General features: G+C 40.7%; 4 protein-coding genes across 7 annotated transcripts in view; 2 read left to right on the top strand and 2 right to left on the bottom strand.

Annotated features, from left to right (window-relative positions):
- The window catches only part of MMAB (metabolism of cobalamin associated B), a 25886-nt gene extending 10420 nt beyond the window's left edge, over positions 1-15466 (top strand). The window contains exons 5-9 of one of the 2 annotated variants that reach the window (XM_089684094.1): positions 224-296; positions 7150-7247; positions 10103-10163; positions 10528-10587; positions 13241-15466. In XM_089684094.1, the coding sequence (XP_089540220.1) occupies positions 224-296; positions 7150-7247; positions 10103-10163; positions 10528-10583 (288 nt within the window). In that variant the 3' untranslated portion in view covers positions 10584-10587; positions 13241-15466. Of the gene's footprint in view, positions 1-223; positions 297-7149; positions 7248-10098; positions 10164-10527; positions 10588-13240 lie in introns of both variants that reach the window. The other variant, XM_089684093.1, reaches the window with a different exon arrangement.
- An 11235-nt stretch (positions 15467-26701) lies between these two features.
- On the bottom strand, positions 26702-52562 carry LOC149457063 (aldehyde dehydrogenase family 3 member B1-like). 2 transcript variants are annotated; one of them, XM_089684082.1, is made up of 10 exons: positions 52507-52562; positions 48466-48667; positions 45217-45327; positions 44957-45077; positions 41669-41754; positions 35021-35102; positions 34247-34633; positions 32378-32544; positions 28913-29016; positions 26702-26891 (listed from the first exon to the last, which is right to left on the bottom strand). In XM_089684082.1, exons 1-10 carry the CDS (start codon positions 52560-52562, stop codon positions 26702-26704), a joined length of 1506 nt encoding a protein of 501 aa, XP_089540208.1. The 2 variants fall into 2 exon arrangements, with proteins under 2 accessions (XP_089540208.1, XP_089540207.1); XM_089684081.1 differs by having other exon boundaries at positions 26702-26898; positions 28917-29016.
- A 10433-nt stretch (positions 52563-62995) lies between these two features.
- Positions 62996-121286, bottom strand: UBE3B (ubiquitin protein ligase E3B). The gene is made up of 28 exons (XM_089684089.1): positions 121194-121286; positions 117962-118084; positions 117697-117866; positions 115173-115293; positions 109786-109845; positions 105274-105378; positions 105062-105158; positions 103085-103170; positions 98778-98860; positions 97194-97299; positions 96996-97116; positions 92100-92277; positions 91603-91772; positions 90665-90832; positions 89185-89356; positions 88855-88973; positions 88633-88747; positions 87054-87153; positions 86403-86522; positions 81896-82072; positions 74425-74535; positions 74204-74341; positions 73803-73868; positions 70871-70929; positions 69503-69685; positions 66898-67009; positions 66712-66804; positions 62996-66111 (listed from the first exon to the last, which is right to left on the bottom strand). Exons 3-28 carry the CDS (start codon positions 117855-117857, stop codon positions 65920-65922), a joined length of 3213 nt encoding a protein of 1070 aa, XP_089540215.1. The 5' UTR covers positions 117858-117866; positions 117962-118084; positions 121194-121286; the 3' UTR covers positions 62996-65919.
- Positions 121287-121590: 304 nt separating this feature from the next.
- KCTD10 (potassium channel tetramerization domain containing 10) lies at positions 121591-139082 on the top strand. Of its 2 annotated transcripts, none has more exons than XM_089684088.1 (7): positions 121591-121694; positions 124631-124844; positions 127853-128022; positions 128993-129079; positions 134836-134888; positions 135721-135916; positions 138107-139082. In XM_089684088.1, exons 1-7 carry the CDS (start codon positions 121692-121694, stop codon positions 138323-138325), a joined length of 942 nt encoding a protein of 313 aa, XP_089540214.1. In that variant the 5' UTR covers positions 121591-121691; the 3' UTR covers positions 138326-139082. The 2 variants fall into 2 exon arrangements, with proteins under 2 accessions (XP_089540214.1, XP_089540213.1); XM_089684087.1 differs by having other exon boundaries at positions 128990-129079.
- Positions 139083-144179: the final 5097 nt, after the last annotated feature.

The following is a 144179-nucleotide window of genomic DNA, read 5'->3' as shown; positions in this document are numbered from 1 at the left end:
AGGCCTGGTTCTGGTAGCAGGGGGAGGATGCAAAGGGGAAAACACAATAAGTGCACATTATCTTGAAGTGTGCTTATATTTTAATCAAGTCTTGAGTATTAAGTATTTTCGAACAGTATATTTTTATATCCCATCCCATTTTCTGAAAGTGAATAAATACAAGCTTGTTTGCAATTGTTCATAAATGTGTGCAGGAGTGATGATATGAAAAATATCCCCACAGATACAGTGCGTGCTGCAGGATGTTGGCTCAAACATTGCGACGCCTTTGTCCTCTGCCAGAGAAAGCCACAAAGGTAATGTTGGCATGCTTCATTTTAGGAATTCCCTTTTTTTTAAACTTTAAGTACAATTTGTAATCTGAAGGTTTTTTTACCGTCATTCATTCTATGTATGAAGGTAAAAAACCCTTGTGTGCAGCATTCCCCTAAAACGTACCTGAGCCACATCGCGATCCAGTGATGTGCATGACAGTCTCTGCTCTCCAGGACTCTCCCTCCTTATTGCCTAAGACAATAGCAGGAGCTGCTGTCAATCAGAGCCAGTGAGCCAATGAGGGGGGAGGGGACAGGGCCAAGTCACGGCTCTGTGTTTGAATGGACACACACAAGTTAGCCTCCTTGAGTACCCCATAGCAAGCTGCATGCTCTGGGGGCAGGAGGGAGGGGCCAAGAGCCCCGGCGGAGGACCCAAAAAGAGGAGGATGGGGGCTGCTCTGTGCAAAACCACTGCACAGAGCAGGTAAGAATGATGCGTTATTTTTTTAATTGCCTTTACTATCACTTTAACTTATATTTGTAAATTTTTTATGGGCATCACCTATTTCAAGTGTGGCTTCGGTTTTGTAGTAAACTGTATGATTGAAAGGCAGATAATAGGCAATAGGAATATTGTCTTTCTTCTTTTTAAGAGCCATGTCACGTTAGTGATATTATTGCAGACAGCAACTTGCAAGGCTATTTGTGATATTGTCCCTGCTCCCGTGGTGTCATTCCCTCAAATGGCCTAAATGCTGCAGAACATTATTTGCTTCCTCACTGGCAAAATCAGCAGATTCTTCTGTAGTGCAAACATAGGGCCAGGTGAATGCTTGCTTTACTGACAAGTTGCCAGCAACAGGATGATTAATGTGACATGACTCTAACTCTGCTAAATTATACAACCTTTAAACACTTTATAATAGATGCCATCATTATTAGCTTACTTGGTTAAAGAGAGTCAGAAATGGGCATAACAAAAAACCAACAACTCCAACTTGAACCCAGAATTATGAAGAGAGGTAACGTATATCATATTACAGTGGGGATCGAAAGTTTGGGCACCCCAGCTAAAAATTTGTATTAATGTGCATAAAGAAGCCAAGGAAAGATGGAAAAATCTCCAAAAGGCATTAAAATACAGATTAGACATTCTTATAATAAGTCAACAAAAGTTAGATTTTATTTCCATAATTTACACTTTCAAAATAACAGAAAACAAAAAAATGGCGTCTGCAAAAGTTTGGGCACCCTGCAGAATTTATAGCATGCACTGCCCCCTTTGGCAAGTATCACAGCTTGTAAACGCTTTTTGTAGCCAGCCAAGAGTCTTTCAATTCTTGTTTGAGGTATCTTTGCCCATTCTTCCTCACAAAAGTCTTCCAGTTCTTCGAGATTTCTGGGCTGTCTGTCGCGCACTGCTCTTTTAAGGTCTAGCCATAGATTTTCAATTATGTTGAGGTCAGGAGATTGTGAAGGCCATGGCAAAACCTTCAGTTTACGCCTCTTGATGTAATCCCCTGTGGATTTTGAGGTGTGTTTAGGATCATTATCCATTTGTAGAAGCCATCCTCTCTTTAACTTCAGCTTTTTCACAGATGGCATCAAGTTACCATCCAAAATTTGCTGAAATTTTATTGAATCCATTTTTCCTTCTACTCGTGAGATGTTCCCTGTGCCACTGGCTGCAACACAACCCCAAAGCATGATCGATCCAACCCCATGCATAACAGTTGGACAGAGGTTCTTTTCATTAAATTCTGTGCCCCTTCTTCTCCAAATGTACCTTTGCTCATTCCGGCCAAAAAAGTTCAATTTTAACCTCATCGGTCCACAGAACTTGTTTCCAAAATGCATCAGGCTTGTCTATATGTTCATTTGCAAAGTTCAAACGATGATTTTTGTGGTGAGGACGTAGAAGAGGTTTTCTTCTGATGACTCTTCCATGAAGACCATATTTGTACAAGTATCTCTTTATAGTGGAATAGTGTACCACAACTCCAGTGTCTGCCAGATCTTTCTGGAGGGATCGTGCAGTCAAATGTGGGTTTTGAATTGTTTTTCTCACAATCCTGCGAGCTGTTCTGTCTGATATTTTTCTTGGTCTTCCAGATCTTGCTTTAACTTCCACTGTTCCTGATGACTGCCATTTCTTAATTACATTCCAAACAGAGGATATTGACATCTGAGAACGCTTTGCTATCTTCTTATAGCCTTCTCCAGCTTTGTGAGCGTCAACTATTTTCAGTTGCAGTTTTCTAGACAACTGCTTAGAAGAACCCATGGTGCTGATTATTGGGGCAAGGTCAGATGAGTCTGGGCATTTAAAACCTTTGAGATTGACATCACCTGTCTTCCCAGACGATGATTGAGAACAATCCATGACACTGGCAGGTCTCAGCTTGGCAAAGGGGGCAGTACAAGATATTAACTCTGCAGGGTGCCCAAACTTTTGCAGACGCCATTTTTTTGTTTTCTGTTATTTTGAAAGTGTAAATGATGAAAATAAAATCTAACTTTTGTTGACATATATTATAAGAATGTCTAATCTGTAATTTGATGCCTTTTGAAGATTTTTCCATCTTTCCTTGGCTTCTTTATGCACATTAATACAAATTTTTAGCTGGGGTGCCCAAACTTTCGATCCCCACTGTATACTTGTTACTGCCTACGATTTCTTATAAGCATATAACTATGGCAGGTCTTGGGTAGTATGGTATCTAGAGAGTAACACAACACAAGAGAAGCTCTGCTCACTAAGCTATAACAGTCATTATTTGCCACAGTCATGTGTTTGAAAGCAATGGTTATTAAGGCAAATATGTGTTCTAGATTAGTGAATTGAGCCTTAAATCTCACATCACATTTTGTCTTCAGCTTCATCTTAAGGTGATTCTAAATCCTAAACATTTTTTTTCTTAATGCATTCCCTGATTAAGGAAAAAATGTTTAGTTAGCAGTATCACCCCCTTACCTGAGCATCCATCCTCCATCCAGCACTGTTCCCATCTGTAGCAGCTTTGTCTTCTCTCCTCGATCTCACAGCTTTGTTGAGGCAACAGCCATTGGCTCCCACTGCTGTCAGTCAAATCCTGTGACAAGAGAGTGGAGGGCAAGACCAAGTTGCACTATCTCTGTCTATGGATGCAGGCAGCATGGCTTGGGATCAAGCCCCCATAGCAAATAGTCTGCTAGGCAGGCACTCAGAAAGGGAGGAGCCGGGTGCAGCGGCAGGGGACCCAAGAAGAGAAGGTTTGGGGCCTCTTTGTGCAATTTCATTGAACAGAGCAGATGAGTGTAACATGCTTGTTATTTGAAGTGGTACTAAAGCCCTAAAACATAATATGTTGCAGCTTACCAATGATTAGATGTGGTGGCTGATATATTTATATATTTGGCTTTTTCCCTCTGTTTTTGCCTGGTAATCTGGCCAGTAACAAACCTCCAGTATTAGTGAGACACAACTCTGGATGAATAAACACAAGAGACACAGAAGACAGCAGCATTGTCAGTCTGGGGGGTGGGATGGAAGTGTTAAATGTATTGGCAGATTTGAATACAAATATAAAAAGGAAGCCAAACTCCAGCTCACACTTTAGAATCAGTTACAGCAAACCATTTTTTTCCTTTTGAGATAAAGGTTTTGCATGAATAAAAACTGATCATTGTATTCACCCCTGTTAGTGTTAAGTAGTTTGTCTCATCCATGTAAGCTGATGCATTATGCTGAAGAGCTTAAGCTTTTGAAAAACAACAGACTTGCTGACTGGATCACCAGATTAAATGAGAAAATTATCCTATCTAAGAATTGGTAATAAGCTGCAATATAATGTTTTGCATGCTTTTTGGGTTTAATACTGTTTAAAAAAAAATAAGACTTTACAGCATGTCACATATTTGCAGTATGTCTCTCCTTAACCTTCTAGGATCTCTGTGGCAATATGCAAAAAAGAATTGAAGCATCCAGAAATAAAGCAGACATTTAGAATAAGGCACTGAAAATTGTGACAATGCTTTTGTCATTGGAAGAACTAGAATCACTTTCTACCTTAAATAGCTTTCTTTAAAACATTCCATTAAGATGGATGTGATTAGCATGAGATTAATTGACATTCAGTTGTTTTCTGGTAGAATTGTTGTCTGAAAATGCAAGTATTGCTAGTTAACAATGAAATGTTTGCATAAAAATGCATGATCCATTGTTAACAAAAGATAGCTGAAAATTGTTCTTGACAGACTATAAGGCAAGCAGGAAAACTGTACATTTCCCATTAGATATCCCAACAGTAGATATTTGAACAACCCTATGGGCATAATATAAATGAGTAAAGTACAGGGGTTAGACAAAAAAAATGGAAACATGACATGATTTGCAGGTGTGAAAGTGATGACATGTTTTGCATTTGAAAGCGTAAGTGATATAACATTCTTTCCCTTCTGCTGTGTGATGAGATACCTAGCTAACAGGTGGGAAGCCTCTTGTCATTCACTGCATGCAATGCTAGTAATATGGAGTCATGTCAGAGCTTACTGAGCTTCAAAGAGAGCAAATTGTTGGTTCCCTGCTTAGCTGGTGACTCTGACTAAATTTGCCAACTTATTTGTCGCGAGGCACAGTATCAGAGGTTATGAAGGTATATAGTTACCTGAGAACGTTGTCTGATAAGCATAAATGCAGTCGACAGGGTCAACTGACCAAAAGAGTCAAAACAACATTGCGCAGGATTGTGGAATAAGAAAACAACTGCTGCAAAAGAGACTGCGGAGCACACTCTCAGTCCGATGAAGACTGATTCCTGGGAAGACTGAGATTGAGCTCTGCAGTCACTTTTGCAGCAGTTATTTTCTTATAGAATTGAGGGGAAATCTTCCAACTGGGACACTGGTTCTTGTGACAATCAAAAATTCCTTCACTTTGGAGGGATTTCTTCTCTTTTTGTGTTTTGGCTGTGGCATAGGAAGTGATGGGAAATCTCTCCAATAGGACACAGATAGCAAAAAATAAAAGTGACATGGGGTTATAATCTCCCTTACTCTCTCCGATATGGAAAGACACAGGCTTTGCCTTTAGTTCTAATTTGATGCATTACGTTATTGCTGAAGATAGACCATACAATACAGTAAAGGAAATAAGTATTTGATCCCCTGCTGATTTTGAATGTTTGCCCACTCACAAAGAAATGATCAGTCTAACAATCGAATAGTAGGTGTATTGTAACACTGAGAGACAGAATAGCAACACAAAATTCAAAAGAAATGCATGTCTAACAAATTATGCACTGATTTGCATGTTCATGAGGGAAATAAGTATTTGATCCCCTTCACAGAACATGATTTAGTACTTGGTGGCAAATCCCTTGTTGGCAATCACCGAGATCAGACGTTTCCTATAGTTGGCCACAAGGTTTGCACACATCCCAGGAGGGATTTTGGCCCACTCCTCTTGGCAGATCCTCTCCAAGTCATTAAGGTTTGGTGGCTGACGTTTGGCAACTCGAACTTTCAGCTCCTTTTACAGATTTTCAATCGGATTAAGGTCTGGAGACTGGCTAGGCCACTCCAGGACCTTAATGTGCTTCTTCTTGAGCCACTCCTTTGTTGCCTTGCTTGTGTGTTTTGGGTCATTGTCATGTTGGAACACCCATCCACGACCCATTTTCAATGCCTTGGCTGAGGGAAGAAGGTTCTCAAGCAAGATTTGACGGTACATAGCCCCTTACATTGTCCCTTTGATGTAGTGCAGTTGTCCTGTCCCCTTAGCAGAAAAACACCCCCAAAGCAGAATGTTTCCACCACCATATTTGACAGTTGGGATGGTGTTCTTGGGGTCATAGGCAGCATTCCTCATCCTCCAAACACGGCGAGTTGAGTTGATGCCAAAGAGCTCGATTTTGGTCTCATATGACCACAACCAATTGTTTTCTTGGTGACTGTGGTCCCAGCTGCCTGGAGATCATTGACAAGATCCTCACGTGTAGTTCTGGGATGATTCCTCACTGTTCCCATGATCACTGACCCTCCACGAGGTGAGATCTTACATGGTGCACCCGACCTAGGGAGACTGACAGTTGTTTTGTGTTTCTTCCATTTACGAATGATTGCACCAACTGTTGTCACCTTCTCACCAAGCTGCTTGGCGATAGTTTGGTAGCCCAGTCCAGCCTTGTGGAGATCTACAATCTTGTCCCTGACATCCTTGGACTGCTCTTTGGCCTTTGCCATGGTGGAGAGTTTGGAATCTGATTGTTTGATTGCTCCTGTGGATAGGTGTCTTTTATACAGGTAACAAAATGAGATTAGCAGCACTCCCTTTAAGAGACTGATTCTAATCTCAGCTTGCTACCTCTATGAAAGATACATGGTAGCCAGAAATCCTGCTGAATGATAGAGGATCAAATACTTATTTCCCTCATGAACATGCAAATCAGTGCATAATTTGTTAGACATGCATATCTTGTGAATTTTTTGTTGCTATTCTGTCTCTCAGTGTTACATTACATCTACCATTCGATTTTTAGACTGATCGTTTCTTTGTGAGTGGGCAAACATTCAAAATCAGCAGGGGATCAAATACTTATTTCCTGCACTGTATATACTTTATACTGCAGATGTGACTGTTGCTAAAATATTTCTGCAGTATTAAACAGTTATGAGTCAAATGACTTTCATTCAGAAAGTTCTTTAATTTAGCATGTCTTTAACCTGTTCTGATGTTCTGCATGTGCTACTATTTTTAGAATTTATGTTGCAGTTTTGTTTGTGTCATTTATCTCTGTTGCACTATTGTAATTCATGTAGCTGGAAAATGTGTATGCTTTGTTTGTCATTTATGTAACTTGACATTTACTATAATTTAGTTATAGTTTTATATTGATTTCTTTTGTTTCTATAGTCCGAACATCATTTAGTGCTGATCCTGCCCAGGAACTTGAGCAGTGGATTGATAAATACTCTGCACAGCTTCCCCCCCTGACCAACTTCATTCTTCCCGTATGTATTTTAAATAAAAACAAAGTACCATACAGTGGAATTTTTTTTATTCACATAGCTGGAAGTTAAAGACCTAAAGCTGACTCCTCCTGCTTGAGAGCCTGTTCACAGTACCTTCATTTTCTATGGACAGGGAGCTGATATTTTATTTCTGACATGGAGCCCATTTTATTCAGATATAATGGTGCTCTGTGATCTTCATGATATCTGAACACCCAGTTTTTTTGGCCTGATGGAAAATATCCATTCAACCTGGATTGTCCTTACCTTTTACTGACTGACAAGAGCAAAACTAGCGCTTCATTGAAAGTGTGTGTCCCTTCTGGTTATTAGTCAGCTAGAGAGTTATTGCAGTGAGTTCTAGCAGTTTTGAGCCCAAACTTACTGCCCTTATGATGTCCTCTGTCAAACATTTGCTAGTACTCCTGACCTGCTATGGGTTGAGTGGTGGGGAGTGTGGTCTTCTCCACCGAGGCCCATTTAAAATGAGAACTAACGGATTACCTTTTCAATTTAGCTATTTTTAACACATCATTGGGCTTGATATTTCTTTGTAGTTTGTATGATGCTGGAAAGTGCCACATCTGCAATTGACTAGAAATTCCAAAATGAAAACCGAGATCTTTAACTTTTAATACACCACACAAGTCATTAATAAAATATGTGATATATCCCCAGTTGTAGATCTGCCACAAGATAATACAGTGTCTTAACACCCTTGTTACATCACCCAACACTAAACTAAAATTGTGTGTGTATGTATGTATGTGTGTGTGTGTATATATATATATATATATATATATATATATATATATATATATATATATTCATATACATACTCGCACATGTATGTACAATTTCCTTCAGATTTTCTAGAACTATGGAAGAGGAGGACCCACCTACCTGCCCATTCAATCTGTGTTTAATCAAGCAGGCTCTTGCACTACATTGTTGATGGTAGATCTAAAGGAGATTGTATATTCAGATTGTGTAGTGTATGTGAACTTTACAGAACCCAGAACACAATTCTTCTGTTTTCAATACTACAGCTCTATCCACAGAGGCTGTTATCTGTTCACTCAGTACACTCTGTCAAATGAATGATCTATGCAAGATTAAAGTTAAGGTAGAAAAATGAAAATCGATGTCTGTGTATTTAGTGAGAACAGTGATCACTGATTGATTGCTTTTCATTAAATATTTGTGCACCTGAAAGTGGATGGGAGGGTAGATGATGCAGGGTATATGCTAATGAGGTCAGCTGGTCAACTCCTTCCTGTGTCATGATCTAAAGTCTCTGCAGGAAATAACACAGGAGTAATAGATAAGAATTTGACAGCCATCTGTACACTGACATAAAGGTGGATAGAAAAAATGGAAAGCTTTTGAATTTTTGCAAAAGTACATTAATGCTATATTGATACATAGGGGAGCTGGAATTTTGTAAAAAAACGTAAACAAAGGTGAACTCATCCTTTAACTTGAAATAGTTTGTGATGTCATCAGCCCGCCTCTCCGCCTTAGCCAATCGATAGTCATAGAATACAAAGCTTCACCTGAAATACGAAAAGACTCAAATTGTGTCCTGGGAGTGGGGCGGGATGGTCTGGTAACGCTGCCAGAACACAGCCCTTTTATAGTGTATTTAGCTGAGACTAAATACATTTACATAGCGCTGCTAGCCGCTGCAACTGTTAGTGAAGTAAATGGTTAGTTTGGAACAAAGTGGTCTAAATTAAACCCGGCGATCAGATTTAAGGGGAAGCAGTTGGTTATAGAACCTATGATGGATCATACCAAAAAGCAGAAGAGTTTACATATTTATATACATATACACTGGCAAATTATTTGACTTAACATGGTTTCCTTGAATTATTCCAAAAGACGCTACAGTGCTAATACAGAATTTTAAACCACTTTTCTACTGGGGCTATTTTTTAATGTTAAAATATGCATTTTTTGCTAGAAAATTACTAAAGCAGTGTCAGTTTTCTATGGTGCATTATATTCGCACAAGTGATTATCAAAGCATATATTTTTTAGAACAAATACACTAAAATGAATATTAGTACACACAAGCACAATGTAATAACCACTTATTGGTAAAATTATAAAATGGGGTTGCTTCCAAACGATAACAAACATGTCAAGCCAGTGAAATAGCAAAAAAAAACAACAGTACGCAAAATTGTCTATAAGTGCCACTTTAAAAACCTTTACAGGTTATCAATTTAGAGTTAATCTTGAATTATGACCCTAGAAATAATGCGCTCACTCGCATATTTGCGGTGATACCTCAAGTGGGGTGCAATTGCTGTTTACATACACATTTGCATTTGATGGGGGTGCTTTTGTGTTTTTTTTCCTCTTAATAGACACTCAAGTCCACTCTGCCCTCCACTGCAGCTAATCAATGACAGCTCAAAACCTGGAAGTGACTGAATGTTAATTGCTTCTGGGTTCATTCATCACAGAGGAGATCTCCTGCACACCGTTTCACAGTGGATGAGGCCGCTGCAGGAACAGCGGAGCATGAGAACCATGGTGGGGGCAGTGGCACCTTCTTTGTAGTGTAAACCGAGAACCTCCCAGGTCACTTTTACATGAAAACTGATTACTGGCTTAAAAAAAAACAATACCAGGCTCATGGGTGAAGCAGCAGCTATTGAGTTTGTTTTAACCTTGAATCCGAGGACGTTTATAAATGTACCTTGGTAGACAAGGGGTTAAATAAACAACACTGTTCATATGTCTGTTTAGCTACTATATGAAATACTACAGAAAGGGGTGTGCTTAAAATGTTAAAATACATAAAAACAATGGGTATTAACATGTTTCCCTTTTTCTCTAGTCAGGAGGTAAAGCTAGTGCATCTTTGCATGTGGCCAGAGCTGTATGCCGAAGAGCTGAGAGAATGTAAGTTCCTCCCACATCTGAAACCATTACTGAGAGAATTATAGGGGGTGTCATTGCCTTCTAAAAATGCTAGCTGCCTGGCTATCCTTGCCTTCAATACTTTCTGAACCACTGACCCTGAACAAGCATGCAACAAGTCAGTTCCCAGTGAAATCATAATACATGTTGTGTATACGGATTCCATGAGTACTGAAGGCATTAGATTAGTATTGCAGCTAGATAGTTGACATTTTCAGAAGGAACGGTCCGCAATGGCATCTACCTTGTTTCTTTCACTACAATTTGAATGGTTCCAATAATATAGCCAATGTTAAAATTGTTTTGTTTTTTTCAAAAACAGTAAAAAATGTCATATTTATTTCAGCACATTCAAATTGCTGCACAATGGAGAAGCAGATCCAAACATTGGAAAATACTTAAACAGGTAAAGGAGTTCAAACTGAATGGCTCCCATGAGATGGATCGCATGTGTCCTTATTGACTTTTGTACATTAAAGTGGAACTGTAGTCAGAAAATTAAGTCCTGCTAGATCACTTCAGGCTGGCCCCTTTTGCAGGCATATCTATGTAAAACATTAAAAATAAGTGTCTATACTGTTCAAAATCCAGTAATACACTGTCTCACCCTGCTTAGTTGCTTTCATTTTTAGGCACTGTGACGAATTTGTAGAGGCCGATCTGCTGGCAGCCTAAAGGTTTACTTCTGCTCAGGGGGTCTGGACTTCAGCAAAATAGCAGCCTCCAACAAGAAATAACAGGAGCAATGCTGGAAGCAATTTACAGCATGTACGAATTTTAGTAGAATTGTGAAATGTATGTTTCTTGCTAAAGAATATTTTTTATCAAGTTGTTACGGATAAAGTTCCACTTTAAGGAAACCAGTCCTGCTGGATTCTCATTCATACCCGTGGTAGATTCCACATGTCCTGTTTTTGGTTTTTTTTTAGCAATAGGGAAGTCTGTGTTTTTATTGTCTATTTCTAGCTTCAGTACAAGGGAGTGGTCAGGCACGACTCAAAGGCTAACTGTGCCATTATCCTGGAGCCTATTTTTAAATTATGGAGAAATAAATTATTGGTGAATTTGCACACACTGTTTTATCTCTTATTCTAGAGAATTAAAAAAGAAAAGGAATCTAATTGGTCACACACTTTTAGTCTACATAAATTCTACGAAATGGAAAGCCTGGTGTGTCTGTGTGAAAATACCTCTTTGTTTGAAACATAAGTGCATTTGATCAGAAAATGCTGAATACATACATTTTAACTGGAGTATCAGACAGACCTATTTTTGAACCATCTAATATTTCAGAGCCTAACCCCAGCCAAAGCGTTTAATTTTTTAATAGAGTAGGGAAGGGTTAGAGCCTTTGTTTTTCCCCACTTCATCCTAAGCTAAAAACAAATTGAGCATTAGGCTTTAGTTTAGCGAAAGAATGTCTTTATAAAAGGGTATAGGGCAGTGTAATACAGGAGTCAGTTCAAAATCACAACAGTTTCTTTTTTTATTGAAAAAAAAAGCAGCATCAGTGGCAGCCCTAGGTCTCAGTGAAGCACAAGTGGGGTTCCTATTCCACCTTTTCTTAAAAAAATAATAAATGTAGACAAAATCATTTGAAAAAATGTGTTTATTTTTCGCATTGGACTGCGGGTGCAATGCTCTGGCTGCGTTAGACTATACCCTCTTCCACAGGTCCATACTGATGTTCTAGCCATCAGGTAAAGAGCTAGAGATAGTATCAGTGGAGCAGAAGTGCAGTGACTGTCCTGTGGCTCATTGATACTTACTCCAGCCCTCTAACTGAAGTTCTATGTGGCTGAAGGAATAGTCTGCAGGAATCAGAGCATTGCACCTGCAATCCACTAATTGTGGTTTCAATGCTTTGCAGGCACCAATGGAAAATAAATAAAATGCACTTTTTTATTAATCAATTTGACTGCATTTATTATTTTTTTTTGCAAATGGTGAACTTAGCCTTAAAAGCATACGTAAAGTCAAAAACCTTTTTTCTATTCCTGTGTTGTTGGAGAGTTGTCCTCCCTGTCTGGACAGCAGGACAGGAAGTTAAGATAAATGTGTCTCAAATGCCTGGTACACACATTCAGTTTTTTTTTCTTCTGAGAATACTCAGACTGGCTTCTGTCAGAAGGACAGCTGTACACATGGTCTGAATGTTGGCCGGTTCAGCAGGACCATGTGTACCCAGCTTAGTGGAGCCCTGGATAGCAGTAAAAACCTGACTGATCGATTACATTCAAAACTAAGTGAAAAGGTTTGTCTGGGCGCTTTAAACTTCCTCCTGCCCACCATATAAGGAAATGATCGGTGGGCAGCAGCTCTCTCATTCTGGGAGGGAGTCATATGACATCCTCTCACTCTAACTGTGCATGCATGCCACTGGGGGCGCACTGGGACACAGTAGATCACCAATCACAGTAAAGAGCCGATGACACAGGCTCTGTCATGTAATCAGCTTATGTCCAATCACAGGTGATCGCATGTAAACAGGTAATGCCGGTTATCAGCAGTCCTCTCTTCACGCTGACGGCACGTGAGGAGAGGAGAGCCGGTAAGCGGCTTTCCTCAGAGGGGGCATATACACTGATCATCAGGGCACTGATGATCAGTGTAGCCCCATCAATGCCACATATCAGAGCTGCCTTTCAGTGCCCATCAGTGATGCCTGTCAATGTCCATCACTGCAGCCTCATTAGCGCACATCAATGAAGGAGAAAAATTTCTTAACAAAATTTTATAACAGAAACTAAGAACCTTTTTTTTTTTTCTTTCAGAATTTTCAGTCTTTTTTAGTTTGTTTAGCAAAAATAAAAAAACCCAGTTGTGATTAAATAGCACCAAAAGAAAGCTCTATATGTCTCAAAAAAAAAAAAAATTTTATTTGGGTGCAGTGGTGCGACAGCAATGAAAGCTGAAAATTTCCTGGGCAGGAAAGCAGTAAAAGTGCCCGGTAGACAAGTGGTTAAGGAAAGTTGCCGAATATGGAAAAGAGTAATATCATCTGTTAGTCTTTCTAATAACTGCTACACTTTAGATGGTAATATAATTTTTTCTTGCAGATTGAGTGATTACCTCTTCACATTGGCAAGATATGCAGCAAAAGCTGAAGGAAGACCTGAGACAATATATACAAGAATGCAACCATAACAATTCGGCTTTTCTATGGGTTTTGTTCTATCTGGAAGTCTGCTATGGTTTGCGTATTTTCTGCAGAGAAAAAGCCATTTTGATGGGTTATAGGCCCAGCTATCCTGACAAGATGGACTTTAACATCTTTAGAACTAAGGAAGTTTGATATTCATTGATATATCAAATCTGGATATGAGTAAAATTTTCAAAACTATGAGTAATACTGAATAGTGTGCATTAAATAGGGCAATGATGAAAAATGCTGCTGGAGCCTCCCTGAAGTACTCTATCGTTTGGGGTATGAGGAGAGTAAACATACCCTTTCCCACATCCCCTAATGCAGTGCTCTGTGCCTGAATAACCAGCTTAGAAAAGGTTTGTGATAATGTTGCAGCTACTGTATGATGCCTGCTATGTACTATCACTTAACGCTCTAAGATTTTTTTTTTTTCTTCCATGTAGTATTCATATGTGTAGAGCCATACTATTTCAAACACTTTTCCAAGAGCTATGTACTTAGTGCTCCATGTCAAAAAGAATGTCAAGTTACATAGTGGGGTTTATTTACTAAAGCTAGAGTGTGAAAAATCAGGCTCACTTCAGCATAGAAACCAATCAGCTTCTAGGTTTGCCAAAGCTTAACTGAACAAGCTGGGGTTAGAACAGGGGTGGGCAAACTTTTTGACTTGAGGGCCGCAATGGGTTCATATATTGGGCCGGACCAAGAGTAGATGAATGATGTGTATATGCCATCCATAGTAAGCATAGTAATTAATCCCCCATATAGTAATTCGTCCCCCCTGTGTCAATTCACTTACCTTTGCTCCGCACGTTCCTCTCGCCGTGTTCCCGCGCCGTTCCGGTGTAGCATGAAAATCTGTCTCCTATGAGGATCTGTCACCCGCGACGTATCTGCGCATGTGCCAGTTTCAGGCATTAGCAGCCGATCGGCGATCTTCGGTACATGCGCAGATACGTCGAGGGGGACAGATCCTCATAGGAGACAGATTTTCATGCTACACCAGTCTTCAGGGCGGACTGTGAGAGGAGCCTAGCTCCCCTCAAGTTCGTCACGCTGCCCCGCCTACACACATCCTGACAGTATCACGCTCCGCGGGCCGGATTAAAAGGTCCGCCGGGCCGGATTAAAAGGTCCGCCGGGCCGTATACGGCCCGCAGTTTGCCCATTGCTGGGTTAGAAGCTGATTGGTTTCTGTGCAGATGTGAGCCTGATTTTGCACACTCCAACTTTAGTAAATAAATCCCAATGTGTCCAGTCTAACAATACTTTCAGTGTGTATGTACTTTATGATGCAGGCGTTTTATTTTTGTATCATGAAAGTCTACTGAACCTGGATGTGCTCTGTAGGAAAGGGCCTCAAATACTGTCTGAAGTGGGGCTAAGCCTTAGCTTACATGACACAATGCCTAGGCCTCAGTTTACAGTGCTCTTGGGACCCATGAGCTCGCTATCAAAAGGTACCTAATGCCTGCACTGCAGTAGTATTGTTAATTTGGACACACAGGGATGTATTTGACAGGTTTAACAGTCACATGTGACATATTTCTACTGAGTACCAAGCCTTCCTTTCTTCATGTTTTGTATATTTTTGTTTGTATATTTATTTACTATTCTGTATAAATGTATTGAAAAAGTAAACACTAAGAAATTGCAACTTGCTTGTTCAAATTCTCAAAACGGTAGTAGTGCACTTCCTTCAGAATTGAAATCATGTGCTGCCTTGCACTTTCTAATTAAAGGTAATTACATTGCTCAGAGCATCCCAAGTGGTATCTCACCTGTAAACACATTTCAAAACAAATATAAAAAGGGAAGTTTTATAATAGACATAAACCCTAAATGGATTATTTAGTTTGTTCCAAACAGGCTTCCTGGTTATGACAGTGAAATATGCCTGTGCACGGTGTGTTGGCAATCCAAATGACCATGCAATAATGATGCAGAGGCATAATTGGAAGACAGTTGTCACCCTATAACAGGAAATGTCTGAATAATGACCTTCGTGGCAGGATCACCATATATTGTTTTAACAAACCAGATATGAGCGTTTCATGACTTTCATTCCAGTTTGATTTGAGACATTAAGAATGTGTTTATGCAATTGGGATACTGATAAATAAAGCATAATACCAGCCTTTTTTTTTTTTTATTTTGGATTGAGTAGAAAACACCACGTTGTAGAAAAAGTGCTGTATATATTGTTGTAGAGATAAATCTGGCATATGCTCTCTCTCAATTTCTGCCAAGGCTTTTAGTGTACACACACACAAAAAAGGTATTTCAGCTGTCCATGCCTGCTGGCAAGCTTAAATAATATGCTGGTTTTTCCCCCTTTTTTTCCCCCTCTGCTATCTCCTTTGACAGCTCTTTTTTTTACCAGCTCCTGTTCCCCCCCACAGCTATTAACCTCTGCCCTCTTCCCTCAGCATAAGGTCTTGGTTTTTCTCACTAATGGAACTTCATATTGCTAAAACACTTTTGAAAAACCATTTATATCAATGAAGATGTCTACACATTTCAATTCAGTTGTCTAAAGGATGAATTTATGTGTGGTTGAGATGTTGCTTTTAATTTTCCCAAGGTCAAAGGAAGAGATCAGAGAGGATGGAAAAAACGGAAAATTTCTTATCACATACTTACCATAATTTTCCTTTCCTGATGGACTCCGTGGCAGCATACATGCAGATTTATCCCGCCCAATCTTCTCTTGTAGGACCCCACTCCCATAAATCTTTCCTCCTCGCCAGAGGCTGTGTTCCATAACTAGCCTACTCATGGCATTGGTAGAGTACTCCTGCTGCCATGGAGTCCCACCACGAAGGGAAAATTACAGTAAATATCTGATAGAAAATTTTCAGTTTTCCTGACAGACTCCATGGCCGCATGCATATGGGAAATAACTAGCCCTCAACACACGGGTGGGCAGATACTCAAACAAAGACTTTAATTTGCCCCATAACTGACAGGACTTTCAAACCATAATTAAAGGACAAGGAGGCAGGCTCTACACACTAATGAGCCATAAAAGTGTTGATTGAGGACCATTAAGCCGCTCTGCAGATCATCTCAGGGGCAACATGCTGGGAAGCCACCCAGGACATAGCCACACTTATGGTTCAGTGTGTGCTCACGGCCTCTGGAGGCGCCAAGCCCTGAGCTCTGGACAATCCAGGCCGCAACTGACCTGGGAGACACCCGGTCTCCTTTACTCTTCCTATGGAAAAGGATGAATAGACAATCCAACCTAAGGAAGGATGCTGTGACCCACAAGTATAGCCTTAAGGTCTCACCTACGTCCAAGGGTGAGCGTCTTCTACTCCTGAGGCTCTAAATGTTGGCAGGATAATCTTAGTTCTCGTGGAAGAGCGAGGTCACTTTAGGATTAGAACCTAGCATAGGAATGAGGACCACTCCATCCAGGAAGAATATCAAAAATGGCTCTTTACAGCCAAGGTTCCCGATTTCAGGGACTCTTTTTGCTAATGTAACAGCCACCCAAAAAGCCATCTTGATGGAGAGCTCCCTCACTATGAGAGGCCCAGCTGATTCTGGTACGCCTCCAGAGAAGTCGAGGACAAGTGGCAGGTCCCATTTTGGGAACCTCTGTTTCCTTTGGGGCCTCAACCTTACTGCCACTTTGAAGAATTGCCAAACCAGAGAGTGGTCGGCCCATGATACTCCAGTGAAGGCCGAGATGGCTGACACTTGTACCCTGAGAGTGTTGACTGACAGGGGCAGGTCCAGGCCTGACTGCAGGAATCCCAGGACATCCTAAACCCTTGGGTTACTAAAGGATCCATTCACGGGCAAGATATAGTACACAAACATAGACCCTGTTGGTACTTGGTCTTCTGGCATTCATCAGAGTAGGGATGACTACAGCAGGACAGCCTAAGGCCTCCAACCTCCCCTTCTCAAGAACCAGACCATTAGATGAAGCTGGGCTGGGCAAGGGTGAGGAATGGCCTTCTGCAACAGCAGGTCTGGCCTGAGAGGGAGAGGAACTGAATCCTGAGAGCTGAGCTGCGCCAGTAAGGGAAACCATTGTCTGTTCAGCCAGTATGGAATTACAGCCACTACCTCCACCGCTTCTGCTCTGAGCCTCCGAAGAAACCTGAAGATGACAGGGACCAGGGGAAATCTCCACTGATCCGTCACAGCATCTACCGCAAAGGCCTGGGGACAGGTGTAGAACATCCCCAGTTTGCTGTTGCATGGGGAGGCAAACAGGTCGACTTCCAGACTGATCCTAAGGATCAGTATGCACGCGTTGTTGTCCAATTGAATCCTGGAAAGGAAGTCTGCTTGCAAGTTCTGGACTCGGGGGACGTATACTGGCTGTTTCTTGGACAAGTTTCTCTGAGCCCAAGCCATGATTGGCTCTTCCTCTCGAAAGAGGGACAGGCTGTGGGCCCCTCCTTGTCTTCTTATGTAGGACGCTGCTGTCGTATTGTCTGACCTCAGGAAGACTGATTTCCCCTGTATTAGGTGCTGGAAGGCCTGTAGGTCACAGAGCGCTGCTCGTAATTTCAGGACGTTTGACCCCAACCTGTGGGAGCTCCAGCGGCCCTGAGCTATCTCTGACTGGCAGAATGCACCCCATCCGGAGTTGCTGGCAGCCGTAGTGATTGTGACCTAGGAGATTGGGGCAATTGAATGGCAGCTGAGCAGGTTCTTCCACTGCTGCCACTAAGGAAGGCTCTCCTTCATGGAGGGAGATATGTAAATGACCTGGCCCATGCTGCCTGGAATCCATTGTTGAAGAAAGCCCTTCTGGAAGAGTCGCATTCTCCACTGTGCCTATTCCACCATCGGCACTGTGGACACCATGGTGTCAATGATCTTCAGGTATTGTAGGGGCCAAAGGTGTGAGGAAGACAGGACAGGTAGTATTCGGCTCTGGATCACTAGAATCTTCTCCACAGGCAGAGAGATGGTGGCAGCGCTCATGTCAAAATGAGCCCCAAGGAATATTAGAGGCTGCAACTGGCTCTTCTCTATATTCAGCAACCACCTGAACTCAAGAAGGGTCGAGATCACGTGGGCCCTGTGCTGTAGTAGCTGTACTCTGTACTGGGATAGTAGGAGCAGGTAGTCTAGGTAGTGGTGCAGGCAAATGCCTCTGGTTTTGATCAGGTCGACGACCGCCAAGACTTTTGAAAACACCTGAGGCGACGTCGAAAGCCCAAAGAGGAGACAATGGAAATGCCGATGGTCCACAGCAAACCGGAGGAATCTCTGAAAATCTCCTGCAATGGGAACTTGAAAGTAGGCATCCTTCAGATCTATAGACAAGAGGCAGTCGCCTGGCTGCATTGCTTGTTGAATTGTGAACAGCGTCTCCTTCTTGAAATTTGCCTTCCTGATAAATTAATTTAGATGGGTGAGATCTATGACCGGCCTCCAGGCCCCATATCTTTTCTGGACCAAAAAGAGGGGCGAGTACATGCCCTGAAATTCTTCACTCTCGGGCACCAACACAATGGCGCCCTGTACCAGCAGAGAGTCCGTGTAGAACAGCAGAATTTCCCTCTTTTCTTTGGAAAATGGAAGGGCCGTAGGGGTGAACCTGAGATGAGGAGGGCTCTTGAACGCCCAAGCATGCCCTAAAGATACTGTGTTGACGGCCCAGGCATCCCAGATTGAAGCCGCCCAGACATGCCAAAAGTGGTGAAGGTGATCAGTTTTTTCTCTGTATGCTTTGTAGGTTCAGTGGGTGCACTGGACTCCCTAGCTGCCGTTGTGCAATAGGCTGGGTGTCAGGTGCGCTCCCATAACCTTTTTAATGAAGGGTGGGGCTCCCCTCATGTTTATCTGCCCTTGTTTCTATCCATTTAAATGCATGTGCCTCCACTGTGAGGACTCTTTAGACTTGTAGAGTTAGGACCACAGATACTCAGGGTGCCGTGACGCGGCTCTGTGGCTTACGTATGTATTTGCAAATGTGTGCTAACTAAACCCCTGTTTTTAAACGCATGTTTCCAGACAGGTTAATTTGGTTTTTGATAGTTGGCTAACTGGCTGACAGTTTGAACTGGCTTTTCTTATCCCCCTTGTTGATAAGATGTACATATCCTTGTTCCTTGCCAATAAAAGCCGATATTAGATTGGGGTAGGCTGGCAAGTTGAACTGGATATTTTTACTTATTTGGAAATTTTCTCACGTAGTGACAGCCCCCCATGTTCACTGTTTAAAAAGCCAGTTATAGACCTGGGCAGGTGATCAGTTTTTTCTCTGTGCCCCCCACCTGGCCTAACTGAACAGCCCCAACATCAAAAGGACTTTGTAGCCTCACAACCTCCAGCGGTCAAGCTCTTGGAGGATTTCTGAAAAGATGATCAGCTTCTTTTGAATTTGCAGTCTGGCCTGTAAACAACTAAGAACAGCTTGTAGTTCAAACAGCCACCTAAAGAACTTTACCTCTGAAGCTGCCATCAAATGAGGCAGAAAGAGCCACCTGATAGAACATGTAAACAGAAAATCAGGAGGTAGTCTGAAACCGAAAAAAACTCATTTAGGAATGTGCCTTAAGAGAAAAGGAGATCATTCTTCAGACTTAAGGTCTCAGGTGCTCTGTCTAAGCCACCTAGAAATGGTGGAAAGAGAAACTGGGTCTGCCTTTTGGAATGACAAAAAAGGGTATCTGTGGGTGAGAGGTTGACTAACAGTCTAAAAAATTTCCTTTTAATAAACTAACGCACACGCTTGATCTTTTATGATGCTGACAGAAGTTTCCAGACCCCAGAGAATTCATCCCACAGAGAAAAGACTTAGAGTGAAAGCCTCTAGACTTATACCAAGGTTTATCTGCCTAAAGTCAACCCAGGTCAGCGTACCACATGCACCTGGTCCACCAGAACATTCCTGCTCCTGGATAAAAACCTTCCAAGTTGGTTGTTGAACCTGGAAAACAGAGGTCCATATACAAAATCCACCACCTGTCTGCCAACTGTTTAAGCCTGAAATGTACATGAGTGACAAAACTGGAACGTGCAATTTTGCTTAAGACAGGATCTGCTTGAAGCAAAACCTCTGGTTCCTCGTTGATGGGTGACAAAATGCCACAACAGTAGAATTACCCAACCGATGAAAGGTAGGAACATGAAAAATTATATTCAATATCCACAGAAGCCACAAAGTGTAGGAGAGGCAATGCCCTGGTAAATATTAGGTGCAATTTCCAAGTCCCAGTGTAAACATTTAGGGGTTGATTTATTAAAACTGGAGTGCAAAATCTGGCACAGCTGTGAATGGTAGCCAAACAGCTTCTAACTTCAGCTTAATTAATCTTTGACAAAAAAAAAATGAAAGCTGATTGGTTGCTATGTAGAGCTGTGTAACGGTTGTCCGCAATAGGCACATGGAAGCTGTAGGTGACAGCCATCTTGTTAAGGTTTCAGCCATTTTGTTTTTACCCCCTTCCTACTCCTGCAAACTATGGCATTCATAGCTTTAACTTTTAAACACACTTCAAAAGCACCTGTTATCTCAAAATTAGGGATAGACACCAGCACGCAGGCATCCTGCAGGCCTCAATTAGCAGTTTACAGCTCTGACAAAGGCCTGTTTCTACAGGCCATAAAAAATTACTGATTAACACTTCCCTCGGACTGATCGTAAAACAATGATAAAATCCATCCTAACACACATGACCTGTAGGGCAATTAAAGCTCTAGGAATGCATCACGTGCCATAAACAGTCTACCCTGAAAGCAGCCAGGTGTGAGTAACCTCTCCGAGACCACTGCCCTTAACAAAATCCACACACAATTCATAAAATCCAAAGCAGGACCAAGACACATTAATATTAGGTACTGTATATATTTGAATGGGGAATATCATGAACATATCAAGGTCACATATGATTAAGCTAGCACAAAAGAAAGGGAAGAAAGCAGCCTCCTATCTCCTGATGACAGACTCATCCAAAATACCCTGGTAGATTATTGTTCAGGATTATATTTCGTGTCCAGGGATACCAAACACAGTTTCCAGAATGCAACCTGTACATAGTAGAAGATATTAATAGTAGTATAAAACTGTTTTTGGAACTTGGTCATAAACGTGGTGACCTCCCAGCACACACCCCTTAAACCAGGTAATTGGTCAGATAGTTTCTGTCAACACCTCTTTGACACAACAGATAAGGGAAAGGTCAGGACTCTCTGAAAGCGCTCATTTTACCATCAACAAAGGAACATCTGTTAAGTTATTAGAGCCAATAATACCTTACTTATTGACTGAATGCTGCCAAAACCAAGGACTGCAAGTATTCATTTTCACCTACTTTTGAACCTCCCTGGCGGTATTCCCGAGTGTAGCTCGGGGTAAAGTTTCAGTACCACAAGCGGTAACCCCGAGCTACACTCGGGCTTACCATGCAGCGCTGCTCCATGATCCCTCGATCACTTACCTTGTCCTGCACTCCCGCGATGTCCCTCCTGCAGTGTCCCCGGCAATGTAATCCGGCGGATGCTGTCATCTGGGTTCCGTCCCCTGCGAGTGTCGGGACATACGGGGGATGGAGCGGTGGGAAATTTGAAAATGACAAAATGTGACATTCACTAAAAATCACATAGTAAAACATTACTGTATCAAACCATTTCACATACATTTTGTCCTTAGTGCTTTGTCCTGTGCCCTGCTTGCATTTTGACTGTTCTTTCTGCCTGGAAACTTAGAAAAGTCCATGGCGTCCAAAAAGCGTCCCTTTAGGTCAAAAGTTTTAGACCAGCTAGAGAGCAGCGATAGTAAATCAGAACCACTTGCAGAATTGAGTGATGATTTGTGGGGAAATTCATCAGAAACTGAAAACGATTTTGCGACTTTGCTCAGTGATGTGCAAACTTGGCGCTATATTTCAAACATCAGTGTTTTTGGTTTGATTATATTATTGAATTAAATGTATTTTTACTATATTATTTTTAACGATTATTAAATTATGATTTCGGGTTTCAAGTTTTATCCTACCTGGGATGTTTACTCTTGTTCGCACAGATTTCAGTGAGTTATGTATTTTTTTTATTGTAGGCCTGTAATTTTTAGGAATATTTCCATGCAAAAAAAAAAAATGTACCGCTTTGAGCACAGAAATATGGACATAATCAGACCACTAGGGAGGTTAATTCTCTGTTTTATGGTTTCTTTATTTTTTTTTTGGAACACCCTTTCTTTCTGTAAATATTTCATATGCACCATTTTGACCTTTTCCTTTTTAAATTCTATTTTTAAAAGTGTTAAACTGTCCCCAAGACTTCTAATGCAAACTAAAGAATCCCTGTCTCTTGAAGAGTGCTACTGTACATGACAAATCTCTGAATATACCAGTCTGTGGTGACAGCGTGTACAGACATTTATTTTTCATATTTGTTATTGCTAAGCATATTAGTTTACCCTCTCAGTCAAAAGGCAATGGTGGTAGCTTAAAGAGTTAATTGCTTAGTAACAACCTAGATTGTGGTCCTGTGAGCTGGAAAAACTCTGTGCAGAGTGCACCTGAGAGAGGTAATGTTACACAGATGACAGCGCAGTGTGAGATTGGCCAGTCCTTTGTAATGAGTTGGTGAGAAGGGGAGGGGGTCAGGCAACACATCACAAGCAGCAGCAGATTTTGCACTCTCCAGTTTTAATAAATCAACCCCTTAGTATTTCCATGTTCTTCAAGATAGGGCAAATACCATCTTTGTGCTTGGGCACAGTAAACAAGTCGGGGGAAAAACCATTTTGAGTACCCAGACAAATGGAATGCAAGCCATCCAACTGCCCAAGAAGTTCAGACTTCCCCTACCCCTAGGAAAGTGGGGGCATACCTTTATGTGGAAGAAGGCTGGTCTAATTTCAGATCTACAAAATCTTCAAAGGATATGTTGGTGGAAAAGAAGTCAAGTTTGGAGTTGAAGCTGATGGGTGGAGAAATTAAGGGCCGCTTCATCCCCTGTTTAGCTTTGTATTATGAAGAGCTGGTTTAAACAACATTGTCTCTGGAAGGCCATGGAGATCAAATGCTTCTTGCAAGGGACCTCCACAGTCCATCACTTTAGCCAAAGTGCCCCAAACATATGCATAAAGCTTCTAGTAAACCATCAAAGTTGAGCAAGGGATCAGCAGTGGTGGTTATAGCCTGAATGATATTTTAACCTGTTAGACATGGATTGACAAAGTACATTTTCAAAGATAAGTTCACCTTTGGGAACATATATGTTCCACCCATTTTTAGAGTGAAACATTTAACATTGTCCCTGCTCCTGCAGCCCCCTCCCTCTGTCACAGCAGACCAGGGATCTTCTCCTGTGAATAAATGCCTACAAATATCATCATAAACCGCAAAGGCGTGTAATTCTAAATGAGCTGCGAGGGGGCTATTGTGTGCTCTTGTAGTTCATTGAGCTCCTTGGCCTGAACTAACTGCCTGCTCGTATTGGAGGTACAGGCAGACAGCTACCCCTACAGTCTGCAAGAGCCTGACATTGCATCCACGATCTGCTGATCACAGGTGCAAAGATTTACAGGCCCCTAAGATTTAAAAAAAACAAAAAAAACACAACTAGTAAAATGCACTTTTTTCATGAAAAAAAAAAAAACAAATGTACATTTATTTTTTTTTAATTAAAAGGTAAATGTATTCTTTCAGCCATAGGCATTTGCAGGGCAGGACCTGCCATCAAAAACAGAGCTCTGGATTCCAACTGCTTATTACTTGGGTCTTTGTGAGCAGGTTCATCCTTCAGTGGTATGGTAGTTTTCTAGTTAAGGTGAAACATGGCCAGATCCAGAGAGAGTATCATTTAAACAAAATCCTCACAAAAAAAACAGATAGAAATACAGGAAGTATTTAGAGAGCAAACAACAGTTGGAAAAGAGGGTGCAAAGTCATAAAAGGCTTTGCATCCTTAGTCTTAAATGATCCAAGGCTAGCAACAAGTTGGTTCTCTGGTTTCAGGAGTAGTGCACACTGCATCTGTAAGAGCTGCAATGATCTCTATGGGATTAATAGTTAACTGCAACACCTCAGGGTTAAGGCAAGGATTTGAGCAACTCTAGATTTCTCTGCAGATGATGGCATAGAAGCCGCTAAGGCCACAGCAAGTCGGGTACAGAATCTGCTACAGAATTTGTGGGAGAGCGCTTGTGACCTCTGCAACCAGAATCCATACATAATTGGTTAGTTTGGGTCATAAAGTCCTGTATTACTGTGCTAAAGACCTTGGCTGAAAGGACAGAGGACAAGCTACACCCAACAGAACCAAGGAGGACTCCAAAGAATGAAAATACTCTGCAACCTTGAGTCATGCTGTTCTCTGTTGCTCGACATCAGCACCATCAATAGACTAGCAGCAAGCAGCCCTGAGCCATTAGTAAAAAAAAATGTCCTGCGTCTAGAATCAAGCATGTTGTGTCCGTGGCGTTAGGCAAGATAGAGGCTCAGGGTAAGAGGCAGAGCTTCCGTACCCACAAAACCTAGGCAGCTGGAAGGTGTAGGTTCAATAACCAGAGGTGACCAAAATCACTGTAGGCAAGGAGGAGGAACAGATCCCAAAAAAAAAGGTTGTATACTGCTCTTTGCAAGCAGGAGGAACGTTTCCTGGATGCTGTATGGTAGCAAAGAACATCAAATATGAGCAACACACCAAATGGATGACACTAGCACTCCCTACAGTGTTATACCACCTTTGCCATGGAAGGGGTTGACAACACCCACCAACCAACAAACATGAAGGAGCTCCCAGTGCACAGCCTGACCAGCCTACTCATTAGACGGGTCACGGCAAGCACAGAAAGAATGGAGCTCTGGGATTGGAAAGCACTTCATAGTTAACTTAACCATAATTGAGTCTGAAGTGCTCCCCATGCAGAACACAGTGCCTGAAAGTCACTTTGGCTAACCCTGTAACATCCAGGGCTGCAGGGTCCAGATACAGAACAATCCACAGCCAGGGTGAGGTAACCACACCAGAAAGCTGCAAGTCTGAGGGATAACTCCAGCAACAGTACACAGAAGTGTCTTAATTGAACAGAGAAAAAAAAAAAAAGTGGAAAAAAAATAAAATTCTGCTAGTCTTTAGCACAGCTCGGAGGAAGAAAACATTTCCATTCTTCTTGGACACAATCAAAAAACATGGTGGTATTATGAGGTATACCTTGGACTGGCCTACATTTGCCCAGACCACCTGCAGACAGTAGTATAACACAAAAGGTTATATTGACATAGGATGGACTTCCTGTGTCCCTCAATGAATGAAAAAAAAAACTGTTTTGTAGTATATGGCTTGGGAGGCCTTTAGCAAACTTTAAAATTTGATGTAGGTTTCATCAGTGATATGCAAAAAAAAAAAAGTTAGTCTTCTGAGGGTAGGGTATTGGAGACATCCTTTCAAAATGCATTAAAAAAAAAAACCCCACACACACAAATAGGGTGATAGTACACCTCGAAAACACCTACGAGAAGCTTTTTATTGTGCACTCACACATTTCCATGGGGAACTAGAGCAGCAAGACAGATTTACAATAATTTTTTTTATCCCTTCAATTTATTTCATTCCTTCCTCGGCTGCTGTGAAGTAGCACTGCAACAAACCGTGACCAGCGCTTAATTGTACGGCAGTTTTGAGTGAAAATCTGTCTCATCTCCTGTGGTAATCTCTATAAAAGCACCTCAGTTTGCTACCCAAGATTCCAAATGCCAGGGGGAGGATGGGGCTGGGTGTCTCAAATATACAAAATGGTTGCATAGAATTTCTTGACAGGCAGTCCAATTTGCATCTAATTTTGTTGCTATTTTTCTTAAAAAATGGTGTGCTTGTATTTAGCTTTAAGGTGATCTCTATGCAAATCAGGAAAGACATAAATGCACATTTTTTAATGAGTTTAATTGGAAAAAAAAAAATGTGTATATATGTATTTTTTTATTAGACCTGTATACAGAAATATAAATATTGGATGTAAGCATCTCAGGTGCTAGAACAGTCCTCGCCTTTTAAAAGCCAAGTACATGTTTGGTTTAAAATAAAAAAAAAAATGCCAGTGACAAATATATGTAAAGCCATACAGTAAGAGAAAGTGAGAACATTGAATCCAAACAGGGAAATATCTGTGCCTTACATTCTTTTGGATTTTCCATTTCCCAAGAACTAGGTCTATGTATAATACCAATTTTGGCCCAAAGTTCCTAAAATCAGTCTTCCCAGATATTGCTGAAACAAAAATGTGCACATGTGACATCTGGACACAAAAAAAAACAAAAAAAAAAAACAAAAAAAAAAACAACCACACAAAAAAAATCATTCATACATCCACATGCCTGCACAAGACACTGAATGTAATTACAATTAGGTTTGTGTTAAGTAAAAGTGTTCATATTCTTCTTTGTTCTTACAAAATGTTGCACCATCTGTTAGTTCTGGAAAGTGAGCTGGCCCATTGCATGAGATGAAGCTGTTTCTCAGCATAGGGAGGGTATCGGAGATAAGTAACGCACTCGACCGCAGTGTTGCGCAGCAGGCAGGCACGACTATGTGAGAAGGTATCAAAGCTGAACTTGCCACCATAGATTCCTACTCCGCTGTTCCCTGAACAAGAAGAGACATGTCAAAGCTAGAAGAGAAAGGCAATCGATGTAATGAAGGTTAGCCCTAAATCTACAGAGAGGTTTGCTAAAGTGAACCAGTGCTCCATGCAGTGCACAGCAACAGGTTCACTCCAAAACCAGCCACACTAGCTGCACTTACCTCCTTCCCATTTTCCCCTGCTGCTCAAGCCTTATAAAACTGAAAGTAGTGAGTTTACAGAGGATTTTCCTGCCCCCTTTGTGACAGTGCTAGTGGCCTGAGCAACAAATTGCGGCAACACGCATTTTCACATCCATTTGCATTCAGGAATCAGTGACCGGACCTTGAGCTTGTTTTGAAGTTTTATTAGGGGATTTAGAACTTGGATGGGACCAGGGGTGTACGGGATGCCCAAGGAAACTGAGAAACCAAGGACAACTTCCTGAACTATGTACAAGTATCTACACAAAAATACTCTTCATGGATAGCTTGCCAGCATCTCATGTTGTACCAGCCCAGACTTTAGATATTTCTCGATCCAGCTGCCTGGAGGAATCTCTGAGCAGGGGATCCAGTTTCTGTCGCCTGAGATAAGACGGTCCCTGGTGATTGCTAATTTGGTTTTCCACCAGAGTGCTTCCTTCCCCTATCTGGCTCAGGGGGTGCAGATCTACTCACTCAGTCCTTCTCCTGTGCTGTTGGTGGCTGTTACCAGGCCTTTTAGCTGGGCCGCTCCTTCCCTGCCCTACAGGTGGTCCTCTCTCAGGGGGGCGGTGAAGTCCCGAGCTTTTCTCCTTCCAAGGTCCTCTGCCTATAGCTGAACCCCTCTCGATCTGGACTCCTGCTTTCCAACTTTCACCCGAACTCTCCTGCAGCTGAGCAGGGCTCTGTCGCTTTTAAGGACAGTCCTGACCCCATGCCAAGCCTCCTGTTGGGACTTGGTCAGGATCCCTCAAGCGTGCAGACCAGCCACTCCTCACCTCCGCCCACTGCTTCTAGAACCTCTCTCCTAATTTCTAGGGCAGGGGGAAGTCTCAGAGAGCTAGCCTGCAGAGCCTCTCAGCTCTGACCCAAATTTAACCTCCCCCTGACTATTGCACCTGGCCTGCTACTCAGCCCCTGTTTAACAATTTGAGTCCAGCTCCCCCTAGCTACCCAAGAGGGGGCTACACAATGAAAAATTAAAGCATATCTAAACCCCAAAACATTTAATATGTAGCAGGGTACCACTCCTTGGATGTGGTGGCCCCTGAAGAAGTTTGTTTATTCAGGCATTTCCCCCCTACTCAGTGATCCTACTATTAACACGTCCGGTCCCTATAGCGACAACGTTCACTCGCTGCAATATACCTATGGGGGAAGCCGTGTTCTCACCCTAGACTGCTTTTTGGATTTGGCCGACAAATGCCTCCTCCTCTCCATCTCTATTACATCAAGGGACATTGTGTTGTAGTTTACAAAGAAACTAGTTGGCTGATACAAAACATTGTTTGAGATTTCAATTTACTTCACAGGAAAGTTACAAGGACACCCAATATAGGGCAACATCAAACAGGAATTTTTCTGTATTTGCAGAAAAATGTACATAGCCTAAAAAAATAAAAACAAATGCAGCCACCACCTCTATGGGCTGATAAGATCCAGTATACTATGCCTTTAGTTCTTGGATTTAGACACCTTAAAATATGCCATTTAAAGTGCAGCTAAACTTTTTGTAAAAACTGACAAAATTCAAAGCCGTGAAATTATACATTTTCTAAATAGCCTTTGCCAGGATTTCCCTCCAGCCTTGATAGGCGTCCATTGTGCAAATAGTATTTGTTTAGGATTTATGTTACTACTGAAAAAATCCTCAGAGGGGTTTGGCAACTACTGCTACAAATATATCATGTCAGCAGACAAAATAAAAATTGTTCCACGAAAATCTCTACACCTCACACCCTCATTTTACAGGACCATAAATTATTCCATGAGCAGAAGAAAATCTTTATCCTGTTCATCTAAAGTGTCTTGTCATAATAGTGCAGAAACATACAAACCTATCCCACCACATGGCAACCTTGTGTACAGACATTGAATCATGTTGTCATTTGAGCAGAAGCTTCCACTAGAGGTTTTCTGCAGGACTTCTGCAATGACCTTAAAACAAGAAAGACAGACTGATCGTTTCAGAAGCAAACAAATAATGGTACACAGAGGGAAGGCAGGAGCATCCGGCACAATGCTAGCATCTTTACAACTAAAATGTATTAAGTTGCATCCACTAACAAAATGTTCTTAGCTTTGATGGATGGAGCTATGCCCAAGTACAAGCTAATTTATGAAGCCAGGGCTTGTCCAAATAAATTCAATAATATTTTGGAGCCTTAATTATTAGGTGCGACTGCCTCTGCTAATTTTTTTCGTTTTTCATCTTCAGCATGTTTTTGTACTGTTTATGCTATACTATATTGCTCTATGCTTGTAGTACTATCTGCTGTGGGGGAGAGGGGTTGGCCACATGTATGACTGTGTGTGAGAGGATGTCTATTTTGCATTCTGCAAAAACTGCACATTGCTTTTTTTTTTTTTTTTTTTAATTTTAAGGTTTGTATTTTTTAGTGTCAGAATGGTGCAATATGTATACTTTTTGTACTAAAAAAAAAAAAAAAAAAAAAAAAAAACCACTTACCAATGGAACTTACACAAGGCTGATAACCCAAGTACCCGTGCTCAGGCCTGGCATTTGGCAGCTAAGGCACCAAGCACTTTGGCATGTTGGGAAAAAGGTTACATGCTCCTCCATACCCATAAATTATCTGGGTAAATTGGCAAAGTAGTGGTTACTTTAACCACTTCCCCTCTGCCCTATAGCAGAAGTACTGCTAGAGGGCGGCAGGGCTGAGCAAAATCACATATATGTGATTTGCATTTCCGGGTAGGGGGCGAACACGCCGCCCTAACCACACAGCCATTGGCATCTACAGCTGTCAATCAGCAGGTCCTGACCGGAGATTCCCCGCCAGCACCCGGAGATCACCGAGAAACAGTGACAGGGGAGAGACCGGTGTGTAAATAAACACAGGTTTCTCTCCTGCCAGCAATAACATGCTGCTGTGTATTTCTGTTCACAGCAGAATGTTTTCCTAGTAAAAACAGTTAACCCTTTGATCGCCCCAGATGTTAAACCCTTCCTGCCCAGTGTCATTAATACAGTGAGTGCTTTTTATTAGTACTGATCACTGTAATCACTATTAGTGTCAGTCAGTTCCCTCCAGTGTCAGAATGCCCGCCACAGTCCTGCTATAAGTCGCTGATTGCTGCCATTACTAGCATTAAAAAATAAATAAATAAAATTACAGTATCTATACCGCAATTTGTAGGCACTATAAAAAAAACTCACGCAAACCAATTAATTTACACGTATTGGGTTTTTTTTTTTTAGCAAAAGACATGTAGCAGAATACATTTTGGCCTAAATTTATGATGAAATATGATTTTTAAAAACTTTTTACTGCACATTTTTAATAGCATAAAGTAAAAAAAAGTTTGTTGTTTTAATTCTAGATTTTTTTTTGTTTATAGTGCAAAAAATAAAGAAACGCACAGAAAATACTACCGAGAGAAAGCTCCATTTGTGGGGGGAAAAAAAATAAATATAATTTATGTACAGTGTTGCTTGACATGGGTCTGGGACCCAGAAACGTGAATATGTGGCAGCATCAACAGGCAAAGTTTGTCTGGTCTCTGGAAACAGAATAGCAAAGTACAGGGCAAAAAAACAAACCAAAAAAAAAAAAAAAAAAAAAAAAAAAAAAAAAAACACAAAATAGATTTTCTACATAAACCCAATATAGTAAAAGGTGTAAATGAAAAGCAGCACACCAAAACAGAGATCACAATAAATACCATGAAACTAGACATAAGAAAATCCTGACAATACAAAATGGACAGAGGAATCCCTCCCACTGAAAACTATTGTAACAGCAGCACTCACTGTTGTCAGAATTCACTGGTCAGCGGCTGCAACTTACTAGCTGCAGTTGCTGATTGATAAATTTCCTCATGTCTCTTCCACAGAAACCGTATAATCAATCTACTTCTGTTGAGAGGAGAAACCCACACACTGATCAAAATTTGACCAGGCCCTGCTGGTGTATGCTGTGAACTGTATTATTTTTGTATAAATACAAGTAATTGGTTAAGCACTAAGCAGTTTGGTGTGCTGCCTTTCATTTATACATTAGACCAGCGGTCTCCAAACTGTGGCCCAGAGGTCGAATTTGGCCCTTTACTTGCTTTTATCTGGCCCTTGGGACACTATTTAATTCACTGACACCAATGAAAGGCATAATTCCTCCTAATGACACCAACAACGGACAAATTCCTACCAATGAGATAAAATGATGGGGCATATTTCCCCCCCAACGACACCAACAATGCGGCCCAATGACACAAATGATGAGGCACACTACCTCTCAATGACACCAATGAGGCGGCACAATTCTTCCCACTATCACACAATGATAGGGGATGGTTTACTCCCACTAATACTGGGACGTTTTGTATTCCCGTTGGCCACAGTCCAGCCCCTAAAGACTGAAGGCCAGTAAATCGGCCCAAAGTTTGGAGACCCCTGCATTAGACAAATAACAAACAGTCAGAAAAAGTGACCTTGTCCTCCTGGGCAGTCCAGTGTGCTTGGTAAAACTGCTGTATATAGAAAAGTCAGACTCTTGGGGTTGCGGGTTGGCAACGAATATTGTAAAAGGCCCCAGATTGAGGAATTTTTGATGCATAAGGCTGAGGATGTTAGATAACCTTTTGTGTATTAAAATGGTGTTCATATGGGAATTTGACTTCATAAATTTTACTCCAGTCCTCTTCCAGGCTTTCAAGGTGGTTAGTTGTGTTGTCAAGCAAAAGGTTTAATGCTAATTAATGTTGGATGGCCATAAATTTTGGAAGGGAAAGGGAGTGGGCATGGCACCCCCCTGAAAAATGCCTTGTTTGCCTCGTGGCAAATACGCCCCTGTTCCCACTGACGGAGTTATTTCCCTTTCACTGATTTTTGGTTCTTTACTTTAGCTACATTGAGGCTAGCTTGTTTGCATGTTTTGGCGCGTGTGGATTTTTGAACGTAGAGGAGTTGATCATAGAAAGGAGTTTTGGCGTACTTGGACTGTGGAGGTATATGTCTTTGGACAAAGTCGTATCTGAATTTTTCAGACGAAAAAAAAAAAAAAAAAAAAAAAAACCACAGCAGCAGTGTAATTGAATAACATTCAGCAGCTCTTCAGCAAGGCTGCGTATTTCATTATGTAGCATACAGGTAGTCATTAGAAGGAGAAGCTACAAAACAAGTTCTATTTAATCAGGAGAATGATATGGCTGGCTTATAAAAGATATGAAAGTCAAAACCTACTTTTCCATAAAATGTTTGAGAAATTAGACTAAAAACTTTGCTGAGAGGGGAAAAAAAAAAATAAAAAAAATAAAATTAACAAAAAAAACAAAGTACCTTTTGGCTATTAGAATAGACGTAGACTGCTAAAGGTCTGTCTTTCCTGTTCATAAACTGTATAGCTTCTTCCAGTGTTTGTACAGTTAAGATTGGCAGCACTGGCCCCAAAATTTCTTGCTGCATAATGGCATCAGTTTCTTTCACGTCAATCAGCACTGTAGGGGCTAAAAACAAGCATTTTATCTAAACACGTAGCCTTTAATCCCACGTATGGAAATACAATGAAAGGAAAAAAACTAGACATTTCAGTGAATTAAAATAAACAAAAAATATATAGGAGGAAGATAACCTGGCCACGTGACCTGTCAGTCATGTGACTGGTCTCTGCTCCAATCAGAAGTTCTCTGCATAGAGATACAGTGGGCACTTCGTAAGACCAAAAAAAAAAAAAAAAAAAAATTAATTACTGCTTTCTGGTATAATTAGCCCCCCATTCCAGTCAATTGTAAAATGTTAACTAGAAAAGTAAAACATTACTACTAGCATGGACAACAAGCAGGTCAATGAACAGAATGCCAGCTTATTTCTAAAATGTCATTTCATTCTTTTCAAACTTTCGCAAGTGTTTTCAGCTGATGGTTCCCTTGAACCAGTATATCAAAATGTTAGATTCTTAAGCCTAGTACACACTATAAGAAAATAGGATGATCCATCGTCTGATGATCCATGAAGGAGGATATCATGTTGTAACCGACCATGGTATTAACGTGTACGAAAATTCTTTGCCTACGTAGGCAAATGTTCTGTCTTGTGTACAATTTCTATATTCATTGCTTCACGGTCATTCTCGACTTCTGATCTTTTCTTTTTTTTTTTTTTTTTTTAAAAAAAGGAGCTGATCCTGGATACTCCTAGAAGATAGGGCCATTGGAGGTAGAAGCATACATGGAGGGATAGAGCTGTGCTTGGCAACAGACTAATCAAATTTACTGATTTACTAAAATTTGCAAGTTATTGAAAGGAAAAATTGCTGCAAGTAAGCATTTAGAATACTTTATTTTTCTGCATTTTTTTTTTTTAAAGTTGGTGACATGATCTCTTTAGTTCCTGGTCACACTGGATGTGATTTGCATGCCATGTGACTTACTAATCACATGCCAAGTTGCACCCTATTGTCTGCAAGAGTGCTCATATTGGTGGGGTTCCGACTTAGATGGAGCCACACAAATTTCTGAAGTAGTACATGCACTGCTTTTGGTGTGATTTGCATGGACATCTGTCTCAGATGTCTTGCAAATCGCACCTGAAATCGGCATGTCACCCGACTTTTAAATCTTAATGAAGTCGGGTTTGAGTGTGTGTTAAAGGGGGGAGGTATGTGGGGAGATTTTGTTAAAACCGGAAAGTGGTTTCTATGCAGAGCTGCACCAGATTTATCAATCAGCTTCCAGGTTTTATTGTCAAAGCCTAATCTGAAGTTAAGAGCCGATTGGCTACCATGCACAGCTGCACTAGTTTTAGTAAATCTTCCCCTTAAGATTCCTAAAAAATGTCTTTTGTGATTGGCCTTGTTTAAGCTGCATAAACATGTAAGGCATAATCAGAATGTTTTGATATCTTTCTTCTGGTAGCCTTCACTTTTGACTAAATTCATAAGCATAGTGTGGAGAATTAGAACCCTACAAACACTGATGAGAAAGTGAGAATTTCAAAAGTTATTCAAATTATATTACTCTACAAAATGAGTGTCTAATTTTCCTATTTGCATCATTGTTTTACATCTCCTAGATTGTAAACTCTAATGAGCAGGGCCCTCTGTTTCCTCTTGTACCAGATTATATTGCAACTGTAATGTCTACCTTCATTTTGTAAAGCGCTGTGCAAACTGTTGGTGCTATATAAATCCTGTATAATATATAAGAATACCTATGAAGCGTTCACGATCATCAGTCTGCCCCCCAAATGCCACTGTGCCACAGGACAGAAAATCTTTAACTTCTTTATAGTGTTCAACACTTGCTATGCGCCCATAATGCTCAGACTCTTGTGGGTTCCTGCCATAAAATTCATGGACACACAATTCAAGTTCCCGGACCAGAATCTCCCTTAAGCCTGGATGACACAGAACATATTCTGGAGCCAGAGAATTTTGACCAGCATTCACAAATCGAGCCCATGCAATCCTATGAGCAGTCGTAGTAAGATCACATGACTTGTCCACATAGCAGGGATTTTTTCCTCCAAGAATTACAGACACGGGTGTAATGTGTTTGGCTGCTGCCTGCATCACCTGTCTGCCCGTCAATCGGTCACCTGGAACACAGAGGACATTACATTTACTATTGCAGCACATAATCAGGGGCCAAGTACAGGGTTGCTCTGAGGCACATGCTGTTTGGCTCTAACAGGTTTTCACTATGTATGCTTTAAAAAGGTAATCATCTTTTCTGATGTACTGTAGAAAACTTCTATCATCTTAAAAATATGTTTAAACTGTAATATTTCTAAAATAAAAACTATACTTTAAGAGATTAATAATTAGCAAGTCAATAAGCTAACTTTAAAAGGGTATTTCAGCCCTAAAACACCCTGGCATCACCAGTCATGTTCAGGTAGTGTCAAGATGGAGGATGTTTGGCTCTCCTGTATGTCCTAAATCAATAACGTAAAAAAAAAAAAAAAGAAGAAGAGGACCACCACCTATGAAGAAGATCTGGTCAAACTTGTTCTCTAGAATTTCCAGCAGATCCCCATGTCCTGCAGAAAGTACTTGGAAACAGCTCTGAAATACAGCAGAGGAGTACATGTTACAGCGCATACAACATTAACATTGGTCATATTATGCACCTTTGATACCTAGATATATATAGTTTTACTAGCGCCACACATGTAAACAGATTACTCCCCAGCAAGCTGCTCAATATGTGTTACCCAATGTATGTACACCTTGATGAATGTAGAACCAAAGTGATAAGCAGCGTTATGGGGAAAAACCTAACACTAAAGACCTGTGCACAAATACATATAACAAATATTCAGACATCTGCATTAAATTCATGCCATGCATCCACTCAAAAATGTATGCATGTGCTTGCTTCAAAAACGGTCTCAACGTGTTATAATGCTCCCTTAGTTGTATACATGCTCCACATCCATACAAAGTGATCTCACGCGAACCAGAAAAAGAAACTGTTCCAGTGCACAATATGTTATAGTGCCACACACCCCTTGCAAGTAGAGACTCACCAGAGATTTATGACCCTAAAGCAGGGGTGTCAAACTGCAGCCCTTCAGCTATTGCAGAACTACAAGTCTTGTGATGAATTTCAAGGCTGACAGTTACAAGCATGACTCCCAAAAGGCATGCCAGACGGGGATCAGGACTCCCCAAACTAGGCTTGACAGTATTACCACCTCTCAAATGTAGGGATAGAGAAAGCCACAGAAGCAGATCATTGTACAAACATTAAATAATGCTAACATACAATAAAACAGGACCTCTTGTGTTTAACCACTTGCCCTCCAGAGGATTTACCCCCTTTCCCAACCAGGCCATTTTTGCAATACGGCGCTGCGTTATTTTAACTGACAATTGTGCGGTCATGCAACACTGCACCCAAATGAAATTTACATCCTTTTTTTCCCCCTCACAAATAGAGCTGTTTGCCTGTGCAGTTTTTATTTTTTGTGCTATAAACAAAAAAAAAAAAAAGTAAATTTTAAGAACAAAAAAAAATAGTGTATTTGACATTTTGCTATTAACCACTAGCCTACTGGGCACTTATACCCCTTTGCTGCCCAGGCCAATTTCCAGCTTTCAGCGCTGTTCCACTTCGAATGACAATTACGCAGTCATGCAACACTGTACCCATATGAAATTTTTATCTTTTGTGACAGAGCTTTATTTATTTTGGTGGTATTTAATCACCTCTGGGTTTATTTTTTCTTAAACCAAAAACCACTGAAAATTAAAAAATGATGGACACTGATAGGTGGCACTGACTGGCAGCTCAGATGGGCACTGAAATGTGGCACTGACAGGTGGCATGGATGAGCACTGAGAGCTGGCACTGGACACTGACAGGTGGTGCTGCTGGGGCTACACAGATCATCAGTGCTCTGATGATCAGTGTACATGTCCCCTCCGCGGAATGCCAATTTACCGGCTCTCCTCTCGAGCTGTCAGCATGACAGCCCGAGAGGAGAGAAATGCTGATAACCGGCATTTCCCTGTTTACATGTGATCAGCTGTGACTGGACACAGCTGATCACATGACCGAGCCGACATCTTCCGGGAGCCGCGCATGCGCGGTTAGAATGGGAGGACGTCATATGACGTCCTCCCAGAACGAGAGAACCACCTTGTGTCTGTCATATTACTATATGGCGGGATGCGGTTAAATATGTCCAGTAAAGATTAAAAAAAAAAAAAAATCAAATTTAGTCATAAATTTAGGCCAAACTCTACTACGTCTTTGCTAGAGAAATTGTAAATTAATTGGTATACGTGAAAGTTATAGCATTTACAAATGGCGATATATATATATATATATATATATATATATATATATATATATATATATATATATATATACACACATACATATACATACATACACACACACTGGAATTTTATATTTAATTTTTTTTTTAGTAGTAATGGCGATCAGTGTTCTGTCTCTCCAATTTAAGCATTGAAAGCGTGATCTCTGTAACTTACAGTTGTGATGAGAGAGCAGTAACTCCAATCTTAGTTGAATAACACAGGCCGTGACTCGATCCAGACGACACCTTGTAGATCTTGTGAAGTTTATTCCATAAACTGAGAGAATCTTACAACAATGAACATCAGATAGGTCAAAAGATCATAATGTGATCACTTCCATAATGTGATCACTTCCATAAGACATTAGGCTAGAAGCTGAAATGGATTACTGGGAAATTAATAAAAAGGGTGGAGCTATCTATACAGCATGAACTAAACCAAAGGAAAGAGGAGCAGAGACAAAATACAAAGAACACTTAAAAAGGCATATGACAGTCATGTGAAACATGACAATCAGTGACTTATAGCAGGACTGCAGGAGGCATTCTGACACGGGGGGGGGGGGAACTGAATTGGTGTCACGATAACCCCAGTGACACCAGTACAGTGATCAGTGCTAATAAAAAGCACTGAGACTGTACTAATGGCACTGGACAGGAAGGGGTTAACATAGGGGGGTGATCAAAGAATTAACTGTGTGCCGTTTCACTATGTGGGCTCTGTGTGTGCTTTACTGTAAGCACACTGCTTTGTATGGCTGTGTTATGCACAGCCATACAAAGTGTGCAGGAGCTGACGGGAGAGATCTGTGTTGTTTATACACAGGTCTCTTCCCCATCGGAGATGCTCAGTGATCCCTGGGTGCTGTCGAGTAATCACCGGCTGGGACCTGGCCATTGACAGCCAAGGCCACGAATGGCGGCGCAAGTAGGGTGTACGTACGCGCCCCCTACCCAGAACTGCAAAACCCACACACATACACACACAATTATCCTTTAAAAAGAACACTAACATGTTGTGGCAGTTTGCAAGCAAGCACATGCATACATTTGAATGGATGCATGTCACAAATTTAAAAGCAGATATTTGAAATATATATATAAAACTTGCACAGGTCTTTTAGTTTTTTGTACCACTTTGGTCATACTTTTGATGCCCCAAAGAAACTTCTTCCTAATTGAAAACACTATTTATCATCAGATTTTCTCTGCTATAAAAGAGTATGAATCGGATTGGTGGCTGCAAGGAAATAAGTTCAGTTGTTAGACCGAATATATACTGTAACAATATGTTTGAATAAGAAGAGAAATAACAACCCAACTGTTTACTATAGGTGTATACATATTTATTTTTTATGAAAAGAATTGTGATTAGTCTGGGTACTGGAGTTACATAAAACTGAATCACTGAAAAGTACAACATATGTAAAGTCTAATATATAACAAATAGTTAACAAGAATGCTGCAAAGTTGGTCCTTGGACAACAGGGACCATAGGGAGGAAAGTCAAGGTGCACTTTGATTATTCCTTTCAACTGCCATAATCCTGACTTGTAGTAATGGAACATGCACTTTAAAACAGTACCTGTACCATTACGGTCCTTATCCTCAGTGGGCCCCAATGTCCTAACCTGGCATCCCTGACAAGCCACAAACTCTCCTGTTCTCAGCCCACAGATAATCCTAACTGTGCAGGGGCAGACTGACCATTCAAGCACTGCCCGGGGTCAGTAGGAGGCCCCATGAAATGCCCGTTACCTTTTTATAGGCTTTTTTGGGTGTGCTTTGAGTGTGGGCAAGGACACAGGGGGCCCCATGAGTTGTCAGTCCGCCCCTGTAATTGTGTGACCTCTTATGGCTTACTGTTGAGGTTTACAGTAGACTGGTAGAGCAGGAACAGTGGCCATAGGCATGCCCAGTCACCTGACCACTGCAATTGGCTGTTACAGTGATCACATGATTGGGAGCTGGTCCTGAATGTTCCCGATCATTACTAGAGACCGGGACCCATCTATGACAGCTCTGTCACTATGCCAATAGCACACAGTGAGAGTACTCAAGAAACAGAAACAGCCATCTATAGGACTAGATATAGATGATATGTACAGCATTTACAGCTCCGTGCACACTATAATAAGCTACAAAAAAAAGCCAGAAAAAAACGCTCATAAGACCCCATGCACACTAGGGTTTTTTAAGCTCCTAGAAGCGGTTAGCATCTTTTTTCTACACCTAGAAGCTAAATAGCCTATGTGTTCATGCATACTACTTTAGGCTTTTCATTTTTTTCTGCACCTAAACGCTGAAGCTTGCAAAATGCTCCTAGCATAAAATAGTGTGCATGGACACATAGGATAACACTATTAGCTTCTATAAGCAGAAAATAAATTGTTCCATAATAGCTTCTAGGAGAAAAAAAAAAAAAAAACTCAGAACCTAACAATTGGCACAAAAATGCTATGGAGGCTCCACACTAGCATTTTTTTTTTAAGCTCAGAAAACGCCGGATTAAAAAAAATAAAAAAAAAAAAACAAAAAAAAAAAACTGCGATTTTAGTAGCATTCAGAAGCGTTAGTATTTCTGCAATTAGGAGCAGTCTAGTAGCGTTTAGTGTTTTTTTTCTGCTCCTAGAAGCGAATAGTGTTATCCCATGTGTCAAGCATCAGCGTTTAGAAGCAAAAAAAAAAAAAAAATTGTTTTTGTAGAGTTTTTGGGAGCATTTTCCAAGCAAAAATAAAACCTGAACACTGCTAAAGACTACTAAAACAGCTTTTTATTCCTTTCTTCATGTACTGTAAAAATGCTAATAAAACACCAACGCTCCTAAAATGCTAGTACAATCCAGCACACTTACCAGCATTTTTCATCCAGCATTTTTTTTTCTGCTCCTGAAAGCTGAAGCTTAAAAACACTTGTGGACTAAAATAGTGTGCATGGACACATAGGATAACGCTATGCTCAAAATCTGTTCCTAGGAGCGTTTTTTTTTTAAGCTAGTGTATATGGAGCCTAAACACCACCTTTTTACTGCTGCAAATCTGCGTTATGTGAATGGCCAGAGGTTAAATGCAAGGAGTGTTAACTACCTAAATCTGATCCAGTATCAGCCTCTTGCCATCCCTGGACAGGAGAGCTGGAGTGTGAATGAAACAGTTCATGTGTTGACAAGCATGCCGATAGGAGGATACAGCAGAGTGACAAGAGATGAGCACATAACTGTGTTGCCTGTGGTTACTGTAAGGCAGGGGTCTCCAAACTATGGCCCTCCAGGTGTTGAGGAACTGCAAGTCCCATGATGCCTTGCAAGACTGACAGTTGCAGGCAAGATTCCCAGAGGCATGGCATGATGGGACTTGTAGTACTTTAACAGCTGGAGGGCCATAGTCAATCTATTGATCCGGGATTCCAGTTGTCAGACTACAATGGTACACCAGGGAGGATTTTTGCATCCACATCAAATAGGGGAAATCAGGTCAGTTTTTTTTTTGTTCAACCTGCATCTCCTTGGGACATGGCACAGGTCTCAGGAGGCTGCAGGTCCATTAAGGCCCCTTTCACACGGGTATCCCATATGTCCGTTTTTCATCTGTCAGTTTATGCATGAAAAACAGACCCCCATGGACTTGCAGATGTAAACGGATGAATATCTTTATACATATGTTAGGGCTCGTTCACACTTTATTTTATTTCTAACTCTTGCCAAACATCCCTATAGCGTTTGAAAAGGGTTTTTAACACTCCTCAAATGCCCTATGCGCGGTTTTGAGGCGGTTGATAGGTGTTTGCTAGTGTTAAAACCACACCAAAAATACCTATAATGAAGTTAAATGGTATTAATGCTCTGCAACTGCACCACAAACACCTGCCAGGCGTTTGCGGAGTGGCACCATAGACTTGAATGGGAGGCTTCAACTCCTCCTGACTGGACATGAGGCGTCAGTTTTGCCGTTAAGCTAATGCTTCAGTGTAAACAGCACTGTGTGCTGCCATGTGCAGAATTTTCATAGGCATTTGAGAAGCATTAAAAACGCTTCCCAAACGCCTGCTGACAAAGCTAGTGTGAACTGAGCCTAAATGGCCACATCCGTTTTTTGAACGGAAGAAAACCCTATGTTTCTTCCACAAAAAAAAAAAAAAAAAAAATGAAAAATGGATGTCAATGGATGAAAAAAAGATAAAACTCATCTTTTTTTTATTTGAAAAAAACGTGACTGAACTGAAGGAAATAAAAACAAAAAACCCACACGGAATGCCCGTGTGAAAAGACCCCAAGAAAAGTGCAGTGCTATTCACGCACGGACAGTGGGAAGCCAGCACCAGGAAGTTGCAACTGGCTCCCGACATCCTAGATGGCGGCACCGGGAACCTAAAAGATCTACAAAGAACTGGCCTGGCTAAGGACAGCACTGGATTCCTGGACTGGTAAGTGCATATTAAAATTTTAATTTGAATTTTTTCTTCTAGAGTGACGTTCCTCTTTAAGAGCTGTCTCTAGTCGCCCATACGAACAACTATTTCAGAACAAGCTTGTAAATAAAATGTTTCAGATCAAAAACAAAACAAAAAAAAGTAACAATTGCTCAATCTGTGTGGCTGCACAATCATGCATAGCTAAATCTTTTGCTTTAGTCACATAGTTACAAATGACAAATCCAAAACATTCATGCTAACATTTTTGGCAGAAAATTTGCATGTTAATACGCAACTGCTGCAATAAATGTCCCCCACCGTATTTTATTTATATATAGACCTCTTTTCTCTTAGATCAGCATATATAATAGCTAATACAATACCACACTCACATTATCCATGTAATTGGGGAGGAGCGTATGCAGCAACTGTGCCGTGTGGGAACAGGTTTCTGAAGGTTTCACCATCACACAATTGCCTGTCAAAATGAAGAAAATTTTGGGAAAAAGGGAAACAAAGAAAAAAAAAAAAAAGGGAAGGAGAAAGGGTTTTAGGCAGCTCCAGCTACACATTAAAATGAAAAGCCCTCAACATTATTCCACAGCTGTAATCATTCTTTTTTTACTCCTTGACAGGGGCGAACGGACAACTCATGGGGCCCCCGGGCAATAGGGGGATCATGGGGCCCGTGTCCTTGCCCAAACTCAAAAAAAGCCTATGAAAAAAAAAAGGTACCAGGGGCATCTCATGGGGCCCCCTACTGACCCCGGGCCCTCGGGCAGTGCCCGAATTTCCAAATGGTCAGTCCACCCCTGCTCCTTGATATTTACTATTAAACCATTTTGCCACATAAAACCCATTAAACATAACAGTGCTGAGCAGTCTGACACCTTTGTATTGCCAATTTAGATCATTAGAAGCACTATACTACCTTAACAATGTACTTAAAGCCCAACCCCAAGCAAAACCATTTCATTTTGGATAGAACAAGGAAGTGTTAGGCTGGCCATACATTATACAATTTTCTATCCAATGTCTGTCCAATTTCCTTTAGATTTTCCTTCAACTATGCAATGCAAGGGCCTGCCTGATTGGATACAGTTGAAATTGTTGTTTAGGTTTGACCTCATATGGTTTTTGGTAAATCTAAAGCAGAATTCTCAAGACAATTGTATAATGTATGGCCAGTCTTTGCCAGGGGTGTTTTGTTGCTGTCAGACATACAAAACCCTTTTTAGGAGAGAAACAGAAGGCCAGATCTTCTAACAATATTCCTTCCTGTATCAGCAACAACCACACCCCCCTTTATTAGTCCAGGTATCATAGGGACAGGAAGCGACGGAAAATGTCTTGAAGGGAGTTACAGAGAATAGGAACCTGACAAACGTCAACACTGTACAAAAAAAAAAGAATTTTGTGAGAAGTTATGCTTTAAAGTAATTCTGTCAAAAATCTAGACGATTTAAAACTTTGCATACAATCATGGCCAAAAAATATTGGCACCCCTACATTTGTCAGATAATGCACCACTTCACCTAGAAAACTGATGCAATTACAAATCTTTAGGCATTCTCCTATTTCTTTTGTTTGTATTGTATGACAAAAAGCTGGAGAAACAAAAAGCCCTTTTTTCCCCACAAAGCTTTTTTCTGGTGGTATTTTGTTGCCTGTGCATTATTTTATTTTTTTTTAAATAGTGCAAAAAATAAGACCGACAAAATATTTTTGACTTGCTATTTAACATGTCCAGTTAAAAAAAAAAAAAATTTCGTGTCGTTGCTAAAACAAATCCCAATACGTGTAAATTAATTGGTTTACGTGAAAGTTATAGCGTTTACAAATGGTGGTATATATACACTGGGATATTTTTTTTCTTCATTTTTACTAGTAATGGCAGTGATCAGTAACTTATAGCGGGACTGCAGCAGGCAATTCTGACACGGGGGGGGGGGGGGGGGGGGTCCTGGCTTGCTGTCACTGACATCCCCAGTGACAAATACAGTGATCAGTGCTAATAAAAAGCACTGACACTGTACTAATGGCACTGGGCAGGAAGGGGGTTAACATGTGGGGCAATCAAAAGGTTCACTGTGTGCTGTTTTACATAATGTGCTATGTGTGTGTGTGTTTCACTGTAAGCACACTGCTATGTATGGCTGTGCACAGCCATGCAAAACAGCGTGCAGAAGCTGACAGGGAGGAGAGTTGCTATGCTTACTAACAGTTCTCCCCCCCATCAGAGATCCTCGGCAATCACTGGCTGGGACCCAGTGATTGAATGCCGCGGCCGCAAACCGCAGCGCAGATACGGCGTGTGCGCGTCCCCTACCCGGAAATGCAAAATCACGTGTGCTGTTTTACAATGTGTGCTGTGTTTGTGCTTCACTGTAAGTACACTGCTTTGCATGGCTGTGCACAGCCATGCAAAGCAGTGTGCTGGAGCTGACAGGGAGGAGAAGTGTTGTTTACCAACAGTTCTTCCCCCCCCCCCCCCTCGTTGGAGATCCTCTGCAGTCACCGGGTGCCAGCAAATAATCACTGGCCGGGACCCGGTGATTGACAGCCGTGAATGGCGGCACGCACCCCCTACCCAGGAATGCAAAATCACGTATATATACACACACACACACACACACACACACACACACACACACACACGTGTGATTTTGCGCACAGTTGCTGCCCTGTAGCAGTATTTCTGCTGTGGGGTGGAGCTGAACTAGTTAAAGGCCTCTTTGGTTTTTCTGAAAACAGTAGAATGATGGGCTTTACCAAAAAGCTGTCATGTTGTTTCATCTATCCACAGCACATTCTCCCAAAAGGATTTTAGCTTCCTCAGGTAAGGCAAACTCCAATCTGGCTTTATGTTTGTGTCAGCAGTGCGGTCCTCCTGGGTCTCCTACCATAGCGTTTTCATTCAGATTGTGACAGATAATGCGAGCCAACACATTTGTTGGTGAGCTTGAATTTGTCTGGAAGTTGATAGAGTTTCTTTACCCACCATTTGAACAATCCTTTGATCAATTTTTCTCTTTCATCCACATGCAGGGAGATAGCTACAGTGCCATGGGCAGTAAACTTGCTGACAATATTGTGCACAGTGGACACAGGAACATTAAGATCTCTGGAGATGGGCTTGTAGCTTTGAGATTGGCCAGGCATTTCCTCAATTTTTGTTCTCAAATACTCAATTCTTTTCTGCTTTTTCTCTTCTCCATGCAACACACACACACACACACACACACACACACACACACACACACACACACACACACACACACCAGAAAGGTTGAGTCATTTTTTTCAACATTTTAACTGGTTGCCGGTGTTATTTCTATATTGTCAGCACCTGTTGATACAGGTGAGTTTAATTACAAATTACAGGAGCCAATATTTTTGGTCAGGACTGTATAATGAAATAAGACGTAATGAGGGGATATCTACATAATAGAATCTGAAAATTCCTCACTCGATTTAAAAACACAAACATTTTGGTGAATCCATCTGTGCAAATCTGTCTTAGCAATTCTGGCCAGGCAACTGATGCAGAGGAATCTCAAACAAAAAACTCATAATTTTGCTTAATATTATCAATTATGTGCCCTGCTTTTTTCTTTTTTCTTTTTTACATGAAAAGCCAATGCATAAAAAATATTTGCACGTTTTATCATTGCACCTACCTGCAGCCACTGCACCAACCATAGGTATAAGGCAAAGCTGCACTGGTAAACTCCACCCAGCAATAATCAAAACAACACCTACTGGCTCCTTTTGTATGTAGCAGCTATCCAGGAGGGAAGTCTGGATTGGGAGAAAAAGTGGGGAAAAAAAAAATGTATCCATTTGAAGCCAGTTACAAAACTGTCAAATTTGATTCTGAGGCAAAAAAAACAAACAAAAAAAAAACTAAAAAAAAAAAACACACACACACACAACGTACCATACTCTTTTGCACTGGCTCTGGCTTCATCCATTTCTCCAAGTTCTTTATAGCATAAATGGCCTCATTTCTTACAGTTGTGATTTCTGATAAAACAGTTTCAAACCTGGGCTACAAAACATGGATGATGAATTCAAAGAAGAGAACAATAACTACTAAAATGTTAGGAATTAATATCACATGATTTGTATTTTCACAGTTTAGTTCAAATTGCTCAAGTGAAAGAATGATCAAAAGTGAACATTTTTTGCTAGATTGTGAAAGTGCTGAAACCCTCTGCCATCTCTGTCCTTGTATACCTATTCATCCGACACATTTATCTCAGTTATAATTACTTAAGAAACTGAATGGGAGAGCCAGTGCTTTGCAGTTGCCACTGGAGTAGTGAGGAAAACATCGAACTGAAAAAAAAAAAAAGTTCCTCTGTCAAATCTGGGGAGATTTTGCTTCACTTCCTGTTTCAGAGGTGTGGCCAAGTGAGGGATAATCCTTTCCTACAGTTGTCAGAGATTGTAACTATTTTCTACCGAAAAAAAACAAAAAAAAAACAACACACACTTTATTTTTTTTGGGGGGGGGGGGGGGGCGGGCGGTTTAAGTATACTTACAAAGGATAAGTCCATGTTCTGGAAAAAGGTGCGATTGTTTTTAGGGTGGAACATGTAACATGTTCCTGCAGCCACTTACCGATACCCTCTCTTCCTGTGATAGCTGTATGGGGACAAGTTCCCCGTACCAGCTGTCACTTTTTGAAAAGAGCATGGCCGTGCATCTCCACCCCCACAACCGTGTCTCTCATTCACAGAGTTCTGCGAATAGGAAAACTACAAGTACCAACATCATTTGCGGATGTAAGCTTGTAGTTCTCAATGAACTACCACCGCGCTGTTAAACATTCTGGTAGTTCATGGATTCTGACAGTGTGGAACTGCCTGCCAGTACAGCTTACACCGAGTGTCTCTAAGAGCCCTGCTGATCGCTTTCCAGGCTTTAAAAAACACACAACAAACCCACACACACACACCATTTTTAAAGGTGAACTTATTCTTTAAGTCCAGGCACTTTCATCCCCTTCCAGTCCAGGTCAATTTTCAGCACTCTGAGTGACAATTACTCACTCATGCAATACTGTACTCATGAATTTATCATTTTTTGCTATATAAAATTAAAAAATACTGAAAATTTTGAAAAGAAAAATTGATTAGTTTTTGTTATAACATTTTCCAAACAAAATCTTCAGAAAATTTAGGCCAAAATTTATTCTGCTACATTTTAGTGTACAAATAACCCAGATATTGACAAATATTAGTCAGTGTGAAAGTTATAGAGTCTACAAACTGTGGGATATATATTTGAAAATTGATCAGTTGAGACCCTAAAATTCCAGTTGCTGGTATGGCGGTGATCAATACAGACCCTTTACAAAGTAGTTTTCCCAGGTTTTTCTGCTTACAGCTCCTGAAAATGGGGCCTCCTGGTGACCATCCAAATGTAATTGAGCAAGAACAAAGTCAAAGGACAGGTAGCACGAGACCTGCCAAGTCAGTACATTACTAGAGAGTGCTGAAGCAGTGCCATAAATAGATGTTGCCGGGGAAAAAAGGGGCATCAATGTAGGGAAACTTAAAAAGTTAATTTTCTAGCCAACTTCTCAGTCCTCAGAGGTTCACCAATCTTTTTCAACATCTCCGAGCCTCAGTGTAATTTTTAAAGTCTTTTCACTACAACAAGTGCTGAAAGAGGTGGTCTAGTAGTAAAAAAAACAAAAACACTAACAACCATTGTAATGCAAAATATTGGTTATGGATATTAATGCTACAACTGTTGTGTGTGCGGGTTTGTTTTTAATCATTACATCATTTTATGTTACATCATTACATAAATTGTTAGCACACAATTACTCTATAACCACAATACAAATTTTTTTTTGCAAAACCACAATCAGCTGTTTTAGCTGAGGAGATACAGTAGGGTATTTTGTAGCCTGAAGAAGACTGCATCAGACAAACATTGTTCATTTCAGTGCTGGACAAGATGACAACTGTGGGTAATAAATCTACAATACTGAGACTGTTGGCAGGTGGTAGTGTCCTTTTAAAGATACCACTCCCCTGGTGATGCTGATGGGAGGTGTTCTGTACCCCTTTATGTTCTGGTACAGCGGGGCTACCGGAGAGAGGTTGATGGGAACAGACCATTCTTCCAGAAGGTCATTTGTGAGGTCAGGCACTGATGTCGGACAAGAAGGCCTGGCTTGCTGTCTCCGCACTAAATCATCCCAAAGGTGTTCTATCGGGTTGAGGTCAGGACTCTGTGCAGGCCAGTCAAGTTCCTTCACCCCAAACTTGCTCATCCATGTCTTTATGGACCTTCCTTTGTGCACCAGTGCACAGCCATGTTGGAACAGGAAGGGACCATCCCCAAACTGTTCCCACAAAGTTGGGAGCATGAAATTGTCCAAAATGTCTTGGTATGCTGATGAATTAAGAGTTCCCTTCACTGGAACTAAGGGACCAAGCCCAACCCCTGAAAAACAACCCCACACCATAATCACCCTCCACCAAACTTTACACTTGGCACAATGCAATCAGGCAAGTACTGTTCTGGCAACCGCCAAACCCAGACATGTCCATCGGGTTGCCCGACAGAGAAGCGTGATTTGTCACTCCAGAAAACACGTCTCCAGTGCTCTAGAGTCCAGTGGCAGCGTTCTTTACACCACTGCATCCAATGCTTTGCAGTGCACTTTGTAAGACTTGGATGCAGCTGTGCTTGGCCACGGAAACCCATTCCATTCAACTCTCTACGCACTGCTGTGCTAATCTCAAGGCCACACAAAGTTTGGAGGTCTTTAGCTATTGACTCTGCAAACAGTTGATGACTTCATGGCTGAGTTGCAGTTGTTCCCAGTTGCTTCCACTTTGCTACAATACCACAACAGTTGACCATGGAATATTTAGTAGCAAGGAAATTTCACGGATGGACTTATTGCACAGGCCGCAAACTAGCACGGTACCATGCTTGAATTCACTGAGCTCCTGAGAGCGACCCATTCTTTTATGTTTGTAGAAGCAGTCTGCATGCCTAGGTGCTTGATTTTATACACCTGAAACCAATTTGGAGGGGTGTCCCAATACTTCTGGCAGTATAGTGTGTGTATGTGTATATATATATATATATATATATATATATATATATATATATATATATATATTTGCATATGCACACTGTCATGAAAAGCAAACTGACCTTATGCATATCTTCTTCCAGCGCTGTGACAAACTCCTTTTCGTGCCGGTCCAGCATCTGCAATATGGCTTTTAGCTGTTGAATTCTAAATGAGAAAGTCTTGGTTTTGCCTGAAGAAAATGCCTCTTTAGATTTTTTCAGAGTTTCTTCGCATAAAGATGAGGTAGATGATTTCCTTGTTTGACTTTCCCCAGATACCGTCCTATAATGTATGCATTCAGGCCAATTTACTAAAAGAGTAAAAGCTGTTAACTAAGCAAAGTGCATGTTTACTTTCAAAAGTGAACATAGAAAAAGAAAAAAAAAACTCCAGATAATTATCCCCACAGCTGCTGGCTGCTCCTCTCAATTGCACATCAATCTTATAGAAAAGAGCTGCACTCCTGTTCAGTAATTATGTAGGTTTTTCTTTTACTTGAATATTTTAAGGCTATATAATGTTAAAGCTCCATTCACACCTGAGCGTTTCGAAGCTCAAAATTTCAAAATGCTTGGAGGAGCAAATAGCAATTATTCTTAATGGAGATGGTTCACATCTCCAATCCAAGTTGCCTGAAGCTCAAACAAGTTCTACAGCTTTTTTTTTTTTTTTTTTAATAGCTCAAATGAGGCAGATGAGTGTTTTTATTCCCATAGAAATGAAAGGAAATGCAAAATTTGTGCATTTTTCCATGCTCTTGATCAGTTTTGTGCAATTTTCTGCTCAAATTAAAAAAAAATTTACACAAAAAAGTTAATATGAATAAATGTAAAATACACAAAATAGTAAAATCATAAATAAAATAATCTGTAATAACCCCTTACCTAAAATTTTTTTTTATTATTTAATACATTATTAATTTGTGTTAGGATGTCTATATTAATAATAAATTACATTTAGGGGTTAATTATTTGTGATAATTTTTGTGTATATTACATTATTTACATTTATTAATATTAACATCCAAACCCTAACAAAGAAAAAAAATAAATAAATGGAAAACAATATTAACCCCTAATCCTAACCTAAGGGCTTGTTCACACTTGATTATATTTCTAACTCTTGCCAAACGCCCCTATAGCATTTGACAGGCGTTAAAAAGAGTTTTTAACACTCCCCAAACGCCCTATGCGCGGTTTTGAGGCAGTCTTTTGCCAAGAGTTAAAACCGCACCACAAACGCCTATAATGAAGTTAAATGGTATTAACGCTCCACAACCGCCTGCCAGGCGTTTGTGGAGTGGCACCATAGACTTGAATGGGAGGCTTCAACTCCTCCTGACTAGACAAGAGGCATCAGTTTTGCTGCGACGCGAACGCTTCAGTGTGAACAGCACTGTGTGCTGCCATGTGCAGAATTTTCACAGGCTTTTCAGAAGTGTTAAAAATGCTTCCCAAACGCCTGCTGACAAAGCTAGTGTGAACTGAGCCTAACTAACCACTTACCCCAAAGAAAAATAATATTATGATTATTAATACTAATTAAAAAAAGGGAGCTGATAAAAAAGCTAAAAAAAGCTGGAAAACATAGCAACAAAATGATATTTTTCTCTATTGGCTAAGGGAAAAAAAAAAAAAAAAAAAAAACCCCACCAAAGCTCAAAAATGCCTAAAAACGCTGTATGAAAAACGCACCAAGGAAAAAAAAAAAAAAAAAAAAAAACAAAAAAGCTAAAATTTGCTACACTCAAGTGTGAATGCAGCCCAAGTGTCCTTTAAAGCAGGATTTCCATTTGTGTCATCAGTTCAGTTATGTTTTTTTAATGGAAAACAACAGAGCAGTGTTTCATCAGTTTTACGCCAGTTTTTACATCCACTACCGATCCAAAAACAGACTGTTTTACATCAATTCCATTTTTTTTAATGGAACAAAAAAATAGGGTGAATGTGGATGTAAACGGATGATCATCTGTTTTTCCATAGACATGCATTATTGTCCAGATGGATGAAAAACGGCCAAACAGAACGCCCGTGTGAAAGGGGCCTTAAGCTCATATATATATATATATATATATATATATATATATATATATATATATATATATATATAAAAAAAAAGAGAAACATGTTAGAGTAAGCTCAGGTGAACAACTGACTAAATGGGTACAATGTTGTAGAGATGTTAGGCTATAACCAAGTTCGAGGCATGAGTTGATATGAATCGTTCATAGTACTGCGCACTATATCCTCATTATGTCAGTAAAATAAAATGCAAGCTTCAGTATTGTTTAAGAAAAGCCACTACTATCTGAATATCACTCTCTAACACAAAAAAAAAAAAAAAAGTACATGCACTATTTATATAAATGCCAGACACCATTATGCATGGTAGCTCACTACCATGCATTTTGGGATGATGCAATAGAGGCGAGATGGTTTCAGAATGAAAAGCACTGCAGCAAAAATGCAGCTTAACTGTGCCTTTTTGCCACTCCCCCAATACCACATCTATATAAAACCTAAGAAACTTACTTGATGCTTGCTGTACACACTGCTCTTATACAAGCTGAAACCCAGGTGAATTAGGCTTAAGCCCCCAGTCACACTTGAGCATTTTTCTGCTTGTTTCCCCTATACCTGACTATGCAAAATCCCATCCGAATTGTTCTTGTTTCCACTTTAATACACAGTTGTCCTATGATTAAAAAAGTACACAAGCTTTTTGTTTAGCCTATTCATAAATGTGCAATATGCATGGTTTTTGTATGCGCTTTTGTGCCTGAAGAACGCCCTTCCTCCTATAGAAATGCTCTCCTTGCCTTACCTAGCCCAGGAAACATCTGAAGCTTAAGGCTCCATGCACACTACGGTTTTTTTTTATTTTTAAGCTCAAAAGACGCTGGAAATAATGCTGGATAAAAGGAAAAAAAAAAACCACCACAAACTCTGCAAAACACTTTTCTGCTCCTAGACGCTGAAGCAAACCCTAATGGCCTAAAGTATTGTGCTTGGACACCTAGGATTAGCACTTTTTATCTTCTAGGAGCAAAAAAAAAAAAACCCCCCAAAAAAAAAAAAAAAAAAAAAAAAAAAAAAAACACACAAAATGCTAGTGTGCACGGAGCCTGATACATTTGCAATAATGCTTCAGAATCACCAAGAATATGCATTGCTTAGGTGTGAATACAAGCTGAGGCCCCATATGCACACTAGCATTTTTCTTTTTTTTAACACTGGTTAAAAAAAAAAAAAAAAAAAAAAAAAAACACTGGTAATAGCATTGTTTAGGAACGTTAGCATTTTATTAGCAAGTTTACAGTACATGTAGAGGAAAAAGGAAAACAAAAAGGCTAGAAAAAAAAAAAAGTTCAGGAGCGTTTTAGCAGTATATATTTTTTCTTCTGCTGGAAAAATGCTAAAAAAAAAAAAAAAAACAAAACAAAAAACACCCAATCGCTACGAAAAAAACTCCATGCTCCTAGACGCTTAAGCTAAAAAAAAAAAAAAAAAATGCTAATGGACTAAAGTAGTGTACATAGACACATCGGATTAATACTATTTAGCTTCTAGAAGCAGAAACAAACCTGCTAATAGCTTCTAAGAGCTTAAAAAAAATGCTAGTGTGCATGGAGCCTGATACATTTGCCAAATTGCTTCAAAATCATGAAGAATATGCTCTACTTAGATGTGAATGCAAGCTGAGGCCCCATGTGCACACTAGCATTTTTTTTTTTTTAAGAAAAAAAAAAAAAAAAACCACAGGAAAAAACACAGCGTTAGTATTTTATTAGCATTTTTACAGTACATGTAGAAGAAAAAAATCCAGAAAAAAAAAAAGCCATTAGTAGCGTTTAGTATTTTTTCTGTAGAAAAACTCAACAAAAAAAACAAAAAAATTTTTGTTTTTTTTTTTTTTTTTGCTCCTAGAAGCTGAAGCTCTAAAAACGCCAATAACCTAAAGTAGTGTGCATGGACACATAGGATAACACAATGTAGCTTCTAGGAGTAGAAAAAATAAAAATGCTAAAAGCTGCTTCTAGGAGCTTGGGGAAAAAAAAAAAAAAAAAAAAAAGCTAGTGTACATGGAGCCTAAATGTTTAGTTACCACCCACAGATACTAACCTTCTTAAAACCCGAAACCAACGGGAAGGAGAGGGAGAAACATTTGTATTATCCATAGCGCTTTCCTTTTCCATCCATGAGCTAGCTTAGAGTGACCTGGAAAAAAAAAATTTATTAATGTCACATTTTTTCTTTTATATCTATGTTCCAGGCTAGAGAAAAGTTTTTGTCCAGATCTTAAATTTCCTGTCCAGGCACAAACCAGGCTCTGGTTTTCATTATTGCTGGTTTATTCCGATTTAAAAATGACACAAACTTGTCTGTATACTATCCTCCATGTCTAGTCAATGATAGGAGTGCATACATTTTCTAAGCATTACATTTCTCGGTTACCTCTACTTTCTACAGGAAAAGTAGAACATTGTAACCAGCAGGTTACAGAAGACAAGACTAAACCCAACCTAAGGCAATGTAAAAACCAACATTTGCAAGTAGATACTAAAGGGGGAGATTTACTGAAACTGGAGAGTGCAAAATCTGGTGCAGCTGTGCATGGCAGCCAATCAGCTTCTAATTTTAGCTTGTTCAGTTAAGCTTTAATAATAAAATCTGGAAGCTGATTGGTTGCCATGCAGAGCTGCACCAGATTTTTCAGTAGTAAATGAACCACTAAATGTTATTTACAACAGTCGTAAAACATTAGAATTTTCATGTACTTGAGAGCAGTCTTCCTAACCATCCATGACATTATAGCTGAGCAAATTCTAAACCTGACAAAATGACTCTTCAGGAATATATTCTCATCTAGCTGCTACTACAGCCCAGTGCATCCACACCAAACCAACCAGTAGGTCTGTGTGACAAATCCAATCCCTAACAAGCCAATAAGGAGCAACTTTGTTCAAACTGTTTGATTAACCCATTTACTTCCCTCATCAAACCATATGCAACCACAAACTTGGAGCTTCACACGGATGCAGGCAAACTGATTATATTATGTAAGTTGATGTTTGGAATAAACGCCCAGCAGAGGTAGTGAGCCAGTCAACAGTGAATGGTTTCCAAACATCAAACTTGCTATACTCAGACAAAAAAAGTTAAAACAAGAAAATAATTAAAAAAAAAAACTCCCCCCACAAAAAAGAAACCAAACAAAATAAAACAAAAAAACAAAAACAACCCCCCCCCCAAAAAAAAGAAACCAAACAAAGACAAAATAAAACAAAAAACAACAAAAAAAAACAAAATAATTAAAAAAACACCCCCGCCCCCAAAAAATAAAATAACAAAACAGGCAAACTCGATGGACCACTCAGTCTTTTTCTGCTGTCACATTTCTGTTTCTATGTTTAACCCCCCTGGAGGTATTCCCGAGTGTAGCTCGGGGTAGAGTTTCAGTACCAAAAGCGGTAACCCCGAGCTACACTCAGGCTTACCATGCAGCGTTGCATAGGGAGTCCCTGCAGCACTCCTTCGCTCCCGTGATGCGTCCCCTGCAGTGTCCCCGGCCATCTCCTCCGGCCCATGCCGGCATCCGGCTTCCGTGTTCTGGTCCCTGTGACGTCGGGACGTACGGGCACCGGCAGCAAATTTTAAATTTTTAAAAAAATTTCATTTTTTTTAAAATTATTATTACATAGTAAAACATTACTGTTTCAAACCATTTCACATACATTTTGTCCCTAGTGCTTTGTCCTGTGCCCTGCCTGCATTTTTACTGTTCTGTCTGCCTGGAAACTTAGAAAAGTCCATGGCGTCCAAAAAGTGTCCCTTTAGGTCAAAAGCGGGTTTAGACCAGCTAGAGAACAGCGATAGTAAATCAGAACCACTTGCAGAATTGAGTGATGATTTGTGGGGAAATTCGTCATCAGACACTGAAAACAATTCTGCGACTTTGCTCAGCGATGTGTGAACTTGGCGCTAATTTTCAAATTTCAGTGTTTTTGGTTTGATTATATTTTTTAATTTAATTTTATTATTATATTATTATTTTTTATGATTATTTATTAAATTATAATTTATGATTTTGTGTTTCAATTTTTATCATACCCGGGATGTTTACTAGACTCTTGTTCGGACAGAGTTAAGTGAGTTATTCCTAAATTACAGGCCTACAATAAAAAAAAATACATATTTCCTTACAAAAAAATGGTACCGCTTTCAGCACCAAAAATCTGAAATAATCATACCGCCAGGGAGGTTAAGTAAACCACAAAATTCACTATTGACACATTACATCTTTGGAGAAAAATGCTGTTTTTATTTGGAAATATTAAGGGCTCTACAACAGTCACAGATCTAGTTGCTATGGGTTAATGCATGTTACGAAGAGATTTAAAGCAGTATTAAACCAAAAAAAAATGTTATATATTGCAACCTGCCAATCATTAGGTTTGGTGCATTCGTTTTCTTTTTCACCCCCCGGTTCACATGTATGAGGCTTTGCATGCCATGGTGGGTGGGCATAGCAGCTCATTTATTTGAATTGGCTGTTTTGCCTGCATTTTCTGCAAAGGAAAGGCCCCTGCACCTTTTTTTTAAACAGAGACGCGCAGAAATCGCATGGTGATTTAAGAGTTAATGGCACCCATGCATTCTTTTGTGCAGCTGAAGGAATGCGTCTGATTTACACACAATCCGGTACTCACCACCTCATCCCTTTAAAACCGACAACATATTAATTACACAGGTTCTGAGGCTAATTTAACACATATGAGCCACTAGGTGAGTTTAATTACCACTTTACCCTAGGTTCACACCTAAGACCGGCCATACATGGGTAGATTTTCGATTTTTGCTCTGTTACTGGGGCAATGGCACCGGATGATTTTTGTGGTTCCTCCCCATTTCGTTTATCAGGCATGTTGGAAAATTCGTGAAAAACTACCGATTTTCGAAATCATTGGTGGTACCATAGGATTACAGAACGAACTATGTTTTTGATTTTCAATCGAAAAATCATTCGGAATTCAACCCATGTATGGCCTGCTTAAGTGTTTTCTACAGCGTTTTGCAGAAATGCAGTACAGTCCATTTAACATGATTTCCTACGGAACATGTTCACACCTATGCATTTTCACCCAGTGCGTTTTTTGGAAGGGGTCAGGGACTTTTTTGAACACAAAAAGTTGCATTGTTGGTTCTATAGACTGCAATGGAAACACTGCAGAAAAGCAGGTATTGTGTTTTTGCTGTGTTTTAGATACATTTTTGCCACGTTTTTGATGCGTTTGTGATGCATTTTGCATTTTAAATCTGCCTGGCAACAATAAAAAGAAAAAAAAGAAAGAAATGCAAAACGCATTAAAAACACAGCAAAAACGCAAGTGCAGAAACAGCTCAAATGCGGTGGCAACCCTAGTATATATGTAAATGTAGCCCTAGGCTTTTTTCTAATTTTATTTTCACCTGGTGATCCTGCCAGTAATACACCTTCTGGTCTTAAGGCTGGTTCACACCAGAATTGCACAGGAATGCAGTCTGCATTGCTGTGTGTTCCCCTGCAGTGTTTTCTGGCAGCCCTTTAATTTGCTCCAAATCACACAAAAGGTAGTGTGGTAGCACATATTGCAGAGTTCCCCTTTAAACTCTAACAGTTCTAGCAGCCTCTGTTTGCAAAAGCAAGGTTTTCAGCTCACTCTCCCCCTCCCTTTTTTCCTGTGAGTAATGTGTACTAGTCTGCAGCTAGTACCCTTATCTGCAGCTGCTATTCAAGGTTACATTCTGTAGAGTTTAGAAAGTCTCTTGAATGTATAGAAAGTGAAAGAGGAAAAATATGCATTGTGATGTAATCATTGGTATATACGCTAATAAGAAGTAAATACAACTCACTAGGCTTTGCAGGCATGAACCTGGTTGGGTCACTCAACGCTGTTTGGATAAATAACTTGTTTTCCTCAAGTCTGTGTCCGGAGTTCCCTGGTTTTCCAAAATTGCTACTACAGTAGTACATGCACTGCTTTTGAAAAACACACCGCACCAAATAACAAGGTACTAAAATACCATGCAAGTTGGTGTCCGCAAACATACTGCATTTGTGAGCTGCTTTTGGGGTGCCATTAACAACGTATTGGCACCCGCAGCAGATTGCAAAGGTGGTGTGGGAAAGGCACATGGAATGCGAACAGGCCCTTATGGTGTCTGTATTCTGGATGAAGTAATAAAGAAGACACCTTTGGAAAACATAAATGCATAAATAGCATACCTTTCAGAAAACATTTCAAAATGATACTATCAATAAATGTCCACAATGAATATCATAGAATCCAGAAAACCACAAAATTCTGCCAATCACCACTGTGACAGGTGTGAAGAAAATTCTCTCAGTCATCTATTGTACCATGCGTGCATTCCATCACATGTTAGAACTGAATGCCCACCTCCTGCTATGACCTCTTAAAATAATATGAGGTCAGAAGCACTTTCACCCACCCTCTGGGCTGATGCAGGATCCCGGGTTTCCACACTCTGCTTCTCTCCACCTCGCTCACAGCTCACACAAATGTTAAGTATATGGAAGACAAAAAGAGGACTAATAGTGCTCTCTGTATGCTTTTAATATCGCTAAGAAAGGGTTAAAAACACTCACAGAATAAAATAAATACTCAATGTACTATATACAGTGCTTCAGAAGGTAAAATTACATTTCTCTGTACCGGTCTCACCACTCAACAATTCTAATATGGCCACAGGATGACATCATCAGCAAAGCTTCTCCCCCTATACACGTTACATCCGGTAAGACGAACTTCATCAGTAGGCTTTGGACAGCAGCATTGTCAGTCTTGGGGTAGCGTAGTGTTAGACTGTGTCCAGTGGCCTGGACTAACAAATAAAGTTGAACGCCCGATAACAGGACCATCTTTAATATTGATTGGACCCTGGGCAAACATTTTCATGGGCCCCTCCATGCAATTTCACTCTCCACCTGCTCTGAGACATACAATAAATAACAGCTAGACTGAAAATCAGTTTATTTAGCAGATCAGGCAACAATTTCAATTGGTAGCCAGAGGTTACGGCATATCATTACCACTCACTGACTGGTTGGTAGAGTTTACAGCACACATTACAGCTCACTAATTAGTTGCTAGAGGTTACAGCACATGATTTCTGCTTGCTGATTGGTTGCTGGAGGTTTCTGCCATTATTACTTCTCACTGATTGATAGAGGTTACTGCACATCATGACTGGTCACTGATTGGTTGCTAGAGGTTACTGCACATCATTACCGCTCACTGGTTGGCTGCTAGAGGGTATTGCACATCATTACTGCTCAATAATTGGTTGCTAGAGGTTACTGCACATCATTATTGCTTACTAATTGGTTGCTAGAGATTACAGCAGATCACTACTGTTCACTGTTTGCTTGCTAGAAGTTACTGCACATCATTACCACTCACTGGTTGCTAGAGGTTACTGCACATTATTGCTGTTCACTGATTGCTGTTCACTGTGCATCATTACTGTGATCAGTGGCAGTGCTGGGGGGTTGATAGGATCGGTGGCAATGGTGGATGGATGGATAAGTGGCAGTGCTGGTGGGAGGATGGAATCAGTGGCAGTGCTTGGGGTGGGTAGGGTCAGTGGTGTAGTAGCAATTTCCCCCAAATCAGGAAAACTCCGGACTCGGACTTCTGAAGGAAGCACCTGATTTATTAAAAACAGCGCTGTATTGACTCAACAGATGGTTTGTGCCCTCATCTGCTAAGTGAGTTATAGAAAACTTCTTACAAGCGTATATACCAACAATTACATCACAAGGCTTACATTCCTTTCCTACTTTCTATACACTCAAAAGGCTTCCTAAACTCTGCAGAACAACCTTGGCCAGCAGCTAGAGATAAGAAATACCAGCTACAGACCCATACACAGGAAATAAGGGAGGGGGGAAGATGAGCCAAAAAACCTTGTTTCTACAATGATAAGCTGCTAGAAGTGTTAGAGTTTAAAGGGGAACTCTACAACATCTGGGTGCTACCATTGTGGCAGTGCTGGATGGGAATGGGAGGTGACATTTCTACATCGACCACCAACGTAAGAGGGGATTTACATTAACTACCAATGTAATGGCAATTCTGCACTTACCACCAATGTAATGAAAAATTTACACTGACAACCAATGTAATGGGGGATTTTACACAAACAACCAATACATTTCTACACTGGCCACCAATGTAAGGTAGAATTTACACTGGCAACCAATTTAAGGGGGGATTCTACATGGACCACCACTGAAAGGCAGGATTCGACACTGACCACAAGTTAGGATTTTTTTACCAACTACCAATATAAAGAGGAATTTCTACAATGGCCATCATTGTAAGAGGGATTTACACTTACCACTAATGAAATAGGACCATTCACAGTGACCACCAATGTGAGGAGGGATTTACACTGACCACCAACGTAAGGGGGACATCCACACTGACCACTAGTATGAATGAAAGAATTCTACACCAAGCCCAATGTAATGAGAAGATATACACTGACCATGTAATTGAGTCATGTAGACTATGTTCACATTTGTGCGTGTCGGGAACACATGCAAAATTGCTTTCCTGACACCACAGAAATGTGCTGCCCTTTAGCAGATACACAGCAGTGTTAATAATTGTTAATGACACCCTCATGCAACTGCTGACGTGCGCATTTCCACATGCACCAAAATTCACAGGGCTGCGGCTCTGTGTGATTTTGAAAACGGGCCGGGGAATTTATTTCCCGCGTTTTAGCGCATAGAGCAGCCCACTAAAATGAATGGGCTGCCGTACAAGTTTATCAACCCTGTAAGTATACCTTTACATCCTAAATTTCCCTGCTAACCTCTGCACCCCATACCTTCCCTATCCTCTTCACTGTAACCTCCCCACCACCTTAACTCTGCATGCCACCTCTGCTCATCTTTGTACCCACCTTCCTTACCTCTATATATCCACTCCTTGCTCACCTGTGCACCCCAAACTTTAATTTCACACTTTGCATACCTTTATAGAACAGGCTGATGGTAGGCTCAGTGACCACAGTTGCAGGCAGGACTGACTTCAAGCATGCCCCTATTTATCTCCCCTGTAGGCAGCATCCAGCAGAGGTAATGGTGGCCTCAACCTCAGGGGGGCATAATATAAACATTATATTTACATATGAATGCCCCCCGCTATTTACATATGGACTTGCTGACCCACCTCTATTTACATATGAATGCCAGTTATGTTCATGTAAATGATGACACCATCTGCAGGTCAGCATGTGAGTCATGACAATAGGACAGAGCTGGTCAGCATAAATGACAGGGCACAGTGTGGGATGAAGAACTTCAAGGGACAAGGGCATGTAAACTGGAACAGTTGGCAAGTATGGGGCAACTGCTTTGTGCCCCACAACGACTGTGCCCAGGGCAGCTGCCTCTTATTCCCCTCCTTAAAGATGGCCCTGGATAACACTTTATAAGCAATTACAGCAGGAGTGCTCAATGGTCCTCAGAGCCTTCTGATGTGGCCCGCGACCTCATGGTCAGGGATAGTAGGTCAGCAAGCCCAGATCGCGGGTTACCAACCCACCATCCCAGAGCATCAGTGCATGGAGCCAGTACTGGCAATAGAGGGAGCAAGCGAGCGTGGAGGGAGGAGGAGCCACATAAGCCGATGCTTCCATTGTAGCACTGGCTCCTGTCGCAGGTGGAGTGATACCAAGCGCACTTCGTCTAGGATCTTTCTAACAGCCTAGCAATGCCAGCAGAAGATGGAAGAGAAAAGGGCTCAGCAACTGGCTTATTATCACTTTAAAATAAGGATTATTAGGCTGCTTTCACACAGAAAAAAGCCAGTATAAAGGAATTGTAGTTATTAAAAAAAAAACACTTGTGGGTTTAACTAATCATTTTTTTGTATAACTCTCCTTTAAGGGGGCGTGGTGGTGGTGGTGGTCTACATACTTTTGCTAATAGGTGTCCCTCATTCCTGTCCTAAAAAGTAGGGAGGTATGCAGCATATACAGGAAAACCAGCTTCTCCTCTTCTCCCTCCCACCGGCATTCAGTGGCAGAGGGGAGAAAATGTTCATTATGCTATTAAAATATATAATTCTAAATTCTGAACCATTTCATTTCATTGTGGGCCATGACTGGTTACCAAATCACTGAAGTGGCCCTCTGTCTTCAAAGGGGTTAAGCACCCCCTGAAGTTACAGTAACATTTTTTTCCTTTTGGGATAAAGGTTTTACATAAATGAATAAAAGTTGATCATTGTAAGCACCCGTCAGTCTCAAATGGTTTGTCATAATTCTCTGGCACTTTTGTTGGACAACTTGGTCTGTTAAAGAAAGTTGAAAAATACCAGACTTACTGGTTGGTTCGGCAGGTGGAAATAAGGCTGGCCATACACAGAGTGAATTTCTTTCCTGCAGCCATGACAGACAGCGTTGACAGGGGAATCCTCCTGCTGAGCCATTGTATTCTCCTGGCGTGGGGGGAAGCAGTCCCTGCCAGGAGAAGCCGCTACCAATAATCACAGGTAAACTCCTGCAGCCTGGTTGTACCCAAGTTGATCGATCAATCGATCAATCAATCAACTTGGTACATTCAGCCTGCCCACACATGGTTTAAATCTTGTCCAGTTCCTGCTGAACCAGTGGAGACTTGAAATGTCTATAGCTGGGCTAATAGAAAAAAGGCTAGAAAAGAAAACTAATGCACCCATCACCTTTACGAATTGATAGGCTACAATATAAATAAATACATTTTTGTTTTGGGGTTTAATACCACTTTAACTAAATAGGGCAGTAGCTGTACATGCTGTCTTAAGGCTCATGCACATAGGTGCATGGATCTGTACACCTGTGCAGAAGACCATGTTTATCTGCCCACGTGGCAAAGACTGCATTCAGAGCTGTGCACCAGTACTACACAGATGTTAACTCAGAGATGAAGATCAGTAAAAATCTAGCCAGTTGTCAGCCTGTCATTGATTTTAACAGGCTGGCTGCAGATGATTGCATGGATCACCTGGGCATATAAACACCCCCTGCACAGGTGTATGGGTCTGTGAGCTCCTAGCCTAGACTCACATCTTATCACTTGTGGTTTCCTGCATTTTACATGCATTATTAAAGCTGCAGTTAGGGGAAATGTCAAAACTACCTTTGTAGTGTGAGCACCCCCCCCTTCCCAACACCGCTTCATCAAAGGGCTTTTTCCTTACTTTTTGTCCCAGAGACAACCCAAATGCACTACACAGTACTTGTATAACCAGGAAAAGAGGTTTCCAACATTATTTATATATCATAATTAATGAGGGAGATAACATCGTATTGGTTCTGGTATAATAAAGAGGAAATTTAAGAAAAAAATTATAAAGTTGGGGAACAGGCAGGATTTTTAATGCAGAAGAGAAGTGCTTACGTGCCTGTCTGCCTCTGCACAATGAGCTGCACACACGCAGCCCATTATATTGTACAATGCCGAAATGAATGCACATGTGCAGGAGTGACATCATCTTGGCCCAGCCAATGAAAGCTGCTGGGGAGTGGTACCTGAATTCTGACTGTCTAAAGATGTCAGCGGCCAGTTGGGAGGTCCGGGACATCGCATCACTGGAGTGAAGGTAAGTATAGCTCTACTGTAAAGGATAAGTTCACTTTTGGGGACATGCTACATGTTCCACCTGTTTTAGGGTGGAACATGTAACATGTTCCCAATGCTGTCCGATCCCCACCCCCCTTGTGACAGAAGTACGGGGAGAAGTTCCCTGTACCAGCTGTCACTTTTTAACAACAGCGCAGCTGTGAGGGGCTCCGTCCACACGGTCGCATCATTTATTCACAGTGTTCTGAGAATGAACGATAAGTCAGAATTTGTAGGCTTGTAGTTCTCAATGAACTACCACAGCACTGTGGAGCGCCATGGTAGTTAATTGAATCTTCCTTTCAGTATATCTGCTTGCCTGTACATCCTGTACAGGCAAGCAAATATACTGACAGGTCTGCAGGAGGCCTGCATGGCACCAGCGATCTACTGATCTCTGGTACAATGCTTTACAGCCTCCTGCAACCAATAATAATAAATGCACATTTTTTAACTGCAACAAAATGTGCATTTATTATTTTTGGCCAAAATGTAAATGTATACGTTAAGATATGTTACACCAATTAAATACATTTACAGCTTTGCCGTGACCTTATCAGTACCTAAATTTGGTTTAAAACCCATTTATCTGTATCACTCCTTCCTCTGGCGAAAAAAAATACCCAGTGCTTCTGGGTATAGAGGAAGAATGTGATCTTCCCCTTTTGAGAGTGGTCAGGTTTAGCATCCAATTGTTAGGCCCAAGCACTGTCACATGCCTGAGGATGTAACACCACTGCTCCTTTTAGTGTCAGACTGCAGCCAACAATGTGGATTTTAGTACCATCTGTGATGGAGGAAATGCTGACAAATTGAGCATCAGGAATTAGGGGGGTCATACACAAAGACAATGTTGCTTTGTTCTGAATGAACAAGGTGATGGTGTATCTTTAAAGTACCACAAGATCTGAATATATTAATTTAGGCACATTAAAGGGAACATAGCAAACAAGTACTTTATTTTAAATAAGAGGACATTAAATACATTGCGAAGCACAATAAAGTGTTATTTTACAGTATATCACCTAATAATTTATTTTTGTAGCATTTTTACAAGCGGATAATGACGGCAGGTCATTCCTCTTTACACAGTAAGAGGGTGCTGCTTTCTGGACATCTAGCACTCAAAGATTTAAGCCCTTCAGCAGTTAGTGGTAAGCTCCTTTTAATGAAACTAAGATAAAAGCACCTTTTGATATTAGACTGGCTTCAGATAAGTTTTGCAAATATTTCCTTTTGAATGTATTTATGTTCTATGATAATGTAATTTTACTTATGATATTTGTGCCATTTATATATGATGAAAAATATGTCAGAAGGTGAGGCCTGAAAACATAACCACTGTTTTGTAGCCCAATGTGCTACAGCAGGTCATTATATATGGTTAGAAAATACCTGGCTAAAACAAAAAAAAATACTATGGCAGTCTGAAGCACTCAGTGTATCAGGTTTGTTTGGATGGAGAAAGCAAGAAAGCCATATACTGACACAAATGCTTTCCATTACAGGCACTGGAGAGGCTTTCAATGAAAGACAATGCTGTATATTATTATCCACTAACCGAAATGCCTACATTAGGTAGACCAGCTTCATCTTTCCTCATCTGCCCTGAGATTGCCAACTATTTATTGTGCAAACCTACAACCACAATATACTACTAGGTGCAGAATGGCTGGAATCTAAAAGGTATCTCCACTCAAGATTGATTTCTGTTCTGGGAGAAGTAGAATAGTGTCAGTTGTCTTGCTACATTCCAGTTTTTCATATATTACTACTGAGATTCCACTAAGAGGTGCGTTATGGAGGATTTCTATATCCCTTTTGATCTAATGAATTTTCTACAGGTCAGTTGAGGTTAGCATGTCAGGACCTTGAAAGTGAAATCCAACTGCAGGTCAGTAAAGACCAGAGTGGGGTTGAACTCTGACTCACTTCACATAAAACTCTATTTTGGGTGGAATTATGCTTTAACCTTCCAAAGCCATATAACCAAAAAGGGGAAACCCAACAACATGATTTTTTCCTTTTTTTTCTGGGGGGTGATCTACTGCTTTTTACATCTCAGTAAAATAAATGCTTTTGAGGAACAGTGCAAAAGAAAGCATAATTGTAGCTCCAGGATCACAGACCAATTACAATAGATGAAGGTACCCTTAGGCAAAGGAGTGCAGGAGGTGATCTAGCATAGCCAAGAATTTGTATTTATTCCTTTGATGATGATGATGATGGTGGTGGGGGCTGCCAGTACTGCTTATCTGGAAGGAGGTCAGTTGCGAACAGATCAGGTTTCCTAACCTGTACAACTAAGTTACCCCTAAGAAGTGCTGGCTGGTGGGTTTCTGACTTACTCTACAGACCTGAGATTGTTGCCCAAAATGGCTAAAAATGGTTGAATAGAGTAACTATCATTTGCAGCCTAGGGTTGCTTGAGATAAAACATACATAAGCTAATTTTCTAAAGAAAGACAAAATAGTATACTAAAAAAAGACAGATGGGAACTTGCTTTTCTTGATAATATGAATAAAGTTTTGAAAGAACAGGAAAAATAAGACACAATGCGTGGGCATGACTCTTCAGTGGTGATCACATGAATGAATTATGAACATTTTCATAACAGAGAAGAATACATATTTCTACAGTAACAAAATAAAGCCCACACTACTACTTAAAGGAGGGAGCCAGCTCCAATCCATTTACTGAAATATCAATAAATAGCTTAAAATAATATTTATCAGTAAATGTACACACAGTAAGACGATGTAACATCCACTTGATATTTCCTTGCCTTCATTGTGAGCTTCACGAGTTCCTGTACCCTCCTTGGAACTCTCAGTACCTCCTGTTTCTGTCCACTGATAACTAATCGCTTGTAGTGATTCCTGGGTATGTCTGTTTTTCCTTAGTTAATATATACTTACTACATCAAGGATGATACTAGCACACCAGCATTGTCCTAAATGTATGTAGAAGTCTTTACATGACAACTCAGCCTTATAAAAAGCTAAAAACATATGTATATTTTTTTTTTGCCTAACACTGTATCCAATAACAAACTTAAGATTCTGCTAACAAGTCCTTCTTATGGCTTATGATTGCAGTTTCATTTTTTGCCATTGATAGGGTGACAAAGGTTAGAATCTTTATCATTTTATTGCTGTTTGTGACCTCACAGGGTGATTTATCCTAACTTCCTGTGTGGAATATAAGGGCAGGAGAGTTTCTCGGGGATCAGAGAACAATAACACACTTGATTTCAGTAGAGCTGAGAAGGTTTATATCTTCAATCTGTGATTTGGGTTTAACCACATTGCTTCCTTTGAGGACAACAATGTCACATACAGCATTAAAAACCCAACTGGGGTTTACGCTAGTCAAAATAAAAAAAATAAAAAAAATTAATGTTTTGGCTACATCTGGGCTTCAAAAAATACATCATAATTTTCAACACTGTAGAAGAAAGTCACAGATTTCAAATATAGGAATTTTGTGCTCATTTTATAAATAAAATGCTTTGGGAGTTATTTTGCAAGCATCCCAAAGAGCAGTGTTGGCCATAGCAACCTATAGAATACAGCTGCCTTTTTCCATTGTGGAACAGCCCATGAAGGAAATAATCTGGAGGCTAGGGTGAACACATATAGTTCTGCTTTCAGACACATCCATAGATAAGCTCCAGTGTCTGCAACCTGAGGACTTAAATCATGCAATATACATAAACTGCATATTTAAAATAGTGTGATTCTGACATCTCTGCGATGACACCACAGCAAATATAGAATACACTGTGCTGCCATAAGGCAGAGAATCCATACCGTTGAGAAACAATATTAACAATGAAGTCCATAAACAAGTGCTAAGACAGTTCAAAGCCAGTGTTCATGCTGATAGCATAGCGGAGCTTCTCTCTCAGGATTGCTTTCTTGCTGTAGTTTGGAAGTTTGAGAAGGTTGAAGCAGGTAGATGAAGTGGGCAGACGACCCCCTGGCTCTCGTTTCCTAATAGTAAAAAAACCACGCAGCACACTGCCTAAGGTGTCCCCAGTATCCTAGAAATAGAAAAGAGGTACATTTTACTTCACATAAAGTTTTTTTTCTGAGTGCATTCCAAACTATTTAAACTGCTAGGAGGTATGAAGTGAAAGGATGTAGATATGCCAGTGCTGCCCCCCTGAAAATTGCCACCTTAGGCAAATGCCTTGTAGTAAATATACCTCTGCCTGGAAGCCAAGTTTTTCTAAAAGCTTGTCCTCTACGTCCTACCCTCAAACATTCCTATTGGCCTATCACTATGGTGGGCTGCCTCACTTACCAATAAGAATGTATGCGAAACAGGACGGAGTAGGCAAACCCTGTTACTAGCAAAGAGTGCCAGAGCTTTGTCTGATCTGAATGCTGCCATTCTAACAAAGAATGAGTAAGGGTACCTCCAAAAATGAATATAGTTCTGTTACTCAAAATGTGCATAGGAACCATTGTAGCTCTAGCTAGACACTGGTACATGTGTTGACGCTTCCAACACGTAAGATACAATGACACAATGAGCTAGCTGTGGTAATCATTATTACATCATATCAGAGGCTATGCAGTTCAATCTATGCTTGATATCATGTAGGTACTCTAGTCTAAAGTATGTATTAGTTCCTCACCTGATCATCTGATACTTCTACACAGCGAATAGAAAATGGCGGTTTGAGGTAGGCAAAGCCAAGCAGAGGAGGGCGGGAACAACTTGTGATAAACTGAATAAAAAGAAAAAACAACAAAGACAGTGCCATAAATTCATAGACAAGTAATGTGGGAATTATTGATAAGTCTGTGTTATACTCTCATACCTTTAGAAACATGGCTTTTTCCTCAGAGGTAAAATCATTGGCTAGAATATCCCACAGCCAGATAATGACTCTGTGACTGCCATGGAACCCTCCATAGTACACTGTGTGCTTCCTGTTAACAAAAATATGTTCAAACAGTGTGAGCACGTATAGATCAGGTATTAATATTAGGATGACAATACTCACTGTACTGTATTTATAGAGGAGCAGTGTTGTCACCCTAGGATGCTGACTATGTTAGAATTATCAAACAATTCTCCCTCTCCTGATCTCCATAACATAAGGGAAGTGTTCTGTAGTTCATAAAAGTATCAAAGCAGAAAGGCAAGACTAACTGAGATAACACTAAAAAGAGCACTGGTCAGCACTGGATTTCTTGCAAGATCACTTAGTATTTTTTTGCATTCATCAAACAGATGAATGCAAATCCTTTCAGTTTACATTTAACCACTTCAAATCTCGACAATTTCACCCCCTTCCAGCCCAATATTCAGTTTTCATCTGTCACACTTTGAGTGACTATTACTCAGTCATGCAACACTGAACCTATATGAAATTTTTAGCTTTCTTTTGATGGTATTTAAAGTGGTAGTAAAGCCTGTTTGTGTGCTTGTCCCTTCAGGTAAGCCTATAATAAGAGTTACCTATAAGTACTGTAAATATCACCTAAACGTGCACCGTTTAGGAGATATTTACTTGTGTAGTAGCACCGGCGCATGCGCTCTGAAGGAACGGCATACCAGTGCCATTCCTTCAGAGCTGTGTGATAAAAACAGTGACTCCCTTGCAACCGCACTGGAGTGACATCATCGCGGCTCAGCCATTCAAGCCGCCAGAGCCCGCAAATCTGGAAGAAGGACTGGGTGAAGGTGGAAGCCCTGTCAGCGGTGATAGCGCACCATTGGAGGGCTTTGTTTTAAGGTAATTGTCACATAATGTGCTAATATGCAATGCATACTAGCACATTGTGACATTGCCTTGCAGGGGAAGTTAGTTTTTGTTGTAAAATTTTGCAAATAATAATCTTTCTTAGGGCAAAATGTATTCCGCTACATTTTTTGGGTAAAAATACAAATCAGTGTTTATTATTATAAACACTGGGTGAAAGTTATAGAGTCTACAAACTATGGGATATATATTTGAAAATTGATCAGCTGGGACCCTAAAATGCTGGATGCTGGTATGATGTATGGCAGTGATCAGGACACTAGATGGGGTATGGTGTGATCAGAACACTGGTATAAGGTATGGCGATGATCAGGATGCTGGTATGGGGTATGCCAATGATCAGGACGCTGGTATGGGGTATGGTGGTGATCAGGACACTGATATGGGGTGTGGCGGTGATCAGGACGCTGATATGGTGTATGGCGGTAATCAGGATGCTGGTATGGGGTATAGCAGTGATCAGGACGCTGGTATGGGGTGATCAGAACCCTATTATGGCGCATGGTGGTGATCGGGGCACTGGTATGATGTATAATGGTTGTCAGGGCTCTGGTATGGCACATGGCGGTGATCAGGCTCTGGTATGGTGTATGACGGTGATCAAGGCTCTGGTATGGCGGTGTTCAGGGTGCTGGTATGGGGTATGGTGGTGATCAGAACGTTGGTATAGTGTATGACAATGTTATTGTGAGCACTGGTGACATTGTGACAAGTGACAGGTGCTAGCTGCATTGTTTATTTATTACTACACTGGGGGAGTGATCAGGGACACGGGCTGGTTAGCACTGCAGTCTTTGAGTGAACATGCACTGTGACAGGCAGTGTACACTCACAGGCTGCAGCAATGGTTCTTTCTACTCTCACAGCCGATCTGTGTGAGAGTAGAGAGAACCAATCTTTACTTTCGGTTTGGCATATTTACAATGTGATTGCTGTGATTGGATACAGCAATCACATGGTAAAACACCATATGATCACTAGGACACAGCAGTAGTGTGATCTGCTGTGTCCAGGTGACACATGGATCACCGGGCTTCTGGGTGCATGCTCTGTGAGCTGCATAGGAGCCACCGATGTGCGGTGACGTACAAGTACATTAGCTTTAGCGCTGCTTCCCATCCGCTGTTTATAGGCTGTGGGTGGAAGGGAAGTGGCTAAAGTGTATCTCTAAGCAACACTTTTATTCAGTTTTGGAGAAAGTAGGTAAATGTTATATCCTCTGTCAAATTTTTTTCCGCTGATGTTCCTATTGGGGAGATTTGCCCCTCTCTTTGTCCTGCTGAACATTGTTACTGGTAAAGACAGTGGGGAGAAATCCAAAATTTTACAGCTGTCCCCAGATCAAGAAATAAGAACAGACACCTGTTCTGGGAGATTTCCTCTAACTTCCTATCTCTGGGACAGGAAGTGAAGGGAAATGTCCCCAATGATACACAGTCAAGAAAAAATAAACTGGTAGCGACTGTGACAATTCTCAAATCTAAAACTGGCTTATGGCTATACATACACTTTAACAGACTAAAAGGGAGCAGTACAGATAAATTAACTGTTTACACACAGATTATATCACAGTTTTGTATTTAGTTCAAAATAAAACCTTTCTTTGAACAATGAAATGTAATGCTAAATGCCTCAGTGACATATGTATTTAACTTACTTCAGATCATCCAGGTCAATCTCAGCATTGTCCCCTGATATAAGACGCTGCAGTTCTGGAGCAGAAAACATGCGTATCCACTCAGGCCGAATGATGGACCGAAAGCCGCTGATTAGTGCAGCGGTTTGGTTTTTAATCTGTGTGTGCATTCGGAAGTGAGCCATGAGGTGAATGTAACTTATCCTGAAAAATAAACAGTCAAGATCAAGATGTTTACTGTTATCGAAAGTCAAAGAAAATCCTACATTTTGGGTTGACAGCGGAACAGTAAGAGGGGAAATCTTCCAATGGCGGGCACTAATTCTGGTGACCCACCTGGTGACACCGCAAATTCCCTCACTTTGGATGTATTTTCTCTCACATCCTGTTTTAAATATGGGATAGGAAGTAAAGGAAAATCTCCCCAATGGTACACAGTGGGCAAAAAAAAAAAAAAACCTGACAGTGGGTCACCAGAATTAGTGCCCACCATTGGAAGATTTTCCTACTTACTGTTCCGCTGTTAACCCATAATTTAGGATTTTCTTTTACTTTCGATGATAACCCTCCCTTACTCTATCCAAAATGAAAAAAATTGCCTTTAGTTACACTTTAAGATGTTAAAAGGGTATGACTTCTAAACGGCAATATTTGACACTTAAAGAATAAGTAAACAGAATATTTCATATTCCTGATATGTGCCTGCTGTACCATGTGCTTGTATGAAAAAGTATCCTGGTCTTTGTATTGCTTCCTGTGTGTGAAATACCTGGTATTCCTGCCAGTCCCTCTGCTTTCCTATTAAAAACTGACCACACTAAACAGGAGAACACATCTTGGTTAGTTCCCTAGCTATGCTGGGAACCCAGTGTGCTTTCTTCCAATGATTAGACTTGTCTTGACACCCCAGCTCCTTGCACAGCCTTTCACTGGGAAGTTTAGTGTACTGCTGTTTCTCCTCCCCACCTCTTATGCAGCTGAGAACAGAGGGAAAGTGATCACTTATAAAAAAATATAAATACCCTTTTTTCTCTTTTTTTTTTATATCTATACACAAATATTTTACATTTCATTTCTATTTTAAACTGAATGGGTTGTTTTACAAGGTGAGGGTTTACAATCACATCAATTTAGCTGCATTTCCACCCTCCACTTCTGTTCTGAGAGTCAACTGAAAAGGTCCTACTAATAACAACTCCTTGTGCTGTTCCATTTAGCTCCCACGCTAAAGTCCTAAAAAAAAATCCAGCAACCCTTTCCTTGTGACAAGTAGTCAGACTGACTGGCCTTTATTATCTTTCATTATCAGAGTATTTAACGTACATTTAGAGGAACATCAACACAGCACAATCAATTTGAATAGTCAATGCTACTATAAACTGTGCTTACTTATTCTCATTAGTAACAGAAATCGATTTCCCTCCTGGAACCAGTTCATGACACACCAGCTGAGAAAAACAAAAATGTTAAAGTTGAAAAATAAAGCTTTTTTTATGCATCAGAGTAAACCGCAGTTTAAAACCAATTTCACTTTTCACCTTCAATTGTCGGGAGGGGGGATGAGCCATTTCTAATTCACCTTTGTTAGTGCATTTCACCTTGAGCTATTGAACTCTGTAAACAGCATTTTGCAGCAGGAGGTAAGGAGAAACTGAAAAATGTGAAACAGAGCCAAGAGCTTCACCTGCTGACTCCGTTTAATAATACTGAATATTTATATGTAATATTTAATTTGTCTAAATAGTAAAGAATGACAAAGTGCAAGACAATTATACAATCTCTTTATATTGCACTTCAGTTTGGAAGGTTTGTCACGTCACAAATACACCAAATTACGTAAAATACCCTGTAACATTAAAACAAAACAGAGGGCACACCGGCCTAGTGCTTTATCCTTAAAACATGTTTTCATTGTTAAAAAGTGGTATTAACCACTTGCCCTCCAAAGGATGTACCCCTTCCTGACCAGGCCAATTTTTGCGTTACGGCGCTGCGTTACTTTAACTGACAATCGTCTGGTCATGCAACGCTGCACCCAAATGAAATTTACATTCTTTTTTTTTCGCTGCAAATAGAGCTTCCTTTCGGTGGTATTTGATCGCCTGTGCATTTTTTACTTTTTGTGCTATAAAAAAAAAAATAGACCTACAAATTTGAGAAAAAAACATTTTATTTTTCTGCTATTAAAACGTCCAGTAAAACAATTTAAAAAATTTCGGCATAAATTGAGGCCAAAATGTATTCTTCTACATGTCTTTGCTGAAAAAAAAAATCCCAATACATGTAAATTAATTGGTTTATGTGAAAGTTATAGTGTTTACAAGCGGCGGTATATATACCAGGCTTTTTTTTAAACTTTTTACTAGTAAAGGCGGCAATCAGCGACTTATAGCGGGACTGCGGCGGGCATTCTAACACTGGGGGGAACAGACTTGGTGTCACTGACATCCCCAGTGACACCAATACAGTGATCAGTGCTAATAAAAAGCACTGACACTGTACTAATGGTACTGGGCATGAAGGGGTTAACATATGAGGCGATCAAAGGGTTAACTATGTGCTGTTTTACTTTGTGTCCTGGGTTAGTACTTCACTGTAAGCACACTGTGTGCACAGCCATGCAAAACAGTGTGCTGGAGCTGACAGGGAGGAGAACTGTTTTGTTTACTAACAGTTTTCCCTCCCGTCGGAGATCTTCGGCAATCACCGAGTGCCAGCGAGTAATCACTGGCTAGGGCTTGGTGCTTGACAGCGGCAGCCGTGAATGGCGGCACGGGTAGGGCGTGTGTGCCCCCTACCCGGAAATGCAAATATATTTTAGTGGTGCACCGAAATGAAAATTCTGCTGCCGAAACCGAAAATTCAAAATGCACTTGGCCGAAAACCGAAATGCGCAGTTTTTAAAAATGAATATATATTTTTTGGAAAAAAATACACTTTGATAAAAAAAAAAAAAAAACAATATATACCCCAATTTTTTTGTAAAATATGAAAGAGGATGTTACGGCGAGTAAATAGATACCCAACAAGTCATGCTTTAAAATTGCGCACGCTCGTGAAATGGCGTGAAACTGCGGTACTTAAAAATCTCCATGGGCGATGCTTTAAAAATTTCTACAGGTTAGCAATGTAAAGTTACAGAGGAGGTCTAGTGTGAGAATTATTTCTCTTGCTCCAACGTTAGTGACGATACCTCACACATGTGGTTTGAACACCATTTACATATGTGGGCATGGCCTACGTATGCGTTCACCACTATGTGCGAGCATGGGGGGACGGGGGCACTTTAAACTTTAAAAAAAAAATGTAAGTGTTTTCTTTTTTTGCTTTTTTTTACACTGTTCCTTTGAAAAAAATTGTAATCACTTTTTCTTATCACAAGAAATGCATGCATCCCTTGTGATAGAAATAATTAGTGACAGGTCCTCTTTATGGAGAGATATGGGGTCAATAAGACCCCACATCTCTCCTCTGCAATGTAAAACATTGGATCAAAAAAAACCATTGATCTAGTGCTTAAAAAAAATAAAAACAAAATGGCCGGAACGGGAAGTGACATCGCTCCAGTCCTCCAAGGGCATAGAGATATGTGTCGGCCATCTTTCCTTCACTAATCTCTATGCCCAGCGCCGGGATCGATGGTTTTTCAGGTAAGGCTGAACTATCGAGCGGCGGCCGGCTGGTGGCTAGGGGTGGCAGCGACTGTGAGGGGCAGGGTTTTTTCGGCACCTGTATCGTTGCTTTTTTTCATTTTGGCCGATGGCCGAAAGGGGTGTTTTCAGTCACTGAAATTTCGGTGCATCCCTAATATATATATATATATATGTGATTTTGTGCACAGCTGCTGCCGTGTAGCAGTATTACTGCTATGGGGTGGAGCTGAAGTAGTTAAAACTCACAAAACAGCAAATGTCCCAAGCTCATCATGCAGAAACAGCACAGTCCAATCCATGATTCGTCATGTCACATGACAGGGCAATAGGATCTCCAACTTAGCCTATTAGAGGTCCTTTTGCTCTATCATGTGACACAAAGAATTGTGGATTGGACTGTGCTGTTTCTGCATGATGAGCTTGGGACATTTGCTGTTTTGTGAGTATAATACTTACCATTTTTTGACAATACAAAAGGATAATGCACTAGGCCGGTGCACCCTCTGTTTTGTTTTATGGTTACAGTGTTCCTAGACTTCCCCAGTCTTATGAGAACAGCAAGGCGGGAGCTACTCAAGCCAACCAGGATGTGACTGTAGTCAGTTGACTTCTCTGGATTCACTCTCAAGTGCAGGATAATTGGTTTTCTGATTACATAAAATACCCACCTGTCCCATTACATCTTCATCATATGAAAGTGTGAGGCCCAGATCACTAATATCACCATCATAACGCTGCAAAACACAATATACAAATATTATTCGTTCGGAGGGAAACAAGGCACAAAAGCAAGAGGGGTTTAGGTTTATTTTTATTATGATTCCTATAATTACAGCATTGATAAATGAGAATAGTTTTCTGAGAAAACAACAGTTACAGTTTATCGCAGTTTTTGCAAGTGAATACAACTTTAGGCCTAGACATATTTGGAACTTATCTATCATATTGAATGGAAAATTTTGAGATCAGTGTGTATTTGTGTGTGGTCTGTATCGATAGACTTAAATAATCATAATGGCAATCAGTTTCAGCTACTTCACAAATCATTTTATCATTATGCAGTACTTACTTTGATGGATGTGAGGTTCTTATAGAACTCCGGGTCCAGTGAAGGTAGCTCATCCACAGAGCTATAAAAAATGCTGTGATGATGCCCTAGCAGCTGGCTCAGGAAGAATGAAGCAAAGGGGACATCTACTACAATACCCTAAAATAAGAACATATTTGATTGTCATTTTAACAGATATTAAGTTTTTTTCCCCCACACAAACATCACAGAGGGTAACTTACCTCATACACTGCCTTTCCCAGCATCTTCCCTACAAACTCAAACAACTGGAGGTAGTTTTCATGGATATATGAAGTAGGAGATGGGTATAATCTATCTCCAGTGCTTGTAGTCTGCAAAAAAGTTGTAAAAAAATGTGGTAAAAAGGTAGATTAAAGAATATTTACAGTCTGAAAAAATTTAATATTCTGGAGTTTACTAGTCTTTGGATGTGGTGGCTTTTTAAAAAATGTTTTCAGGATTTTTTTACCTTTAATTTCACTTGGTGGTGCTAACAATGAAACACTTCCTGTGCTAGGGTGACAATTCTCACTTGCTATATTGTATCAATGGAGGAGCAGGACACTAGAACAGAAAGTGTTAGGACTACATAACAGCTCCATCTCCAAAACATTGGGGGGGGTTCTGTAGTTCACACAAGCGAACTAGGCAGGGCTGATAACATTGTTGCCGAGAACTGTGCAAAGCCTACTGAGCACAGAGCAGCACTGAATTTCTGGAAGGTTCAGCAGGTATTTTTTGCACTTTTAAAATAAATATAACTAATAAAAGAGATTTTTACATACCTTTATATTCCTTAACTTGGAATACAGTACAGGACACAGTAATTGTATTCACAAACTATGGGTTATATGCAGGCTACCTTCAGGTGTTTGGACACTAGCCAAAACTTTGCAGGAGGCAGCCCTAAGGACATGTTCCTTACAACACTGTCTGTGAGATATAAGTTTTTTAGCAAGCAGTATGGAATGACAATAAATATCAGAAGTAAACGGTGTTCCTACTATATTGGATACCCTAAATGCACATAAACACTTTTCACCCCAAAAAGTGTATGAATCAAAGTATAAAGTGCTGATTGCTATAAATAATATATCATAATACATATAATAATCCTATAGGAATCCTTGATAAATGATGATATCCAAAAAAGATAATATATAATGTCCAAAAAAATGTATTAAATAGTCCTCCAAAGAGACAATCCACAGAGTGACTTCCAGCAGAGCGATATTCCCAATTGTTTCTGGAGATCAGACCTCAAAAGGAAAGAGAACTCACATAGTGTAATACCATAAATATACATGGGATCCAACGAACATCACTGCAAACGCATGTGAATCACACTAAACCACACGTGATCACTAATAAAGGTGAGTATTATTGTGAACTTGTGCGTGAAAACGCTAGTGACATTTGCATGCAGTGTTAATACTGTGAAAGATGTGTCCACTTCTAAGTATAAGGATTGAATATCCTTACCAGAGCGTGGATTTAAACCAGCATGTAAAATCCCAATCAAGAGACCGCCTTGTGGATTCAGCAAATGGAACACTAATCCTCCATGCATACATAGGTTCACTCAATGCCACTGAACAGGCTATAATGGTGCAGTTCATAAAGACTCATCCAATACTACTTCCCTGTAAGCAATTGACTCTGGATATTGCCACCAAAAACCCAGCAATGATAGGCTCATCGATAACCAGATAAACTTTAATGAATAACAAAAGTCATAAACAACAATAAAACAGCCAGACCCTCTGCAGATCCTTAGCAACGCTCCTTCTGCGCCTCTGAATGAGGATTCCAGGATCCAAGATGGCCGTCCAGTATCTTTCGGCTATGCTGTGCGTCTTGACGTCACTTCCCTTTGACGCGTTTCGTCACCTGACTTATTCATAAAGGGTAAGGTTACCCTTTATGAATAAGTCAGGTGACGAAACGTGTTATTCATTTAAGTGTTCTTGATGGAGGATTAGTGTTCCATTTGCTGAATCCACAAGGCAGTCTCTTGATTGGGATTTTACATGCTGATTTAAATCCAGGGTAAGGGTATTCAATCCTTATACTTAGAAGTGGACACATCTTTCACAGTATGAACACTGCATGCAAATGTCACTAGTGTTTTCACGCACAAGTTCACAATAATACTCACCTTTATTAGTGATCACGTGTGGTTTAGTGTGATTCACATGCGTTTGCAGTGATGTTCGTTGGATCCCATGTATATTTATGGTATTACACTATGTGAGTTCTCTTTCCTTTGAGGTCTGATCTCCAGAAACAATTGGGAATATCGCTTTGCTGGAAGTCACTCTGTGGATTGTCTCTTTGGAGGACTATTTAATACATTTTTTGGACATTATATATTATCTTTTTTGGATATCATCATTTATCAAGTATGGAATGACCACAGAAGACAGAGGGGAGGATCCGCTGTCTTATATTGTACTTCAAGATAAGAAATTTACAGTTAAATCAAAATTCCCTTTATCTTAATCAAACAGTACAGGACACAGAAATTGTATTAATAGACCATCGGAGGTCCTCAAGCAATGAACTGAGGGGTGGGCAACAACATAGCAAAAAGAATTGCCTAAAGGCCCTAAAGAAAACAAGGCTAAGTAGCTGAAAAAAAAACCAAACACTTGGATGGGAACTTGAAACACCTTGTGGCCAAAGCCCCTATTAACAGAAGTCTGAATATTCACCTGATAGAACCTGAAGAATGTGTGAACAGAAGACCAGGCCTTGCTAATGTGGAAAGCGGACGCTTAATGCTGAAAAGTATAAGATACAAATTTCATCCTCAAATAAATTTGGAGGTTCCATCTCGGATTCAGGAAAAGAGTCAGGAAGAAGGGGAGAAGTGTAATGTTTCTGGTATCTGAAAGCCAAAGGTTTTAGGAGGGCTGAAAGTTTTCTAAAAAAGTCACAGCGCCTGAAAAATCTGCTTTGTTTAGCCAGAATTTATGACCCTCAATACACAACTGACAAAGATTTAGCCAAGTTTTGGAAGTGAAACACAGGAAAAAAAACACCAGCGCGATATTAATGACTACAAAACAGATCAGGTATTCAAGTGGGAAAGTAAACTGGGAGAAATGGACCATACATCTGCATATTCCACCCCTGAAAAATAGGTTAGGATTGAGGAAAAAGAAAGGAGGAATGAACATAGGAAAACCCACTAGAAGAATGAAGAACCGAGACAACAACGCACAGAGGAGGTGACAGCTATGGAAATAGGCCACATACGGAGGTGACATCAAAATGACCATGGAGACCCAAAAGGGAATGGATACCAAAAGGAGGCCACAAATGAATTGGGATAGGAATGAGTTGGGATATAGAGGAAGAGGAGGTCAACAATGGAGAAGAAATGGGTATTACAGAAGCCCTATTCCAATTTATAACAAGTATGCACATTTAAAAGATGAATGCAGGGAAGAAGGATCCCCTAGAATTAATGGAAATGGAATCCATGAAAATAATGGACCAAATAGGCCTTTTTTTAGGAAGAGGAAGGAAAGACCACTCCCCCAGCAGAATGGACCGAGAGGACTGGACAAGAAGAAGCGTGGAAAGAAAAGAGGTTGTCGAGCCAGGTCCAGGAAGCAAAACAAAAAGAGTATTAGGGAAAGGAGTCTTTAACCTGAGTGGGACTGTTAACTAAAGATGAAATGCTAGTACTGGACAAAGGATTAAAATATGCCCCTAAAATAAATTTGAAACCTTTGTAGGAGAGCAAAAATACTTAAGGAAACTTAACATAATAACGTACATGTTAATATACCCCCTGGAGAACCACACCACAGTTACACAAACTGATCCGGAAATTCAGCACAGAAGTGTTTAAGAAGCTGGTCTTACAGGATCTGGATAACCTAAAAGTTGAGAAAGTAGCTGATCCAGCCACAATTAGAAGAGGGTTCAAGAGCTTGGTGTACAGAAATGACATAGTAATATGGCCAGCAGACAAAAGGGGAGAGATTGTGATCCAGTCAAAATGAGATGCAGAGACTATTGGATGACACTGAGACCTATCAAAAATTGGCAGGAAATCCGACCCTAAAGTATAAGAAGAAATTAGAAATAGTAGAACAATTAGGATCTTGAAAGAATATTCTTGACAAACAAGAGGCTAGGTATCTGGTTCCAGATGTGTGTAGGATACCTATTATATACACAGTACCAAAAATACATAAAGACAAAGAAACTCCTCCTGGAAGGCCTATAGTTAATGGCATTAATTCAGTGACTGCCTGCATGGGACAATTTATCAATGGTTTCCTTCAACTGATTGTACAGAAAACAAGGGGGTATTTACGAAACACAAAACATGTATTACAATTGATGGAAAATATACTGGTGGGGGAAGAACCATTAGTACTAGCCATGGTGAATGTAGCAACCATGTATACAATTATTAACCATCCAAAAATGCTGGAGGCCACAAAATGTAAAACTCAGTAACTTGAAATGCAAGCAGAAAAAATACCTAATACAATGCATGGTTTTCTGTTTGAAGAATAATTATTTCTGGTGTAATCAGGAACTCTACAAACAGAGCACTGGCATAACCATGGGTGTAAAATGTGCGCCAAGTATTGCCAATATATTTATGTTCAAGTGGGAAAAGGAAGCTATATACCAAAACACACCCCCATAAATGGTCTTTTATAAAAGATTTATCAATGATGTGATCATTATATGAAGAGGAGACGAACATAGTCTTCAATAATTCCTTCAGACTTTGAATAACAACGATAAGAATATATGACTATCATGGCATATCAAGTTAGAAAGTAACAACATAATAACTAAAACACATTTCAATGCTGTAGACTGAAACAGTTATACTCCATCCATCAGCTGCCATCATGGTTCCTGGCTGATCAACATACCTAAGGGTCAATGAATGAATCATGCACAGAAACCACACACTAAGGCTGGCCATACATTATTTATTTATTTATTACAGGTATTTATATAGCGCCATCAATTTACACAGCGCTTTACATACATATATTGTACATTCACATCAGTCCCTGACCCTCAAGGAGCGTACAATCTAAAGTCCCTAACTCACATTCATACATATATATATATACTAGGGCCAATTTTAGACAGGAGCCAATTTAAACTACCAGCATGTCTTTGGAGTGTGGGAGGAAACCGGAGTACCCGGAGGAAACCCACGCAGTCACAGGGAGAACATGCAAACTCCAGGCAGGTGGTGCCAGGGTTGGGATACGAACCAACGACCCTAGTACTGTTAGACGGAAGTGCTAACCATTTAGCCACTGTGCTGCCCATTATACAATTATCTGGAGATTTTTGCTTTAGATTTACCAAAAACCATATAATAGGAGGACAAACCTAAACAACACTTTCAGTTATATCCAATTAGGCAGGCCCTTGCACTACACAGTTGAAGGTAAATCTAAAGGAAATTGGGCAGAAAATTGGAAGATAATTGTATAATGTATGGCCAGCCTTAGAGGATGGGATTTTTAGCCACAAGTACAGGAAGGCAATTTCCCATTAAAGACTTCATTACCAGCAGCACAGAGGTGGTTGTTTTCGTCTTGCAGTGGCCATGCTGCCTGCAATACGTTGGTAGAACTAAAAGGCCCTTCAAAGTCAGATTACAAGAACATATACAAAACATCATTAAGGGGTGTAGTAAGCATAATCTAACTAAACATTTTGCCAAATTCCACAACCAAGACCCCTCTCGTTTACTGTTTTGGTGCATTGAAACATAAAAAAGAGCTGACGAGGCAGTAACAAAATTAGAAACCTCAGCAAGAATCGAGATGGATCCACACTCTTAAAACACTGGTCCCACAAGGACTCAACGTTGAGTTTTATCGTAACTGTTTTACTAGTGATTTCAAATATCTGGAGTATCTAAAGGGATAGGCTTCTTAGGACAGTCACACACAGGCTTTTTGATTAATCAACAGGTCCATTATTATGGGCTTTGACACAGTAAAATGTACAATCAATGAGGTTGCTATCCCTGTCCTGTTTATGGTTTCTCTTGTAGGGTCCCTGTTCAGCTATTAAACTTATGCAAGTTAGGGTTATTTTAACTTTAATTTTATCTTTCTTTTATTTTCATTGTATTTTTATGTAGTTGGATTGTATTGTTATTAGCATAAAACATTAGTTGTTTTAATAAGGTATGCACCTTATTACAGTGCTTAGCACCTTTAGGCATAGATACCCTGTTTATGTTTACTCACCTGGTTCAACCTGTTTATTTGTAAGTATTATCTTATGACTTAGGTTTTTTTTTGCTGTGTGATTGTAAGCCTTGTACATCATTATATTGGGAGCGCAGTTTCAGTATATATACCACTTTCTCAGCATTTGCCATTATACTAGGAGTGTGGATAACATTTACTTTACACCCTATTAGTACGGGTGCCATGTGTGTACAGCCCTCAGGAAAATGGCGACCAAGGAAAGCGAGTGATTTGTCATTTAAAATATGGCTGCCATATAAGTATATGCTGAGCTACAACAGAATGGCCACAGTTTATCCTGATACCCTCAAGAAAATGGCTGCCATAGAGTTCTATAGGAATATCCTAGGGATGATAGCTGCAGCAAAGTGCTATATGCATATCTCCAAAAATGGCGACCACCCATTATGAACAATCTACTTGTAAATAAGTACAATTTAGTCTATCCATCTCTTTCATGAAGTCATGTGACCCAAGATGAAATTCTTTGGGTGGAGCCTGGGTGGCGTGGAATGGAAGTGACACAATTTCAAACAATAGCAGTATTTCTGAATTTTTTTTAAAGATATGCAAGTTGTTTTAAATACAATGTGACGGCGGTTTTTAATACTAAAAAGTGTTAAACATTTTAAATACTACACTATTGGAGGCTGTGAGTGACTTAAATGGACCTACACCCAATTTTCCTGGATGACAACCTAAGAGCGAGGGCGGGCACCATAGTGGACAGGTCCTGGTGAACATACTACAAGTGTGCAGGTGGGCATCCAAGCATCTAGGAGTACCTGGTCAATATAAATTATGCATTGTATGACCTTGCATTTATTGCGGGTCATATATTGAAGGTGAAGGAACTGTGAGCACTACGATGGCACAAGAGAAAGGATATATATCACAGCACCAAGTTTCTCTGGTTTGTAGGCAATTTGAATCAGCAAGTGCAAGAATTACATGCATGCACTCAATATGAATGTTTGGCACTATTATTAAGTGTAAAAGTACACAGACTGTAAATATATTCAATTAGGACTTTTATTGAGCACATTATCACTATATGGTATTTCAAGGTTTTTTTTCGTTGCATCCATTGTTTTATTTGTTTACAATTGATGTGTCCATTATCGATATGTACATATATGTGATTGTAAGATAACACACATTAGCAATTATTTTAGCACGCCGATAGCGCAGCGCTATTTATTAGTTTTAGCTTTTGTCAGACAGGCCACGTGTTGCATGCTTGAGATTGAAAAAAGAGAAAATTTACCTAAAAGTAGCTTGCATACAACCTAGTCTATGAATACAATTCCTGCGTCCTGTACGGTTTGATTAATATATAATTCAACAGGCCAAAAGGAAACAAACAAGAAGTTCATTGTTAGGTTGTATGTACACTTAACATCAAACCCGTGCCCGAGTATAATTTAAATACCTTAAACAGATTCAGTGCTGGATCAAACACTTTCTTTATAATTTCTTCCAAAAATTCCTTAAAAACACCATCCTGGTCTATTCCAGCTTCATCAACCCCAAGGTCATTGACAAATTTTACTCTGATGACACCTTTCATGGCATTCTGTGACAACTGCCTCAGCTGGTCATAACCATCCTATAAAATTAATACACCTATGAAATTTGGAGTTATTGTTAAAAACAGTATATTGCACAAATAAGCTGTAAATATGTGTTCATATTTGGAAATGCATTGTTTTCTCTCTGAAACTTCTGCACTCTCTCCATCATAACATGAAACACAAGGATATGTAACAAAAGGCTAACACAAGAGAAAAAAAAAACATGATAAACACAGAATTTTACTTGACTTCACTTGCACAGGCAAAGTCAATGGCTATAATTAAAATGATGCAGTCTATAACAAGAAATCACATGTAAAGATGTTCAGCACAGATACTCTTATTACAACGTATAAAAATACAGTATGTCCAGGCAAAAGTTGCTATTTCACGTATGATGTTATGGCTCCTACCTCTTCAACTTCCCGCTGCACTGTAATACTAGTGAAGTAGTACAGTGAGCCCAGACTACCGTAATGACACATTCTGTGAGTGAGTTCATGAAAGCTTGATATTAGAGGAAATGTGTTGAATGACCCTTAGGAGTAGATTTACAAAAACTGGTGCACGCAAAATCTGGTGCAGGCATGCAGGGTAGCCAATCAGCTTTTAACTTCAGCTTGTTCAATTAAGTTTTGGCAATAAAACCTGGAAGCTGATTGGTTTCTATGCAGAGCTGCACAAGATTTTGCACTCTCCAGGTTTAGTAATTCAAACCCCACACGGTCAATAAATCCAGAAGACTGGCAACATCCAGTGGTGGTGATCATTTCCAGAATGAAGGTGTGAAGACCGCCAGGGGTAATTACAATAGTGAACCTTTATTTCTATGATTTAAATCTCTAGGCTGTTATAAAAAAAAAAAAATTCCCTCTGCAAGTTAAAAGCATAATGGGCTAGAATACCCTAAAACGAAGCCCTCCAGCGGCTCAAAGCCACTGCTGACAGGGCTTCCATCTTCACCCAATCTTCCTCTCGGGTTTGAGGGCTTCAGCTGTGATGATGCCACTCCTGCGCATGTGCGCGGGAGCCATTGCAAAGCACTCTGAAGAGACAGCATGTCATCTCTTCAGAGCCCAGTGCGAATGCATCGGTGATGTCACCAGCTGCAGAGGCAGTAAAAATCTACTAAACAGTGCAAGTTAAGGAGATATTCCTTGTACTTACAGATAAGCTTATAAGCGTAACCGTAGGTTCAAGTGAGAAAGCGGTGGTTACTACCACTTTAAAGTGATTGTAAAGGTTTAAATGTAAATTTAAAAAAAAAATAGCAAACATGTTATACTTACCTGCTCTGTGGGTCCCCCTCCGGTGCTTCTGGCTCTCCCCTCACCGAATGACCACATAGCAAATAGCTTGCTGTGCGGGCACTCATTCATGTTCGCTCCCAAGCCCAGCTCTGTGTGTCCATAAGCCACACAGAGCGGGGCTTAGCTCTGCCCCTTCCTCACTGGCTATGATTGACAGCAGCGAGAGCCAATGGCTCCTGCTGCTGTGTCTAAGCCAACGAGGAGAGAGAGACCTGGGAGAGCCCATCTGCTCTTGTGCCCATCGCTGGATCGAGATCAGGCTCAGGTGAGTAAAAGGAGGGCTGGAGGGGGAAGCTGCATGCAGAAGATTTTTTACATTCATGCATAGAACAGCTGTCTGAGGAAATATGCCTTTTGTCCACATCTGGGATGTAAACGGCAGACAAGGCTGGAGCATGTAATTCTGCCTAGGACAGGATCCTCTTTACTTCTCTTGCCATGGTGAGACTTCTGTTTCCGCTCTAATGGTTAGTCCATGTCACTGCTGTGGCAATCTCTAACTAATAACCATCCAGATGGGAGGTTCAGCTTAGCAGTCCACTTGTCTGATTCTAAGCTTTGTGGCTGAACCGGTAGACCAGACCTGGGTCTTGAGATTTGAGGTGGAGGTTTGAGTCCAAGGAGTAACAAAAAGACTGTTCTTGGCCTCCATCAAGGGGTGAGGCTTTCTTGGCTGAGGAAAGATTAATATTCTTGCCACCAGTGATGTCCTTGATGAGGGCATCCCCGAAGAGCCATTGTTCCTTGAAGGCCATGCGGATCAAGTGATTTTTTTGGATGCAGACTCTGCAACCGAATACTTAACACCTAACCAACGTACCCCCCTCATATATGCCGACAGGAGACTCATAAGGGAACAAAGTTCAGCAACCTGTCAATGCTGTAGCTCAAAGTGATCAGATCCATTCTAATAGCCTTAAACCAGTCAGCCATTGTTTGACAGATCACAGTCAAAGCTAATACTTTGCAGCACAGGACCTGTCAAGTAGAACAGAACTGTAGAAAGGGCCTCCGGTGGAGTCCTTAAAGGCAAGTGCACCCTCCAGTAGGACATATTCATTACAGGTACTTACAGGTATATGTAGCGCTTTCAATTCGCGCAGCACTTTACATACATATTATACATTCACATCAGTCCCTGCCCTAAAGGAGCTTACAATCTAAGGTCCCTAACTCATATACATACACATACTAGGGACAATTTATACAGGAGCCAATTAATCTACCAGCATGTCTTTGAAGTGTGGGAGTGTGGAGGAAACCTACACAGAAACAAGGAGAACATGCAGACTCTGTGCAGGTAGTACTGTGGTAGGGATTCGAGTCGGCGACCCTAGTGCTGCTAGGCTAAGTGCAAACTACGTATGGTAATGGTGGATGCTTTGTTAAGATGGGGTACCGCTAGATCTGCTGCGCAGCTGATGTTCAACAAAGTCCACCTCAAATGGATAAAGGAATGATAGGCAATTGAGAGGTACAAACATCTTGTTCGGATATTTTCAGTTTCCATAAAGGAATAAGAACAGCATGTGCACCGGAGAGGTCTTGACAACCTTAGGAGCTCTAAATGATCCTAGACTGGGGGCAGCGCTGACAGAAGCGAAAGGCTGATACTTAAGCATCAAAGTCATGTGCACAGCATCAACAAGAGTCGAAACGGTCTCTTTCAGGTTGAAGTGATGGCAGAAGAGAGCGACTTTTCAAGGGCAAGTTGGTCTGTCGAAGACTGTAGCCACTAATGCCACATTTGACAACTCTCCTGCGTTTATAATGTGCCAGTGCTTGGATTTCCAGTCACTTGGCTCTGTGGATGTTTTTCATGATGAAGATTACTTACTTTAATGTGATTGTGATGGAAATTTTAATTAAAGATAAAACACTAAGTTTTAACAATGTTCCTGCACCCGTTTTGCTCTCTTTTTGTCTGTATCTACTTTTTTGGTCCATAAAATTCTACATGACAGGACTAGAAAAGACTCTGAAAATGACAGACTGTAGCAGAGGGCAAAATTCTAAGATGCAAATGTTGGCTGCATTAGCAGATTAGTGGAGTGTGAGCTGAAGGCACCCAGTACAGTGGAACTGGCATCCTAGAATCAAACAAGTTGCAGTGTGAGTAGAAAAGGCATTGTAGAACTAGGTACTCATGAACCCAAGTGCTGGGAGGAGGTGTAAGGGCAGATGGCCAGGGATGATCAAGGCACATTAGACAGGCTATAGGAAATAATAGAGGATAAATGTTCCACATGGCTTTTTCAGGCTGTAGTAGCAGCAGAAAGATGTGACACTCTGCCCAGGTGATGATAATAACACCCAATTCCTCAGAGTTAACCCCTTCTGTGATAAACCAGCAGTTTATCTGGCACCCAGAAGATCAAATAATGAGTTAGGTCTTAGTGTTTACCTTGAATGAGCTACTCACAAAAGGGCAAGGGCAAGCTCTGAAGTAATGCTATGGCTCTGGCCCTGGGAAGTGCTCAATTTCTACCAGTACTTGGTGCCAGAACATGCCACATGCAGAAAACAGAGCCCAAAAGATCCGCTAGCTCCACGAAGACCAGTCCTGTGTGGTCCAGGTACTCCACCCCAACGTAAAGCTAAGGAAAGGCCAAACCGGATAGCTGCCATGAAGACACGAGCTTATGCAATGATGTAGTGAGGGATCTTGACTGAAAAAAAAAACTTAAAAACATGGTTAGACTCTTCCCAGCAGAGCTAAAGAAAAGATGTCCATCTTTCTGGGACACTAGCAAAAAACTGAGGAATGCTAAGAATAGGAGGGGTTATCCTGGGCTGGCATACATTTTTTTGTATGTCCAATCCTCATGTAGACAGCAGTATAATCTGACAACATATGACTTCCTCTATCACTCAATGGGCAAGAAAGAAACGAAACCGTAAACCTAAATACTATCATTACATTTGTTAAAAGCATACAGTTATCATACTATAATATTTTTGTGACAGTGTTCCTTTAGAAGAGATTGATCACAAGATAGTTACTGACAAAAAAAAGTGAATAAACACTGGTTTGTTTTTCTGAATTTGAACCTACCTCCAACATACGTGACCTTCTTATAGTGATGTGAGTAACATGTGGAGACGCTGTGGTTGTTTCCACCAAACCCAGTTTCTCCTTTTCCTTAGTTACTATATTTCTGAACAAAAGTACTCTCTGCAAGAAAGAAACAATCACCTGTAAGACTGGCAAGCATCATTTAAGCGGTCTTAAAAAGCAATTTTTAAAAATGTAAATAATAAACATGGTATACTCACCTGCTCTGTGCAATGGTTTTGCACAAAGCAGCCCCGAACCTGCTCTTCTGGGGTCCCCCCACCAGTGATCTTGGCTCCTTCCCTTCTCCGTCTAACTCCATAGCAAGCACTTGGGGGAAGATGTGGGGGCTTAATTCAGAACCCGGCTGTGTGCGTCCGTTGACACACACACAGCACGGCTCGGCTCCATCCCCTGCTCTCAGCTCACAGGATTTGTCTTACTCAGTCAAGCTTGTGAAAGCGGGAAGAGAGGAGACCAACACATGGGCACAGTGTTGAATTGATACAGGATTCAGGTATGTATCCGAGGGAGGAGGGAGCACAGCAAGTAACAAAACATTTTTATGCTTAATGCAGGGAATGAATTTACCTTAAATCGACTTTAAGATAGCTGTGCCTAAATCCAAGCAGTGCGGATGCAGAAACTTACATTTTTGTGCGGGATAACATGAGGGATGTACTGAAGCAAAAGCTGAGCTCGCTTTCTCTCTTTGTCCAGTTCTTGGAACAGCACACCAGGTTTCAGATCCCTGGAGGAGTAAAATTAGAATAATTAGATACTGATTAGAATGGCAAACCATATTTATGTCATTATTGCAGATTTAAAAAAAAAACAATTGGGTAACTCTTTAAATACTATAAAATCATATTTCACTGCAGTAGGTGAACACCTGTCTTAATCCTGAATCAGTTACTGAATTTTCATTGTTATTTTAAAGCGGAGTTCCAGTCACACTGTAAAAAGATAAAAGTCAGCAGCTACAACAACTGTAGCTGCTGACTTTTAAAAAACACACACTCACCTGTCCTTTGATCCTGTGGAGTCTTGCCCACAGCCTGTTTCACTGGCCATCCAGGGTTCCTGGCGCCAGCATCTTCAGTGTGGGCACCCGGCTGTGATAGCTTGTGGCTTCACAGCTGGGTGCCCACAGCGCATGCACGAGTAGCACATGCGTGAGTAGCACTGCGCTTTCTGAATGGTCCTGTAGTCTTCTAGGACCTGTCATGTGTCCCAGAAGACTACGGGGAGGGAAGGGGAGGACAACTTCCGCTTTTGATTGCCTAGGCGATCAGAGTGGGTACCTATCAATTTCGGGTACCCGCTCCCCCCACGCTTCCCAAAGGTGCCAATCCTTAATTGGGAATGGGGGATCAGTTTTTAAAGCAGAGCTTCCCCTTTTGGGTGGAGCTTCGCTTTAAGTAACTAGATCATGGGAATTTATGAGTTTGTCATTGTTTGCCCCTCCTATAAATGCTGACTGGCTTTTCATATGACCCTCTTGGATAAACTCTTTTTCCTGAGTTACTGACCTGGACCAAGTATGCAGACAAGAAAACCTGGAGCAAAGTTATAACTTCTTATCTGCAAGACACATGACAGCCAGAAAACTTGCATTTACAGAAGGAGAGATGAGCAATTTCAACCTCCCTGTTTTTCTAATGACACGTTTCCTTTAAAGTGGATGTAAACCCTTACATATACCCACTGAAGTGGCTGGCCTCAGATGATACACAGAGATGAAACAAATCCTCCTACATAAGTTGTACCTTTCTTTCTGCAGTATTCTCTTCTCTACATCTGTTCAAAGTTCTGAATATATAAAGCTTGTCTGAGAGTTTAGAAAAAAGGGGGCAGAGAGCTGAAATTACACTCTGCAGAGCTCAGCGAGAGGAGCTCTCAGAGTTGATTGGAGGGAAGAGACATACCCCCCTCCACACAGGAACTGAGCCGAGGCTGTCAATCTGCTGGAGGTCCCTCCCCGTCATCATTTTTCTCTTGGTGTCTGGAAAATTTTTTGTCAGAAGTGATTCAGGCTGATAGAAGAGGAATGAAGAAGCAGACAGAAATGACACTTAGGGCTCTTAACTGAGACACGTACACTCTATAGAGGGATATGATTTGTTCATGTTTCATGTCTGAGGTTTACAACCACTTTAACAGTCTTAAGTATATTAATTCATAAATAATTCATACTGTATAATTAGTGCCAGCACATACACATACTCACTTTCGCAGCCAGTGGTCCTCTGGAGCAAATCTCCTACGACAATCTCTTTCATACAGAACCATCAGCCATCCATGCACTGAGTGAAAAAGCTCTAGGGTTTCTCCATTGGCATTCTCTGCAAAACAAAAAAGAAAAAGAAATTCATATACAACTACTACTTCCTTAAAAAAACATAATTACTTAGAGCATACAAACATTTTTTTCTGCATATGACAGTCTTACCAAGGATTCCGTCCCATACCATCTTGAATACGAAGGAGTTGAGAAAAGACGAGATAGTGACAAGTTCTTCCAGTTTGAATGAGATCTGCTCTTCATAGACTTCAATGTCATCCAAAATCCTAGTACACAGAAAAGAACACGCTAAATAGGCTGTAACTAAGTCAGCTTTGTTTTTTACGCTTTTCATCTTAGTGCTCTGGCAAAGCTCAATCAAAATTTTGTCTTCTTCATTTTCTTTCTTTATAAAAGAAAGAAAACAATTTAAAATTTAATTTATTTTAATATTTCCTACATTCTTGCAGACATAGTGCATAAACACACAATGCTTACGTAATTAAGTGTCTGGAACAATCACAGAAGAGAACTAGCATAGCCAACAGTCTACGGGACTCCTCTGTGTCATTATTTAAACACTCGAGAAAGAGTTTCAGTCCTCCTTGTGGTCCCAACTCACAAATGAATGCCCACAGCTTTGGCAGCAGATCATCCAGATAGGTAAGACCTAGTGAAAGTAAAAGACCAGTGGAAATTTACTGCCATTCAAATTTCCAAAACACTTACAACACTTTTACAGTACAGTACGTGTTTCCAAAGATAACAACATGATTGCCTAGCTACATTGTTATACTTTAGGAATTAAAAGCTACAAAGGCCACAACAAAGCTTCATCTTTTTACTAGAAGACTATGAATACGTAAAAGCAATCTAGGGAATATTATAAACAGATTGATAACAAACCAAGTTTTCGAACAGCTCATGGCTAGTGGTCCTACTACCCTAAAATCTTTATTGCAAAATACAACAGTCTAGTGATATGTGACTACAGCTTAAAAATATTGTAACTCTGGACTGTACCCATTGACTTCTCCGTCACATCCAACAACGCCACCATCAAACCCGCCCCGCAGGCCAGAGTACTTGGTGTCATTCTGGACTCCAACCTATCCTTTCAGCCCCAAGTCCAATCTTTAACAAACTCGTGCAGACTCCACCTCCGCAACATCGCCAAAATCCGCACGTTCCTAACCCCAGAAACCACTAAACAGCTCATCCACTCCCTCATCATATCACGACTCGATTACTGCAACTCCCTCCTTACTGGCCTGCCTCGCCACTGGCTATCCCCGCTTCAGTCGATCCTGAATACGGCTGCCAGACTCATTCACCTTTCCAACCACTCCATCTCCGCCACCCCCCTCTGCCAATCCCTCCACTGGCTTCCGATTGCGCAACGGATCAAATTCAAAATCCTAACACTGACGTACAAAGCTGTCCACCATACTGCCCTGAACTACATCACTGACCTAATATCCAAGTACCGCCAAGCACGCACACTCCGCTCCTCACAAGACCTCCTTCTCTCTAGTTCCCTGGTCTCCTCCTCCCATGCCCGCCTCCAGGACTTCTCCAGGGTGTCACCCATCCTCTGGAACTCCCTGCCCCAACCCATCAGATTATCACCTACTCTCCTCTCCTTTAGGCACACCCTGAAAACCCATCTCTTCAGGGAAGCCTACCCCACCCCCTGCTAACCTGCCGACCTCCTCCACTCTTCCTACCACTCCATCCCCCACAGCTATCTCCTCCTGTACCAAAATCCCCTCCCTCCTAGATTGTAAGCTCGAAAGAGCAGGGCCCTCAATCCCCTCATGTTTTGCATTGTATTGGTATTGTTCTGTCACATGTTCTGTCCCCCTTTGTAATGTACAGCGCTGAGCGAACTATTGGCACTTTATAAATACTGTATAATAATAATAATAATGGCTCTTAAAGAAAGGCTCTGTGATAACTCCAGCAAAATGGTACTAACCAGTGAGGATCTGTAGCCGGATTTGTGTGAGAGTAGTAAGTGCAGTCTGGTACAGAACACAAATATTGCACACTTTTTGAACTTCTTGTGAATCTACTCTTTTGCCTCCAACAGGTTTCAGGATATGGCGGACAGAGGCAGATTTCTGAAATGCCCGTTTAAATAGGTCTGCAGGAAAGAACAAACTATAGCAGCACAATAGGCACTGTACTCAGCATGTTTTACTTTTTTAGAAAACAAGTATGCACATATAAAAAAAAATAATAATTAGCATATAGGATCTAACAAAAAAGTTGGTAAGACTTATCAATTGAAAGTACCAACATGAAATAGGCTAGACAATAAATGAATATTTTAGGAGAAACCAAGTAGCAGTCAGATCTACTAGCCCCATTAACACTTATTTGTGTCCACTGAGAAAAATATGAAAGCCTGTGAAATATTAGGTGCCAGCTATAATAATATGCAGTGACAATCTGTTTAACAAAAGTAACTGTAATTAATCGTTAAAACCTGTTCCTGCACTGCACTTGCGGTTTTCCGTGTGGGCTGCGATTTCTAAGATCAGAAATCCTAATTCAGGTTAGGTTCCCCAAAGCACCTTGTCAACATTTGTGTGTTGCAGAGCGCATAACGCATGTTAACACACTATTCCACATTGTGGTGCATTGCATTACAATAAATAGTACAAGCAGGTTGCGGTGCAATTTGGTGCACACACAGTACAACTGTGTACACCCAGCCTAAGTGTCTATTCTTTTCAGCCAGGTCAGACCAAAACCATGCATTGCAACAGGAGCATTGTAGCATAGTCATTATGCAGTGCTGTTCAACAGAAAGAAAAGCCTACATATTGAATAAGCAAATCTGAATCTCCCCTTTTACAGTTATATTTATAAAGTATAAGCTGCACCCGCTCCCTTTAACAGTGAACATACTTTTCATGGGCAGATTGTTCTGCGGGGATGAGCTTGCAGTGGCCACAATAGACAACTCCTGATTTTCGGCAAGCTTCTTGCTAAGAACTTCCCGGAACAAGATGCGGATCATATGGACACCCCATAAATGCTGAAGCTGCTTGGTGAGTAAAGGCATAGACTCATTGAGGCTGGAAAAAATATGAAGGAAATAATTTGAGTACCATTAGACAAATAATAGTCACTGAATTTACCAGGAAAAAATTGAGTTGAACTGTATACAGATAGGAAGAAACAAAAAGACTGAACGGATTCAGAATGAAAGACCGGAGAAGGAGAAAAAGTCAATGGAGGGGTGGCAAAAGGGTAAATGAAGTGGGAGAATGAGGAGCCAAAAGTGGAAGAAAGTTAGTGAGAAAAACAAAGACATCTCCAAAATACACATCATGTTTTTTTTGTTTTTTTTGTAAGAAGCTATTATATTATTATAGCTTGACACTTTTTATGAAACAACATACCCATAATCAACAGTCTGGGAGAACCAGCCAAGCACAGGGTGCCAATGTGTGAGGTTGGATTTCTTCTGCGATACATACTGCTGACAGTATGATAACATCTGAGTGAGGACACTGACAAAGTGACCAGTTTCGTCTTCCAGCACCTTCTCAGTAAGGTGTCCAAGGTGAATGAGGTTACCTATAAAAAGTAGAGGTGATACTGATCTGAATAACATGGAAAAAGTAAAAAAAAAAAAAAAAAAAAAAAGGAATAGGCAGGATAATTTCAGTTAAATATTGCCATGCTTACCTGCTGATAGCAAATAAGATAAAACATAACTCCTAAGTGTAGATTTAGATGCGCTTCTATATCTCCCTTTCCTCTGAAGCATGATCCTCGTTTGGATCTCGCTTCAGAGGCTGCTGACAGGCAGTAAGGAAGTGATGCAACACCTCGTCACTGCCTGTTTCAACCCCATTTTTGCTGACAAAAATGAGTGTGTCATGTTCGGTAGGCTCTTCGCCTGCTGATAGCTACATATCTGGTAAACTTTGCCATGCACATGAAGTGAAGCACTGCAACCACACCATGTAAACACCACCATCCACTGCAGCTTAAAACAGTAGTAAACCCCCACAAAAATACGAAAACAATGGGCCCCCTTGCAGGTTTAAGTCATAACATACTAGTATGCACTGCATACTAGCAAATTATGAACTTCCTTACCTGCAGTGCTGTCACGGCTCCTCAGCACTTCCATCTTCACTTGGTTTTCCTTCTGGGTTTGGGGGCTCTGGCTGTCCGGGGCTACTATGAAGTCACTCCTATACATGTGTGCAAGTGGTCTTCATTTCAGTGCATGCTGTATACCCTGAATGCAGAGCACCACTGTACATGTGCAGGCAATGTCATCGGCTGTTGTTGATGTGAACATCTCCTAAACAGTACACGTTTAGGAGATATTCATTGTACCTACAGGTAAGCCCGATTGAAAACTTACCTGTACATACAGCTTAAAAATAGACTCTACTAACACTTGGGGGGGGGGGGGGTGTTGGTGGGCTCAACTGCTCAATTACACATCCCCCCCCCCCTTCTTCTCCAACTGCGTGTCTAAATGAAGCAGAAGAAGCACACAGACCTACACGAATTCCTTTTTTCGTTTTCTCAGTGCAGGTATAACAATACTTTTTTTTAAAGTTTGACCAGAATTTTTGATGAAGTTACGCCGATTTATGGTTCTTTAATCCAGAATGATTACTTGGGGCAGAACAAGGGACAGTGGTATTGACAGGAGAATAAAAAAGCTAATCGCAGAAAAAGATGGAAGCAGAGTTAACAGACACACACAAAAAGTGAACTCATTGTAAGCCAGGGCTATAGAAGTACAGAAGAACAACTCAATATTGTTAAAAACAGACATATAAGCAAAGAGCACTAAATGGTCTAATAATAGCTACAGAAGGAGCAGGAGTGAGAGTGGACAGCATATTGTACAGAGGAGAGTCTCAGGAGAACAACAGCAGAGGAGTGCTGCAATCACATTACATCCAAATGGTCATGACGTGAGCAGAAGGAAGCTGAAGGAGAGCACTGCATGGTATTGGACCAGAAATGAAAGCAGGTTAAATCAACAAAGAAAAAGTAAGGATGGGCTGCAGATGACTGAAACACACATAAGACAAGAGCTGCTTCTGACCTGAAGACAAATCAGCTGACAACATTGTTGTGGATTTGGAGATTATGAGATGCTTTGAGGGTTGAAGAAAAATACGGGTAAAGAAGGAAGATGTTGGACATTAGACTGCAGAGTGTAGCCCAGCACAGGACCACACAGGGAAGGACACAATAGCAAGTGTGGGGAAGAACACAGGGCTTCTTCTGACCTAAAAACAATTTAGCTGATGACAGCTAAACTGAAGAATATGCTGGACGGCTGAAGAAATATATAGGTACTGAAGAAAAATGCCAGAAGGATTGGTTATAAAACTTCAGGGTGTGAAGATTTTGCTGTGGGGAGCTGGAGAAAGGTATGGGAGCTAAAGAAAGATGTCAAAAGAATAGGATAAAAAAAATACAGGGTGTGGTCCAACAAAGGACTTTTTGGGAAAGTGACCTGATCTTCCTAAAATTAATTTGCAGGATAGAAGGAAAACAGTTGTGGTTATAGTTTAACGCTTTTGCTTCCACTGATGTAAGGCTCACATTAGCAGGGGCATGAGGTTTTGGCTGCTATGAACAGTGTATACGTTTCATGGAACCCAAAAACCATGCACTTCCGCTCCAGTGTGACCCTCCCAGACTCCGCTATCCCACCTGCGCTCCAAGGCCGGCCTGGCGTGTGTTGCTGGGTAGAGGGGAGAGAGTGAGATCAGCGAACGTCTAGCCAGAATAAACCTGGAAGCAACGTATATTACCATCACTTATGGTTAGCACAGGATCTGTGAGTAGGGGAGACTTCAAGGGTCAGGGAACCTGTCACAACAAAATGCTATCACATAGGGGCTAAGTTAAGTAAAAAAGAAAAAAAGTGTAATAAATTAGTTGCACCCAAGTACTTAAACAACCCTCTTCCCCTCATAAATATGATCACAAAAGCATGCAGTGTTGGCACCTACATTTTAAAGCACTGATTAGACTACATATGTTACATATTGCCACACATGCCAAAATGAGAGCAATAATTCTAAAACCACTATCTATGGTTAACACTAAGCTGATGACCTGTAGGAACGTTTAAAGTGTAATTTTAGATACCTAAGTTTGTTACCAGTTCAAGGGCGCACACAATTTTAAGGCTTGACATGCTGCACATCTGTTTTTATGGCACAACCAAAAAATGGGTAATAATTTGTGTTTGAAAAATAATAAATTAAGTTTTGAGATGTTGGAACAAAAGGTAAAAAGACAGCAAGGAAGATAGATAGCTGGAGTAGGAAACCTCTGATTGCACAAAGAGGAATACCAGAGAATGAAGGTAAAAGCACACAGCAAGCTGGTACAGAAGAGAACCTGAAAAAGTCTGTAAAAATGCATGGGCCAGGGGAATATAGATACAGAATGATGTAAGTAAACACTAAGCACAACACGGTAGGAAAAAAAAGCTACATGAAAATAGAAAACCACACAGCTGCAAAGCTTCAAAGGACACAAAAAGGCACCCATTACCTAATGGGAGAAAAAGCCACAGATAGGACAATTGAGTTACAATGAGCTGGCATCTAGACACTGCTATATGGAGAAGGAAGGAGTGCTAAGGGAATAAATATATTTCCATTCACATTATAACCCCTGTAAGTTTTTTTTCCCCTTCTTTGTTCCATTGGGAAGATTTACTTTCTCTTCCTGTCCCATAGCCAAAACAGGAAGTGAGAGGAAATCCCTGCAAAATACCGTTTCCCCTAAAATAAGACCTACCCCAAAAATAAGACCTAGTGCTATTTTTGGGAATTGCTAAAGTATAAGACCTACCCTGAAAATAAGATCTAGTTGTGATCAGGGCTTTTTTTCAGCTGGAACATGGCGGAACGCCATTCCACCACCGGCCCTACGCACACCCATATCTACTGTCTCTTATAAACACAGAAGCGCAGCTGAAGTGACAGCACCATCCGCTCCCACAGAACCTCCCTACCTCTGTACTCACTATGGGACAGGGAAGGAACAGATATCTGCGGGTGCAGTGTGCAGTGTGTTTAGGGGTGGGGCATCTCCTCCTGCAGCCTAACGCATGGAAGCCAATGCCCCAGGGGTGATCACTGGCCAGTGGGGAAGAGGTAGAGCGGTGAGTAAGTGCACTTGGTGCACTGTGTGGGAAGATAGGACCCGAAATGGGAGTTACTATAGAGAGGGGCCGGCTGCTGACAGCTGTGTTTTGCAAAGCTAGCTAACCATATGAGGGCAGTGGAGGGGGAGGGGGGGGGGGATGTGCAAAGGTGAGCTGCAGTCAGGTGTTGCAGAGGTAAATTGAGTCAGGTGAGTTGCAGACAGGGTGCACAGGTGAGCTACGGTTGGGGGGGGGGCAGAGGTGAGCTGAGTTGCAACCCACCTTTGCACCCCTCCAGCCACAGCTCAGCTCTGCATCCCCTGGCCACAGCTCAGCTCTGCACCCCCTGGTCACAGCTCACCTCTGTGCATTCCCCATCTGCAACTCACCCCTTCACCGTCTGTGGCTCATATTTGAACCCTGTCTGAAACTCACCTGTCAAGTCACCCCTGCAACACCTGACTGCAGCTCACAACTGTCATCAGCCAGCCCTCTCCATAGTAACCTTCATCCACAACTTCCTGCAGCTCACCTCTGCACCTCCTGTCCACACCTGGACATTTAAAAAAATTAGACCTACCCCGAAAATAAGACCTAGTGTGTTTTTTTGAGCCAAAAACAATATAAGACAGTGTCTTATTTTCGGAGAAACACGGTAAGTGAATTTCCAGGGAACCCCCAGGTCATCGGAACTAGTGTACACATTAGAAGATTCCCCCTTTATTACTTTTCTGGGGCAACCCAAAATGTGGGATTTTCTTTTACTTTCACTTTCTTTCTTTTTTTTAAACAATTGGCTTTTAGTCAGAAAAAAAAGCAGAACATATGAACAAGAATGAGCTTCACTTTCAATGATAATGGTAAACAGGACGAATAGAGAGGGTGAATCTCCCTAACAGGGGAAACAGACAGCAATAAAAACCCATAGGTAATCTAATCTCTCTCCACTCTATCCAAAACTAAACAAAAGATTTTGCCTTTAGTTATATTTAACATTGAAGAACAGTAGAAGAGATGGGCCACAGAATTGGAGTGTGGCAAAGTCATAGTGAAAGTTGAAAGTAGGGAACGGACCAACAAAAAAATTAACAGGAGATAGTGCATGCTCCCTAGGAGAATACAGTTACTGGCTTATGTCAAATGACATTACCTAGCAAGCAAAGAGTGTGGCTTCCTTCCAGACACACAGATACATCTCTGCACTGCTCTTCCCGACTCATGAACAAAATGAATTTATGAAAGAGTCCATTAGATTCTATTACAGCCATCCGCTAAAATGAAAAACAAACAAAAGTAAGTATCACTTTATTTTTAAAGTATACATTTTCTGTTTGCAAGTAGGACTTACATCTGGAGTGAGGATAGTGAGGTGTGCAATCAGAGCTGGTACCGACATTATGTGGATCAGGAATGAACGGAGGAGATTGTCAGAAAACTGAGCAACCACTACAGGACTAGAAAAGAGCAAACATAAAAATGTTACCATGGCAATTAAAAGAGAAATATGAGGTTGCAAAAAAAAAACCAAAAAAACAAACAAACAATCACACATACTCACCTCTATGCTGCAACATCGATGTGATGCTGCAGCTGTCCCATGTTGGCTCTATGACCAAAAACTGAGCGATCGCATGACCAATGATCTCTCAGTTCTTGGTTTTCTCAGAGCAGATAGCAGTAATTGTCAGTCACCACACTCCAGTGTGCTCATCCAGTGCTCACTGGGGCGCCTGGCTGGAGAGTGAAGCCAGTGGTCAATCAGGTAGCTGGATGGATCTCAACAAAATGGCCAAGTTCTTTCTAGCGCTTGGAGCAGTTACGTCACATTAGCTAACAACGGGCTATAGCCTACTGTCGACTGATTCTGGATCACAGGAGAGCAATACTTCTCTTTTAAGAGAGTTTAAGATACATACAGTAGATAGACAGGCAGACAGATAATAGGACTGGAATATAATGTCAACATTAGTCTCATTTATACTTTTCTGTGGTTGCATGCACTGATTGAGGCAAAACTTTCCAACAAGACAAGGAACTGCCATAGATGGATCGAAGTTCAACCAGTCCCTCCTGAACTGACCACATTTTGATCCATCTATGGCCAGCTTTAGATTAATGGGCTTAAGTTCAGGCCCCAGTGGCAAATTGTTGCATAACTAGCTGAACAAAATTAATTCTTCAAAATATTATTACTATTGCATCAACTTAATACCGTCTAGGTTGCCTTTTAAATATAAAATATAATGCGGTTGATTTACTAAAACTGGAAAGTGAAAAATCTGGTGCAGCTGTGCATGGTAGCCAATCAGCTTTGAACTTCAGCTTGTTCAGTTAAGCTTTCACAAAAATACCTGGGAGCCGATTGGTTTCTATGCAGAGCTGCACCAGATTTTGCACTCTCCAGCTTTAGTAAATCAACCCCACGCTTTCCTAAAACTAAATAAAGAGATTGGGTGGCACTGACAATCGGAAGATAGTGGGGAATGGACTGGATAGTGTACAAACAGCTGAGGGATAGAGAGAATAGGGGCGGGGGGATATTGAACAGTCTAATTACTGCCCACCTGTTGATCCACTCAATACTTTGGCTGCAATTCAAGGTGGAATTTGATTCCAAAATCTGCAGCCAACTTTTTTTCCTCTCTCCCAGTGTCTAAAAGGCAGTGACTTTGATGATGTCAATGCACAGAACCTAGCTGCAGGTTCTAAATCTGGAGAGCACTGCTCGCAGGAGAGAAGCATTTACAAACTCCACTAACCTCAAACTCAAAGATTCTCAGTGTTCTCTAAAGTGTTGGAATGGTTTCACCCTTCTTCCTAGGATGAAGAACCACTTTAATATTTTGTAGACGTGACCACAGGTACTAATAAATGTCTAGTTTCACCTCTAGTAAACACTTGACAAAAAACACAAGAAATGCATCAATCTTACCGCAATGCTAGTGAAAATAAGGCTGTTAAAGTGGCTTTGGAGAGAGATGGGCGTGATCGTGCCAGGCCATTAGTGAGAAGAATCTGTAAGGATCAATCCATATATCATTTTGTTTTCTAGAGTATGGTTTCAATTACCTACAAAGGTTTACATGTGAAATCACACAACCAAATTAAATAAATGTTATGCATTGGAATTTTAATGACAAGTTTAAATCGGAACTCCAGCTTTTCCTTCAGTCTTGCACAGTTGTACAGGTTCCTGTTCTGTATTGAAAATGCTTAGTCTGATTTCACTGAAAACTGAGCTCCTTAAAGCCCATTCCTATCCTGTCTGACTGTCCTTCGCCCATCCTTTTTATTAATTGGATTTCAGTTTCAAACATGAAGATTAGGCATTACATGACTGTCCCTAACCCTCCCCTTTAATTAACTAGGAAGAAGAGGATTTGTCACATGGATAAACAACCGAGGTGGATGCCCTCAGACTCACTAAGTGAAGTATACCTTTCATGTCAGATGATAGATCTTGGGAAAATATACTTTGCCTCTTTTAGCATCATATAAATCACAGACTCAGACAGGCTCCTGTCCCTCAGAAGATGGGCTTTAACAGCAATGCCGTTAAAGTCAGTGGGAAAGAAGATCCTGATAATCTGGTAGTGCCCATGGAGCATCAAGGTACCACATCTGCATGCAACAGTCTGGAGCAATGAGGATTACTAGAATGCCTCTATCTCAATTCTGCAAAGCAGATGAGGAAGAAATCTCAGGGCATGAAAGGCATAACTCAAGTTATACTGATCCCACAAAGCCACCAGGGCATCCACTGCTTCTGCTAAAGGATTCCTGTACCTAAAGACAAACCTGTTTAGTGTGTTGTTGAACTTGGAAGCCAAGATGTCGTCCCTTCAACTTGGGTTCTGGGAACATTTCCAGGTGTAGGGACCACTCTTCTGGGTCCAGGCATTGCCAGCTGTGGAAGCCTGCCTGCTAATTGTCTACATCTGGAATATACATCTACATCTGGAATATACATGGCTAACAAAGATGAACTGTGAAACTGCTTCCCCGAATACAGAACCAAATTCCCAAGCCACCGCACCAGAAGCAACCTGGTCCTTTGCAACAAATGAACCGGTCTTACCAGAGATTTTATCAGCTTGTCCCACAACAACAGAATGTTCTGATATTGGAGTGAAACTGGCCAAATGGAACTTTCTTGAAGGAGGCTACCATTAAAATTGGCTACCATTAGGCTTATGACTTTCATGCAAAAGCAGAGAGTTGAATGACTCCTAGAATGGAGAGGTTGAATCTGAACCTTAAACCGAGTAGGGGGCAGGGATGAAACTCCAGTTTATAGTCCTGGGATACCACCTCCTGCACACAAGTATCTGAGATACAAGCTGTCCAATCAACCACAAAGGTTAACAAAAAAAACTCTGGAAAGTGGGGGCACACCTTCATGCAGAGGAAGGCTGGTCTGAAGATTTGACAGACTTTGAAAGACCTTGTGGGTGGACTGGGAGCCAAGCTTGGGAGATCCAGACGTGAAGGTTGATGAAGTGAAGAAAAGGAAAGGGATGTTTCTTAACATTCAGAGAGGAAGAAGATTTTGCAGTCTATCCATTAGGCTTCTCCCAAAGAGGCAGATGGGTGCTTTTGCCACCAGCAATATCCCTGATAATAATATTAAGCCGAAGAGACATTGTCCCTCGAAGGCTATGCAGATCAGAAGTTTATTTTACACAAGGGTTCAGCACCCCAGCACTTTGGTCAAACATGGGACATGTGCAGGAATTGAAGTGAGAGGCCTCCTGTAAACTGTCACAAATAAAGCCAGGATAGGGCGAAGGGCAGGACCTCCAAACAGAGCTCCAAAAAGGTGTTATTGGTTGGATTCTTGAAAATACGCACATGCTGTACTGGAACAGGAAGCGTCTTGTTAAAGCAGGACATGGCTGAATCCACAGTAAGGCTAGGTTCACACCTATGCAGTTTGCATTTGAGCCATTTCTGCAGTGCGTTTTGCATTTTTTGCACTTGCGTTTTTGCCACGTTTTGCATTTTTCAATTTTTTATTCTTGTTGCTAGGCAGATTTGAAATGCAAAGTGCAGCAAAAATGCACTACATGCTTTTCTGCAGCATTTCCATTTAAGTCTATAGAACCAAAAACGCAACTTTTTGAGTTAAAAAAAGTCCCTGACCCTTTCCAAAAAATGCACTGGGTGAAAACGCGACGATGTGAACGTGTCCCATAGGAAATCATGTTAAATGGACTGTAGTGCGTTTTTGCAAAACGCTGCGGAGAGCACTTAGGTGTGAACATAGGTTATGAATGGACAAACTCTGTACAAAATTATCACTAAACAGATACAAGGCAGAAAAGTGTTTGGATGAAGCAAATTACTTATCAAGATGCTTCCACTCTACAAATAGTCAGAGAAGTAAGGTGCAAAGGGAAAGTCTTTATGGTGTTAAAAGTTTGAAATGACTCAAGGCTTGAGACAGCTCTGTTATTCCAATGTTGTGGAAAGCAACAGGCTGATCCTCTAGTTTCAGAGTGGTGCATACTGCATTAATCGAGAGCCAAAAAGGCTTTGGGTAGTAAATGCAGTAGACTGAGTCCTCATGGGTAATCTGATCAGTCAAGGACTGGCGCTACTCACAATTAGACAAAGTCACTGCAGCTCATGGCTTAGAAGCCGTAAGGCTGAAGGTAAATCAGACACAAAATCCGCGAAGGGCACAATTGTAGCCCCTGCAATCAAAGTCAGTAAAAAACTTGGTTATTTGGCCTTAAAGGTTTGCTCGACCATTGTAAAAACCTCAGCAACATCTGATTAAGCTAAAGAGGACACAGAAGATGGAATAGACTTCAAAAGCAGAAGGCAATATCACTCCAGACTTTAGCAGTGTCGGTAGGCACGTATCCCTGGAGCCATTGAAGTGAGCTGAATCAACCGAAACAGCAGGACTCTACTCTCAACTTCGCCTATCTAGAATTAGACATTTTGTAACCACACAGCGGTAAGGCAAAGTACAGGATCAAGGTAGGAGGAAAGTCCTCAGATACTCCCAAAACTCAAACAGCTATAATCAGCTGAAAGGAGATGCGTCCTCAATGCTGTATAAGGGTGGGAAGAAAGCAAGAAGCTCACTCACAGATGGTGTCAACACCCAGCAGATGGTGTCATCTCTCAGTCCCAGAGCCTTAACTCTTTCCAAAGCACAGAACAGGGTTAAAGGTACCCAAAATTATACAAATGAAGAAGCTCCCAATGCTCAGCCTAACCAGCTCACTCACAATTTATATCTTCAGAGACAGGGCAAGTAATGAGACAATGCCAGCAAATCTGGACTTGGAAAGCACTTTACAGCTAACTTACAAGAACGAAGACCGGAAAGTACCCCATGTGGAACCCAGTGAATGCCTGAATGTCACATCCAGGTTATTCTAGCAAGGTCCATTCCAGCAGGGACCGGACACAGTACACCAAAATCCAGGCCGGGTATGAATGTGCCAGATAGATTCAATCAAAGCGACACAGCTCCAGCAGTTTTAATAGAAGAAAGAAAATTGAAAAACTAAAAAAGTGGTTTCAAAAAAATTGGTTAGTCCTAAAAACAGCAGCTGAAGAAAAGCTTCCTTCCAGGACACTAGGAAAAGAAAACTGAAGCATACTGGTAGTAGGAAAATTTTATCCTGGACTGGCCTACAGTTTTTGCTTGCCAGTGTCCAATCCTGCTCAGGGACATTATAATCCAAACGTTTAGGATTGCGTGTCCCTCAATGGACAAGAAAGAAATTACATTTTCTTAAAGACACAAAAGACTCATTTTACAAAGCAAACAAACCAGAACAAGGATCTTACTTTTCACAAAAAAAAAAACCAGTGAAAGTGGTTTTCAACCAAATTAGATTTAAAAATTTAAGCCATAGCCGGTCATAGCTCAAAGCCTATGATTGATCTTAAGGAAAACCACAAAAAGAGATGAATGCTACAGCTAGTTTGAAACTGCAAACGTCGACTTATTCCCCCTTAGGTATACTTCTGAAGCACTGATTGATAAGTGCTAATTTATCTGGGAGAAAGACATTGAAGATCTATGCTGATCCAAGTCATTTCAGGGCCAGTTCATCAGTCGGTAATATTTACAGGTTCTCGTCTAACTGTACATGTTAATCAAGGGGGTAGTTCTGAGTCTCACAGTGAATCCATAACAACATTTGCAGTTTTAGCAAACAGAGGTACATCATTTTATGCAGTTGAGAAACACTAGTCTATGCTATGGTTCAGTACCTGTAACACTGAGTAAAAGCCTTTCTGATTGAGGTGACCCATTATGTTTGCACAGATATGGTTCATTGCTGGTCTCAAGCTTTCTCCTGAAATAAATACATATTGATTACAACTGTTAAAAAATTATCTTAATAAAATGCTAGCTAACTCCAAGTGCATTTACACTGCAAAACAAAAGCAGAGCCGTTAGCAAACATGCAAGTCAAATCACATGCTTAGCATGTAGTTTTGTATTTTTAAAGACATACAGTATATTTGAAATGTATTTTTAAAAATATTTTTCATATATTTTGTAAAAAAAACGCATTTCAACATGCAGTATATATATTTTTTTATTGAAATAGATTTTAAAATATATTGACTATGGCCAAAATTGTAGCATTTCAAATATATGTCAATATATTTGGGAGGAATATTTTTAAAATATATTTTTTTTCCATATGGGTATAGCCAGTAAAGATTTCATTGTGTGAGCCCCAACTATACACACACTTTGACGTGAGGGGGGTTCATAGTAATTCTGGCTGCTCTCAGGACGCTTGTTCTAAATAAGGATTTCATCTCGGATTCAGGTTTTATCTGCAGGGCCCAACCTTCACCTCCATGGCTCATTTAGACCATAACAATCTTTTACAGGGAATGCCTTGTTCGATTGCTACACACAGGACTAGGAATAAAACATAGTTTTTCATATTTCGTACATTTCTCAACCTTTACGTCCATGGCTCACTTATGCTGTAACATAACCTTTTACAGGGAATGCCTTGTTAAAGAGAAACTCCACTTCTGCTGACAAAAAACATTCCACTCTGGGTGATCTATGTACATTACAAGGACTTTAACAAACTTTGTTGCAGAATCCTTTTATAATCCCAAAAATATAGCTGTTTGTGTCCATCTGCAAAGTGAATCTGTATGAGAGTGACTTCATAATTTTCTATTAGCTGCTGCACCTGTAGGGCTCTAATGAGGAAAGTGCAGGGCTTGCATCCCTTTAGACATGACTTCCCTTTGGAGTATCTCACCAAAAATGAAATTTTTGTTGCAGAGGATGCTCAGAATCTGACTTGTAACTTAGTGCAGACTTCTTGGAAAATCAGTAAGCCAATCACTCAAGCAGGACATGGGGGGCATTTCGAACACCATCTGGGTACAGAATGACTCCAGGTAGCCATACTGCATTTAATTTGAAAGGTAATTTTTAATAACATTCAATTACAATATGACTTGTATCTCAATTGTATATGCTACATTCATTTTCATTTGCTTTTTTTTTCCCCACAAAAGTGGAGTTACCCTTTAAATTACTATGCTCAGGACTAAAACATATAGTTATTCATGTTTTGCTTTAGTCACGTAAACGTGAAATGTCGCATATGAATATTTTACATTTACCACTTGTTGACAGCATGTTGCAATCATAAAAAAATCTGAATATATTTATAAAATATATATTTAAAAATATATATTTTTTAAATATATTCTTCAGATTAATATATTCTTCAGATTCAGTAACGGATAAGTTCACCTTTTCACCAAAAATAATAAATACACATTTTTTTGCAGGTAAAAAAAGGTGCATTTATTAAATATGGTCGCAGGAGCCTGTAAAGCATTGCACCAGCAATAAGCAGATCAGTGGTGCCATAGAGGTCACCTCCAGACCTGTCAGTATATATATGCTAAAAACGGGTGTAACATGTAACAAGTTCCCGAAGGAGAACTTATCCTTTAATTACTGACCTGACTTGCTCATATGTTGTGAATAGTCCATGCTGTGAATAGACCTGAAAACTAGAGGTATGCACATCCCTTTCACTTACTACTTGCAGAGAGGGAACCTTTAGCATTTTTAAGCCATGGGGCTGACGCTGGGCTTTTTTTTTTTACTAGGCTATCAATGCTTTAAGCCTATATATTTTACCAGAGAATACCCAGTATTGTATGTGGCAGCATTATTAAAAACTGAAAACACACCTTTCCCTCTAAATATCTTCCAGGTGGAGGTGTCTGTGAAGTTGACTAGCATGGTGAGGTAGAGAGTGATCATTTTGGAGTCCTGCAGGATGTCCGGCTGAAAGAAGATTAAGAAAACTATCATTATCTCATAGATAAATGCTCTCACACATCAAAAGCTCCCTGTTGTAGTTTTGCAATGTATAAATATATTTCAGGACAAGAAGACTCACTTTCAGTGTCTTCAGAAACTCACAGCATATCCATAAGATGTCTTTAATTTGTTTTATCCACAAAAGTGTAAGGTCTTTGGACAGTGCAAGAGACACAAACCACACCTACAAGACAAATAATGGTTAACAGTACCTATACATACACGACTCTTTACCATGTATAATACACAGATCTATTATTAGATACAATGAACAAGAATAAATGTGTGCTGTGCTGTTGCTGTGAGTGAATGACTTTGATATGTACAGCACACATACTTTATACAAACATTATAATATATAGAAATAGAAACAACAAAGAATATTTATGAGTTTAATGTTCTGCAATCTGAAAGTCTAAAACGACAGCAAAAATCTTGATATGATTTTCATAAAAAATTTAAACGGTACCATTTTATGGAAAATATTCTTCTTGTAGTAAAATGTTACAGAATGTACATTCTGTAAAGGGATCATTGTATTACATTGTTCATCCCTTTCTGTTATGTGTGTGTAAATTTGGGGGACATCTTAACATTAACTAAAACAATCTAGGCCTCATGCTAAGAACATAAAAAAAAAAACCTTAAAAAATGCAGCTTATACTGTGTTTTCTTCTTTTATACCTGTAAAAGCACCTCTGTGTTTGCCTTTGTGGCCATGCGTTTACAGGCGTATTTAAAGAGGTTAAAAAAAAACAAAATAAATGCGTGTTCTGAGAGAAGTGTTTAAGCAGAAAAACACGGCATGCACGCATATGTGCGTAAATGTATTACAATGGTTAGAATAAATGTACATTCTGCCCAGTAAAATGTAATTACACGGGTGTATATAGATGTGTATATATATTGTAAAATTTGAGTCATTTTTTTCCTGTCAAATTCTGGCAGAAAAAAAATGCTGCTTATTTACATAAGCCCAAGCTCATCACATTTTAAAAAGAATTTTGAAACTAATATTGGAGCAGCTATATTCTGAGGAAGATTTAAGGTCTGGGTTTATGCGCTTTTGCGTAGGCCAGAACTGCTTCTCTTCAGATACAAGTTAACAGCAGTGATGGTGTGTTTGGATTAGGATCTGAACTCACTTGTGCAAGCCAGTCAGAAAGCTGTCAACTACACTGGTCAATCATCTGCAGACAGGGCATTCCCCCTACTACAGAGCTGCACATATACACGTGGGTTCAGATCCTAGTCTGAACAGTCTGAAAGCATCACTGTTGGGGGAGGGGGCTTTTACATTTTTTATTATTTTTGTTTGTTTTATCTTTATCTAATTTTTTAACACTTTTATTTAACATTATTGCCATCACAAGGGGGGTAGCAAGCCCCCTTAAGTGATAGCATGGCAAGGTGACAGATTCTCTTTATGGAGACATCAGGGATCTAGAAGACCCCAAATGTCTCCCCCAAATCAAGCACTGCTTCCCCAGCCACAGTAGCCCATTTCCAGGACCATAAAAAGCGATCGGACTGCTTTAGAGCCATCTAGATCACTTTTACTCAAATGTTGAACATTGGCTGAAAAAAAATTCCTGTTGTGTTTTACTGCCAATGGAGACTCTGTTGGAGAGGTTTCCTAACTACCTTTCCAGTAAAAATGTTCTCCTCAGGACAGGAAGTGAGGGGAACGCCTCCTGACAGCAACACAGAAGTAAAAATGCTTTTTTGGGGATGTGTTAGAATCAGTCAGATTTTTTTTCCCAAATACTTTTCTATTAAAGTTTTCAACTTTAGTTTTGCCTTCAGCAAGTGAAATGAATGCTCAATTGGGTTGAGATCAGGTGATTGACTTGGCCATTGCAGAATATTCCACTTCTTTTCCTTCAAAAGCTCCTGGGTTGCTTTTGCAGTGTGTTTTGGATCATTGTCCATCTGTGCTGTGAAGCGCCATCCAATCAACTTTGCTGCATTTGGCTGAATCTGGGCTGACAGTATATCTCTAAACACTGCAGAATTCATCCGGCTGCTTCTGTCTTTTGTAACATCATCAATAAACACCAATGACCCAGTGCCACTGGAAGCCATGCATGCCCATGCCATCACACTGCATCCACCATGTTTTACAGATAACATTATGTGCTTTGGGTCATGAGCTATTCCAAGCCTTCTCCACACTTTTTTCTTCCGGTCATTCTGGTACAGATTCATCTTAGTTTCATCCATTCAAAGAATGCTTTCCAGAACTGGTCTGGCTTTTTTAGATGTTTTTTGGCAAAGTCTAATCTGACTTTTCTATTCTTCAGGCTTATGACTGGTTTGCACCTTGTGGTGAACCCTCTGTATTTGCTCTCATGAATTCTTCTATTGATTGTAGACTTTGACAATGATACGCTCACCTCCTGGAGAGTGTCCTTCACTTGTCTGGATGTTGTGAATGTTTTTCTTTACCATACAGAGGATCCTGCGATCATCCACCACTTTTGTCCTCCGTGGACGTCCATGCCTTATTATGTTGCTGAACTCACCAGTGCGTTCTTCTTTCCTCAGAATGTACCAAACTGTTGATTTAGCCACTCCTAATGTTGCTGCTATCTCTCTTATGGATTTGTTTCATTTTTGAAGCCTTACAATGGCCTGTTTCACTTGCATGGGCACCTCATTTGAATGCATGATATAGGTTCACAGCTACAGATTCCAAATGCAAATACCACACTTAGAATCAACTCCAGAGCTTTTACCTGCTTAATTGATGAAAAAATAATGAAGGAGTAGCCCACACCTGGCCATGAAACAGCTTTTTATTCAACTGTCCAATTACTTTTGGTCCCTTGAAAAAGGGGGGATGGCTACTCTTAAGATCTGTAATTCCTAAACCCTTCCTCCAATTTGATGTACATACCCTCAAATTAAACCTGAGAGTGTGCACTTTCAGCCCATATCCATTCTATAACTATAGCTTGAATATGTTTTGGTAAATGCCTAAACAAAATCTAAAATTGTGCCTGTGTCCAAATATATATGGACCTAACTGTATCTCTAAGGAGGGGTCAAGGCAAAAAACAACAACTAACATTGTAGTATACACATGGATGCAAGCGCTAAAGGGGGCAAACCTAGAGTCTGAAGCCAAGTGTCCCAAATCTTATTACATTTAGAGGGAATTCCTCTCTGTCTCAGAATGTGTTTCTCTTTCAACAAGGTAGAATTAACATTTGTCCTCCACTCTTCAAATGTAGGGGGTGCAGATGCAAGCCACTTTAACAAAATGCATTTATATGCTAAGAACAGGAGCCTAGTAATAGTAGTTCTGACCTGAGGAGCATTTAGTTCCTCGTCCAGATACCTAATATGCATGCAAAGGAGTCGTTAGGTAACATCACTTTAAAAGCCCGGTTGATGGTATCAAGAACAATGCTCTAGTATCGTACTAGTTTGGGGCATTTCCAAAACATATGCAGAAGATCTGCTGAAGCCTCTCCACAGCGAGGGCAGTTCAGGGTTGTTCTGTGGTGCCATTTAAACAACTTATGAGGCGTTCTATAAGCTCTATGTATAAGGAAGAGTTGTGACAATCTCTGTGTGGAGGGATAGATACCAAGGGGACCAGTTCTAGAGTTGTATTCCAATGTTCTCCATCTAACGTAGAAATGTTTAAAGACAAGCCATGTCTGCCCGGTACCCTGGAGGCCACTCAAGAGAGATTGATATAATGAGGAAATAAGACCTATCTTATTGGTAGTAGAAGCTATAAGTGATCAATGAGTGGGGTTTGAATCAGTGAAAGGACTGTCGTCTTGCCTTGCACAGCTAGCACATGACATACCTGAAGATTCTGAGAAAATCTACAATAAGGGATATTAAATTCCTTCCATAAATCCGTAAAAGGATTTTAGTGGATTATCCTTGTATAGCTGGTGTATATAAAGAACAGCTCTAGAGGACCAGCCTTCAAAGCCCTGTAATTTACCCAACTCATCCAGTCTTCCTCCCTCCCACATGTGGTGATATCTTGAGATTACATCATATCTCATGATATGCCTCATCTCATCCCAAACCATAACCATGAGTATAAATATGGGGTATTGTGGACAGCTCCAAAACCCCCCTGCAATCAAATGATATGGGGTCCTTTAAGAAAACAATATATATTGAATGGGATCCTTCATATAAGAATGCCCCACCCAGAGAGGAGCTGCAATTGTGAAGCTAAAAAGTACGTTTTGGCAGATGGAACTGTCAAATTTTAAATATCTGTTTCCCAGTTGCAGATTTTCCCTCACTTCTTGTCTGGTAAACGCTGTCCCCAAAAGAGAAAGTGAGGGGGAAAACCCTTACAAAGCCCCGGGATGAAATCTGACTGACATATATACTTTAAACACAGGCATAAGAAATGATTTATTAAAAACAGAGAACAGAAAAGAAGCACAAAACAAAAGCTGTTGCCTACTGTTTAATTTTGCCAAAAAATGAAAAAAGAAATATGACTGGTTGTCATTTACAACAACTCCAATTTTCTACATGTTTTATTTTCTCAAGTTCCAATAAATCAGCTACAATGTGTCATGATAGTATCAATACATAGAATACATACCTTGGGCTCATTCTCACACTCCATACTGTTAAGAATACAGCGGCAAAGTTTTTCAAATCTCTGTAAAATTACAATATATGTGTAAGATTACAGATACAGATGAGGAGAACAAACTTGTAAATAAACACATTCAACAAGAAAATAATTAATAATTCTTACTAAGAAGCACCATTTACCACAATCTTTCTCTTGTTCTGGGCTAGAAGAAGCTGCTGATCTAGAGTCCTGTGTCTCTGTAGCAGGGGTTGGTGCACATTGCTGGGGCACTGCCTTGTAGATGCTAGAATTGGACCATTATTTCTGCCATGCTTGGCTGCTTGCTCTGCCTGATTTTCACAATTTTAGATTGTGAAAAGTGCTCTGGAGGTGGTGCAGAGGGTGGGGGTGTCATAGGAGTTATGCAGGATGTTGAGTAAGATGGGGCAGGGGTTTGAGAGCAGCAGCACTTCGAGTCCATTTATTCCATCCATGCCTCCCAGTTTGCAACACGCTTTCGTCCCCTAGACCTGGCCCTTACAAAGGTTCTCACAGGTTCACCGAGAGTATGCTTTCTGATGCACAAATTGCATAACTTTGTTTCTTGTATCACTAAACACATTCAAAGCTTCCCTGACATATCTGAATATGATAGGTGGTTGTGAAAAATGTTTCAGGAATACCTGTGTGCATCTTAAGACTGAATTTTCTGTTTTGAATTAAATATACCCCATGTAATTTTTTTATACTATCCTATTCAACCTAACAGTACCTGTTCTTAGAGGTTATTGTCTGCTCTATTCTGCCCCTTTTTTCATGTCACAGCTCTCTAGCCACTTCTAGATGGCACTTGTGAAAACTCAGTGTAAATATTAACTTTACCTCCTTTCACTTCTTTCATCTGACCTCAAGAAAGAGGACTATGGATAATGCCATTGTATCCAGGCAGGCTAAGCAGGCTTTGAAGGCAAATTGAAGGCAAATTTTACACAGAGTTTTCTCAGCTGCTGTCTAAAGGTTGCTATAGAGCTGTGACATAAGATATGGAGAAATAAAGAGCTCACAACAGCCTCTATGCACACATTCTTTTAGATAGGATAGCAAAAGGAATTGCAAGGGCCACTTCAGAATCTGACAATAGTGGTCTTGCCCTATTGTTACTTTTTTGAGGGGGATTTAATAAATATTTAAAAGCTCAGTGTTGCCTTTTTTTTGTATGAACAAGACTAAAAATAAAAATTTTTTTAAAAAGTTTTTTTTCCAGATAAATTTTTAAAAATGGGATTGGTATACTCATCATAACATCCTTTTTTGGAGTTCACTGAGGGACACAGGAAGTCTTAAACCATTGAGATATCCTGTCACCTACTGGAAGATTGAACACTGGCAAACAAAAAACTGTACGCTAGTTTCTCCTACTACCGGCATGCCCCAGTTTAGTAGCAAGAAAGTACCAAGAGCATGATTATGAACACAGAGAAGTGAAACCTATGTCCCTTAATGGGCTCCAAAAAAAGATTTTACAGTGAGTACGAGAATACGTCTTTCTCACCCATAGGGGAACAAAGTAAGTCCTAAATCTTCAGGACATCCAATGTGGTCCAACTGAGGGGGTGACTTGCTGCAGTTTAAAGAGCCACCTGATGGACCTTACACCTGAAGCTGGTATCAGATGAGGCAGAAAGGCCAACATGATAAAGCGTAGAGAATGAGTGAACAGAAGGCCAGTTGGCAGCCTTACAAACCTGAGAAACAGAAGCCTGATGCCGAAAACCCAAATCATGCCTCACAGACCTGGGGGCAGAGGTAAAGAGGATATGACTGGAGGAGACATAAGGAAAATTCCTTGCACAAAAGTCTTGGAAACCAAGGGTCTCTGAAACAGAATGGCAACTGCAGAGCTCTGTCCCTTGATGGCACTAAGGACCAAATGGTCAAGACCCACCTGCAGAAAAGAAAGGAGGTGTACCACAAAGAAACTCCTGGGGTGAAAAGCCTGAACTCAAACCAGGCAAAAATGCCTTCCATGTATGATGTTATGTGGAATATAGACTACTTAGCCTTTAACATCCATGCCATTAAAGACAGCAACAGAGAAAGGCTGGTAAATTGGCCCTTGAGACAATCAATTTGAGAACCATCAGAATACCTTCCACCTCAATCCTGCAAAGGAGTCAGAGAAAAGAAGCATCATGGAAGGAAATAATATGATTGCACTTATTTCTTGGAGCTACAAGTGCATCTACTGCTTCCGCTGGTGAATCCCTGGACCCAGATACAAACCAGTCCAGTTGAATTTGGAGGCCAGGAAGTCTATATCCAGTGTCAAATGAAGCTACCAGAAATGGAAGGTCATACAGCTCTTGGCCTGGAGTGCATGAAGCTGAGATTAAAGAGTCTAAATTTTGCTAAAGAAGGAACACCCTGATTCAGTAAGTGTCCCTGACCAGCTCCAGATATTTCACATGATAGGACACCAAAAGAGAGGCTAGACTTTAACACTAGAGGACAACATGATACAAACACCAAACTGATAGACTGTACAGGGTATACTAGATACAGCAAGACTTTCCCAAAGCATCTAGCAAGTTGTAGATGCAGTAAACAATGTACAGGTTCAAGCTAGAAGGCTATGCCTCATGACTCATGGAACCAGGACAGCTGCTAGCTGACAGAAAAAAACTCAAGACCAGAGAGCTGGGCAGTAGGAACAGGTCAGGGGTCAAAGTTCCACATGGCTCTTATAGCAGAAGCAGAATTGGGAAGATGCTTTACCTATGCTGTCTGGAAAGAAGGAGGCTGCAAAGTATGTGTGCTAGACACTCCACCCAGTGGAATGACATCAGCTCTCAGTCTTACAGCATACAAATTAGATGCCTAGTAGCCAATAGAAATGATGGGGCTCCTGATCCCTGGCCTGAATGGCCTACTCATTGCTAACAGTTCTGGACCTGGAAAGCGCTTCACAGCTAACATAGCCAGAACCTGTTCAGTGCTTGGGCAAACCCTGTTGCCCAAGGGTCATTTCCAGTCTCACATGCAATGTTTAGTTCAGTGGGGCTTGGTATCAGAAAGAGCAAAACAAAGGCTGAAGGCAACTGCACTGGGTAGCTGTGATAAGGAGAAGAGACCTGCATCAGCTACAAGGAACTGAATCTTAACTGAACAGAAAAAATAGCTGCTAGAAAAAAATATTGGGAAAGACTTGAATTAGCAGAGCTAAAAAAAAAAAAAATGTCCATCCTCTTAGGACACTCATAAAAAAACGGAGACTTCCGGGTAGCAGGAGGATTATACTCAGGGCTGGCCTACTGTTTTATTTCCACTGTCCAATCCTCCAATGGACAGCAGTGTAACTCGAAGGTTTAAGACTTAATGGATGACAATGAAGTGCATATTTCTATGATGCAGTCTTCTATCCTGCCTGCAGGTGGAGCTATAACCTCTAACATACTTTCACATACTGTATGTAAGCATTTTCTGCATACTGCATTGCCTGCAGCTATTTACAATTCCGGGATATAGTATACAGGTAAAACTCAAAAAATTAGAATATCGTGCAAAATTTCATTTATTTTAGTAATGCAACTTAAAAGGTGAAACTAATATATGAGATAGACTCATTACATGCAACGCAAGATAATGCAAGCCGTGATTTGTCATAATTGTGATGATTATGGCTTACAGCTCATGAAAACCCCAAATCCACAATCTCAGAAAATCAGAATATTGTGAAAAGGTGCAATATTCTCGGCTCAAAGTGTCAGTTACAGTTGCACGTTTGCGGACTTAAAAAAAAAAAAAAAAAAATTCTAGGCTCAAAGTGTCCCACTCTAATCAGCTAATTAAGCCTTAGATTGTACACCCCTTGAGGGTTAGGGACTGATGTGAATGTACAATATATATATGTGTAAAGCACTGCGTAAAATTGACGGCGCTATATAAGTACCTGAAATAAATAAATAAAATAACACATGCAAAGGGTTCCTGAGCCTTTAAATGGTCTCTCAGTCTGGTTCAGTAGGAATCACAATCATGGGAAAGACTGCTGACCTGACAGTTGTGCAGAAAACCATCATTGACACCCTCCATAAGGAGGGAAAGCTTTAAAAGGTAATTGCAAAAGAAGTTGGATGTTCCCAAAGTGCTGTATCAAATCACATTTATAGAAAGTTATGTGGAAGGGAAAAGTGTGGAAGAAAAAAGGTGCACAAGCAGCAGGGATGACCGCAGCCTGGAGAGGATTGTCAGGAAAAATTGTTGGAGACTTTCACAAGGAGTGAACTGAGGCTGGAGTCAGTGCATCAAGAGCCACCACACACAGACGGATCCTGGACATGGGCTTCAAATGTCAAGCTGCTCCTGAACAACAAACAACGTCAGAAGCTTCTTACCTGGGCTATAGAAAAATAAACCTGGTCTGTTGCTCAGTGGTCCAAAGTCCTCTTTTCTGATGAGAGCAACTTTTGCATCTCATTTGGAAACCAAGGACCCAGAGTATGGAGGAAGAATGGAGAGGCACACACTGCAAGATGCTTGAAGTCCAGTGTGAAGTTTCCACAGTCTGTGTTGATTTGGGGAGCCATGTCGTCTGCTGGTGTTGGTCCACTGTGCTTCATTAAGTCCAGGGTCAACGCAGCCATCTACCAGGAGATTTTGGAGCACTTCATGCTTCCTTCCGCAGAAGAGATTTATGGGGATGCTGACTTCATTTTCCAGCAGGATTTGGCACCTGCCCACACTGCCAAAAGCACCAAAACCTGGTTCAATGACCGTGGGATTACTGTGCTTGACTGGCCAGCAAACTCGCCTGATCTGAACCCCATAGAGAATCTATGGGGCATTGCCAAGAGAAAGATGAGAGACATGAGACCAAACAATGCAGAAGAGCTGAAGGCCGTTCTTGAAGCATCCTGGTCTTCCATAACACCCCAGCAGTACCACAGGCTGATAGTTTCCATGCCACGCTTCATTGAGGCAGTAATTGCTGCAAAAGGGGCCCAAACCAAGTACTGAGTACATATGCATGCTTATACTTTTCAGAGGTCCGATATTGTTCTATGTACAATCCTTGTTTTATTGATTGCATGTAATATTCTAATTTTCTGAGATTGTGGATTTGGGGTTTTCATGAGCTGTAAGCCATAATCATCACAATTATGACAAATCACGGCTTGAACTATCTTGCTTTGCATGTAATGAGTCTATCTCATATATTAGTTTCACCTTTTAAGTTGCATTACTGAAATAAATGAACTTTTGCACGATATTCAAATTTGTCGAGTTTCACCTGTATATACACACAGTACATCATTTGAGCAGAGTTTTTTTTTTAGAATTCTGCATTCAGTTCCTTTATATACAGCGTCACGCACAGAAAACATGTTTCAAGGCAGAAAAAAAAAACCTACCACTCTGTCCTCCTGTAATCGGAATATTATCAACAGTTTACGAGCTATTCGAAAAACAGAAAGAGCATTGGTCTTGACTGTTCCATTTTCTGGGCCTTCTAAAAAGACATCCACTTCTTGTCTGTGCTCAGCAGAAAACAAACAGAACCAAAAGATTTTATAGTTGTTATAATACACTCCATATTACACACTGGCTTATCCTAGAGCTTCTTTTTTTTTGTTATGGTTTTTATTGCCATATGTAATGAATAATGCTACAAAAAAAAAAAAAAAAACAATATACAGGTGGCATATTCCAACACAAACATTAGACAATGCACAGCAGGATTACAGTTCAATACCAGCCATAACATATATGTTTCTTACTATGCCTCCACCACACTCCCAAAATATAAAAGGAAAAGGGTACAAGGGATCTCAGACAATGCAGCATACAGTTGCAAGAAAAAGTATGTGAACCCCTTGGGATTACGTGGAGTTTTGCATGAATTGGGCATAAAATGTGTTCTGAACGTCATCTAAGTCACAACAATAGAAGAACACAGTCTGCTGAACATAATACTACACAAACATTAGATGTTGCCATGGTTTTATTGCACATAACATGTAAACATTCACAGTGCAGGGAAGAAAAAGTATGTGAGGCCCTAGTTAATGACTTCTCCCAGAGCTAATTGGAGCCAGGAGTGAGCCAACCTTGACTCCAATCAGTGTGATGATATTGGATGTGTTGCTGACAGCTGTCCTGCCCTTAAAAAACACACACCTGTTTTGGGTTTACTGGTTTCAAGAAGCACTGTCTGATGTGAACCATGCCTCGCAGAAAAGAGCTCACAGAAGACCTACGATCAAGAATTGTTGACTTGCATGAAGCTGGAAAGGGTTACAAAAGTATCTCCAAAAGCCTTGATGTTCATGTGTCCATGGTAAGAAGGACTGTCTACAAATGGAGAAAGTTTAGCACTGTTGCTACTCTCCCTAGGCGTGGTCGTCCTGTAAAAATGACTGCAACAGCACAGAATGCTGCATGAGGTAAAGAAGAATCCTACAGTGTCAGCTAAAGACCTACAGAAATCTCTGGCACATGCTAACATTTTTGTTGACACATCTACAATAAGGAAAACATTAAACAAGAATGGAGTACATGGGAGGACACCTTGGAGGAAGCCATTGCTGTCCAAAAAGAATATTGCAGCACGTTTGAAGTTTGCAAAAGAGCACCTGGATGTTCCACAGCACTACTGGCAAAATATACTGTGGACAGATGAAACCAAGATTGAGTTGTTTGGGAAGAACACACAACACTATCTGTGGAGAAAAAAAGTCACAGCACACCAACATCAAAACCTCATCCCCACTGTAAAACATGGCGGAGGGAGCATCATGGTTTGGGGCTGCTTTGCTGCCTCAGGGCCTGGACGGATTGTTGTCATTGATTGGAAAATGAATTCCAGAGTTTATCAAGACATTTTGCAGGAAACCGTATGACCATCTGTCCGCCAACTGAAGCTCCGCAGAGGATGGGTGATGCAACAGGACAATGACCCAAAACATACAAGTAATTCAACAAAACAATGGCTGCAACAGCACAGAATACGCCTTCTGGAGTGGCCCACTCAGAGTTCTGACCTCAACCCGATTGAAATGCTGTGGCATGACCTTAAGAGAGAGATTCACACCAGACATCCCAAGAATATTGCTAGACTGAAACAGTTTTGTGAAGAGGAGTGGTCCAAAATGACTCCAGATCGATGTGCAGGTCTGATCTGCAACTACAGGAAACGTTTGGTTGAGGTTATTGGTGCCAAAGGAGGGTCAACCAGTTATTAAGTCCAAAGGTTCACATACTTTTTCCTCCCTGCACTGTGAATGTTTACAAGTTATGTGCAATTAAACCATGGCAACATCTAATGTTTTTGTAGTATTATGTTCAGCAGACTGTGTTCTTCTATTGTTGTGACTTAGATGACGTTCACAGCACATTTTATGCCCAATTCATGCAAAACTCCACGTAATCCCAAGGGGTTCACATACCTTTTCTTGCAACTGTAGTACTGTTACCAACATCACATATAGCTTTTCTTTATATTCAGTCTTGATATACGCAGAGAAGAATCATAAAAGAACGGAACAGAAAAAAACAACAATACCAAAAAAACAGACAAAGATTCAAAAACATTCCAGAGTGTACCAAAGTCCATCCCAATCCATGTGTCAAAAAAAAAACAAAACAATGTCATATCCCAGAAATACCCTAGGTAGGCAGGAATGTTGGTCACCCAGAGCCCCCACTTGCACAGGGGTTTGCATCTAAACAAAACATTATTTCCCTATGGATTTTCTACCACCGTGTCTGATGAATCCATCCACCTGTACCATCTTCTTCTCAATGTTTTGGACACCCCCTAGCCTCATATGTCATCTCATATGATGGGATGTCCAAATTAACTAGTTTTTTCCATGCCGCTAAGCTCAAGAGTATTAGTAACCATAGGGCTTTTTTCAAAAGAAAGAATAAAAGTACCTGATTTCTCTCTGCAGCCGACATCTGCACAGGAAACGTCTAATAAGAGCCTGGATTTTTATTGCAGCCTTCTCTCGTTCTTTGAGGCCTTTCCTCTCTTCACGTGCCTGCCTTGCCTTGTCTAGAAATTGTGCCTTTGTAGCCTGTGATGCCCCAAACATTTTTTATAACTGTGGAAAAAAAGCCATAACATTTAGTCAAACAATGTTATTACCTGATTAAAGCAACTCTGTTGCCTTCTTTTTAAAAAATTAATAATACTTACCTGTCTGGCAGATGGTCACTCCCACCTTTGCTTTCCTGAAGAGCTACATCCACCAATGTATCTTCAGCATCCAATATATGTCAGGTTGTGTTGGACTCCTGGCCCCCACTGGGAATTTTTGTTCTAATAAAAAATTGCAAACATACAGCTCTAATATGAACATATTAACATACAGTATATACAAAATAAATACATACATATATACAAAACAAAATATAAGCTTACATCAGCATAGAAAACAAAAAAAGAACAGCGATTTCCCAAAAGAAACATAAAAAAGGAATATACAAACTCATATTACTTTTATTATTAACAACAACTAACATACACATATGTGGTATTGCTGCAATCGCCAGAAGCAGGAGAATTAATTTTGGGTTGTTCTTTCATGGTAGGTTATGGTAGTAGAAAGAAATGTACAGCTAAATTGAAAAAAAAAATGTTTTTTTCTATACTATTTTGGGCCAGTTCTCCCTTGGTAATTGACCTGGCTGCACAAAGTAGTTGTGATGATATGTACAGTTTTTTCTAACACATGTCAAAGTTGCAAAATTTTGCTTAAGCATTAACATTTGTTTTACCCTTAGGTTAAAAACCTGGAGTGTTTGCAATCTGTAAAGAACCCATTAATTCCTGTTCTATCAAGAAATTCCTGTTCTCTTAAAATACTATGGCATGTTCTGAAGCAAGCCATTAAAAGAACCACATCGCAAAATAATAAAACTAGCTGCAAAAGTATAGTATATTGGAACTAACCAAACTAGATTTACGCTATTGAGTTACAATGCCCAGAAAATTACCACATAATTTACAAGTGCCTTTACAAGCACTTTAATATTATTATACAAGAATTATGTTGTGCTAACATTTTGTGCTGAGCTTTACAATGCAAAGGGACACATACAATTCAACACAAGAGGGTTAGGAGGGCCCTGCTCCGAAGAGCTCACAATCACTTTAATGAATAAGTTCACCTTTTATAATATGTAACACCCATATTCACGTTACAAAAGGACTGCCCCGCATCCCCTGTTTTGGCAGCCAGCAGGGGACCTTCCCCCCCCCCATTTGATGTCACAAATTTTAAAAAACTTGGTCGTGTCGTGTTCAGTACTTTGTGAAATTATTTGTGAAAGTATTATGTTTGGGACTACAAGTCCCGACAGCCTTTTGCAGCTGTCGGCTTGTAGTTCTCAATGAGCTACCACAGCGCTGCAGAGCAAAAAAATGTGCACTGATTACTTTTTGTTACTTATCCTTTAAGTCCGAGTAAAAATGGTGGATAACAGCTTTGATTAAAGTGATAAAACCTCTGTTTTAATCATCTTCAGCAGCTGATTTAACCACTTAAACCAGCCATAGATGGTTAGAATCTCAGTCGGTTCATCAACTGACTTGGGTAATATCAGCGTGTTGGATTTTTACATGCGAAAATATATATATATATATATATATATATATAATATACACAATTATAGCAACAATTATTGAGTTCTCTTCTCCCTGCACCCCGGGAGAACATGATAGCTCCACGGGAGGGATTCCACCATCAACACTGACTGTGTTGATGGGGTAATTGAGCAATTTTCTTTCCTGCAATCCGTGGCTGCAGGAAATAAAATGGCCTCATCCGTGGCCTGCTTTACTGAGTATGCAGATTTTTCTTTTAATCTTTGCCCACATTCCAGTTTAAAGGATAAGTCCACCTTTGGGAACATGTTACATGTTCCACCCATTTTCAGGTTCTTCATGTAACATGTTCCCATAGCTGCAGCCGCCGCCCTCCCTCTGACAGTACTGGGATTCTTCTTCCCATACTATCTGTCAAATTTGATACCAGCGTGGAAGTGCTCTGCCCCCACGACCACATCATTAATTCAAGGACTTCCATGAATTAATGACCTACAAGACTCGACAGCCTTAGAGGCTGTGGGCTTGTAGTTTTCAATGAACTGTGGAGGGCCATGGTAGTTCAATGAGGCTTCCTGTCATAATATCTGCTTGCTTGTACATCCCGTATGGCTGATATTCTGACAGGTCTGCAGGAGACCTGCATGGCATCTACTGATCGCTGGTGCAATGCTTTCCAGGCTCCTCTGGAGAAAAATAATAAATGCACATTTTGTACCTGCAAAAAAAATGCATTTATTTTTTTTTTGTCTAAAAAGGTGAACTTATCCTTTAACTTGGTGTCATGACAGCTGCCCTAGGTTTCCTGTCTCAGGGGGGCTCCTTTCTCTTTCAGTTTTCTACGGAGCCACCCTTGCATGTATTATCATTATTATACAGGATTTATACAGTGCCAACAGTTTGCGCAGCGCTTTACCATATAAGGGAGACAGTACAATTACATTTCAGTACAGAAGGAATACGTAGGAATTAGAATTGTCTCCCTACACTGTGTGCATCAATAGAAACACATAGCCCCATATCCTGGAATGCAAGGTGCTCCCCTGTTCCTTCTTCCCTGTGGGCTGGCTGGAGCATACACTGTCCACTGTTAATGCTTTCCTATGAAGGCCGGAAGTTCTGGGAAGCAGCTCTGAGAGATCAGGAGCCAGCAGCAAATTAAAGTTGTAAACTGCAAGTCCTGGGGTAAGAATTTTACCAAATATTTTACTGGGGAATGTTTATTTGATTGTGCTCAATGTGTTACACTAAGGGTTTAATCCTACCTGTTGGGTCTTTGTTTGCTTCAGATGGGTTTTGCATCTCCTTACAAGTCCATAGGGATGCAAAACCAGCTTAAAGCGGCCAATGGGTTCTGAATGATCCCAGAAAAGTCTCAAACTGATATAATGGACCCAAATCTGTGTAATCTCAGAGCCTACCTAAACAACCCATTCCGTTTGTAACCAATCAGGCAGGCCCTCATACTATAAAGCTGTTACTAGAGAGACACATCCACCTTGCACTGGGTGTGGTCAGCTCAGGTCTAGGTTCTCACCTGTTCATGTAGAATCAAGCAGTCCCCTGCACTCTATAAGCCTTTGTCTGGTACAGTCTAGGAACCAGTGCCATCAGTCCTACAGTGCAAGTGTGTGATGACTTCCCTGTAATGAAAGCCCAACTTTCACATCATTGAAGACCACCTGTCCTGTCTAATCCCCACTCCTCTACAGCAGCAGGAGAGTAGGGGTTAATGACAGCTGACTGGCCTGCCCTGTATAGCTGAGGCTGAATAAAGAGCTCTGGGAAGGCCGGGGTTAAGGGTCAGAAGGGGGTGTCTAACCTTAGAAATGTCCTAGATCTCCCAAAACAAGAGCCACTCCCGGCTGCACACAACAACTCCAGCTGCCTCTCATCGGACTGTTTTCGTCAGTGCACAAAGTGAGGGCGGAAATACGTCAGAGAACACAAAACTGAACTGGCATAGCCTCCCGTTCCACTAATAGGAAGCGAAGTAGAAGCCATCATTGTTGTGGGCACAGCTTCTAGTCAAAGTGACTTTATTCATAACTAACATTGCTGGGGTGAATAGTGATATATCTCTGATTAAACAACGGCTCTGATATGTCTATGGGACTCTATTTATTTGGTTTAGGTGTGTCTGCCGGCGTGTCCTTGTTTCGTCGTCATGCCATTATACCAAGCAGGAAGAGGGAACATTGCAAGTCCCGGGGGCTGAGGGGGAATGAATGTGGCGGAAGCGCGTCATTGACGGGCGGAAGCGTCTGAGCTGGACTGGGTGGCTCCCGATTTTTGGCCTGGGGGAAGTTTATCGGGGTTGATGGTAAGTATAGAGCCTTTTATTGATGTATTTCTGGTGACAGGGGTGGCTTGTTGGGAGGACAGCCGGCGTGTTTCCCTGGAGCGGGGGTCACCAGGTAAACCTCCTGTAAGTCATGGGAGGTGCTGGAGCAGCTGAGATATACAGCCCATAGTCATGAGCAGCCTGATGGTACATAGTGGTCCAATGGTGCTTGCGTGCACTGATATCCTGCTGGGCAGCTATTGTAAATACAGGGAAAGGACTGGAAGAGAAGAAGCAATCACCAATGACATATCCTTCCAGCATTTCAGGGAAGTACCAAGAAGATCCACTTTATACTGGCCATACATTAGACAGTGTCCATACAACCTTCCATAGATTTCCCAGAACACCTAAACAATCCATCCCATTTGTATCCAATCATGCAGGCCCAAGGACTACGTAGTCATGGTAGATTGTACAGTGCATGGCACCCCTACTCCTTCCTTTCCCTAAGCCAAATCTCCATTAACCCCTTGCCTACAGAGCACTTGTACCCCCTTCCTGCCCAGGCCAATTTTCAGCTTTCAGTGCTGTCGCACTTTGAATGACAATTGCACGTTCATGCAACACTGTACCCATATGACATTGTTATAATTTTTTTCACATAAATAGAGCTTTCTTTTGGTGGTATTTCATTGCCCCTGGGTGTTTTTGCGCTATAAACAAAAAGGAGCAAAAAAATTTTTAAAAAAAAGTTTTTCTTTGTTTCTGTTATAAAATTTTGTAAACAGGTAATTTTTCTCCTTCACTGATGTGTGTTGATGAGGCGGCACTGATGATGTTGCACTGATGGGCGGCACTGACTGATGGCACTGTTGGGCACTGGTAGGTGGCACTGCTGGGCACTTGTGGGTGGCACTGATTAGCCGTGTCGATCCGTCCTCTGACAATTGCCAGTTATCGGCAGTACTTTCCTCACGGTGTGACAGCATGAGGAAAGTGCAGCCGATAACTGGCAACTGCATTTTTGATCTGCTGTGGCATTGGACACAGCTGATCACGTGGTAAAAGGCCGCTGTGATTGGCCTTTTACCACATCATGCCCTCCCAGAACTGGACAACTGCCAGGAGCGCGGTTGGCAAGGGGTTAAAGAGTTAACCGCTTGTTTGCCACCCTATAGTATAAGTACTGCAGCTGGGCTGTGCAAAACCATGTGTATATATATATGTGATTTTGTATTTCCGAGTAGGGGGCGTGCATGTGACACCCTAGCTGCGCTGCTGGGTCCCAGCCAGAGATTCCCTGCCAGCACCCGGCAATCGTCGGGCAACGTTGACATGGGACATCATGACATCATGCTTTTGCCGGCATGGACATGCTGCTTTGTATTTCTTGGCACAGCAGAGAAATACATAGCAGCATGTTTCTCTAGTAAAGCACACACAGTACATCATGTAAAACCGCACACAGTTAACCCTTTGATCGCCCCTTCCTTCCCAGTGTCATTAGTACAGTGTCAGTGCTTTTTATTAGCACTGATCACTATATTAGTGTCAATGGGATGTCAGTGGCAGTTAGTCAATTCCCACCCAGTGTCCGAATGTCCGCCGCAGTCCCACTATAAGTCGCTGATCGCCACCATTACTAGTATATGTATGCGAGTGTGTATGTATAATATATATAATTCCAGTATATATACTGCCATTTGTAGACGCTATAACTTTCATGTAAACCATTTAATATACACTTATTTGGGATTGTTTTAGCAAAGACATGTAGCAGAATACATTTTGGCCTAAATTTATGAAGAAATTAGATTTTTTTAATTATTTTACTGGATATGCTTTATAGCAAAAAGTCAAAAATATATATATTTTTTTTTTGTTTGTAGCGCAAAACATAAAAAACCACAGAGGTGATCAAATGCCACCAAAAGAAAGCTCTATTAGCAGGAAAAATTTTGTTTATGTACAGCGTTGCATGACCGCACAATTGTCAGCTAAAGTAATGCAGTGCTGTATCGCAAAAAATGGCCTGGTCATGAAGGGGGGTAAATCCTCTGGAGGGCAAGTGGTAAATTACCAAAAAACTGTCTATGCAGATAAGGGACATCTGAAGATAAAAACCAACTGTGCAACTTTGACCATAGTTGCTATAGGTGTAGACCATTTGCATACCTTATGAAGCCTGACTGAAAAACTCACAAAAATGGCATCATCCCATCCTGCCTTGTTGCTAGGATGTTGCTAAGACACTCCCAGACAATTAAACCCCCCTCACATGCTCTCTCTCTCCCCCTTGTCCCAGTAGCTGTGAGTTCAGCAATACTGTGACAGAGGAGATAGTGGACAATACGGGTGGGGGTTTGAAAACTTGCTCCTGTGATAATGGGGTTGAGCAGTAACAGCTGGGAGTGTCTTAGCAACGTCCTAGCAACAAGGCAGGATGGGATGATGACATTTCTGGGAGCTTTTCAGCTAGGCTTGGGGAGTAACATAAATGATCTACACCTAATAGTAAGGGCATTATCCAACTTTAGTCAAAACGGATCCGTTTGTTTTTATCTGCAGGTAAACTAAACCTTTAAAGTGTAAGTTAACTTTTCACCCTTAATTTGGGTGTAACGTGCTCCAGACCTAACCCCCCCCCCCAATCCCCTCCATTGGAGCCTTTAATATCGCTTTACCTTACCTAACCACCTCAAGATATCATTTGTATAACTTTAAGATCAAAATATCTATTGAACTTGAAATTTAGTACTGACAAAGTCGACGTTGCCAAGAGGGGGCCATCTTACTGTTCAAAATATAAATGCACCCCAGCAGTTCAAAAATGTTCCTCCATTATGTGCACTGGTATAAAGGTAATTAAAACCACTTTCTAGTTCATTACAGACTCTTGACTATTCTAAATGCCATATAAAACATTAGCATTCACTTTTCATATACATGAATTGTGTCCCTTTTGCTTGCAGGAAGAAATGTCAGGAGAGAGTGTGGTGAGTACTGTGGTACCAGCAGCTACAACCAGGACCACCTCATTTAAATGTGCCAGCACAAGTTCAAAGTATGTGAAGCTGAATGTAGGTGGTGCACTCTACTACACCACTATGCAGACACTCACCAAGCAAGACACGATGCTGAAAGCGATGTTCAGTGGGAGAATGGAAGTATTAACAGACAGTGAAGGTATAAAAGCACAAATCACATTTGCCTTGCTGTTGTTGTCAATGTTTTCCATAGTGCTGTGTGAATGAATTGTTGTGATACAGGTATTTTGTAATGAACAGAAAACTGTTTTTTTCATTTTTCAAACATTCTGAAAAAAAACAAAAAAAAAACACAAAGTTTGTTCAGATGTTATTCATAGACACTGGCGTTCTAACTGTCATTTTCCAGTGCTGACTTCAATCTTATATATTGTTTTTTTCATTGCATATACAGATCTTAGGCTCTATTTACACCTGAGCAGTTTGTATCTTAAAGCTCCAAAACGCTAAACATCCAAAATCCCAGGTATTACAATGGTGACTGTTAGTGCACAGGCTCCTGTAGCTTGATGTCTGAAGCTCCAAAAGTTATATGAGCTATTTTGAGGCAGATGTGGGCATTTGGCCCTATAGATTTCAATGGGAATGCCTGAAAAAGCTTAAATGAAGTGTTTTTTCAGGTGTATTTCAGGCATTTTCGAGCCTGTAAGAACTGGTCTTTCATGTTCCATGTTTTCCATTTGGCTTAAATAAAAATATCTAAAGCAGTGGAGCACAGTCTGCACTCTATTGGCTTCAGTAGATGGCAGGGGAGATATCAGGGGTCTAAAAGACCCCTGATATCTCATTAAAGAGAACCTGTCACAGTGTATATCACATAGAGGACTTTGTCCCCTATGTGATACAAATATTTTTAGTGAAAACAGGCTCAATTCACAAAATGATTATTATTAGACAGGATTTATATAGTGCCAACAGTTTGCTCAGTGCTTTACAATATAAAGGGAGATAATACAGCAATGATACAGTTCAATACAAGAGGGTTAGGAGGGCCCTGCTCCTTGGAGCTTACAATCTAAGAGGAATGGAATCTACCACTTTTGGGTCAGTGGTAAAATAGCTTATAACGTTTTTCAAAAACTTTTTTGCAAATCACTAATTAAAGCTAAAATACTGCATACACTATTTCTTGAAGTGATGATGTAGTTTAGTAGTGAAAACTTTTTTAGTATTATAACATCCGCACCCACCTTCGTCCTTAACAACCACTGAATAGCTGGCTAAGGAGTCCGCGCCCACCACGTCCTTAACAACCATGAGTCATCTGCCATCAGCGGGATTCCTCGCTGACAGCAGAATGTAAACTAAAGAAAAGTCAGCATTAAAAAAAAAACAAAAAAAAAAAAACGGCATGGGGTCCCCTCAATCCATACTGTCCTCTTCTCCCTTCCTATCTACCCAGCCAATGGGCAAGCGGGGCCCCAGATACATAGTGTGGGGGGGTTGTACTTTACAGGGGTGTGTGGCGGGCGGCAGCGTAGCTGTCCGAATGCTTCCACTTGACAAGTAAACCCTGCTGCTTACTTGCAACAGGGCTAAATGTACAAAATAACTACCATCCCGGCGCCCAGAACTGCATGTCCCGGGCGTCAGGCGATATAAATTGCGCATCCCTCCATGATCTAGATCAGGGGTGGGCAAACTTTTTGACTTGAGGGCCGCAATGGGTTCATATATTGGACCCGGGGGCCGGACCAAGAGTAGATGAATGATGTGTATGTGTCATCCATAGTAAGTATAGTAATATTCCCCCATAGTAAGCATAGTAATTCATCCCCCATATAGTAATTCATCCCCCCTATAGTAATTCATCCCCCCTATAGTAATTCATCCCCCCTATAGTAATTCATCCCCCCTATAGTAATTCATCCCCCATATAGTAATTCATCCCCCATAGTAATTCATCCTCCATATAGTAATTCATTCCCCATAGTAATTCATTCCCCATATAGTAATTCATCCCCCATATAGTAATTCATCCCCCATATAGTAATTCACCCCCCATATAGTAATTCACCCCCCATATAGTAATTCACCCCCCATAGAGTAATTCATCCCCCATAGAGTAATTCATCCCCCATATTAATTCATCCCCCATATTAAGTCCCCAAGTCCCCCCTGTGTCAATTCACTTACCTTTGCTCCGCGCGTTCCTCTCGCCGTGTTCCCGCGCCGTTCCGGTCTTCAGGGCGGATTGTGAGAGGAGCCTAGCTCCCCTCACGTTCGTCACGCTTCCCCGCCTACACACATCCTGACAGCCATCCTGACAGTATCACGCTCTGCGGGCCGGATTAAAAGGTCCGCCAGGCCGTAGTTTGCCCATTGCTGATCTAGATCCTACGACAAGTAAGAGCCCTGTCTGCAAGATGCTTAATCCAAGTTTTCCATTTGCGTTCCAGAGTTGTTGCAACTAATGACTGTGCAGAAGTGTAATTTGTTTCAGTGCTGTCATACCTTTTTGGTATTACTTTGAATAAGCTGTTTACTTGAATGGGGACAACGTGCTTTAAAGCGGTTCTAAACTCAAAAGGTTTTTTACCCTAATGCATTCCCTGCAGTAAGGTAAAAAAACCCTTTGACTTGAAGTTTCTGCCCTTCCCCAAATACTTGAATCCTCTCTTGATCTAACACTGTGCCCATCTGCAACAGCACTGGTCTCTCTCGCTGCTTTCACAGGACAGACCAAGAACAATGGGAGCCATTGGTTCCTGCTGCTGTCAGTCAAATCTAGTGAGGAGGGAGTGGGAGGCATGACACATGACTTGCTATGGGGGCACACTCAAGAGGGGAGGAGTCGATAGTGCTAGCAGGGAACCCCAAAAGAGGGGATAAGGGGCCACTCTGTGCAATATCGTTGCACAGAGCAGGTAAGTATAACCTTTTTTTAGTTTAGGGGCAAAAAGTGAACATTTAGTAGCACTTTAAGGCTGGTAAGGCAGTGGGTAGGGGACAGCTATGTGGTGTCATACTACAGACATGTTTGTGGTGCCCAAGCATTTCCACTCCTATTATAAAAAGTCATACCTTTTGAATACTTGTATATACTATTTGTAATGATGTTATAAGGGAATTGAAAAGCCAATGTTTATTTATTTCCATTTTTGTAATTGGAGGAGCTGAACAACATATTTGTTGTGTTTTTTGCAGGTTGGATTCTAATTGATCGGTGTGGCAAACATTTTGGGACCATATTAAACTATCTGCGTGATGGAGCTGTTCCTCTTCCAGAGAGTCGGAGAGAGATTGAGGAACTCTTGGCAGAAGCAAAGTACTACTTGGTGCAGGGACTGGTAGATGAATGTCAAGCATCTCTCCAGGTAGAGTGTGTGCAGAGATCTCAGCACTGAGTAGCAAGAAGCAAAACTTAAGATTAAGACTTTTCACTTGAATTTTCATTGAAAATTCTATTCCTCTCTAGCCAGCTTAACTGAAATTGCATTCATAGTCAAGTTTTAAAATGTTATGGTTTATGGGAAGGGTGTTTCCTTTGTGAAGTTACTCAAAATAGACTTTCGTGTTGTGAGTTCTGTCTGTGTGCTGGCCTTATTCCACAAATCCTGGATTCCCTGCATGCTTTGCAGCTTCTCCTGTGCTGTTTGCATTCAGTTTTTTAAGAATTCGGTATCCCATGGTACCTTGCTGCCTGCAAACAGTGATTCCTATGCTGATTCTGCCTCTTGAAACTCCTCTCAGCACCTAAGTAGTTGAGAAAGCAGGCTCTTTGAAATGTGTACCACAGAAGTGTCTGCTCACAGGGCATAATGAATACGTGTTGCAGAATTCAAAGAAACGTGTGGGCATCTTCACAAAGTATGTTTTAAAAACCTTAAGATCCTTCAAATTAATAGGAGTAGGCTATGGATAATTGAAATACAATGTGGAAATGAATATATAATTTAAAATTTTGGAATTTTTTCCCAAATGGAAAACTTCATTTTGGGCTGTGGTCTCTAAAGTGAACTATGCAGAGTAAAAATCAGTAGTAATTGTAAAATGTTGGAGGGCAGTCTATCTATTGCATAATATGTTCTGATCTTGGGTCAATATTAGGACTGTGTAATGGTGCATGTGCAGTTTATTTATGTGTGGCATGTAGTATCTTCAAGTCTAAAGCGTTCGTTAGCCTACACATTTTAACACTGATATCAGGGGGCTTTAATTTTAAATTCACCTGGGCCCTGTTATACCTGTGGGAGAAAAGCAGAAATGCCTGCATGCAAAAACACTAAAATCTTGTGAAGGATGAATTATATTCTTTTATAACTCACTGTGTTTTTATTTCAGCAGAATAAAGATGTGTATGAACCTTTTTGCAAAGTTCCTGTAATCACATCTTCAAAAGAGGAGCAGAAGCTTATTGCCACATCCAATAAGGTAAGAAAAAAATGAGTATACTGTCACATGAGAGTAAAATAAAAAAGGAAACCAGAGAATACATTTCTGTTCTCAATGTACAGCACGTTTAGTTGTACATTTGTAACAATACTGTTGCTACGTTTTTGTTGATGTAATATATAGCAAGTTCAGTATGCTTATGTATGGTCAGTGGCTGTTTTGAAAGGAACAGCCTCTATTTGGTTCATATTATCAACCTTATATTCATATACCTCTTGTTAGACATGCGTGAGCCAATGAGGAGAGAGTCCCGGGACAGCTGAGGCTCTCGTGCACATCGCTGGATCGAGTTGGGACTCAGGTAAGTATAAGGGTGGCTGTGTGGGGAGCTGCACCTAGGTTTATTTTACTCTTCTTCATGCATAATGATGACATATATTTCATATTAATAAAATGCTACAGTGAACAAGCAGCTGAACATTCAAGGAAACCACATAGAACCTTGTGAGAATAGCATAAAATATAAAATGCAGCGCTAATAGTCAAATGAAAAGTACCAGTAAAAATAATAAATGATCAATAATTGCAAGCAAAATAAAGTCCTGTGATGGTGCTCCCTGCGTTCCCAGTGCATATGGTATAAATGCGCACTAACCAGAGGCGTATTAGAAATACACGGTGTGTAAATATCCCGAAGATCCTCCCTCTCTCTAGTCAGAATATGGACTGGAATTGTTTTTGAACAATTGGGTGGTAATCATTTAGACATCTCACTGCTGATTTTCTGTGTACTGGAACACTAATAGTGGATTTAAAACAGCTTTCAACTTTCAGAGCCCTGCTGTGATCCACCTATCAGCTCCAGAGAGGGGAACGACCTGTAACCCAGGTTTCCTTACCCACATATCCCTTAAAGGGGATCTCTGACACCCCGGATCCATCTTCACCACATGAGGGCGCTTCATCTTTACTATCTCCAGTTCCAGTCCATATTCTGACCAGAGAGAGGGGGATATTTACACACCGCGTATTTCTAATACGCCTCAGGTTAGTGCACATTTATACCATATGCACTGGGAACGCAGGGAGCACCATCACAGGACTTTATTTTGCTTGCAATTATTGATCATTTATTATTTTTACTGGTACTTTTCATTTGACTATTAACGCTGCATTTTATATTTTATGATATATTTCATATTGCAATTCAAAAAAGGAGATTTTAAACTCCCACTATTGGTAAACCATATCGCCACCAATTATGTGGGAGCAACAGGGTATTTAATATCTCCACATTTAAAGTTACCCTTAAAGGAGGGCCAACTAATATTGCTTCTGCTCCCACTGCAGAACCAACTAGGGGGCATAAAACTGCCTAAGAACGGAGACCACTTTGACACAGTCCTAATACCTCTGAATAAAATGTTGCAATACACAATGTCATTGAATAGCACTGATAAATATTTTATTATAATAGATTTTACCTTGACCTGTAGTCTAGGCCAGGGCTATTGAAATAAAATATACAGAGGTCAGATCAGTAAAATTTTCTTCCAGCAGAGGTCTGAATCGCATGTTTGTGTGAAGACTCAGATCCTTTCCATCACAGCCCCCCTTATATCTCAAGAAGATATCACAGTCCTATTCTTACAGTAGTGTCCTCAGTCCATGGCACACCACAGACTGCACTTCACAGTGGAATGAAGTGGAGGGAAGCCAGCAGTCCTATGAGTGTGTGGGTGGGGACCAGGGCAGCAGAAGGAAGGAGAATCTAGACGGGGAGAAACAGGGGCAACATTTACTGGATCAACAGCCTGTAGTTCACTCATGCAGCAGCTGAAAGACAGCGGGAGGGAGAGGAGAATCTGTCTTTCAGCTGCTGCGGGGGGAACTACATGGGATCGGTTTCAGTAAATGCCGTCCCTCTTGTCCAGGTTCCCCTTCTGCTTGTCATTGGTTCAGCATACAAGTTGTTCCTTTTGCAACACCACTCTGCATATGTGGAAGAAGCAGTCTGGGGATCAGCAGGGGACACAATCTACCCATCACCTGCCTGCGATCGACTTTAAAGTATATCTTTATTAAAGGCATAGTGCAGGGAATTTTAAAACCTCTGGAAATGTTTTTTTTTTTTCTCCCCTCTATCTGTCTCATTGTAGAAATTTCCATTAAATTCTTGTCACAGAGAAACAGGAAGTGAGAGAAAATCTATACAATTATTATCCTTCTGTATTCACAACATGTAGTAGTAGAATTTGTTCAGCAGCCAAATACTTTGTCAGACTTGGAAGATACACCTATGTTGGCATAGGTGGATTTATTAAAGGGTAAGGCTGCATTGATTAAGGCTTTCCAAGCTTGTACTGTAGGTGCCAGAATAATGAGTTTTTAGGCATTCACAAATAGTAAGTTAAACAGTGTCCTAATTGCTATGGTGGGTGCTAAATTATCAACTAATCCTAACAGGCAAACTTAAGTAATTAAAGAGTCTTCTGGGAGTTTCTTCTGATCTGTAGAGCTGCATCTGCTCCCTGCCTACCCTTTTATGTGAGATTTCCTTTAGGAAGTGTGGAAGAATGCCAATCATTGCTAGAACAAACAGAAAACAATTGTCCTCAGTGTCCTGTTCATGCTGCAGTGAGCTGTAATAAAATGTAGACATGCTGCATTTTAATATTTTTACTGAAAAACAAAATAAAGGCTGTATGTTTAACCCCTTCACGCCTAAGGGTAAAACAGATCTAAATGTCTAAGAACAATTTTGCAACAATGACATGTGTTAGTAAAACCGTACATATCATCACAACTACTTTGTACATCCAGGTGAATTATACCTTTGTTTTTTTCAGAACAAATTGAGCTTTCATTTGGTGGTAAATTGTAATGGATCTCTCCTGATTTTTTTTTTTTTATCAAAGGAAAACTGGGCCAAAATAGTAAAAAAAAAACTTTTTTTTTTTTTAAATTTAGCTGTGTGTTTCTTGTTACTACCATAACCTACCACCAAAGAGCAACCCAAAATAACATTTCCAGCTCTTGATGATCGCAGTGATACTATACAGTGGGGCAAAAAAGTATTTAGTCAGCCACCAAGTTCTCCCACTTAAAAAGATGAGAGAGGCCTGTAATTGGCATCATAGGTAGACCTCAACTATGAGAGACAAAATGAGGGGAAACAAATCCAGACAATCACATTGGCTGATTTGGAAAGAATTTATTTGCAAATTATGGTGGAAAATAAGTATTTGGTCAATATCAAAAGTTCATCTCAATACTTTGTTATATATCCTTTGTTGGCAATGACAGAGGTCAAACATTTCCTGTAATTCTTCACAAGGTTGGCACACACTGTTGCTGGTATGTTGGCCCATTCCTCCATGCAGATCTCCTCTAGAGCAGTGATGTTTTGGGGCTGTCGCTGGGCAACACAGACTTTCAACTCCCTCCAAAGGTTTTCTATGGGGTTGAGATCTGTAGACTGGCTAGGCCACTCCAGGACCTTGAAATGCTTCTTACGAAGCCACTCCTTCGTTGCCCGGGCGGTATGTTTGGGATTATTGTCATGTTGGAAGACCCAGCTACGTTTCATCTTCAATGCCCTTGCTGATGGAAGTTGGTTTGCACTCAAAATCTCACGATACATGGCCCCATTCATTCTGTCCTGTACATGGATCAGTCGTCCTGGTCCCTTTGCGGAGAAACAGCCCCAAAGCATGATGTTGCCACCTCCATGCTTCACAGTAGGTATGGTGTTCTTTGGATGCAACTCAGCATTCTCTCTCCTCCAAACATGACGAGTTGTGTTTCTACCAAACAGTTCTATTTTGGTTTCATCTGACCATATGACATTCTCCCAATCCTCTTCTGGATCATCCAAATGCTCTCTAGCAAACTTCAGACGGGCCCGGACATGTACTGGCTTAAGCAGGGGGACACGTCTGGCACTGCAGGATCTGAGTCCCTGGCGGCGTAGTGTGTTACTGATGGTAGCCTTTGTTACGTTGGTCCCAGCTCTCTGCAGGTCATTCACTAGGTCCCCCCGTGTGGTCCTGGGATTTTTGCTCACCGTTCTTGTGATCATTTTTACCCCACGGGGTGAGATCTTGCGTGGAACCCCAGATCGAGGGAGATTATCAGTGGTCTTGTATGTCTTCCATTTTCTAATTATTGCTCCCACAGTTGATTTGTTCACACCAAGCTGCTTACCTATTGCAGATTCAGTCTTCCCAGCCTGGTGCAGGTCTACAATTTTGTTTCTGGTGTCCTTCGACAGCTCTTTGGTCTTCACCATAGTGGAGTTTGGAGTGTGACTGTTTGAACTTGTTAACAGTATAAAAGACACCTGTCCACAACCTCAAACAGGTGCCATTGATACAGGTAATGAGTGCAGGACAGAGGAGCCTCTTAAAGAAGAAGGTACAGGTCTGTGAGAGCCAGAAATCTTGCATGTTTGTAGGTGACCAAATACTTATTTTCCACCATAATTTGCAAATAAATTCTTTCCAAATCAGCCAATGTGATTGTCTGGATTTTTTTTCTCATTTTGTCTCTCATAGTTGAGGTCTACCTATGATGCCAATTACAGGCCTCTCTCATCTTTTTAAGTGGGAGAACTTGCACAATTGGTGGCTGACTAAATACTTTTTTGCCCCACTGTATCTATGTGCGTTATTTGTTGTTTGTACCCATGGTACAGCCCTGAAACAATAGTGCACATTTAGTTTTTTGTTTTTTATCTAAAATACATGGACACCAAATTTTTTTAAATCCTGACCTTGACCTTTGACCATGACCTCGACCCAAACACTTACCCTGGCACTGAACTAGATCAGACCTTGATCTAGGTATTTTTTCTTTATTTTTTTCTTTTATTTTTTAATATTTATTTTTAACTTTTTGTTAAAAATAAAACCTTTTTTCCCCCCTCTATGCTAGGAGTTAGACAGATACAATGTATCTCTCTCCTCCATTCATAGAGAGAGAGAAAAACAAGGGGGCCAGGCTGTACAGTGACTGAAGCCAATCAGATGCTATTACAGCGATCATGTGACCTGGAATTGTCCCGATCGTTAGAACAGGACAAGGGGCTCTCTGGGAGCACGCTGTGCAGCTTCCTCCCAGCACAAAGACAGGTACGCAAATATGTGGCCCCACGGAAAAAAAACTCAGTTCTGTGAGGCCGCATATTTGTGTTACTACTGCGTCAAGGGGTTAAAGGCCCCTTTCACAAGGGTGTCATCCGTTCAGTCACATTTTTGCTAAGAAAACACAGATTCAGTTTTCATCAGTGTATATATTCCATTTACATTCTGTTTTTTTTTATGTTTTTATCAGTTTGCCCATCAGTTTGCAACAGACAGATGAATACTGAACAAACAGAACGCCCATGTGATAGGGGCCTTAGAATATCGGTGGGTGATCATAAAAAGTGAAATAAATGTAGGCAGCTCACCTTGGCAAGTGTCCAAGAAAGCACCAATTGGTGTACTGCCTGATAAGTTTAAATGGCAAGAATCCACAGCCGAAGAGGTCTTCAACAACACACCCCAAGGTTGGGTGTATCATGATCAACAACAATGCTTTAGGTTCGATCACAATAATGTTAGATAAATGCAAGTCCAAAGTAAAACTCAACTTTTTTTTCTCAGATCATACATTGCTCCCTTTTCCCTTATTCCTAAATAAGATTGTTCAATAAGTTTGCATAACATTTGAATTTGTTTCATAATAATTTTAGGGTTGTAAAATAATTAAAAGATAAAGCCAGTAACTGTTTTTTGTTTTACTTCCCACAGCCAGCAGTCAAGTTGCTGTACAACAGAAGCAATAACAAGTATTCGTATACCAGGTATGGTTGGTCACCTCACAGTATGGGTTCTTAAAAACGGTTTAAAATAAGGGTAATCTTTAATATACTAATGGTTATAACCTTCTGACTGTTCTGGGCATCAGGGTCATCTCAACAAAATGAGGGGCCTAACATGAGTAAAAAGAGGTTCAAGCTGCCTATTGCATTGATGGCGGTAATTGTATAATGCCAGCATTTGATTAAGTTTACAGTAACACCAGTCTGTCAGAGAATGCATGCTTCATTAGGATGGCTGCCAAAATATGGGATCTTTGATAAGGTGTTCGGTCTTCCTGTGAATGTTACATAATAGGTTTCCTTTATACACTTCACTATGACTATTAATGATTACTTAATCTTATTCTTAGTCATTTTTCAACTGTGTGTGACAAATAAGATATGTATGTGTCAGGGCTTTGCCTGGCATTGTGGCCTTTGGCCCAGGCACTTACAACTACGCTGCTGTTTGTTCAAAATTGTCAGTCTACAGAAAAGAAATTGTTCCATTATGACTGATACTGCTTTGTTTTATGGGATGAAAGTATGAAGCTGACCATACACTTTCTGCTGTCCAATTTCCATTTGTTTTACCAATACTAGTACTCAGGGGACAAAGCTGACCAACTAATTCAGTTAGTATCAAATCAGTTGGGAGGCATGGCCACAGTTTTATAAAGTCCTATTTCCAAAAATGTGTTTTAAGGCATCTCTGTTAAATTTCTATATCAACCAGCTCTCTGCTGTAGATTTTCTAACTAATTATCATCAAACCAATTATTTGAATTTTTTTTTTCCTTCAGTATGATTAATCCTGAATTATGTATTTTTTCAGCAATTCCGATGACAACATGCTGAAGAACATTGAGCTGTTTGATAAGTTGTCTTTACGATTTAATGGGAGAGTTTTATTTATCAAAGATGTAATTGGTGATGAAATCTGCTGCTGGTCATTCTATGGTCAAGGTCGAAAAATCGCAGAGGTCTGCTGCACATCCATTGTATATGCTACAGAGAAGAAGCAAACCAAGGTATAGTGGCTAAATAATTTTTCATTCAAAAGTTAAAAAAAGACACTACATAGTTGAGGCAGGATGAACAATATCAGAGAAATACATTTCTGTGGACAGAGTTACAAGTTCAATCAAATCTAAGAGAACAAGACATGTAGAATCAATAGATGTTATCAGCGCAAATTTATTTTTAAGTTGTATGTCAGTAGGCAGTATAGGCAATAATTGTGGCATTTTTTTGTGTGCCTCTCCAGGATGAATAAAGTACCAAATAGGAGTTCAGACAAACCACTTACAGCACTTCTTTTAACCACTTGCAAACCGCCCACCCTACTTTTAATACGGGCGGGCAGCGGGTACAGGCAAAGCAACGTACCCCTCATTTTGCTTGCTGCTTGCCCACCTGCATGATCATAACGTCAACAAAGCTTTTATAAAACATTGTAATTCATAACCGCTTTGCTTCCATTACTAGTGAGCTGTGACTGGCCCCCAGCTATCACATGGTACCTGGGCCAATCGCAGCACTCTGTACCATGTGTTTAGCTGTAGCCAGTCACAAATCACTAGTATTCCGAGTAGTCATGAATTGAACCCATTCATGACAGTTCAAAGCATTGCTGGTGCGATGATCTTCATTGTACCAGCAATCAAAGTGGGAAAAAAAACACTGATCACCCCTAGAATAATTCAGTGTTACTATGGTAACATTGAAATACTCTGATGAAAGTATTAAAAAGAATAGTCTGTTAAAAAAAACAATTTAAATATTGAATACAAAAATTTTATTTATTTTTTTTTAATTAATTTTCTTTTTTTTACATGCTGTCACTAGTCAGTGTCCTTGATCACCGCCACACCAGTCATATGACACTGTACAGCGCTAGTGATGGAAAGTAAAAGTAAAAAAAAATAAACATTTAAACATTTAATTCCTTCATTTTCCAAAAAATGTGATAAAATTGCAACCTTAAAAAACTCGCCATGCCTCTTACTAAATACCTCTACTTTCCAAAAAGGGGTAACAGTACTGTCCTGACATTTAAATGGCCTCAAGAAATTAGATCACCTGTCAGTACATCAAAACTGATCAATTTTTACATATATATCCCATATTTTGTGGACAGTTTTCCTACAGACTAAATATACACCTATTGGGATTTTTTTTTAAGAAAGACATATAGCAGAATACATTTTGGCCTCAATTTATGAAAAAATTGGATTTTGTTTATTGTATGTATGTTTTATAACAGAAAATAGACTATATCAGGTTTTTTTTTTACATATTTGGTCTGTTTTTGTTTACATACATCAAATACTACCAAACGAAAGTTCTATTTGTGTGAAAAAAAAAATATCAATTTCATTTGGGTACAGCATTGCATAACCATGCAATAGTCTGTTTAACCACTTGCCTACCGGGCACTTATACTCCCTTCCTGCCCAGGCCAATTTTTAGCTTTCAGCGCTGTCGCATTTTGAATAATAATTGCGCGGTCATGCAACATTTCACCCTTATGAAATTTTTATAATTTTTTTCACACAAATAGAACTTTCTTTTGGTGGTATTCAATCGCCGCAAGGTGTTTTATTTTTTTGTGCTGAAAACTGGTCATTTTTCTCCTTCACTGATGTGCGTTGATGAGGCGGCACGGATGGGCGACACTGATGGGCAGCAGTGCTGAACAGCACTGGTGGGTGGCACTGGTGGGTGACAATTTCCGGTCATCAGCAGTACTTTCCTCACGCAGTGACAGCGTGAGGAAAGTGTAGCCGATAACCGGCAACTGCATTTACCGGTGATCTGCTGTGTCATTGGACATGGATGATCACGTGGTAAAAGGGCGCTGTGATTGGCCTTTTACCACATCACGTGATCAGCTGTGTCCGTAGGACACAGCGATCACGGACATCGCTGGGAGGGCGCATTCTGGGAGGACGCCGTATGACTGGCCAACCGCGCTGTAGCCATCATTCGGCTATATCGCAGTTGGCAAGTGGTTAAAGTAGCGTAGTGCCGCATAGCAAAAGATGGCCTGGTCAGGAAGGGGGTCATATTTTCCGGAGGTCAAGTGGTTAAAGAATAAAAAAAAAATCTGATGCTTTTTAAATTTTCTAAAAATGTTTGTGAATGGCTTCCTGTGTAGTGCATTTTAATGTATTGTAGTTTTCAAGGATGCAAATAAGTTATTATGTGGTATTGTTCAGGTGGAGTTTCCAGAGGCAAGGATCTATGAAGAGACTCTTAACATTCTGCTGTATGAAGCACAAGATGGACGGGGACCAGATAATGCTCTGTTGGAGGCCACGGGAGGAGCAGCAGGCCGTTCCCATCACCTAGATGATGATGATGAACGGGATCGCATTGAGAGAGTTAGGCGTATCCACATCAAAAGACCAGATGACAGAGCGCATCTCCATCAGTAGGACTTGTCTTGTCCATGTTCATTGCATTCTTTTCCGTCCACAAGAGATGTCTGCTTTTTTTTTAAACCCAAACCCATGTGGGAAAAGAAGGTCTGAGGTGGTCACCTGCATGGAAGTTTAAGACCAGCCAAAACTGTTACACTTTATGGTGATTTATACAAATCACATTGAAGGGACAATTCATTTTGAATGTTTGCTTGTGTGGGGATTTCCTCAGTTCTAAGTTAGTGCTAGTTACGAAGTTGTAAATCTGCAAATAAAGAGGCAACGTAGGTTATTACAGGTATTGGAATAAAGCGAGAACCTTATTCAAATGGACTTGTTATGTTGTCTTAAAGCATTGCTTGATGTTCATTGGTACAGTACATGTTATCTGTATACTGTATAGCAAACCAATATTGTGCTTAGCTCTGTGGAGGTTTCCCTTATTAGTCAGTTTGTATTCAGCTGTTCTTGCTGCATTACTTTTCAGCTCTGACTTTAACACATGTACAGTACACCGATGCCTTTATTACTTTTAACATTTTGACTTTTAAGTCAACTATGACCCTTTTTGTGGCTCTAGAACTATCATTTTGGGATGTATCCAAATCAACCACAGAAGCGATGCACCTTTAAGTATTTGACTTTCTTTCTATGTCAATATTAAATTTCTGTGTATATTTTCCTTTGTTTTTACGTAGCCTTGGTTCTTTGTGTATTAAATAATTTATATTGCCCCGTGTCTTAATAAACTTAACTACAGACTCTGTTTTAATCTTGAATTAGTTTGCATACTTTGATGCTTTTATATGAATTGGTATTCCTGCAAACAGGAGGGAAAGCTAGTTCCTAAATAATACCTCATATGCAACTTGTGGGGAGACAATGTTTTTGACCAAATTATTCTGTTGAAAAGGGGGTGGAATTCATAAATCTCAGGTGGGGAATATTTATGAAGTATTACACTTCAAATGTGCCAAAAAGCTACCATTGTTCTTTGAAGAGTTCCTTTGAGACTGTTTGTTTTTTTTTTTTTAAATCACTTCCCGCCCAGCCGCTACAGATATGCGGATGAGGAGAAGCAGTGTCAATCCAGGAGGACACATCCTTTGGGTCTGGTTTGGAATTTAAGGGGAACATCACACCAACATTCTTTTAAAAAATGGCGTGGGGTCCCCCCAAAATCCATACCAGACCCTTATCCAAAAATGCAGCCTGGCAGGTCAGGAAAGGGGGGAGAACAAGTTAGGGCCCCCCCCCCCCCCCCCCCAAACAATACCAGGCCACATGCCCTCAACATAAGGGGAAGTGCTTTGGGGCAAGAGGGCTTCTCCCTCCCTTTACCAAAGCACCTTGTCCCATGTTGATGGGGACCAAGGGTCTCTTACCCACAACCCTGGACAGTGGTTGTGAGGGTCTGGGGGGGGGCCCCGGATCCCAGCCTTCCCCCATGTGAATGAATATGGGGTACCATAAAAATTAAGGGATAATTTTTGACAAGTCATTTTATTTAAAAAAAAAAAAAACAATTGCTATGAATGTTTAAATGTTACAAAACATAACAGAATATGTAAGAAGGAAATCAAGAATGCAAAAAATTCAAAATGAACAGCTGATTGCAAAAGAAAGTAGAACAAACCCCCCCAAAAATGTCAAATATATTAATAGTAAAAAGGTCAGGTCTGAACATGTAGGTCCTTTACAAAGTAATCTGAAGTAGGTGACTGAGGACAAAGAGAAAGGAAAATTTATTAAATACCTTCTTCAGCTCTGTGTTTACAAAGGAGCATAACAGACGGCATGGATTTGTGAAAGACAGAATTTGTAAAAAAAATCTGATTTGTTTTTATGAGGAGGTAAACAAAACCTTAAATAAAAGAGTGGCTGTGAATATAATATACTTGGATTTTGCAAAAGCGTTTCACAGTTCCCCACACATGGCTAATGTGTAAGGTAAAGTCTATAGGCTTGAAAAAATCAGTTTGTAAATGGATAGAAAACTGTCTAAAAGATCATTTTAAAGATAGTAGTGGTTAATGATTTCATACTCTACTCTGAATGGTCTAGGGTTGTTCGTTTTGTAGCATTGGGACCCTTGCTTTTTAAAATATTTATAAATGATATAGGGTCTGGGATTAAAAGTACTATTTCAGTATTTACAGATGACACCAAGCTGTGCAGTGAAATAACGTCTTTACAGGATGTCTCCAACCTACAAGCCGACCTCAATACTCTGTTTAATTGGGCGACAACACTATATTGAAAAAAGTATTGGGACACCTGTCTTTACACGCACATGAACTTTAATGGCATCCCAGTCCGTAGTGTTCAATATTGAGTTGGCCCACCCTTTGCAGCTATTATTATTATACAGGATTTATATAGTGCCAACAGTTTGCTCAGCGCTTTACAATATAACGGGAGGCAATACAGCAACAATACAGTTCAATACAAGAGGGAGAGGAGGGCCCTGCTCCTTGGAGCTTACAATCTAGGAGGGAGGGGATAGTGGTACAAAAGGTAGTAACTGTGGGGGATGGACTGGTTGGAAGAGTAGAAGATTCCATTATTAGCTGAGGACAGGATAGGCTTCCCTGAAGAGAGGTTTTCAGAGATCACCTAAAAGTGAGCAGGGTAGGCGATAGTCTGATAAATTGGGGTAGAGAGTTTCAGAGGATGTGGGAAGTTCTGGAGAGGAGCATGGGAGGAGGAGACAAGGGAGCTAGAGAGTAGGAGGTCTTGCGAGGCGTGGAGAGTACGGTTTGGGTGGTATTTGGAGACAAGATCGGTGATGTAATTTGGGGCAGAGTTATAAATAGCTTTATATGTTATTGGTGTTTTGAAGTTTATCCGTTGGGCAATGGGAAGCCAGTGGAGGGATTGGCAGATACAGAACAGTTAGTAAGGTGGATGAGTCTGGCAGCAGCATTCATGAAAGACTGAAGAGGGGATAGCCTGCGATTAGGTAGGCCAATGAGGAGGGAGTTATAATAGTCAAGGCGAGATATAACAAGGGAGTGAATAAGTTGCTTAGTGGTTTCCGAGGTTAAGAACGGGCGTATCTTGGAGATGTTGCGGAGGTGAAGTCTACAAGATTTGGACAGGGATTGGATTTGGGGCTGAAAGGACAGATGGGAGTCTAGGATTACACCTAGTACCCTGGCATGAGGGGAGGGACTGATGGTTGTGTTATTGATCTTAATGGAGAAGTTAGGGGAGGGGGCACGGGCTGGGGGGAATACTAAGAGCTCAGTTTTGGAAAGATTGAGTTTGAGGAAGTAGAGTGACATCCATGCCGATATGTCACTTAGTAGGTTAGTAAAGCGAGAGGAGACTGAAGGGGTGAGGTGAGGGGTAGAAAAATAGATTTGTGTCATCAGCATGGAGATGGTACTTAAAGCCATGGGAGGTGATCAAGGGAGGAAGTGTAGATGGAGAAGAGAAGGGGTCCAAGGACAGAACCTTGAGGGACCCCTACAGAAAGAGGGAGTGAAGAGGAGGCAGCATTATAGGTAACGCTGAAGGAGCGCTGCGATAGGTAGGAGGAGAACCAGGAGAGAGCAGAGTCTCTGAGGCCAAGAGCATGGAGTTTTTTGAAGAGGAGGGGATGGTCAACCGTATCAAAAGCCACAGAGAGGTCAAGTAGTAAGAGTATGGAGTAGTGGCCATAGTAGTGGTTGTGGTTTTAGCTTTTAGTAGATCATTAGTGAGTTTTAGTAGGGCAGTTTCAGTGGAGTGTAGTGAGCGAAAGCCAGACTGTAAAGGGTCAAGAAGGTTGTTGTCGGTGAGGTGGGAGCTCAGGCGATTGTAGACTAAGCGTTCTAGGAGTTTAGAGGTAAATGGCAGTAGGGAGATGGGTCTTAAGTTGTTCAGGTTGGTGGGGTCCAGGGAGGGCTTTTTAAGTATGGGAGTGATGTGTGCATGCTTTAGAGGGGAGGGGAAGGCACCGATAGGGAGAGATTGAAGATGTGAGTGAGGGAGCATAGGATGAAAGAAGGGGGTGACCGTAGTAGTTGTGAGGGGACAGGATCCAGGGGGCAGGTAGTGAGACGGGCTTCTGAGAAAACCTTAGTGACCTCTTCGGTAGTAGCAAGGTCAAAAGAGGAAAGTGTTGAGGGAGGTTTAGTACAAGGTATGCTAAGTGGGATAGATGTCTGTGCAGTGGCAATGCTCCTACGAATTGCGTCAATCTTGTTTTTGAAATGATTTGCAATCTCGTGAGCAGTGAGTGAGGTACTGGGTGGAGCTGGAGAAAGTAGAGAGTTAAAAGTAGAGAAGAGACAACGAGGACTGGATGACAAGGTATTAATAAGAGTGACAAAATAGGCATGAAGGGAGGAATTGTACAGTTGCAAGAAAAAGTATGTGAACCCCTTGGGATTACGTGGAGTTTTGCATGAATTGGGCATAAAATGTGCTCTGAACGTCATCTAAGTCACAACAATAGAAGAACACAGTCTGCTGAACATAATACTACACAAACATTAGATGTTGCTATGGTTTCATTGCACATAACATATAAACATTCACAGTGCAGGGAGGAAAAAGTATGTGAGACCCTAGCTTAATGACTTCTCCCAGAGCTAATTGGAGCCAGGAGTGAGCCAACCTTGACTCCAATCGGTGTGATGATATTGGATGTGTTGCTGACAGCTGTCCTGCCCTTAAAAACACACACCTGTTTTGGGTTTACTGGCTTCAAGAAGCACTGTCTGATGTGAACCATGCCTCGCAGAAAAGAGCTCTCAGAAGACCTACGATCAAGAATTGTTGTCTTGCATGAAGCTGGAAAGGGTTACAAAAGTATCTCCAAAAGCATTGATGTTCATGTGTCCACGGTAAGACAGACTGTCTACAAATGGAGAAAGTTTAGCACTGTTGCTACTCTCCCTAGGCGTGGTCGTCCTGTAAAAATGACTGCAAGAGCACAGCGTAGAATGCTGCATGAGGTAAAGAAGAATCCCAGAGTGTCAGCTAAAGACCTACAGAAATCTCTGGCACATGCTAACATTTGTGTTGACACATCTACAATAAGGAAAACATTAAACAAGAATGGAGTACATGGGAGGACACCACGGAGAAAGCCATTGCTGTCCAAAAAGAATATTGCAGCACGTTTGAAGTTTGCAAAAGAGCACCTGGATGTTCCACAGCACTACTGACAAAATATACTGTGGACGGATGAAACCAAGATTGAGTTGTTTGGGAAGAACACACAACACTATGTGTGGAGAAAAAAAGGCACAGCACACCAACATCAAAACCTCATCCCCACTGTAAAACATGGCGGAGAGAGCATCATGGTTTGGGGCTGCTTTGCTGCCTCAGGGCCTGGACGGATTGTTGTCATTGATGGGAAAATGAATTCCAGAGTTTATCAAGACATTTTGCAGGAAAACGTACGACCATCTGTCCGCCAACTGAAGCTCCGCAGAGGATGGGTGATGCAACAGGACAATGACCCAAAGCATACAAGTAATTCAACAAAATAATGGCTGCAACAGCACAGAATACACCTTCTGGAGTGGCCCAGTCAGAGTCCTGACCTCAACCCGATTGAAATGCTGTGGCATGACCTTAAGAGAGCGATTCACACCAGACATCCCAAGAATATTGCTAGACTGAACCAGTTTTGTGAAGAGGAGTGGTCCAAAATGACTCCAGATCGTTGTGCAGGTCTGATCTGCAACTACAGGAAACGTTTGGTTGAGGTTATTGCTGCCAAAGGAGGGTCAACCAGTTATTAAGTCCAAAGGTTCACATACGTTTTCCTCCCTGCACTGTGAATGTTTACATGTTATGTGCAATTAAACCATGGCAACATCTAATGTTTGTGTAGTATTATGTTCAGCAGACTGTGTTCTTCTATTGT

Source organism: Staurois parvus, unplaced genomic scaffold, assembly GCF_062004578.1.
Source record: "Staurois parvus isolate SC_StPar_1 unplaced genomic scaffold, SC_StPar_1.0 ptg000336l, whole genome shotgun sequence".
Lineage (NCBI taxonomy): Eukaryota > Metazoa > Chordata > Amphibia > Anura > Ranidae > Staurois > Staurois parvus.
The sequence above is the reverse complement of the archived record's forward strand: the minus strand, read 5'-3'. Positions and strand labels throughout refer to the sequence as shown.

What these genes read in the sequence shown, in the direction of transcription:
- UBE3B (XM_089684089.1), bottom strand. Translation starts at nt 117,857, where the DNA reads ATGTTTGGGGCATCACAGGCTACAAAGGCACAATTTCTAGACAAGGCA. An exon ending in GAAGATATTTAGAGGGAAAG is followed by an intron (nt 103,171 to 105,061) that starts GTGTGTTTTCAG and finishes TATTTATTTCAG; the next exon opens with GAGAAAGCTTGAGACCAGCA. An exon ending in GAGGACCACTGGCTGCGAAA is followed by an intron (nt 87,154 to 88,632) that starts GTGAGTATGTGT and finishes TTACTCCTCCAG; the next exon opens with GGATCTGAAACCTGGTGTGC.
- KCTD10 (XM_089684087.1), top strand. An exon ending in AGTATTAACAGACAGTGAAG is followed by an intron (nt 124,845 to 127,852) that starts GTATAAAAGCAC and finishes TGTTTTTTGCAG; the next exon opens with GTTGGATTCTAATTGATCGG. An exon ending in CAGAGAAGAAGCAAACCAAG is followed by an intron (nt 135,917 to 138,106) that starts GTATAGTGGCTA and finishes GGTATTGTTCAG; the next exon opens with GTGGAGTTTCCAGAGGCAAG.
- LOC149457063 (XM_089684081.1), bottom strand. Translation starts at nt 52,562, where the DNA reads ATGGATAATACAAATGTTTCTCCCTCTCCTTCCCGTTGGTTTCGGGTT. An exon ending in TGGTTTCGGGTTTTAAGAAG is followed by an intron (nt 48,668 to 52,506) that starts GTTAGTATCTGT and finishes CATACATTATAG; the next exon opens with GACGGTATCTGGGGAAAGTC. An exon ending in GGTTGGTGCAGTGGCTGCAG is followed by an intron (nt 41,755 to 44,956) that starts GTAGGTGCAATG and finishes TCATTTTGACAG; the next exon opens with GCAATTGTGTGATGGTGAAA.